Below are 134,373 nucleotides of genomic sequence, written 5' to 3'. Positions count from 1 at the left end.
GTTTCTCAGTACATTGTGGGAAAGGTGAGACCTTGGTGCATTGGAGAACCAAGGGATACCATGCTTGGTCCGTATTGGGAAGTGAGGGACTTCCAGTACAATATGGGATCACGTTTAACTAGTGTATTGTGGGAAATGTGGGTTGGTTTTCTTTTTTTCTTTTTCTCTTTCTTTCTTTCTTTCTTCCTTCCTTTTTTTTTTTTTTTTAACACGAATCGAGGGCTGTCTTGTACCCTGTGGGAGTGGGAATCCCCAGGCATTGTAGGAACTACCCACACTGTGAAAACAAAGAAGACCTAATGCATTGTAGGCTGGCCCCAGTGCATGGTGGGAAGGTCACATAGATGCATAGTGGAGGCAGATCTGGGTAGAGGTGGGGCGGCTGGGTGTGGGGCATCTGGCAATGGAGTCGGTACTAGGCTTCTTACACCTGGTGACTGCTCCTCCCTCAGCCAGGGGCCACAGCTGTCCACAGAGTCCCTGCAGCAGCTGCTGGAGCGAGCACTGACCCCACTAGTGGACGAGGTGAAGCAGAGGGGCCTGGCTCCCGCCTGCCCCAGCTGCCAGAGGCTACACAAGAAGATTCTGGTACCAGGAACCATAGGCCATCATGGCCCACTTTTCTGTCAGGGGAGTGGGAGGGGAGCCCCGGACACACGGATACTGTTGGTGTGTGGCAGGATGGGAAGCAGTAAGCTGTGGGCAGCAGGTGTTGGGGGAAACACTTGGCTCTGATGCATTGGGGTGGGGGGAGGGGCAAGCAGTTTGGTGGTCAGTAAGTCATAAGTCAATCATTATGGAACCCTGGGTGATGGCCTTGGCCCAAAGCACGGTGACATATTGGATCTGGTGTGTTGTGGGGCACAGGAGAAAGACACAGTCTATAGCTTCATGGAATATAAGCCTGATTTTTTTTTTTAAAGGTTTTATTTATTTATTTATTCGACAGAGATAGAAACAGCCAGTGAGAGAGGGAACACAAGCAGGGGGAGTGGGAGAGGAAGAAGCAGGCTCATAGTGGAAGAGCCTGATGTGGGGCTCGATCCCATAACGCCGGGATCACGCCCTGAGCCGAAGGCAGACGCTTAAGCGCTGTGCCACCCAGGCGCCCCAAGCCTGATTTTCTATAGACCTTAAGAAAGGCAATATGGGATCACTGAGGTTGGACAGGGGACCCAGCGAATACAGGTCATTGGAAGCTAATGGATTATGGGAAGTGGAACTATAGCTCTTCTTGAGGCACTGCACCCCAGACTCGCGCCCAGTAGCTGATGGGACTTGAGGCCTGTGTACATTCTGAAACATAGATATCTAAAGTATTATGGGATACTGACCTCATGTATAATGGGGTCCAAGTCTGCAGTGAGTGAGATAGACACTGATGTGGCAGGGCTATAGGACTGATACATGACAGGATATGGCACCTGGGACATTGGTGAATATAAGGAACCAGGGCACTGAAGGCTATTATTGTAACTGAGATGCTGATCTAATAGATAAAGAGAAGTGGGGTCTTATGAATTAGGGGATGTAGAAGTTCACCACATGAGGGGACGCTGGGGCCCAGACACGTATCAAATGCATGATGGTTCATGGGCATCAGGGGACAATATGTTAGGTGCTTAGTGCTTGCTGGGACATAGAAAGACAGTACATTAGGGGACAGACAGTGGGACAGACACAGGGTTAGCACACAGTGGGAATTTGGAAAGCCGGCACATTGTGGGTGCTGGGGTCAGTCTTAGGCCCGAAGTATGATGGGATGCCCTGCAGGAGGAACGTGGGCCCCATGGGCCCCATGCCCCTTGCCCTCCGCGATCCAGCTCCCCCTCCACCCCCAGCCCAGTCCGGCAAGCCCAGCCGCGCCTACACTCCTCTCCCCAGGAGCTGGAGCGCCAGGCCTTGGCCAAACACGTCAGGGCAGAGGCCCTGAGCTCCACCCTTCGGCTGGCCCAAGACGAAGCCTTACGGGCCAAGAACCTGCTGCTGACGGACAAGATGAAGCCGGAGTGAGGACGGAGGCTGAGGGCGTGGGAGGAGGGTGAGGTCTTGGGGAAAGGGCCTGAGTCACCCTCTTCACTCCAGTCCATGGCATCTGGCCTCATCAGCCCCAGCTCCCCACTCTCTGTCGTTACAGGGAGAAGGTGGCCACTGTGGACTATCTACACTTGAAGATGTGCTCCCTCCACGATCAACTCAGCAACCTGCCACTTGAAGGGTCCACGGGGACAATGGGGGGAGGAAGTAGTGGGGGGACTCCCCCAAAACGTGGGGGCCCAACCCCTGAACAATAAATGGCCTCTCATGCTGGCATGAATTCTGTCTCCTTTTTGGTACCAAAAGAGGGCTGGTAAAGCGCGCAAACACCATGCACCAGCCTCTGCTCACTATGACTCGATCCTCAGCCAATGGGGTGTCCTGGTTTCTAGAGAGGTGCTGATAATGGCACAGTTCTTTGAAAAGCCAAGAGGGGGTAGAAATAAGGTTCTGTGGTAGTTTGGGTCTGTCAATCCAAATGTTTTTAGAGTGATTTTTAAAATTTTATACATATACAAAAATATTCATATTATGTATTAAATTATATATTATAGATTATTAAATCTATATATTATATATTAAATTTGTTTAATATTTAAGTAATACATTTAAGTAATCTCTATGCCCAAAGTGGGGCTTAAACTCATGACCCCAAGATCAAGAGGCACATGCTCTTGGGGAACCTGCGTAGTGCACTCAGTTAAGCATCCAACCTTTGGTTTTGGCTCAGGTCATGATCTCAGGGTCATGGGATTGAGCCCTGTTCCAGGCTTCGTGCTCAGCTCAGAATCTGCTTGAGATTCTCTCCCCCTCTCCCTCAGCCCCTCCCACTCATGCTTGCTCTCTCTAAATAAATAAATAAATCTTAAAAAAAAAAAAGTCACATGCTCTACGGACTGCTAAACCAATAAACATATATTCTCTCACACCATTTCTGGATCGGGGATCTGGGACTGGCTTAGCTGGATGGTTTGGGTTCAGGGTCCTCATGAGGCTGCAGTCAGTATATCAGCTGGGGCTGCAGTAATTTGGAGATTTGGCTGTGGCTGGAAGTGGTACTTCCAAAATGGCACCCTCACATGGCTCTTGTTTGGAGGCCTCGGTTCCCTGCTGTCTGTTGGCTGGAGGCCTCAGTTTCTCATGGCAGCTAACTGCCCCGAAAGCAAGCAGTTAAAGAGAGAAGAAGCAGGAAGCTACAGTGCCCTGGATGATCCATTTCTGTAGCTGCGTTCTACCATTTCCCCTTTTTATAGTCATTAGAATTGAGTCACTAAGTCCTAATCATACCCAAGGAGCATGTCAAAGAATTCGTAGACACTTAAAAAAAGATTTTATTTTATGGGGCGCCTGGGTGGCTCAGTCGGTTAAGCATCTGCCTTTGGCTCAGGTCTTGATCTCGGGGTCCTGGGACTGAGTCGCACATTAGGCTCCCTGCTCAGTGGGGAGTCTGCTTCTCCCTCCCCCTCTGCCCCTCCCCCTGCTGGTGCTCTCTCTCACGAGCATGCTCTCTCTCAAATAGATAAAATCTTTTAAAAAATATTTTATTTTTTAAATAATCTCTACACCCATCGTGGGGCTCAAACTTACAACCCCAAGATCAAGAATCCTACATTCCAGTGACTGAGCCAGCCAGGTGCCTCTGCAGACATATTTTGGAGAGCATGTCAATTTTTTAATATTTTAAACATATTTTAAACCACCACAATACTATTTTTAAACTTTTAATTGAAGTATAATATAAACAGAAAAGCTCACAAATTAAAAGTTTATAATGAATTATCATGAAATGGGGCACTTGGGTGGCTCAGTTGGTTGAGTGTTTGCCTTTGGCTCAGGTTATGATCTCAGGGTCCTGGGACTGAGGCTTGTGTCTGGCTCTGCACTCAGTCGGGAGTCTGCTTGAGATTCTTTCCCTCTCCCTCTACCCTTCTCCCGCTCTCTAAAATAAATAAATCTTTTTTTATTTTTTAAAGGTGACCATAAAAAAATCAATTTATTTCTGTATGCCAGTGATAAAAAGTTAAAAAGTGAAAAAAAAATTAAAGGTACTCTTTCTAGGTAACATAAAGCTAAAAAAAATCTAGGAATCTAACAAAAGATATATCATGATGTCTACAGAAAACTAACACATAATTGAGAAAAGTTAAGGACCTCAATAAATGGGGAGTTATATTCATGGTTTATTAAGATATTATTATAAAGATGTTATTTCTCCTCAATTGATTTATAGATTCAACGCCAGCAGATTTGAGATTCATTAATGTGGCTTCATTTGTACCCACAACATGATGGGAACTAGGGAGTCTAAAAACCTTCAGAGAATTAATTATTATTATTTTACAGAGTGCTACAGACTATATGCTTGTATCCACCAAAATTCATATGTTGAAGCCCTAATCCCCAGTGTGATGGCATTTGGAGATGGGGCCATTGGGAGGTTTAGATGAGGTCATAAGGGTGAAACCCTATGATGGGATTAGTACCTTTACTTATTTATTTATTATTTTAAAATTTATTATTGTTATATTTTTATTTATTAAAGCTTCTAATTTTATTTATTTTTTAAAAGATTTTATTTATTTATTTGACAGAGAGACAGCCAGTGAAAGAGGGAACACAAGCAGGGGGAGTGGGAGAGGAAGAAGCAGGCTCCCAGGGGAGGAGCCTGATGCGGGGCTTGATCCCAGGACCCCGGGATCACGCCCTGAGCTGAAGGTAGACGCTCAACGACTGAGCCACCCAGGCGCCTCTAAAGCTTCTAATTTTAAGCAATCTCTATACCCAACTTGGGGCTCAAACCACAACCCTGAGATCAAGAGTCGTGCATTCCTCTGACAGAGCCAGCCAGGTGCCCAGGGATTAGTGCCCTTTTAAGAAGAGACCCAATCTCTCCTCTCTCCCTCTCTCTCTCCCCCCTCACCACATGAGGACGCAGTAAGAAGGCAACCATCCGCAAACCAGGAAGCAGACACCAAATCTGCCAGTAGTTTGATCTTGGACTTCCCAGCCTCCAGAACTGTGAGAAATAAATGTTTATTATTTAAGCTGCCTGGCCTATGGTATTTTGTTATCTCAACCAGAACTGACTAAGATACAGAGGAAGAAATAAGGCCAAAGGGGCGCCTGCCTGGCTCAGTCAGTCGAGCATGTGACTCTTGATCTCATGGTTGTACGTTTGAGACCTATGTTGTGTGTGTAGAGATTAAAAATAAAATCTTAAAAAAATTTTTTTTAAAGAAAGAAGGCCAGAGAGGATGTTATTTACAGAAGGATACGTAGTTCATGAGTGAAAGGACTGTTCCTATTGCAACACATTTGTCTATCCCCAAGCCTCGTCTACCTTCCTCCTAGAGATGATGTATTCTAGAGATTAACTGTACTCCCCTTTTCCACCTGCAAAGACATCACTTCATTAAAGCTAACACGTGTGAACAACTTCATCCCAGAATTCCAGTCAGGGATCTGTTTCCTGAAGCCATTCTTTTTTTTTTTTTTTTTTTTTTGAAGATTTTATTTGTTTGAGAGACAGAGAGAGAGAGTGCATGAGCCAGGGGAGCGGCAGAGAAGCAGACTCCCCGCCGAGCAGGGAGCCCAACTCGGGGCTTGATCTCAGGACCCTGGGATCATGACCTGAGCCGAAGGCAGACGTTCAACAGACTGAGCCACCCAGGCGCCCTCCTGAAGCCACTCTTGATACCAAGAACAACTGTGGCAATCAAGACCAAGCCAACAAACAGCAACCACTTTGAACATCTGGTGTAGGGGCTGGTTGTGTGGGTGATGGAAGACCTGAGGGGCCAAAGGGGGATGGTGAGGGAAGCCAGAGATCAGCATCATCAGAAAGCCACAGCCATTCCTAGGCTGGAAGGACAAATGGAGGAGGTGGTGATGTCCAGGGACCAAGGTCACCTGACGGAAACAGGAACCATAGCAGGTCTGTCTAGTAAGGGCTGTGGCCACTTCAAGAGAAGCACCCTGAAGCAGAGAGGGCGTAGAAGAAATGTCCTGTCATCTCTGTATCACATCAGTCTCTCTCCTGCCAGGGCCTCTCACTGGTTGAAGCCTGCAGAAGCTGGTTGGTATGGAGGGCTGGGGAACAGAGCCTCTAGGGTCACCCTCTGAGGTACAGGACAGATAATGAAAAAGGTGGACCAGATGTCAAACAAGAGCTGGCGTGTGACTGCTTGAGATGCTTACCAGACATCCAAAAGGAGACTCTGAGTAGGCTGCTGAGTCTTTTTTTTTTTTTTTTTTTGGTAAGATTTTGTTTAGTTACTTGAGAGAGAGACAGCATGAGTGGGGAGAAGGGGCAGAAGCAGAGGCAGACTCCCCATGAATGGGGAGCCAGACTCGGGGCTCAATCCCAGGACTCTGGGATCATGACCTGAGCTGAAGGCAGACACTTAACCAACTGAGCTACCCATGCACCCTGGCTGTTGGATCTTGAGTTAAGGAGAGAGGTTGGGATATATAAATCTGGAAACTGTTGACATAGCGGTAGTAGTTAAATAAAACTATTGGGGGGAAAAATCAATCTACATTTTTAAAAAAAAGAAAGACAACAAAAACCTCAGCCCTGGAACACTCCAAAATTCAGAAGCCTGGAATAAGTGGAAAAACTCTCAGTGAAGACTGAGAAGGAGTAACTAGTGAAGCAGGAAGACAGCCCAAAGGTAGTGTCCTGGCAGCCAGTGAAGAAAATTATCAGGGGCACCTGGCTGGCTCAGTTGGTCAAGTGTCTGGCTCTTGATTTCTGCTCAGGTCATGGTCTCATGAGTCATGAGTTCGAGCCCCAGGTCTGGCTCCTTGCTTAGTGGGGAGTCTGCTTGAGATTCTTTCTCACCCTCTGCCCCTCCCCCCCTGAGCTCACTCTCTCTCTCTCTTTCAAATAAATAAAAATCTTTTAAATATTTAAAAAAGAGAGTTATCATTAAGGAAAGAGCAATCAAATACTTCTGCAGGTCAGCTAAGATGAGCACCGAGAAGCCACTCATAGGATTGAGCAACAAAAGTAGTTTCAGTGGAGCGGTGGTGGGAAAAGCCTGGCAGAGTAGAGCGTTCGTATGAAACCTTTCCTGAGCAGAAATGGTGTAAAGCATAGAAGCACTTAGCATTTCATAAGAGTGAAAACCCTCTTCGGATGTCTTTTAATTAGTGTCCGTCCGTAGGTACCAATGTGGGTCTCTGGTAAAAGTGAAGTCGTGTAAAATGAACTTTTGGATTGGGCGGGGGGGGGGGGGGACCTGTGTTTTTGTTTTGTTTTGTTTTAAAGTTTTATTTTTAAGTAACCTCTACACCCAATGTGGGGCTCAAACTCATAACCCCGAGATCAAGAATTGCACGCTCTACTGACTGAGCCAGCCAGGCACCCCAGGAAATCTGTGTTTAAGAAAGGATGGGGGGGGGCAAAGATTTAGAGATGATAGGTATAGATCACTCTTTTGATGACCTTTGCCACAAAGGGGAGTGGAGAAATGAGTTGGTAGCCAGTGTGGAAAAGTAGGACAGAAAAAGTTCAAGATTCTCAGATTTATCTGTGTCCAACTAGACGCCCCCATTGTAAGTCTCAGGATCCCACTCTTTCCCATTCAATGCCCAAACCTTTCTATTAGAGACTTGGACAGGCTTTAAGTACGAGGGACTACATCATTCTGCAACCCACACAGTTACAATCTGTGTTGGATTTTCGGCAATGCTAACCTTGTGTTTACAAGAAATATAAAATTTTATTGGGGTTTCCATAGAAGGTATCTGATTTCTCTGAGTGTGACTGGAGCTGAGAGTTTAAAGACCTGAGCTTAGAATGTTCATTCAGTAAGCACGCTGGGGCACTCAGAAGAAGCCACTGAACACTGATATCCTTGTGGCCATTATTAATACCATAATGATCAACTGAAGCAGCCATTTGATCTCCCAAGTACTCACTCCAGTTGGAACTTCATCAAAGTCAACCCTGGTGATAATATATGATTAACCACGATGCCACTGCATACCATGGATCACTAGCGTCTCATTTCTCATTGGCAAGGAGCTCATCACTGCGTCCAGCCCCTAAAGAACAATGAAACCATCCCTCAAGCCCTACCTTTGAGAATCTGCTTCCTGTTGCAAATACTGGTGCCAGTCAAGGTATACTCGGGAGACAGAAATCACACCAGTGATTGTAACAGAGCTGATTTCATAGAAATAAATGTTACTTAGGTATAAAAGATTAATAACTGAAAGGCAACAGGAGAACCCAATGGTATCATGGTAGTAGTAACTACATGAAGCAGCTACTGCCCCTGAGACAGAAAAAAACAAAGGATAAAATTTAGAATTATTGAACTAAAGACTTGGATGAGGGGTCCGCTGGCGATGAAGCTCAGAGATTGAGGAGGGGGCACTGCTCGGCTGGTACAGGCGGGTCTGAGTTCAGAGGACCACCAGGGGCTGGGACCTTCTCGGGAAGCATGCTGGCGAAATGGTGTTGGTCTCTGAGGGTGCCCAAGAATTGGGAAAACTGCAAACTCTATCCAGCAGCTGCTACAGGAAGGAACTGCCTCACCCCGGGGATGAACTAGCTGTGCTGGGTAATGCTGATGCTGATGGGAACAGCAAGGGACAGGAAAGAAGCAGAGAGCAAACAGGAAGGAGCACCATCCCTTCTGCTTCCTCCAGGCTTCCACAGTCTCTTGGGCGCCCCCTATCGGCAGACGCCAACACAGCCGTGGGCAAAGCTGTAGTGTGGTTAGCAGAGTGGCCATCCCAGATGCACAAAGCTCAGAACCGGGGAATGGATTTGAAGCCAAGAGATAATAGCTTAGTAATTGGCACACATAACAGTGGTGTGTGCCAAGGACCAGTGACTATGAGTAATCCATTTCCATACCCCTAAGGCCCAAATATACTTTTAAAAGAGTACTTGATGCATGACGGACTAATTGTTTTCCTGGATAGCTAGTCTGAATGTTATACTGCTGTGAATTCTATCCAAATGATACCGTGGTTTTAGTGCACGTTCAATCAAAATTCCAATGAGATTATTTTTAAAGGATTTGACCCAATTATTCTAAAGGTCTTCTGAAGAAATAGATGAGAGAAGCAAAAATTTTATTTTCTATAGAAGAGTAATAAGATGGGTCTAAAGCCAATATATTAAACTATCACGTAACACTAATCAGCATGGTCCTCAAAGATTATTCACAAATAATAATATTTGACAAATATGTTATCATAAACCGATGAAGAATAGTGAAATTATTCAAAATCTTATTTTTAGGGTTGAAAGGTTTTTTCCTCCCGTGACATCAAATACTTCGTGTTTCTCCACACCAACTAATTCTCGGGTTCTCTGCCACCAACTAAATGTTCACCAAGTCAGTTCAATTTCTATGCTAACCACCAGAGTTAACCCAGACCCCGCAGGTTAAGGGCTCAGTTCCAAAAGACTGCCCTGCTTCAGATGCTGGCTGCAAACAGGGTGCCCGGGCTACGCGCATTTCTGCCCAGCCAACCACAAATTCAGGAGATCCCATGACACTTGCCTCTCAGGGTTCAAAGCACTTACTAGAACAACTCGCAAAACTCAGGAAAGCACTTTACTTACTATTACCGGTTTATTATAAAGGATACAACTCAGGAACTGCCAAAAGGGAGAGAGGTGTAAGGTGAAGTGTGGGAAGAGGTGTAGAGCTTCCATGCCCTTTCTGGGCACGCCACCCTCACAGCACCTTGATGTTTTTGTAAACTAGGAAAATCACTGGACCCTGCTGTTTAGGGCTTTTTTTTTTAAGATTTTAAAAATTTATTTGACGGAGCACGTGCATGTGTACGCGTAAGTGACCAGAGGGACAGACGGAGAGAATCTTCAAGCAGACTCCCTGCTGAGCATGGAGCCTGATGTGGGACTTGATCTCACAACCCACGAGATCATGACCTGAGCTGAAACCAAGACTCCAATGCTTAAGGGACTGTGCCACCAAGGCACCCCCCCCCCCCCCGTTGTTTAGGGCTTTTTATGGAGATTTCATTACATGGGCATGACTGATTAAATCAGTGGCCATTGGTGATTGAACTCTCATCTCCAGTCCCTGCCCTGACCTCCTCACCCAGAGGTCAGGGGGTGGGGGTGAAGGTCCCAACAATCTAATCATGGCTTAGGCCTTCTGGAGACCAGCCCCCATCTGAAGGTACCCAAAGGCCCGCTCAGCCAAGACCTATCTCATGGGGATGCCCAAAACATTTTTATCTGTTATTGAAGCCATCCCAGCTGCGGTTGTATGTTACAAAAATTGCGGAACACTAATATACTCCCTCACCACCAGGAGTAAGACCTTGTGGCAATGTTTGCCTATTAGCCAAAATTCAACTGAAGGTAAGAGGCTGCTTTCCTTTTTTTAAGCAGGAATGGTTTTTTTAAAGATTGATTGATTGATTTGAGAGAGAGAGCGAGCGAGCAGGAGAGGCAAAGGGAGAGGGAGAGAGAATCTTAAGCCAACGCCATACTGAGCATGGAGCTTGACTCAGGGCTCGATCTCACGACCCTGAGATCATGACCTGAGCTGAAACCAAGAGTCAGAGACTTAACCAACTGCACCACCCAGACGCCCCATAAACAGGAAGGATTTAATACAAGGAAATAAACACGGAAAATGTCAGGAAGGGTTGGAGGAGTGGACTCTGGGCTACACCTCCAGGAAAATCTCCCAGAAGGGCACTGCTGAAACATCCCCTCCGGGGGAGCTGGTTCCCCCGACTATCCTGAAGGTGGAAACTAGGGAGCAGGTCGCTGCAGGAACAAAATTAGCCGCTATGGTAGTCTGTCTCAATAGAGGCCCAATGAGTCATCAATTCCAGGGGTCACATCCTGTGTAGGCTCTGCCCCTTCAATCTGGCCTCAAGACTTCCTTTCACCAATAGGACAAGATGGAAGTGATACTGGGCCTGTTGTAGATTTAAGCTTAAGAGGGCCCAGCAGCCCCATTTTTGCACCCTGGGCAGCCATGGGCTACCATAAAACAGGTCAGGCTGCCTGGCTGGGGAGATGTCTTGAAGAGATCCCATGAAGGGGGAGATTCCTGGCCATTCCATGTCCCAGGGGACCCTACAGGTCGATGCAGCCACACCGGAGACCACTGCAAGACGGATGAGCCCAACCCAACCCAGGTCACAGGATCATGACCAAATGGAATGCTTTGCTATTCCAACTGTGGTTGAAACAGGTATAGCATAAAAGTCACCATTTTAACCATCTTTACGTTTACAATTCAGTGGCAGTAGTTACTCTCCCGATGTTGTCTAACCATCGCCACAGTCTTTTTGCAGAACTTTTAATTATCTCCGACAGAAACTCTGTGCCCATTAAACAAAACCGCCTCATTCCTCATTCCTCCCTCCTCCCAGCTCCTGGCAACCACCAGGAACATCTTTTCATGTGCTTATTGGTCGTTTGTGTATCTTCTCTGGAGAAATGTCTATTCAAGTCCTTGGCCCATTTTTGAATGGGGTCATTTGTTTTTTGTTTTTATGGAGTTGTAGGAGTTCTGGATATTAACTCCTTATCAGATAGATGACATGCAAATATATTCTTCCAGTATGTGGGCTGCTTTTTCACTCTGTTGACTGTGTCCTTGGATGCACAGAAGTTTTTTATTTTTATCCGTTTATTTTTTAATTTATTTTATCTATGTTTATTTTTATTATTTTTTTTAAGATTTTATTTATTTATTTGATAGAGAGAGACAGCCAGCGAGGGAGGGAACACAAGCAGGGGGAGTGGGAGAGGAAGAAGCAGGCTCCCAGTGGAGGAGCCGGATGCGGGGCTCCATCCCAGAATGCCAGGATCACACCCTGAGCCTAAGCCAGACGCTTAACAACTGAGCCACCCAGGCGCCCCTATTTTATCTATGTTTAATTTTGTTGTCTGTGCTTTTGCTGTCATATCCAGGAAGTCATCGCCAAATCCAATGTCATGAAGCTTTTGCCCTGTGTTTTAAGAATTTAATAGGGGCACCTGGCTGGCTCAGTTGGTGGAGTATGTAACTCTTGATCTTGGGGTCATGAGTTCAAGCCCCGTGTTGGGTGTGGAGATTACTTTAAAAAAATAAATAAATCTTTTTTAAAAAAGAGTTTTAATAGTTTTATTTCTTACATTTTGGTCTTTGGTCCATTTCGAGTTAATTTTTGTATATGGGGTAAGGTAAAGGTCCAGTTTTGTTATTTTGCAAGTGGATATCCATTTTTCCTCATATCATTTTTGAAAAGACTCTCCTTTCCCCATTGAGTGGTGTTGGCACACTTGTCAAAGATCATTCGACTGCATGTATGAGGGTTTATTTCTGACTTCTCTATTCTTTTCCGTTGGTTCCCATGCCTTTATGCCAGTACCATGCTACTGTGCTTACTGTGGCTTTGTAATCATGAGCTCATTCTGTTGGACCCCCTCAAGCATTTTAGGTGGGGTGGATCAGAAGATGGACCTGGGATCAGACAAGCAGAGCCAGAGGACACAAACTGCATAAGCAAATGGGCCAGACCCCCAAGACATTTACCACTGTTGCATTAGCCCCTGTCCCTCTCGACACTTAAGACTACATTGAGCAGGGCTGAAGTGAGGAGGGGTTCCCTAAAATCAGCTGACAGAGGCAGAAAAAGTCTGGACAGTATTTTTGCTCATTTAACTCTTCATTACAGAAATTCAAAGCATATACAAAAGTAAAATAATATGATGAAGTCTCCCCCCCAATGACCATACCCTAGCTTCACTACTTATCAACCTGTGTCCAAGCTTGTTTCACTCATGCCCCTGTGGTGGGCAGAAGAATGGTCCCCCCAAAGATGACCATGTCCTGATCCCTGGAACCTGTGACCGTGTTCTGCCACATGGCAAAAGGGAATTAGGTTTCAGAAGGAATTAAGGTTTCTCAACAGCTGGTTTTAGGCTAGGAAGCTATTCCTGGATTTTCCAAGTAGTCCCAGAATAGTCACAAGGGTCCTTATAAGTGAAAGATGATGGCAGGCGTAAGTCACAGGAAGATGTGACTAGAACAGAAAGGTACAGCAGAGGCAACAATGCTGGCCATGAAGAGGGAAAAAGCAGCCAGGACCCCAGGAGCACGGGTGGCTTCTAGAGGCCTTCTAGAGAGGGACAGTGAAGTGGATTCTCCTCTAGAGTCTCCAGGAAGAAACTCAACCCTGCCGACGCCTTGCTTTCAGCCCACTGAGACCCATAATGAACTTCTGGCCTCCAGAGTGTAAGATAATAAGTCAGTGTTACTTAAAGTGCTGAATTTGTGGCAACTTGTTACAGCCGCCATAGACAACGATGTAATGCCTCTCCATGGGATCACTGGGAAGCTCACCCATACAGCCTCGTTTCATCCATAAATACTTCAGTGTGCATTTCCATAAAGATAAGAGTTCTTTTTAACATGACCACAATGCCATTATCACCCATTAAGAATTAATGTAATTTCTTTTTTTTTTTTAAGATTTTATTTATTTATTTGACAGAGAGAGACAGCCAGCGCGAGAGGGAACACAGGCAGGGGGAGGGGGAGAGGAAGAAGCAGGCTCTTAGTGGAGGAGCCTGATGTGGGGCTCGAACCCAGAACACTGGGATCACGCCCTGAGCCGAAGGCAGACGCCTAACCGCTGCGCTACCCAGGCGCCCCTAATGTAATTTCTTAATAGCAAAAAGCCAGTCAAGGATGGAACTTTAAAAACAATTATATATATATTCCTCAGTGGCGAGTCGACTTGGGGATTCTCACCCTCTCCCTCTGCCCCTCCCCCAACACAAATAAATAAATAAACCTGTAAAAAATTTAAAAATTTAAAATAAATGGTCATTTTACCTTTCCGAAGAGCTGAAAACACGACGCAAGCGGAGCAGCGTATGAAGCGCACCTTCCGCAAGTTCGCCGAGACAAGCGAGGGCCTCGACCAGCTGCTGGTCCCGCCCAAGAGCAACAGACTCCGCTGGCGCAGCGGACGCAGCGGACGCAGCGGACGCACCTGCCCGGTGCCCGGGGTCTGCGCGGGAAGCCGCGTTCACTGCTGAAGAGCATGCGCAAGGCCAAGAGGGCGGAGCCCCAGGTGGTTGAGACGCACGTGAGTGCGGGATGTAATCACCCTGCCAGAGGCGGTGGGCAGCGTGACGGGTGTCTACAAGGGCAAGACCTTCCCCAAGTGGAAATCAAGCCGGAGATGCCTGGGTACTACCTGGGCGAGTTCTTCATTACCTACAAATCCGTGAAACACAGCAGGCCTGGTATCGGGGCGTCCATTCCTGCTGCTTCATCCTTCCCAAGTAGCCTATTCCATCAATAAAGGCACAGCCTTCTCTTTTACAAAAAACTGAAATAATTTTGGATTAGAGAAAGTCGCAAAAGTGACGAGTGTCAATGTAGGTTCCTGAATTGTAGCAAATGTCGCACTCTGCTGGGGGGTTGGAGATAATGGGGGAGCGGGCAGGGGCAAGGGGTAAATGGGAACTCTGCGCCTTTGATCAATTTTTCTGCGAGCCTAAAACTTCTCTAAAAAATGAAGTCTATTTTATTTTTTTCTTAGTTACTTATTAGAGAGAGACAGTGCACGCAGGGGGAGGAGCAGAGAGCGAGGGAGAAGGAGAGGAAGAAAATCTCAAGCGGAATCCGTGCTGAGCACGGACTTTGAGGCAGGGCTCAGTGCAGGGCACAATCTCACAACCTTGAGATCATGACCCCAGCTGAAACCAAGAGTCAGATGTTCAACCGACTGAGCCATCCAGGCACCCCCCAAAAAATCTATTTTTAAAAAGTAGTACAGGGGCACCTGGCTGTCTCAGTCAGTAGAACACGTGACTTGCGATCTCGGGGTCATTGAGTTTGAGTCCCAGCTTGTGTGTGGAGCCTACTAAAAAAAAAAAAAAATTAGTACAGATGGTTCCTGCACACCCTTTACTCACCTTCTAATATTAACATCTTGCCTAACCATAGTACAAGGATCAAAACTCAGTACAGGGGGCTGAATAATGACCCTTATATCAGTTTTCTTAGGCTGATATCACGAAATACCATAAACGTAGTGGCTTAAACAGCAGAATGTATTCTCTCACAGGAAGGGGGTCTGGTTTGGTGGGAGATGAAACGGGATTGTGTCGTCTGTTGCTGCATGACGAGTTACCTCAAACTCAGGGGCTTACAACACACATTGATTATCTCATGATTCCATAGGTCAGAAGTCCACAGAGTTTAGTTTGATTCTCACGGGCACCTGACTGGCTCAGTCTGTGGAGCATGCAACTCTTTATCTCAGGGTTGTGAGTTCGAGCCCCTCATTGGGTGTAGAAATTACTTAAAAAAAAAATCTTAAATTAAAAAAAAAAATTCTCCATTTCAGGGTCTCCCCAGGGTGGAATTCACATGCTGTCCAGGGCTGTGGTCTCATCAGAGGTTCTACTGGGGAGAGAGCCACTTCCAAGCTTCCTTAGACTGTTGACGGAATCCATTTTCTTTTGGCTCTATGACTGAGGGTTCCAGAGCCTTCTTGGATGTTGGCTGGTGGTGGCCCTCAAGTTCTAGAGGCCACCCACAGCTCTTTGGAAAGGAGGCTTTCTCAACATGGCTGCAAGCCAGCAAAGAGACTCTCTCACCCCATGGAGAGATTAAGGGAGTGGCATGTCTTTACCTTTGCCATATACTATTGATTGGAAGTAAGCCACGGGTTTGCCCGCACTCAAGGGGATGACACAAAGGTATGTACATTGAGAGGAGGGAGATCTTCGGGGGTCACCTCAGGCTCTGTCCACCATAGGGATGGATTTGGAAATGGGACTTGGGAATGGGATGAGGTTAGGGATATGGAGTTGAAGCTGAAGTATTTGGAGTTTGCATTACTTTTCTACTGTTGCATATAAAGAAAACCCAAAACCTAAGAGCTTAAAACAACAAACATTTATTATCTCACAGTTTCTGCAAGTTGAGAGTCTGGCTCAGGGTCTTACATGAGGTTACAGCCAAGAGGTCAGCTGGGTTGCAGTCATCTGAAGGGTTGACTGAGATGGGAGAATCTGCTTAAAGATAGTCCCCTCACACGTTCCTCCCTGGTGGTTGGTGGGAGGCCTCAGGGCTTCACCACATGGGCCTCCCCACAGGCTGCTTGAGTGTTCCCACGACATGGCGGATGGCTTCCCACAGAGCAAGTGATCCAGAGAGAGAGCGAAAAGGAAGCCAGAATGTCTTTCATGTCACAGTCACTTCTACCACATTCTTTCACTCGGGGGAAAAGAGTCACTACTTCCAGTCCACACTCAAGGGGAGAAGGATGGGGGTCCACCTTGTGGAGGGAAGAGCACCAAAGTACTTGTGGAAATTTTTTTTTTAACTAAGTAAACTCGACCTCCGACATGGGGCTTGAAATCACACCCCCGAGATCAAGAGTTGCAAGCTCTACGGACTGAGCCAGCATTTTTCAAATGGACATTTTTCAAAACCACTAGAGTTAGTGGGTTGGGTGCGGAGGTTGGGCTGGTGGCAGTTAAGGTGTTCAGGATTTTAATGTGTTGTTGGGCTTGGGTTATTATGCTTGACTTGACAGAAACAACAGGGCTTGGTATCATGGAATATGGGAATTGTGACAGCACTGGATTGGATCATTGGGGTTTTTGGTGTGGTTAGATGGGGTTGGTGTTGATATGACTGCCATTGAACTGGTGGGGGTTGTAGTGGTATGGGAGTAGAGTGGGGGTGTGATCAAGGAGTGTGGTGTTTCAAGTCATAACTATGGGTCAAGTTTAAGTTTGGGTAATGGTGGGGATGGGAGTTTTGGTGGCATGATGGAGTTTGGGGTTGGACATTTTTGTGTTGGTCGTATGCTTCGAATTGTGGCTGAGCTGTCAGGTGTCATGGGGTATGGTGTTTTGGAGTCGTTGGTTGTTGGAATCGTCACAGGGGCAAACATTAGGTAGTGCATTTCCTGGTTATGGGAGCTGAATCCCTCATCGAGCTGGAAGTTGAAATGGCTGGGGGTGGGGTTGAGGAATAAGAATCTTAAGGGGTTCTTTGGAGGGGTGTCAACTAGGGTGGGTGGAATGGTGTCGATCTTTATGTTTGGGGCGGGCAGTGGCGTTGGGGCTGCAGGAACTGGACTGATGCGAGTTTGGGGGGTTGTTTGGGGTTGGCCTTGGATGGTTGGGTTTGGTGTGACTGGAGCTGGGAACGTAAGAGAATGGGCAGGATTGGGAGTGGCAGCTGAAACTGATTGGAACTGAGAATTCATGGTTGGGCCTGCGGATGGAGGGGAACTTTTCTCCTCCTCCACCCTAATCCTCACCTCTCCCACCCTTGCCCAGCCCAACAGCACGGCAAACACCACACACCCGGCTTACGCATCTTTATTGGACCAGATGTGGGATTTTCCAAACCCAAACAGGCCACCTCTGTCCTGCACTGGCCCAGTTGTAGAGACCCTCTCCCTAGCTCTTAGGGAGACCAGCTCCCTTCAGGAAGGGGTCAAAAGTTGGTGGATTTCGTGGGTGCCCCGGAGCCCCTCCTATGGCAGGGGAGAGAGCCACCCTTGTGCCCCGAGTCCTCCTCCTGTAACCCTCTGCACCTGGGCTTAGGACGCTGCCCCTCCTGGAAGAGGGAGGCCACATCCAACAGTGCATCCTCAATGTGCTGCCCCAGTCGGTGGGAGTCCTGGAAGGAGAAATACGTCATGTCCAGGAGAAGCTGGGAGACGGGCTCCTCAGTGCTGGAAAACAGGAGGGCTGGTATGTCTTGGTCTGAGGGAGGAAGGGGCTGGGGACTGGGATTCCTGGATTGTGGGGGCAGCAGGGAGCTGGGATTCTAGACTCCTTGGTTGTCGGAGAGGAGGGAGCTAGGAGTCCAGACGCCTGGGTCCTGAGGTAGGAAGGTGCAGGGGTATGTGTTCAAGTATGTCTCACCGTTTTTGTGCTAGATTTTTTGCTGGAGATGTGAAAGGTGATGGTGTCATCCCCCATGAAGATGTATGAAACGCCATAACCATGGTCATCGGCCTGGAGAGAGGCAGAGGGAGGGGAACCAAATAGCCTCCGGTCCCCTCCTCCCCCACTAGGCGGGAGTGCAGACCCCCAACGCCCTCCTCCCTCAGGGCCCAGGGTCCAGGGAGGTGGGAAGAGGCCCAGTTCCACTCACAGGCCCAAATCCACCACCAGAAGAAACATAGTCGGGGTAATTGTGGACGTCAAACAGGTGGATTTGCTGAACAGGAATCTGGCTGGTGGCCAGCTGCCACTGCTCCGAGTGAACCTGAGGGACAGAAGGTGGTCAAGTATGCAATAAAGACCGACAGACCCGCCGTCCGCGTCCCCTTGGCTCAGCTCCACGCAGCCCTGGCCCTTTCTGACCTCCCCTGACTGCCTATTTCCTCTTAATTGCCCTGTTTTTCTGTCCTTCCCCTCCCTGACACCCGCCCCTCCGTCCATCGCTCTGCTCTCCACCTTCTGGACCACACCTCTCCGCTTCTGCCTGATCCCGCCCTTCTCTCTGGTCTTCCTGACCACGCCCCCTTTCTCCGCCCCGGCCCCGCCACGCCTCTTCTCCCTGACCCCGCCTCCTCCCCTTCTCTTTCCCCCTTTTCCCTCTCCACCCCCCCAACTCTCTCCTCTAATACCTCCCTTTTCCAACCTCACCCTCCTTGTCCTGAAGTACCCCTCTCCTCCCGTGGCTCCCCTCTTCCCTCTCTAACCCTTTCCCTGCACCCCAACCTGGTCCAGAAAGGGCGACCGCAAGTGAAGAAATTGGGACACGATGTAGAGCGCAAAGAGGTGCCGGTCAACTCCCTGTCCGCTCATCGCTGCCTTCAGCAGAGCCTGGTGCTTTTCCACCGCCAGGCGGAACAGAGCACGGCGCTGGGGTTCCTGGGGTGCCCCAGGAAGGTCACAGGTCATGGAAAGACAGGAAGTGGGCTTACTGCTGGGGCTTGTCACACACCCCCAGCCTCAACCCAGCTTGCAAAATCCCTACAAGGCAGAGATACCAATTCTATTTTACAGAGGGGAAAGAGGCTCAGAGAGGGGAAGTCACTTGCCCAGGGTCACACAGTAAAGCAGAATCAGGTGGATTCCCAGGTCTGTCTGATCTAGGGCCCCAACTCCTTCCATTGACGCAAAATAGGTAGGGGGAGAGGGAACAGATGTACTCGGGGGGGTTCTGAGTAGAGAGGTTATATAGAGACTACATGGAAGGGTACAAACGGAATTCACAAGGTCACATAGAGGTTAAATAATCAAAGAGAGCTACATTGTGGAACCAAGGACCCCTGTTGGGTTCTCCCCTAGTGCCCTATGTGACCCCCTTTAAAGCATGAATCACACTACGCTGAAATATCTCTGTCTCTCCCCACCAGTGAGTTCCCTGAGGTCAGAGACCAGGTCTGGCTCCTCCTTTGTCCATAATGCCCATCATGGGGTCTAGTCCTCAGAAGGTGCTCCAAAAATATTTGCAAATGTAGGAATGAGAATATGGAAAGGACCAAAGCCTCAAACGAGGCCTACACCCACTGTTTTCTCTTTGTCCTCCATGGCTCTCACGAAGTTGCAGGCCTCCCTAGTGCAAGACCGCACTGTCTCTGTCCGGCCTTCCAGGAACAAGCGAGTCATGGTCGACTCATAAGTCAGGCAGAATTCACCCCTGTCCTGGGGGACAAGGAACGGAGGAGCCTGTCAGCTTGTCTCTGGAAATCTTCACAGACTTGACCCGCCTCTGTGTAGACCTCCCGCCTCCTCCTGCTCGGGGAATATGTGGTTGGGAGAGAGAAATCAAGATGGCGGACCCACAAGGGCAATGACCAAGAAGAGTCATTAAAGGCAGGCCTAGGGGAACCAAAGTCCTGGCAAGGGGCTGAGGTTGAGGGCCCCAACTGACCCGGAAGTGGGCCAGCTGCAAGGCCACCTGGATGAAGCTATCTGAAGAGAGATGACAGCGTTTGATGAAGCTCTTGCCGAAGTGGGAGAAGGGGAAGACGTGGCAGTCAATGTTTCCAGACAAGGTCTTGGCTCCCCTCAGGGCTAGAGAGATGGACAGACGTATCTGCCAGAGGAGGAGGGAGGGAGGGATGGCTGGGGTTACAGATGGGGTAGGGTTAGAGCTGGGAGTGGGGCTGGAAGTGGAGGTGGGAATCAGGTCAGGGTAGGAGTGGAATGCAGAAATGAAGACAGAGACAAACATGTCGCTGAAGGGCTGGATTCAGGATGGGGGTCGGGTAGGACTGGGGTTGGGGATGGGGTTGGAGTTGAGTCTGGGGGTGGGGATGAGTTTTGAGTCAAAGCCAGGGGGATTTGGGGACTTGGAGGAGAGGCCCCAAAGCCTGGTCTCACCTTTTCTGGAAGGTCCCAGTGCAGCCGCTGGGGCTGGGGCAGCAAGGGCTCAGGATGCCCCTTGCAGTGGCCGTCTGCCGAGTAGCCCAGCTGAAAACATTCTGTGGCCAGAGTGAACTGTGTACAAACGGAGGCTGTCAGAGTCCCTTCCTCCCTCTGGGCTGAGAGCCATCTAACCGGGGACTTCTTTTCATAAGTCCCTTCTGGGGGTTGGGGGGTGGGGGGCAGTCCCTGAGAAACAGAGTCCTGATGTTCATAGGCGGGTTCTCAGGTTCAAGTTCATTGAGAGCAGGGCCGATACTAATACTCAGCGGGTGCTTACTGACCCCTTGCTGGTAGACAGAGCCATCAACGGCCCTCCAGCCCTCCCAAGACACCCCATCCCCACCACCCCCACCAGGCTCCTGAGACAGGAGAGACAGAGCCGAGCACAGCATGGACCTCCAGAAGGGTCCGCCTCCATTCTGATTGGGTGGTACCCACCCCTGCTGGTTGTTAAATAAAATCTTAAAATAAAATAAAATAAAATATTTATTTGAGAGAGAGAGAGCATGAGCAGGGGCAGAATGAGAAGCAGACTCCCTGCTGACCAGGGAGCCCGATGCAGGGCTCGATTCCAGGACCCTGAGATCATGACCTGAGCCGAAGGCAGATGCTTAACCGACTGAGTCACCCAGGCGCCGCTTGTTAAATATTTTAAATCATCCTTGATGGAACACCTAGCACCCGCGAGCCTTCCACTTAATTCTCACGATAACTTCGGAAGAAGGGATTCATATCCGCATTGCAACATTAGAATCACACCGGGAGAAGAACACCTCACTTGGGGCCTTGGAGTTTCCCATGATCTATATCATATTCTAGGTGACATCTCTTCATTCCAAGTCGATGTGCAGAAACCATATGTTGACATGAAGGGTCTGAGGGGTCTGAGGTCCAGCTGAACTGACATTTTCATTTACCGGCATCATCGAAGGGGAGAATATTCTCATTTGTGAAACAGACACTGAAGAGCCAGTGCTTACCCGGGGCTGCTCCTAAGATCTGAAAGGGGCCTCCCTTCCCCCTCATACACCCCAGATCCCACCCTGGGCCCCATCCAGCACCTCGGGTAATGCTACAAGAGTGGGAACCTGACAGGGTATGGACACCACCCCCATGATTTAGGCACTAAATAAAATAGAGTAAATAGAGATGCTAAGGTTCTCAGGATCAGATGGGAGCTTACAGATCAAAGAAAATCCAACCCTTTCATCCGATGAAGGGGAAACGAGGCTCAGAGGAGGGGAGTCACTTGCCCAAGGTCACACAGCAAGCCAGAGCTGGAAGATCATTCTGATTCAGTGCGATGTGGTTGAAAGGCCTCACATTCTGGTCTCAGAGTTTTCTGGATTCACATTCTTGCTCTGCAACTCCTGGCTCTGTGACTCTGGGCATAGCCCTTCCCTTCTCTGAGCCCCAACTGCCCATTCATTAAAAGAAGGTCATAATGCCAGACCCCCTTTTCTTTGCTGGGCGACTCCAGTCGTGTCTCTGCCTGTCTGAGCCTCTGTCTTCCCTCTGAGTGTAAGGCCCTGGAGAGGGAGGTCTTTGGAAATGGGGCCGATGGTCCCCAGGGCAGGGGTGGGATGGCTGTCCTACCTCCCACATATGTCCTGAGATGGGGCAGTCGGCCCACGAGTGTTCCACGCTGAGGCCCAGCTTCCCGTTGGAGAAGACAATTAGATTGAAGGATTTGTCAAACCAGCTGCAGGGGGAGAATTCAAAGCGGTCACCGAGGGGCCAAGAGGGAACTCAGGTACTCTCTGTGGGATGTAGGAGTGTCAGGGTGGATGGATTTTTCTGGAACCAAGGTTGGTGTGGGGCTCTCTAAGAGGGGGTTCTCCATCAGGTGGTCTAGATGGTTTCTGAGGCATGTCTAAGGCTTGGGAAATTGGAAGATTTTGAGGGGACATGCCAAGAAAGGGTCAAGGCTCCCGAGGAGCTGAGAGGTTAGGGGGACTCTTCTGGGAACCTCAGAAATCAGAGTGATGCCTGGGGTGCATCTAGGAAGTTGTCTGAGGATCTCTATGTAGGAAGTCCCAGGTCTGGGGTCCTGGGTTTGGGGTGCCTACATGAAAATCTAAGGATTCTGTGGTTCTGAGCCTGAGGTCCTCAGGCTTGGGGTTCTGGCTTTGGGGGTCTCTAGGTCTGAAAGTCTAGGTCTGGGGTTTGGTGGTTCTCAGATCTGGGGTCCAGGGTCTGCTTGTCTAGTGTCCAGAGTCCTAGGTCTGGATACCCGGTTCTGAGGTCACTGGTTGGGGCGAGGTTCAAGTGCAGGGGCTGACTCACCGGTCATGGCCCCTGCCAGCCAGTAGGGCACGGGCATAGGCGTCCAGTGAAGCTGCGGGGTCCTCCCTGGTGAGCCCTGCAGGCTCCGAGTCCAGTGATACAAAGAAGGCAGCTCCTTCCACAGCCTCCAAGGCGTCCTTGGCCTGGATCTTCAGGGAACTCCGCACCTGGGCCCACACATCCCTGGGGGGGGGGGGGGGGACACGTGTCTAGCCCAGGCTGGCCCTGCCCCCTCCCCAGCCTCTGCCTGGCCCCCCACTTTGCCTTTCCCCAACCTCCAGAGGCTGGCTGGGCCTCCAGGTCCCCCGACCTCTTACTCTCACCTGGGGGCGGCGGTCAGGGCAGCCAAATGCTCCTCCTGGGGGCAGGCGGGGGAGGGGTCATCCAGGATTCGCTGGAACTGTTGCTCCAGGGCCCGGGGGGAGAGCAGGCCGCTTTGGGAGTGGGTCCCCACGCGAAAGAATCGGCCTCTGTGGAAGACAGCCACGTGTCGGCTGTCCCGGAGGTGGCGGATGTGGTCTAGGGGTGGGGTGGACAGAAGGACGGAGGGCAGGAAGGTCAGATACACTGCAAGAATGAGAACCGTTTAGGGCGCCTGGGTGGCTCAGTCGTTGAGCGACTGACGCTTGGTTTTGGTCACGATCTCAGGGTCGGGGGATCCAGCTGCTCCAGGCTCCACATTCGGAAGGGAGTCGGCTTGGGATTCTTTCCCCCTCCCCCTCCTCCTCTGCTCCTCCCCCTGCCAGCCCAGGCGCACACACTCTCTCTCTCAAATTTTAAAAATCTTAGGAGGCGGAGGCGGAGGCGGAGGGGGAGGGGGAGGGGGAGGGGGAGAAGGACCACCATTTATTAGACACTGCCTGTATGGCTTGCACTGTTCTAAACACTCATTTAATCCTCCCCACCCTATGTACCCTTATTACCCCGTTTTAGAGATAAGACGACTAAGGCTCAGAGAGGATAGTAACCTTCCCAAGGTCACACAGCCTGGGAGCGATGGCGCTGGGATTCGAACCCAGGAGAACACGCTCTCAACCACTACACTGTGACGCCTCTGCGAGGACGCAAGAGGAAGCTCACCTTTTTGGACGCCGGGAATGCGCGTGGTATTGAAGATCTTCTCATACTGGGCAGAGCACAGGGGCCGCATTCCCATCAGCAAAGTCTGCAAGAGACCACGGGCTCAGGAGGACACTGCCTCCCAGGACCCATCTGGCCGCGCAGCTACAGGACCACAGCCTCCGTCCCCAGCCCACGGGTGGGGGAGGGGGACTCTTACAGGCAGGATCTCCTGGCGGTTCAGGCGGTGGCGGTACAGGAGGAGGGCATGGACTGCGTTCCCAGCACGAGCGGCCTGCACTGGTGTGGGGGTGACGTATAGGAAGTCCTGGGGGCCAGCCGAGGGGAAGGCAAAATGCCTGGAGTCAGGTTTGGCCCTGATGGGGGCATGGACCCCAAACACAGATCCTGACCCCAACAGGCGGCGGGATGGTGCATTAGACTCTGATTCGGGTCACTGACCCTAAACCCCACTTTCCACAGAGACATCCCAAACCTAGACCTGGGGAGCTATGAACCCGGCCCGTCCCCAGCTCCTAGCCCCATTCTCCCCCTCTCACCATCATGTAATAGTTGCTGTTCACCATCAGCGAGCGCCGGGAGCGCAGGTACACAAATTCTTCCCACCAGTCACTGACCTAGGAGTGGGGCAGAGAGACACCGGGCTGGGGCAGCAGCGGCCAAGGCGGGGGGGGGGGGGGGGGGGGGGCGGCGGGGGGCGGGACAGTGGGAGTGGCGAGACCCCCCAGACTTTGCCGTGTCAAACGGGGCGAGTGGAGCTCAGTGAAGGAGGCCATCATGATCGGTAACTAGCAGTAACCTAGAAGCCCATCAGTTGGGGATCAGTTCGCTAAAGCGTGCTACACTCGTGTTCTGGAACCCTACCAAGCCGCTAAAAAACAAGGCGCATCTATGTTACTGCCACAGAATGAGCAAGAACCAAGACATGCTGCCGACTGAAAAAAGCTAGGCGCACACAAGATATGTGAAATGGGGGCGCCTGGTGGCTCAGTCGTTAAGCGTCTGCCTTAGGCTCAGGGCGTGATCCCAGCATCCTGGGATCGAGCCCCGCATCGCGCTCCCTCCTCCGCTTGGAGCCTGCTTCTTCCTCTCCCACTCCTCCTGCTGGTGTTCCCTCTCTTGCTGGCTGACTCTCTCTGTGTCAAATAGATAAATAAAATCTTTAAAAAAAAAATTATGTGAAATGATTTCATATGAGGTTAAAAAAAATACCACTGAGACCCAAGTGTCCATCAACAGATGAAAGGACAACCTAAGTGTGGTCTATCCATACAATAGAATGGGTTTTTTTTTTAAGATGTTATTTTTTAAAAGATTTTATTTATTTATTTGAGAGAGAGAGCACAAGCAGAGGGAGCAGCAGGCAGAGGGAGAAGCAGACCTCCTGTTGAGCAATGAGCCTGATGTGAGGCTCGATCCCAGGACCCCAGGATCATGACCTGAGCCGAAGGCAGACGCTTAACAACTGCGCCACCCAGGTGCCCCGGCCTTCGTTTTTTGTTTGTTGTACTTTAGATAATGGGGTATAATTGGCAGTGCCTTAGAGGTATGGTGAAATATATACACTGTGTGTGTGTGTGTGTGTGTGTGTGTGTGTGTCCGAGCGCACATGAGCATACGTACTGGCACAGAACCTGGCCCAACAGCTTGAAGGAAAAAAAAAATGTAAAAATTAAGGCCTGGTTTCCCTCCTACCCCTCCAGACATGACTCGGTCCCCTCCACGGAGTTTGTCTGACTGACCTTTCCATGCTGCTGCCCCTTGGGGCTCTGTCCCAGATCCTCTTCCCTTCCAAGTCCAATGTTTCAATTTCATTCTGCAGCTGAAGGTCCCATTTGCTGTCACCCAGGCCTCTTTCCTGAGCCCTCACTCAGGTGTCCGTCTGCCCCAGGGCATCTCCCCGGCACCCCCCAGGCACCCTCATGGAGCTCAGTGCCTTCACTCCAAAGCTGCTGCCCTTCTCCCCATCTCAGAGAGAGCCCCGCAGTTCCCCCCACACCACGTGAGGCCCGTGGGTGCCATCCTTGCCATCTCCCCACCCCCAGCCTGGCAGTCCCAGCCCCACCCTCCTGCCCTTGACTCTGCCTCATCTGCCTGTCAGGCCTCCTCCTCCTCTCCAGATCCTCACCCTAACATCCTCTCCAGCCTCCCAGCCTCCAGTCTTTCCCCGACAGCAGAGCCGATCCTGACCCTCCCCTGTTCTGAATCCTCCCATGGCTCCTTGGCACCCCTAGAAAAAGTCCAGGGTCCTCAACTAGACTTCAGGCCTCTCCCCACCACTCCACCCTCACCTCTCGTGAGGATCACCCTGCAACCCTTTGTTCCAGCCAGAGGAAAGCCCTCCTCGTTCCCAGCCTATGCCCTACAACCTCTTTACTTCCTCACCTCTGCTCAGCCCTTTCCCTCCTACCAACCTGACAAGGTCAAGTTCTGTCCAACCCTCAGGACTCAGCTCTAAGAACTTCTCCTCCTGGAACCCTAATCAACACACCCAGTGTTGGTGTCCCCAGACCGTCCCACCCCCCAGACACTCACACCACCCTATGTGTCTCCTTATTGCTACGGCCGCCTCATCCCACACTGCCTGCCGGCTGTTTATGACTTCCTACAGAATCGGAGGCCTGTAAGCCCTGATTTGGGTGAAATGCTGTCTTGCTTTGTGCCTCAGTTTCCCAAGAAACTCAAGTGAGAATACTACCAAAGGCCTAGTTCCTGAACTCAGAATTGAAGCCCATTTGGGGGAGGTGCCCCTGCGCAGAAGGAAGGGGCAAAATAAGAACAATTCTGGGGGCGGGGGCTCAAAATGTTTTTTGCCTCCGGCTGGGGGAGAGCCGAAACATTGGATAAGTCCAGGAATTGTGGTTCCAATCCTGGGGGCGGGACTGTGGGTGTGGGCTGGCCCTGGAGGCGGGGCTTAGATTATTGAAGTCAAGCTCAGAACGTTGGAGCTTGGAGTGGGGAGACTCAAAATGTTGGCACATGACGCATGGGATTCAGAATACTGGAGAATAGGAGCAGCACGTCGGGGCATCCGGGGCTGGCTTTAAATTATGGGAGTGGGGGGCGGGGCTTGGAATATAGAGCATGGGGCGGGGCTCAAAATGTTCGCGCGCCGCAGGGCCTGGGGCGTGGGGCGGGGCTTGGGCGGGGCCGGGCGGGGCCTAGACCTACTGGTTAGGAAGGAGCGCTCAGAACCTTGCGGATCCGGGTCTGGGACTCACGTAATTGGACGCCCACCAGGACTTGAGCTGCAGGTACCACTGCAGCAGCGACGCCTGCAGCCTCAAGAATTCCTGCGCGAGGGCTGACGTCCAGTCGAAGTCCTCGTCGGAGAGGATGGGCCGGACGGATTCCAGGTACTGAGAGGCAAGGAGAAGAGGGTAGGTCATGCCCCTGCCCGCCCCTGCCCCCCCTCCCCGCCCCTGGTGGAGGTCCCAGGCAGGCCCACCTTGCGCACCGTGTCCTGCACGGAGGGCACGGGCTGGCGTGGCAGGGAGCGCTGGTAACTGAAGAGCATTGTTTTGCGGCCGGAGAAGATGCGGACCAGGGCCTGGAGGGAAGCGGGAATTAGTGGGTCGTTACACCCCTCACTGGGGTCGGGGACCAGGGTCGGGGGGTGATGTGGCAACCACAGAGGGAATGGGATAGACACCCAGAGGAAGTGGGGGACAGAAGCCCGGGAGGAGGACTAGAGATCAGAGAGAGGTGGACAGGGCCCCAGAAAGGTGAGGGCAGAGACCAGAGAGGAGACCGAGAAGACAGGAAGGCTCTGCCCCTCACATACCAGCCAGGTCTTGGTGGGCGAGGACATGGCTCCGTGGGGTTCAAGGAGCCAGCCATGGTAGGACAGAAGCAGCCTCAGGGCCACGTGAAGCGTGAAGATGAGGGCTCCCCACAGACACGAAGCAAACAGCGCCGCTGCCAGGACTCCCCGAAGCCTGTGGTGCTGTCCACCCCTGGGGGAGTGAGAGAGAACAGGCCTGGGTCTCCCGGCCTCAGACGCCCCTCCCCTCCGACCCCACCCAGCCCCTGCTCTTCCCGGCGTCCTCTGACCCTGGTCCTTTGACTGGGGGCATATCTTCTAGAATTGGAGTCAGTCATGGAAATGCAGTTTCCTCTTTGTAAGTAGGCCTGGATCCTCTCCCTGTGCCACACCCCTCCTCCCCAGGGTTCGTGAGGACACCAAAGCTCCTAAAATCACTAACCATGGAAACTGGTAGGTACTTAGTAAGTGGGAGCTGGTATATTTTTTGAAGGGACACACACTTGGGGCACCCTGGGTGGCTCAGTCAGTTAAGCGTCTGCCTTCGGCTCCAGTCACGATCCCAGGGCCCCGGGACTGAGTCCTGCCTGGGGCTCCCTGCTCAGTGGGGAGCCTGCTTCTCCCGCTCCTCTGCTCTGCCTCCCACTCACCTGTGCACGCAGTCTCTCTCTCAAAGAAATAAATTAAATATTTAAAAAAAGGGGGGGGGGACACACTTTTCTCTCCCAGAAATCAAATTATACTCTAAGGCAGTGGTTCTCAAAGTGTGGCCCTTGGCCCGGCAGCAACCGCACGGCCTGGAAGCTCGTTGGAAATGCAAATCCGCGGGCCCCACCCAGACCTACCAAAGCAGAATCTCTTGGGGTGGGGCCCGGCCACAGTGTTTAACAAGCTTCAGGTGCTTCCAGTACACGCTCAGGTTTAGGAACCGCTGATTGAAAACTACAGTAGACCAACACGTTTGCAAAGCGGCGATCAGACGTTCAAGCAAGGCCCAGCGGGAGGACTTGGGGTGAGTTACTTCCCCTCTGTAGACTGGGTGAGTCTAGCCTTCCTGGAAACTCCTACCTCTGATCCTGGGTCTGCCCTTTGGGACTGTCTGTACAAAACCTGAATGTTCGGGGCGCCTGGGTGGCTCAATCAGTTAAGTGGCTGCCTTCAGCTCGGGCCATGATCCTGGGGTCCTGGGATCGAGCCCCAGGTTGGTCTCCCTGTTCAGTGGGGAGTCTGCCTCTCCCTCTGCCCCTCCCACCGCTTGTACTGTCTGTCTCTCTCAAATAAATAAAATCTTTAAAACAAAAACAAAAAAACCCTGAACTTTCTTCCCCAGGACAAGCCAAGAATTAGAACCATTAGAACCTGTCACTTCACCCGCACCTGGCTTCCAGACCTTTCCCGAAAATGACAATTATAATAATACAACCACTCCCATTTAGTAACCTCCTGGCACTCTACTAAATGGATCACGTGCATGCTTTTTTAAAAAAAGGATTTTATTTATTTGTTTGTTTCTTTATGTAGGCTCCATACCCAATGTGGGGCCCAAACTCACGACCCTGAGATCAAGCGTTGCACGCTCCACTACTGAGCCAGCCGGGTGCCCCTCCATGTGCATGCTTTTGTTTAATTTTTCCAACCACCTGGGAAGCGATTATTATTACCTACATTTTATAAATGAAGACTGACAAGAGAATGGTGAAGTTTCTTGCCTAAGACTACACAACTGGAGCCCAGCAGAGCTCCTACTTTTGTCAGTGCATATATAACCATATCTGGACATTTTCTGGCTTGTCAGCGTCCCTCTTAGCAAGAAAGGGAGGAAATCACCTCCATTTTACTCATGCCGTGCCTTTATTAATCTGACCCAAAGTAAGTCTCAGAGGTTACTTTTTAAAAGAATTATTTATTTTTTAAATTTTTATTTATTTATTTAGTTTGAGGTTACTTTTCTTTAGCAGGCATGCCACGCTGATAGAGAAACTCACTGGGTTGAGGCAGAGGAATTAGGGAGGTTCCTAGGCTCACGTGGGGGAGCTCACCAGTCTGGCAGCAACTCTTTGATCTTTTCCATCAGTCCTAGAGAAGGATCCAACTGGAGGAACCAGGCGAGCTGGATTGCACTGAAGAGGAAGAGCCAGCTGAGGGGGCTGGCGGGGAACACACCAGTGAGAAAGTCATTCTGTGGGGAGGAAAGGGCACCCATTCAATCAATTATCCCTCCTCTGAGCACCATTCTTAGATACTGACAGAGCACCCAGCACGAGGTTCAGGACGCGCAGTGGGGACCGGACAGATCTGGGCCCTGCCCTCAGGGAGGTGGGTCAGGAATGAAGTGAGTGCAAATGGAGACAGAGCAAGGCACAGGAGCCCCGCGGAGGCAGGCTGCTCAAATGGAAGGAGTCAGGGAGGGTTCCCTGGAGGAGGTTACTCTCAGGCAAAACGATCCCCCATATGCAGCAGGGTCTGGAGTTCGGTAGTTCTTCTAGAACTCCAGGGACTAGAAGTCCCGGGCTACTAACCAGGCTCCCAGGAAAGTGCCATGGAGATAGCTAACACTTAACCAAGTGCTCACGGCCAAGCACCGTCTAGAAGGATGAACTCAAAATCCCCCTGCCAACCCTGTGAGGTGGGTACTTCGGTGATCTCATTTTACAAAAGAAAACACTTAGGTTCAAGGTCACACAGAGAGCGTGATAAGAGCTACTGTTAGTGGGGGTATCGGCATCAGGGCTCAAAGAAACCACATTCTCTCTTTTTCCCACATTGAACCAACAGGAAAGCCTCAGAGATCATGGTTTAGAGCTTGGTTTTGGAGCCCCGGGTTTAAAATCCCTGCTCTGTCACTAACGAGCTAAGTGACCACAAGCAAGTGGCTTCTCCTTCCCGACTCTGTTTTCTAATCTCTAGAATGGGAACAATCCCAGTACTGGGCTCATAGCAGTGTCACGAGGGTGGGATGAGAAAATGTCCTTCCACACATGCTGATCATGGTCCTACAGCAGTGACAAGACAGCAAGAGTCCTGCTGTCCTGACAGAGACAATAGCTACCCAAGGAAAGGATTTAGGGTAGTGTGACAGATGGCAATAAGGACTGTGGAGGAAAAGTAAAGCAAAGGGGGCTGGGGAGAGGGCGAATTGCATAGCTCAGAGCCAGGCACACAGTAGGTGCTCAATAAACATGATTATGATGATCCTTTCTGTTGCTACTCTGCTGCTTTCTGGGGATTTATTCATTTGACGAATTTTGGCCAGAAAAGCTTACTGGCAAACGTGGTGCTTTCGTTGTTCATAATTTCTTTTTAAGAGAAGCTGTCGGTTCCTGAATCTGGTGCTCTGGACTGCGGTAGAATAGGAGCTTCGTAATAACAATAAATGTCTCCAGAGCCCTTCCCAAGAGCCAGGGGCATCAATCAATCATCTCCTTGCCCTGTTGCTCAGTAAGGCAGCAGTAGATACCATTATGCCCATCGCACAGGTGAAGAAAACCCGAGAAGATAGGAAGTTTGAAGAACTTGTCCTTAAAGCCACAGAGGGTCGTGTCAACCCCTCAAATCATCCAGATGCCTCGGGACCCTAACACAACAGGTGCACTGCAAAGTGCCAACTCTCACGTGCATTTGGAAACCATCTTGCGAATCACTCTGACCCCTGCTGATGAATGACCCACGTGGATGCGGTGCCACGTGCCTGGCCCAAATGACCCACTGCACGTAATTCACGACAGCCCCGTGGCATGGGTCCTGGGACCACATTCTAGAAAAGCAGCCCAGGATAGCGGGCAGGAGCGTGGGCCCCACAGCCAGACTGCAAATTCTAGCTCTGCGTCTTAGCAGCTGTGTGACCTTGGGAAAGTGAAAAAGCCCCTTTCTGGGCCTCTGTTCCTTCATCTGCAAAGTGGGACTAATAATAGGTCTGCCTTAGAAGGCTATAATGAGAATCAGATGAGCAATAGGTTTATTTTTATTTTTAAAAGATTTTAGTTTTGAGTAATTGCTACACCCAACGCTGGGGCTCGAACTCAGGACCCCAAGATCAAGAGTCGTTCACGAGCAAAGGATTTAAAGGGCTTGGTGAGTGTAGAGCCCAGGACACACTAAATATCACCTAATGTGATTTTAGAAATGAGGGAGCAGAAGCTCAGAGAAGTTAAGAACATGCCGGAGGGCACACAGCAAGTCTGCGGACTGCCAGGATCATAGAAACGGCCATGTTGGACTGGTCCCTTCTGTGAGTCAGGCCTTCTGCTAAACTAACTAATGCCTGCAACAATCCCTTGAGGGAGGGGCTGTCAGGGATACCATTTTATAAATGAAGGAATTAGGGAATTTCAGTTCCGCACAGCCCTCACCCTGGGACCATGTTCCAAGAGCTATGAGACTTCAGGGTGGCCCCTGGGGTCCCAGGATGGAAGAGGAAGGACATAAGAGCACCAGGTGTCCAACAGGGAGAGAGGTGGCTGTGTGACAGAAAGGCAAGAATGATCATTATTACAATTATCAATTAATACTAATGAGAGGGTCTGGGGGACTCAAAATAGTCAACAATGCAGCACTAGTCAAAATCCATCTACGAGCATAGAAATCAGAACCGTGGTTGCCTTGAGTGGGGGGCACTCACCAGAAAAGGGCTCAAAGGAATATTCTAGAATGGTCCAGGCCATGCTGTCTTGAAAGGAAGTTGGTTACACAGGTATTGTCAAAATTCAAGGACTGTACATTTTAAAAATCTATGCATTTTTTTCTGAAACCATATCTTAATTAAAAAAAAATACATGTACGTGTATATATATGTGTGTGTGTGTGTATATGTGTATTTAACCACAGACTAATGGCCACATGGTAATGTTTTAATTGATGGATTAGCCTGAGGCCCAGGGGGTTCCAGGGGCAGGGCTGAAGAAGCTCTTTCGGGCGGGGGGGGGCACCTGGCTGGCTCAGTCAGTACAGCATGTGACCCTTGATCTCAGAGTTGTGGGTTCGAGCCCTCATCAGGTGTAGAGATTACTTAAAATCTTAAAAAAAAAAAAAAAGCAGCTCTTTGGGGGTCTGGGGTAGTCGCTATTTATCCACTGGAACAGATATCTCTCTATTTTAACAACTCATAAGGCTATAGAGGTTCAATCCAGCCTGTTCAAACGTCTCAGCTTCAGGAGATCCTCCTGGGCCCAGGCCACCCCCTTATTTAGTGACAAGGCCCCCAGGCTCCCTCTGCCCACCCGCAGGCTGGGCTTTACTGGTCCCGTAGCACAAGTCACGTGATCTCACACACCCCACATCTTGCTTATTTGTCCCCTTATTGCCTTCTCCAACTAAATCGAGAGTTCCGCGAGGGCAAGATTCTGTCTCGCTCCCTGCCGTGTCCCCAGTGTCCCAAGCAGTGGCGGGCCCTTACTAAATGCTCCCTAGATACCTGGTTAATGAATCAAGAACTAGATTATCAAAAGCTAACACTTACTCCGCACTTGACATGGGCCAGGCAGTTCGCTCCGTGCTTACGTGTAAGAAGAATTCACTTAATCCTCGCGACTGTCCTGTGAGGGAGGTGTTATCAGCACCCCCGCTGGACATGTGGGGAAACTGAGGCTCAGAGAGGTGCGCTTGCCCAAGGCCGCACAGCTAGTAAGTGGCAGAGCCAGGACTCAAAGTCAGGCTTGGCCAACCCCACAGGTGTTCAAGACTTGGGTTCACAGACAGGACGTGACCACCAGGGAGACTCTGGATGTAGGCAGTGGCAGAGTTCTAGAACTGGTGACCCCGGGGGCAGGCACGGGCTCTGGTTTATTCTAGAGCAAGGGCAACGAGCCCAGACTGGGACGGCAGCGTCTGTAGTGTTGGAGAAGTACGGATACAGACATTTGGAGGTTCACGTCTGGGAACCACAGGGACGGTGCACCGCCTACTGGAGAGGGGTATTGGGGATTCAGAAGCAAGGGCAGGGAGGTGGCCCCCAGACCCAGGGGCACAAGCTAGGGGGAAGAAGGGTCCTTCAGGATTGGGGTGTGGGCTGACCAAGACCTTGATCAGGTCATAGGGTTCTGAAATGAGCACCCAGTTTAGAACCTGGAAACGAAAGGGGAAGGTGAGGGGAGCACCACGGGGTATGGGGTCTAAATTCTAGAAATTGGGTGGAAGCTGGGTTCGGGGTGTGAGGAAACAGGGAAGTGGCCCAGGAAGTGCTGTTAAGGGGTGATTAGAGGTTCACAGTAGGTGAGGTGGAGGGTTCCCAAGTGAGCCTCGGAGAACCCAGAAATGGCTATTTAAGGGGTTCTGAAAGTCGACCGCAAAATTCCCAGAAGGGGGTGACAGGATCCCAGAAGTGGAACCACCAAGATGCCGGAGGTGGGCCTCGGGCACCCCAGAAACACCTAGCTGGATTCCTGGAAGGAAACCAAGCCGCGGCCCTCCTCACCCAGAAACGGGAGAGGTGCCTTTTCCAGGAGCGCAGTCCGGAGAGGTAGATCTCCTGCAACACGGGGGCACTGAGCTCCACTTCAGCCCCGTCCGAGGTCAGCGAGGGTCGGAAGCCCACGGCCTGGTGCGCTTCAGCCATGTCACGCTAGAGCCCTGGGAAGTGGACAGAGGGTCATTCTCCAGGTTCCCAGCCTCAGACCCAGGAGTCCGGGCCCCCAACCCCCTCCTCCTGCAGACCCAGGAATATTGGACGGCAGCTCACCCTTCCCTAACCACTTGAGGGGTCTTGAAGGACTCGGCCAGACACCTCCGGTGTTGGAGGGACATCAATTGCGGACCTCTGTGAACGCATAGAGAGGCAGGAGGGACAACACGCGTTAATCCCTTTTGCGGTTCTGCTGAGAACGAGGTGCAAGGCAGTGCGCCCCTCCCCATGAAGGACTTTCAAGATTCAGGGTTGGGGGCGGGAAACCGGTCCAGGGTTGAGTTGCGGGGTCTAAAGAAAAACATTAGTCCGAGACCCATTTGAAATGAACACCTGCCGGACATTGGCACCGTCCGCCCCATTTCCGCTTCCCATGCCAGGGCGGGGGGGGGGATGGGGTGGGTGGGGAGTGGCGGGGGAGGAGCGGGGGGGGGAATGTCTATAAATTCGTCCGCTCTAGGGTGGCCCAGCGTCCCCTCCCCCGCGCCGGGGGCTGGAGGGGGATGGAGGAGGGAGCACCCTACTGCGCATGCCTCACAGCCAGGGATGCTGAGGCTGTGAGCCGAGGGGAGCTTTGAGGACAAGTGATGGAGACACCCGCACGCCCAACCTAAGCCAGAGGCCTCCAGGCCCCGCCGGAGCTCGGGCCCCTCCGATACTTACCACGCTGAGTCAGAGGTCCGCCGATCCGATCCTGGAGACCAAGCCCGAGCACACCCCCCACCCTCGATTTAGAACGCCAGACCCAAGTCTCCCACTTGCATATGTCCAATCCCAGTGCGACGAGTCCACGACTTGGTCATCGGGCCTCCGGAGCTCCTGGTCGCCCCCTATTATCCGACATCCAGGTACCCAGACTTCTGCCTCGCGTGTGCCTTGCCGGGTATTCGAGTCTCTGGTTTTATCCCCGCCCCCTTCCAGCCCTCTGCGTTCTATCCCCGCCCCCTCGAATCCCAGCGTCCAATCCTTTCCCTCCGTTCGATCCTTGGTCCTCAGTCTTTTTCTACTTGGCCCGGTTTCTCCACCATTGGCTTCCCGGGTTCTAAGCAGCTCCTCTCCTCCGAACCCCAGGTTCTTGGACTTCCCACTCCGTTTTGTCTCGCTCTCCTTCCTCTCTGCAAAACGAGGCTCTGCTTGGCATTCACAGCCCACCTTTGGGTACACGTAAAGTCACGCGCGTGGGTATCCAGCCAGAGCGAATCAAAGTTCTACCATCCCGAGGAGGGAGGGCTGCTCTGGGGATTGGGTCAGCCCACCAAAACCGCCCACGGAAAATGCAGCTGCACGGACTGAGTGGTGCTAAGGAGAAGCTACAGCGGATTGGATTCAAGTTAGACAGTCAGAGGGACTTCCGTGTGGGAAAAGGTGCATGGATAAAGGGGAAGAGTGTGTTAGAGACTGGGCTCAGATGGGGAGGCCGAAATGGGCACAGACAAGCAGAGGCTGAAACAGGAAACTCGTTTTATTAGGCTCTGGACGTTAGTATTCTTTGTACACGCTAGGTCCAGTGTGCCCCCGGGTCCAGCCCAGTCACAGCGCGGGGAGACAGTTTTTGAGTGAGCCCAGGAGATGGAGTTAGGGGGAAAGAAACTTGGGGTCGTGGCCCCAATACACAGATGGGTAAGCTGAGTCCAGGGGAGGGCCAGGGACGCTCCCGATATCACCCAGAAAGCTGGGCACTGCGCTGGCCTTTTTTCTTCAGGCCAGGGTCCTGGAGACCGAGCAGGCCTCGGGCCTCGCGCCGACGGCGGCGCCCGTAGCTGTGAGGGTCCTGGGGCTCGCGGCCGGCCTTCCCTGAGAGCTCCTTGGTGGAGGCGGAGCGGAGCCAGTATATCATCTCTGGCAGGCGGTGGGTCTGGCATGTGCCCAGGGAACAGAGGCGCCTGCGGTGCTGGGCGACCTGGTGCTGGGGCTGCCTGGGGAGGGAGCATGGGAGAAGGCCGGGTTCAAACAGAATCCTCTCGAGAAAGGTGTCTTAGTGGGGTCGGAGCACCCAGAACTCCGCGACCGCAGAGGCGCGCTTACAGATCACCATTCCACCGACGCGGAAAGCAGGGGCCTGAAGAGGGCGCACGCTCCTCGCGGTCTCCTTCCCGCCCTGTCCCTGCTGCCGCCCGCCTTTCTCACCTGCCCAAGGAGTCCGGGTCCCCCAGAACCGAGGAGGCGAGAAGCAACAGGAGGATGTGGGAAGTCATCGTGGGGTGGGGCCGGGAGCGGTCCTTAAAACCCATGAGCGAAGCGGCCCCTCCGGGGTGCGGCTCCGCCCCCTTCCCGAGTCAGATAGGCCCCCGGAGGCCCGCTTGGGCGCCAGGAATCAGGGCCAGTCCCCACTGCTCAGGCGGGGAAAACTGAGGCCAAGAGTCGAGGAGCCCACACCACGCCAGAAGGTAAGCTTAGAACCCGGACTCCCACGTCCTACTCCTTGGCCTCCGAGCCCTCACGGGTGCGGTCACACGGCAGAGCTATGACCCTGGGAGGCCTCGGGAGAGGGACCCCTTTAAGGCGGAGGGAAGAGGGGCGGGGCAGCTGACACCTGCTAGTGGTTGACACAGCTTAGGGCTTCCAGGAAAGGGGTGGGGGCAGGGAGGCGCTGGGCTCCTGCGACCTCAACCTCAACCCATCGGGGACCATGAGGTCTCAAGGACCAGGCTCCTTCTTGGGTTAGGAAATGCGGGGCGTGCGGGGCCACCTCAGGTTGTGGACAAAGGGAGTCTGGGCCCCAGCACAGCTGGGACACCATCCTGGAAGAGGAATAGTGTGACGCGCCGCCAGGCCCAGGGCTCCAGCCGTACCGAAGCAGGTGTAGCCAGGGCCGTGGAAAGTCATGGCGGCACAGGCGATCCGGGTCCTGTGGACAGCGTCCTGGGGGACCAGGGACTCGGTGCACAAGGCAATGGGAAAGGGTCAAGTGTAGATGCCGTGCCTGCAGCAGAGGGTGAACACAGCCCCTGGGGAGTTGTCAGTGGGGCCTCTGAGGCATCTCTGTAAAGCAGGGAGGCAGGGAGGCCCTGCTGCCCTAGGGTAGGACACCCCGCTCGTCCCTCCCTCCATCCCTCACCTCCAAGTCCCAAGCTAGGAGGGGGAAAGACACACAAGGAATTCTATTCCCTTAACATACCCCCCCCGACTCAGTTTCCCCAGCTGCAGAGGGCAGGGCAGTAGTCACTGCCAGTCAGCCCTCGCCTGGCCTTGGAGGGTCCTGGACAGGAAAAAACAGCCAGACGGCGGAACAATGTGTGTGCTGGGGGGAGGGGGGGGAAGATGGCTTTCTGGGAAACTTAAGGGCCCAGCTATGCTGGGAACCCACACCCCAACCCTCCCCCCAGCCTGGCAGGGCAACCGGGGGCAGGAGCCCTGCCCAACGGGGACAAGAGGGAACAGGGTCTCAGGGCGCATGAGTGAGGGGGATTGGAGGGGGACACATGGACCCAGAGAGAGCAACAGGGGAGCAGACCCTGGCAGGGGGCCATGGAAAGCAGAGACCACAAGAGGCCAGAGCCAGGGAGTAAGACCTAGAGACACAGAGATGGGGACAGAGACCTATAGCTACCAGCAGGCGCCAGCCCATGACCCCCACAGCTGCTCAGGACATCATCATCACAGCACCTGCAGACGGAACCCCACTTTGCCCCCCAGGAAGCCGAGCCATCCCAGCTGAGGATTTATTGGCGTAAATGCAACCATATAAAAACATAAGTTATGAAAAACACAGTCACGATGTGCCCCGCCCCAGCCCAGACCCCTAAAACCCCCTTCTGAGGGAGGGAAGGAGAGGAAGGGGGAGCCCCCAAACTGCCTAAGAATGCCGCAGCCCCTGGGCCCGTGCAGGGCCGGCCCGGCCAGGGTGGGAGAAGCCGGGCGCCGCCTCAGCGCATCCGGTAGTCGGTGGAGCAGGACAGCTCGCACAGCTGGCCCTTGAAGTCCAGATCAATGGTGAAGTCCAGGTCGCGCTGTGGGGAGAGGGCAGATGTGAGGGGGACTGGACACGGGACAGGCAGAGGTCTGGAACCGTCCGAGTCAGGAGGCCACGGCAGGAGGCGCCCCCAGCCACCTCCCACGCTCCCCAGAGACCCCCCATCCAGGCTGGGAGACTCCACGGTGCTGGTCCCACCCCCAGCATCTGCTCTCAACCCCGACTCCCAGCCGCAGCTCCCGCAACACCCGAAAGGGCACCTGGAACCCAGCCAAGCCCACCCCTCCAGGGCAGAGCTCAGCTGCTCTGTCTCTTGCATAAGGATTGTTCCCCATCAGAACCATTCTCATCAGTAAAGCAGTTACTCCTTCCCTCTTTTCTAAGCAGCAAATCTCTCTTCCAGCACACTTCCTCCTCCACGGCAACACTCACTGGTCCCAACCCGTGTCTGCACGTCCTCAGCTCCCAGGCTTCCTGGAACCCAGGCCTCGCTCCATGCTCCCCACCCCCCAGCACTCCCTGGAAAGGCTCGGGCCAAAGTCGCCTATAACCTTGAGGACTTCTGCTCTCAGTCCCCCCCCACCTCGGCCCAGGCTCCCAGCTTCCTCTGCTGCTCTGGGCCTCTCTCTCTGTCTCTTTAGTCTGGGGTCTCCCAAGCTCTGTACTACCGACATTTGGGGCCAGAGTCAAGGCTTCTTCACTGTCCTGCGCAAGATGCCACTAGCATCTTTCTCCAGTTCTGAGAGCCCAAAATGTCTCCTCCAGACAGGGACAAGCGTCCTGAGAGGATCACCGAGTCCCGTGCCCACACTTCTAGCCCAGGCCCCCGCCCTGGACTCCAGGCTCCAGACCCTCTGTCCTCCCATCCACTTGGGGTTGCCCCAGGGGTCAGACTCAACCCAGCGGAGGGCTGCTGGGGCCCCAGAACAGGCAGCGGTGTCCCTCCTGAGCCAGCCAACCACCCCCGCAAGCCCCCCCAGCGCCTCACATTATTCTTGGCATTGGGCCGCATGCCGATGGTGCCAAAAATCTCCTCGCCTGTCTTCACGGTCAGGTAGTCCTCCATGTAGAACACGGTCTGCTTCCAGTGCGTGTAGGGGGACTCGGGGCCTGGGGGTGCAGTCGGGTCAGCCGGGACACAGCCAGCCCCGGGGCCTCCTGCCCAGCCCCCACCCTGGGCCTCGGCCTGGCCCCTCCAGGACCTGAATCCCTTCACTCTCATCAAGCCCTGGAGAGGGACTGTTGTTTACTGTTTCGCGGGTGGGGAAACTGAGGCATGACACGCCCAGGTAAGCCGGCAGAGCCGGTGTCACAACAGGAGTCCTCCGTGGCCCCCCGGCCCCCCCCCCCGGCCGGTTCCTGTTCCGCGCCCCCCTCCCCCAGGCCCGGCGCCAGGCTCACTGGTGGAGAAGCCCGTCCTCTTGTGGCAGCGCGTGAACTCGATGTTGAAATAGGCCACGAGCGCGTGCACGTAGTCATTCCGCTTCACTTGCAGGCAGAAGGGGGAGGTGAAGGTCAGGTCTTCCACCTTGACAGTGTAGATGTCCACCTCCTGCGGGACAGGCCCCGTGAGCCCCACTCCCCAACGCCCAGCCCAGCGGGCGCGGGAAAGCCCGGGGGTCCGAGCCTGGGTCCCGCGCCCTTCTCGCGACGTCCAAAGCCCACCGGGCGGTTCTCCTTCTAGAGCTACTACCTCTGCTTCGGGGAATCGCCCGCTGCCCCTTCTCCACGGCAGGGGCCTCTTCACCGGGCTCCCTACTGCTGCCCCCCCACCCTCACCCCAGCCCCTTACTCGACCTATCAGCCAGTGTGACGATTTTAAAACACTGTCCGCCAGATCATGTCAAACTCCTGCTCAAAATCCCTCCGACAGCTCCCTGGCACCCGCCCTCGCAGCTCCTGTCTTCACTCGCTCCAGACTTCCTCCTCCTCCTCCTCCACCAGGGCTGGGCCGCCTCTCGCAGCCCAATTCTAGGGTTCACCCCGGGGTCCGGCTCCCCACGCGGACACCGAGGGGCTCAAGAACCGATCGCAGTCACGGTCATTCTTTATCAGCGGCCCAGGTGTGTATCAGCTCGCTTGGGGCCCTGGGCTTCCCGCAGCTGGAGCGCGGGCCAAGGGGCTCAGCTGCCTGGCTCAGGGGTGCCTCCCTGGAATGAGTCCCCCCAGAGCAGTGCCAGCCAGTTCGGTCTCGCTTGCCACGGCGCCTGGAACCACTCGCAGGGCTTGGCTCATGAAGCTTTTTAAAGGACAAGGTGGCTTCTCGGGCCTCTAGCGCCACCTCTGGCCGACAGGTGAGACTCCCAGGCCTCAAGCAAACACTGGGTGACCTGCCGTCTTTGCTCAGCGTCAGCTGGCCCTTCCTTGGTTCCGACCCTGGGGACACCTGGCCACACACCCCCCTTCACCTTTATGAGGCAGGCGTTGGTGACCAGCTGCTTGGGGTCCACCACATCCACCAGGGGCTCCTTGATGGCCACATCTTTGATGCAAGACATGTCAAAGCCGTACACGTTCTCCCACCCTGGGGAGGCAGGCAGGGAGGAGGGGTGAGCCCATCAGCGGCATGCAGGCCAAGCCTGCCCTGCCCCCCTGAGCTCCTGGGGGCCCCCCTGAGCTCACAGTGAATCTTGTAGTCTTTGTACTGCCGGTCTTCGATGGCTGTCACATACAGCGTGGCTCGGTCCGGGAAGATGAGGCCATCGGGGGCCTGCCGAGGGGGAGGGGGAGGGTGTAAAGGATGGAAGGCCTTGGAACACTACCCACAAACCTTGACAACTTCGGTCTCTACCCACACACGCTATCTCCACCCTGGTCTGAGCCACCTGGACTCCTACGATGGCCTCCTCACTGGTTCCTGGCTTCCGCCCTCGAGCCTGCATCTATTCCCCATGCGGCTGCCAGGAAGCATCCAGGAGCACCTGTCTCAGACCTGTCCTTCACGGGTTCTGAAGCATCTGCAGAACCCTCCCTGGCTCCTCTGAGAGGAAAACTAAAGTATCAGGGGGTGCTCAGGCCCCTCCACCCCTTTTCCTTCTACCGTTCTTCCAGACCCTCAGCCCACTCCCTGCTGTTCCTCAGCACACAGTAAGAACACTCCTGCCCCAGGACCTTTGCACCAGTTCCTCTGCCCAGATGCTCTTGGCCCCAGATCTCATGCAGCTCCTACCCCTTGTTCAGGTCTCGGTCACCTCCCCCTGGGAGGCCTGCTCAGATCTGAGCGCCTGGAACCATGGCCCTCTGGCCTCTCCCCATCCTTCTGCCCTGCCATGGTCTTCTTCCCAGCACCGCCCACCTCCTGACACTGTCTCCTTGTCACTGTCTAGCTCCTGGTGCCTGTTACCTCCCATTCTGGCTTTGGGCCCTCCAACATCTAGGCAGCCAATCCCCTGCATGAAGTCCCCTGTGGGGGAAATATCTAGCATGGCTTCTGGTTTTCTGCCCAGACCCCAGCTGATAGGTGCTCAACACGTGGCCGAAGGAGCCCCGCCTGCTCACGCCGCGTGAGCTGCTCCCACCCCGCCGGGGGCCTCACCAGCCATTTGTCTCGGGCATAGAGCACAGTGTTGAGCATTGACTCGTAGAAAAGGCAGTAGCCCATCCACTCGCTGATGATGATGTCCACCTTCTCCACCGGAAGCTCCACCTCCTCCACCTTCCCCTTGATGATGGTCACCACTGCGGGGCAGAGACAGGCACATGCGACCAGCCCTGCGGAGACCTGTCCGCTTGCCTCCCCCGGGGACCCCACCGGAGCCGCCCCCGCCTCCTCAAGGAAAGGCTGGGAGCTGCATTTGGGCATCTGCAAAGAACTCTGCCAGCTGAAGCCACACTTTGAACTCAGGGGTTTTTGGTTTGGTTTGGTTTTGTACTTTTTCTTTTTTTTTTAAGTAATCTCTATGCCCGGCATGGGGCGCGAACTCGCGACCCCGAGATCAAGAGTCACACACTCTACAGATCACGCCAGCCAGGCGCCCCTGTCAACTCAGTTTTAAAATTTATTCATCACTCTGGATATTTTTAAGGCAGAAGCAGAAAATGGTGTATGGATTACGTATTAGATGGACTTTGTCGTTAATAGCATGGTCATGTTTTCTGAAAGGCTCTATTACACACACACACACAGCAGTATTTACAGGACAAAGGACGTCATGGTTCAAATTTGCTTCAAATGGAGATATTTAAAGCTCAGTGGTAGGTACCGGGGGGGGGGTGATTATACTAATCTCTCTTTATATATATATTTACATATATATAAACTCTTAAAAAAAAAATCACTTCAGGGGCGCCTGGATGGCTCAGTCAGTGAAGCATCCGACTCTTGGTTTCGACTCAGGTCATGATCTCAGGGTCGTGGGATCGAGCCCTGTGCTGGGCTCCACGCTTGGTGTGGATGGAGTCTGCCTGAGATTCTCCCTCTCTCTCCCCGTCCCCGCACTCTCTGAATGAATGAATGAATGAATGAATGAATGAATAAATCTTAGGGGGAAAAAAAGTCACTGTGGAAGAGCCACCATTTTCCCACATTCTCTGCCCCGGAACCCAGCAGGTGGGAACTCAAAAGCCATGTGGCAACACCCACACAACTGGCCTTTCTGACCCAAGCAACCCTCCTTTAGTAAACTGACCTCCCAGATACAACAGTGCATACGTGAAGTGACATTGTGGGTGAGGGACGAACATCTCAGGGGCTGCTGGGAGGCCCACCCCTAGGAGCCTGATTAAGAAAGCAGGCGATGGCAGTCACCGAAAAGAGCAAGATCACTGAAAGAGCAAGAGCCTCTCGTGTGTGGAAATGTGTGGAACTACACGACGAGCAGGTGGAAGGAGGACAAAAGGCTGCGGGAAATGCTATTTATGTACCAGACACGCACGCGAGCGTGAAAACACTGACACGTGTACGCGCTCGCGGCTGCAGACTTCTCTGGAAGGGAATGTGGGCTGAACGTAGAAGGGTGGCTGAGAGACTTCTCACCACGGACCCTCAGGTGTCAACCCCATGCCTCTGCAAACTAAAAACTGCTTCTTGCGCCTGTGCTGGACGAGCGAGGCGCTAAGCTCGCGGCTTTGCCGCTCAGTTTCTAAACCGGCACAGCACGCTTGCCACTACCCATTGTTCGGAGAAGGTTCTGAGAAGGTGGGATTCTCAGCTCGGAGCCTGGGGCGGGAGGAACGGCTGAACATGTGCTCAGTGACGGCCCCCACCCCACTGCCAGGGGCCCCGGGGAAGCGGGAAATCACCCATTCCATCCCCACAAACCCATTCTCTTCCTGGGCTCACCATGGTCTAACTTGTTGGCTTTGACGATCTTCACCGCATAATCAGAGATACTGGAACACTCGATCTGGGGGCCCAGGAAGAAGGGAGGGTAAGACCCCCCCACTCCCACCCTCCGCTCCCAGTCCCCTCCATCCAATCCCTGAGCCCTAAGGGGCCCCTCTCCATCCCCAGGCCCTGGCCCACCCACCTACCCAGGACACTCACCCCAATGACCTTGCGGGCCCCAGCCTTGGCAGCAAACATACACAGGATCCCCGTGCCGGAGCCCACGTCCAGCACCACCTTATCCTTGAAGAGGTGCCGGTTGTGAAACATGGAGTTTCGGTATGTGAGGGTGCGCACCTCATCTTTCAGCATCTCCTGGATGGGGAGGTGGGGGCACAAGGTACAAACATGCCGTGAGGGAGCCCATGTGCCCCGCTGGAAAATGGGGTGCCCTGGCCTCTGACACACTGGCAGTTTGAAGAGCTAGAGCTCAGTCCTCCCACTTCCTTAGTCCCCTTGGAACAAGTCATTTCCGTCCCACATGCCTCAGTTTCCCTATTTGTAAAATCAGACCGATGGACTAAACTCCCTCCCGCCTTGGCCTGATTCTACCATCGCCTCCCAAGCCCCAGTGATCCTTGGCTTTACCCAGAACTTAGTGCCCCTGAACTTAAAGGTAAATTTTGTTATGTATATTTTACAATTTAGAAAAGAAGAGGTCTCAGCAAAAGGAAAAAAAGAAGAGAAAGAAAAAGAAAAAAATCCTCAGAATCCCATCCCGACGGCTTTCTGGGACCTCGGTGCGGCTTTCTGGGACCTCGGTGCGAAAGGGTCCAGAAGTCAGGGCACAGCGGCGGGAGCCGCTGGGGGGGGCAGTCCCACCGCCAGCCACTAGAGGGCGGCAGAGACCGGCAGGCCTTGACCTCCGGCTGAAGTCTCAGGCAGGCTGGGCTGCGCTCCCACCCCAGCCTCCCAAGAGCGCCAGGCTAAGCTCCGTCTCCAAGGCAACGGCTGGGAGAGGCGACCCCGGGGTGTGTGCCTCACACCCAGAGGGGCGGCCAGGCTCGCTGCCAGGGGAGGCAGTGCGCATGCGTGGGAAATTAAGTCCCAGCCCTCCCCAACATTAACCCCCTCAAGATTCAGCTGCTTTAGGAGCTGTTCATACTCACCTCATGAATGCCAAAGTGAGCATAGGAATCAAAGTAGTAATCTTTGGACGTCATGTCCTCAGCATTGGGCTTCTCGCTGCTTTCCGCCTGGCCACAGGAGACCTGGAAGGGGGTAGATGGGAGCATGGGTCAAATCTGAGGGCTCTCCAAGGCCTCTTAAAACTCCAGGTCCCTACTTCTCCCTGGAGAACAGACCCCCCAAAATCATACAATGGCAACCCTACAGCCCCGTCTCCCCCCAAACCCCAAAACCTTACAACCCCTTTCCTCTTCCAGGACCCCCCCCAGAGCACCATCCAGGGGAGTACCCCGATACCTCAGCCACGCCTACCATCTCTCCAGTCTCTCTGCCCCCGTCTCTAGCTCAGCCCACAGCTGGGGGTGGGGGTAGGGGGGGGGAAGGCAGAATTGGGGCAGACACGGGAAGGGCAAAGGGGGGGCTGGAAATGGAGTTAAGGAAGTAGCCACAGTATTTGGGGAGGCCAGATGGGAGCCACAAACCTGCAGGGGGTTTGTACTAACGGTTTGGGGGCACAGGGTAAACTGGTTTGAAGCAAGAGGAATCATGTTTAGACTGCTAGAAAGGGCCTGATATGTGGCAAGATATATTTATGTGGGGAAGGGTCTCACAAAAGGATATTTACTTCTTCAAGAGGCGGCTGGAGGCTCATCCCATTAGCCAAGGTGGCTACAAAATTCTAGGAGAGAGTAACAGGGAGACAGGATTAGCTACTGGGAGTGGCTAGGGGAGGGCCAGGCCAGGGGACCCCAGCTCACAGGGGAGGGGGTGTTTCCTACAATTTTCCTTTTCCTTGGAGGGGAGTGGTGGCAGAGGGAGCAAGTAAAGAGGCAGGGCTGTTTTTAAAAGGGGTGGGAGAAGTGGGGGGAGAAGAGAAGGGGTTCTGTCCCAGCTATGGCTGGAGAGATGGTGGCCCGCCCCCACGCTGTCCCTCTCCAGCCAGGCACCTGACCATACACACCTCCCCCATCCAGGCCAGAGGAACTGGCATCCGCCAGGCACACGGGCACTGCCAGCTGTCGCTCCCCCTCATCCTCTAATCCCCCCAGATTAGGTGACACTTCCTGACACACACCCCCATCCTGGGGTGTCATGAGTAGCCGGGGGAGGGGGCACTGGCAGGATGTATCCACTGGGCATCTGCCACCTCTACAAACAAGTCTCTTGTCTCAGAGAATTCCAGAAAGGAGGTGTGGCACACAGACACCCCCACCAGAGTTGGCACCGTGACCCCTAGCTCCTGCCTTGGACTCAGGAAGCCCCAAACAAAGCCAGCTGGAGCCAATCTCCTAGCTTAGTACCTTCTTCCCAGGAAGGTAGAGTCCCAGGGAGGAGGCCAGACTCTGGACCCTCAAACCCATCATTACCCAGGCCCAAAACCCACCTGGAGTGTGGGGCCAAGTCCTGAGGCAACCTCTAAGAAAGAAATTTCCTCCACCTATACAGACCCTGGCCCAGGAGAGCCCAGGTGGATGGGAGTCACTGGAGTGACCCCTGGGAGCTGCCTGCCCCCCAATGATACAAGGTGAGAGGCAGGAGTACACAGGCCCCATCATATTATATCTCTTCCAGATGTGACCACCCTTCAGGCCCCAAGAAGCACGAAGTCACAGACCGGACCCACGAACCCCAAGCCCCGCCCCCATCCTCCCAAGCCAGTGAGGACACCTATAAAGGGTGACTGGTAAGGGGATTTCCCACTGGGACCCATTTCTCAATACCACTAATACCACGACCAAGCAAGTCCCAAGCGGTCTTGAAACAGCACCTGAGCCAACCCCACAAGGCTGCACAAGAACCAAACCTCTAAGGAAACCATTTCAAGCCTCCATGCTCAGGACCCTCAAATAGGGCTTCAGGAAGGGAGAAGTCATCTCCCACCTTCGCATATGCGCCGGGGAGAGAAAGGTCCCCAATAGGAGGTAATGCTCGTAGCTTATATTCCCCACATCCTCTTCCCAGCAGAGCCTCTCCCCTCGCCCGGGAGGGCTCCAAAGGGGAGGTGGGCTTTGGGACACGCCCCATGAAAAAGATGTCCCTCCCACACACCCAGAAATGGCCACAAGGGGGTGCACGACGCCTTATCGGGAAGGATCTCCTTCAACTAGAGGCCCCCCCACCACCCAGAGGGAGGTCACAGGGGCATGCCCCATCCCCCCAGCTCCCAAAGCCACGGGCAGGGGAGAATCCAGGGACAGGAAAACGGGGGTCCGAAGGGAACCAGTTCTTCCTCTTCCTCCAACCCCAACCTGGGGTTGCACGAAACCTGGACCGAAGCCTAAGCAGATGCCCCGGTATCCGGAACAGGGTTTTGGAGGGTCGAGATACACTGCCCCTCCCGAGAGACTCTTTACTTCTCGGAGCGAACGAAGTAAGCCCAACCCAAGGGTTACGTCGCGATCCCGGGGGAGAGAGCAGGGGGCCTCCAAGGGAGGGTCGGAGCTTCCTCTCCGCCCCCCCCCGGGGCGCCCCTCCCCCGGCCGGGGGCGGGGCCTTTGTCCCGCACGTGGAGCCCGCCGGGCCACGGGGCACGGCACACCCCCTCCCCACCCACCTTGCCGCGGCCACGTGGGGGCCAGGCCGGAAGCGCCCCCAGCCCTCCTCCACGTGGGAGGGGGCACGACACCGTCGGCTCGAACCGGTGCCGCAGGCCCCCGAAAGCTAGGAAACCCGCACCTCAGACTGTATCCCGGGATCCGGAGCGTGCGGCGTCCCCTCCGTACGGCTGAGAGCCTTCAGCCCCAATCCGCCCATTCGGAGCCCCTTCCCCACGACGGAGGCATAAAACATCGACCCCCAAGCCGCCCCCCACCCCCGACGGCGCTCGAGGCGCTCACCTCCATGATGCAGTTCGCGGCCTCGGCTGCCGCCATCTTCACCCGCACCTACTCCTCCTCCTGCCGCCGAGACCCCCCCCTTTCTCCGCACTCCCCCGGGACCGCCTTATACCGGAGGGTCCACGGCCCGCCCACAATGACCCCGCCAGGAGATCTCATTGGCAATGGAGGCGGCCCGTCTGAGAATGTCGTTTACCAATTGGGCAAAGAAGACGCCCATCAAAGATGAGGGGCCCGCCCAGTCTGGTGTGCAGAGCCCCGCCCCCTTAAGTCGACGGGGATGGGAAAGACTGCCCGTCTATCGCAGGAGCCGCGACTGATGATTGGGCAAAGTCTACCAGAAGTTCCCGCCCCTGTCCCCCCAGCACCGCCTCAAAGCTTCCCGGCGGGCCCCGCGCTAAGCGGACATCTTGAAAGAGAGCTGTCCATCACCAAAACAACCCGCCTCTTAATAGCTGCTATTGGTTTATCCTGAATGTGACGTCATGAAGTCTTTAGACAGCCGTCTTCTAGCGGCTGGTCTCAAGGAGAACGCGGCGATTGGCCCACGAGGAGGGAGGAAGGACGGCCTTTAGGCTCCAGCGATTGGCTCAAAGAACAGTCACTCCTCAGCCATTCGGTGGATTCTCCCAGCCCGGGGGAGTTCAGAAGGAACAAGGGGCTTGCGCCCATTTACCTGAGGGACAGACTGGAGAAGTGAGAAGCCCAAAGAAAAGAGGGCTTGTATGGGGTCCGACACAAGTCAGTAAGAGGACTCAGGCCTCAGGACATATAACCACCTAGTCCTCTACCTAACTGTTCCTAGTTTTTTAAATCCAACAACCCTACTCAAGCCACTTGGCGGTTGCCAAGGCCCACCCCCTGCTAGGAACGCTCACCTCCCTTTGCCTGCCAACTCCTCTGTATCAGTTGGGGCCGACCTCAGATGCCACCTCCTCCAGGAAGCTTCTATCCTCTTGCAGAAAAAGCCACTACAGATTTTCCTGAGTTATGAGGGGGTTACCTCCGCCCCCCCAATAAACCCATCCTAAATTGAAAATACCATAAACTGAAAATTTCATCCACCTAACCAGCCGAGAACCGTAGCTTAGCCATGCTTGAAACACTTGGGCCGTATCTTCCAACACGTGTGGAGCATCTCACGTAGTTCATTGAATACTGTAGCGTGGTTGTTTGCCCTAGTGATTGCTCGCCTGTGAGCTGTGGCCTAACATCATGAGACTGTATCATACTGCAGATCACGAGCCCAGGAAAAGATTCTCATCCGGATTCGAAGTATGGTTTCTCTAGAAAGTGTAAAGCTCCACATCAAAAATTATAAGTGGAAGCATCTTGAGCCGAGGACAGCTGTCATTGAATGAAGACGAACGCAACTGGTAGAATATATCCATCACCCCAGAAATCTCCTTCATGACTCTTTCCAGTCAATACCTCTCCCACCCACCCCAGAAGCAATCACTTTCTGTTTTCCGTCACTCTCATGGAGCTTTTTCCTTTTTCAGCACAGAGCCCAGTGTGGGGCTTGAACTCATGATGCTGCCATCAAGACTTGTGCTGAGGTCAAGAATCAGACACTTAACTGACTGAGCCACCCAGATGCTCCCGCAGTTTGTTTGTTTGTTTGGTTTTTTCTCTAAAATTTCATAGCGGGGGGCGCCTGGGTCGTTAAGTGTGTAACTCATGATTTCACCTCAGGTCATGATTTAAGGGTTGTGAGACTAAGCCTCCAGCTTCTGGCTCCGCGCTGGGCATGGAGCCTGCTTGACATTCTCTCTCTCTCCCCACCCCCAGAAGGAAAGGAGGAAAGAGAAAAAGAAAGAAAGAAAGAAAGAAAGAAAGAAAGAAAGAAAGAAAGAAAGAAAGAAAGAAAGAAAATTTCATATGAAATGAATTACACAGTATTTTCTCTTTTGTGTCTTCTTTCACTCAACATAATGCTTTTGAGATTCATTCCAAGTTGTTGCATATAACGTTTATGCAATCCTTTTTATTCCTGAGAATCCCATTGTATGGATGTATCACAGTTTATCCATTTCCCTGTTGAGGGACACTCTGGACTTTTGGGGGCCATTAAGAATAAAGTGGCTATCCCATGTTCACGTACGAGTCTTTCCGTGGATGTACATTTTTGTCTTGGGTACACCTAGGAGCAGATGGCCGGGATGGATGCTAGGTGTATGTTTTAACTTTATAAGAAACTGCCAAAAAGTTTTCCAGTGTTTTCTACCATTTTGCATTCCCATCAGCAATGCATGGAGGGCCCCACATGCCCCACATCCTCACCAGCACTTGTTATGAGCGGTCTTTAATTTTAAACATTCTGGTGGCTGTGAAGAGGTGTCTCATTGTGGTTGTCATTTGCATTGTCCTGACCAATAATGTTGAGTGTTTTCTCATGTGCATATTGGCCATCTGTAGATCTTCTACTTCTTTTTTAAAGATTTTATTTTATTTATTCATGAGAGAGAGAGGCAGAGGCAGAGGGAGATGGAGAAGCAGGCTCCCCGAGGAGCAGGGAGCCGGATGCTGGACTCGATCCCAGGATCACTACCTGAGCCGAAGGCAGACGCTTAACCGACTGAGCCACCTATGGGCCCTGTAGATCTTTTATTAAATCTGTTCAAGTCTTTTACCTAGTTTTTCAAATGGTGTGTCTTTTTTTTTTAAGATTTTTTGTTTATTTATTCGACAGGATAGAGACAGCCAGCGAGAGAGGGAACACAAGCAGGGGGAGTGGGAGAGGAAGAAGCAGGCTCATAGCGGAGGAGCCTGATGTGGGGCTCGATCCCATAACGCCGGGATCACGCCCTGAGCTGAAGGCAGACGCTTAACCGCTGTGCCACCCAGGCGCCCCTAAATGGTGTTGTTTTCTTATTCATGAACTGTAAATGTTTTTTTTATAGAGACAGAGATGCAGGTCTCTGTCAGGCATATCTACTTTGAATATTTTCTCCCAATCTGTGACCTGTCTTCAGTTTCAGTTTTCTAATGTTGTCTTTTGAAAAGCAGAGATATTAAGTGGGGTTTTTTTTAGTTCATTTATTTATTTTTTTAGTAATCTCTGCACCCAACATGGGGCTTGAATTCACGACCCTGAGATCAAGAGTCATATGCTCCGGGTGCCTGGGTGGCTCAGTCGTTAAGCATCTGCCTTTGGCTCAGGTCATGATCCCGGGGTCCTGGGATTGAGCCCCACATCAGGCTCCCTGCTCAGTAGGAAGTCTGCTTCTCCCTTTCCCACTCCCCCTGCTTGTGTTCCCTCTCTCGCTGTGTCTCTCTCTATCAAATAAATAAAATCTTAAAAAAAAAAGTCATATGCTCTTCCGACTGAGCCAGCTAGGCGCCCTGAGATTTTAAGTTATGATGAAGTCCAATTGATCAAATATCAGTCCACATCTTCACCTCTGCACTGTAGGCTGTGTGAGTCCTAAAGCTCTTTTCCAAATACTTCAGCAAGATTTTTTAACCTTTTCCCCTGACTTCCAGATATTTGACCCAATCAATTACTTTTGCTCTGTGCTGCTACTAAGAACAAAAAATTATAACAAACTATCTTTTTTTTTTTTTAACACTTTATTTATTTATTTGACGGACAGAGAGAGCTCACAAGCAGGGGGAGCGGTAGGCAGAGGGAGAGGGAGAAGCAGGCTCCCCACTGAGCGGGGAGCCCGATGCGGGGCTTGATCCCAGGATCCTGGGATCATGACCCAAGCCGAAGGCAGATTCTTGACCAACTGAGCCACCTAGGCACCCAACAATCTTTTTAAAACTAGGAAATAACCTAACGTCATTGAAAAAGAGGTGGCACTGGGCAGGGGGTACACAGGTACAGAGATCAGGGAAGAGGTCTGAGCTGAAGTCAGAGACGGGGGAGTTGTCAGTGTCAATTACGCATTTTCCAAGATGGCAGTCACTCCCGACCTGGGGCTAATGAACACTGGACTGTGGCAAGTCTGAATGAGATGTGCTCCGAGTGGTGAAGCCTTCATATTTAAAAAAGAATCTGCAGGGTCACCTGGGTGGCTCCATCGGTGAAGCATCTGCCTTTGTCTCAGGTTATGATCCCAGGGTCCTGAGATCGAGTCCCGCATCTGGCTCCCTGCTCAGCAGGGAGTCTGCTTCTCCCTCTCCCTCTGCCCCTCCCCCTGCTTGTGCATTCTCTCTCTCTCAAATAAATAAATAAAAATAAAAATGTGTATTGCAAACTGCTGAGTATGTGTGCTTTGTTACACAGCAGAAACTAACACACCTCAAAATGTCACTCCTGCTCTACTTAGAAAACACAGTTATGAGACCCGCCGTAGGTCTTTTTCATTAGTGTGTTAATGAAGGAGCACACGTATTATTATACCGGTAACTTTTATGTTAATATTGAAACCTTTATTTCAAAAATACGGCTGATTCTTATTATTTGTAGTAGTTTTGTTCTGTAAAGTCACTGTGGACACTGACTTAGTGAGTACAGAGCCTTTGTTTCTGGAGAAAATACAGGGTCAGCTTCCTGCCAGCCTCTTATTACAACTTTCGTCAACCCATCAATCCATAACCTTATTTTATGTGCTTTGTGTTTAAACCCATCGTATGGAACCTATAGTGATCTGTTCACACTGAACTCACAGCCAACAGCACTAGAGCGCATGCCTGAACGAAGCTTAGCCTAACAAAGGCACAGCCCAGCCTTCTTGCCCTTAGGAACTCTCTTGGGGTCATTTTAAACAATGAAATCAGGGGCACCTGGGTGGCTCAGTGGGTTAAGCATCTGACTCCTGGTCTCGGGGTCCTGGGATCAAGCCCTGCATTGGGGGGGGGGTCTGCACTCAGCGGGGAGTCTATTTGAGGATTCTTTCCCTCTCCCTCTCTCCCTCCCCCCAACTCACATGCTCTCTCTCTAAAATAAAAGAAATAAATCTTTAAAAAAAAATGAAATCACCCCTAAAACTACAAATATGTCAAGAAACGTGGCACTGAATAGTTCGAGGACAGGATGCTTATTTGCAGTATGAGAGCGGAAGCAAGAAGGCAGAGTGTCATCTTGCTCAACCCTAGCTGAAAAAGTGCACGTTGGGTGAGTCAAATCTTTTGTTGCTCTGAGCATTTGCACGCCTACCGACAACCACAAAAGCCCAGTGAGTGTTAATTTGGGGGCTACAAACAAATTTCAGCGAGTAGGCAAATTCACAAATATGGAATCCGTGAATAATGAGGATCGATTGCTAAGTGGCTTCCTTTGTAATCCTGTGCATCTCATTTTATGTGTTTACAAACATAATTTTGTGAAGGGGGTGATAGCCCTAGAAAGGGGACTACCCGGGGCGCCTGGGTGGCACAGCGGTTAAGCGTCTGCCTTCGGTTCAGGGCGTGATCCCGGCGTTGTGGGATCGAGCCCCACATCAGGCTCTTCTGCTATGAGCCTGCTTCTTCCTCTCCCACTCCCCCTGCTTGTGTTCCCTCTCTCGCTGGCTGTCTCTATCTCTGTCAAATAAATAAATAAAATCTTAAAAAAAAAAAAAAAAAAAGAAAGGGGACTACCCCCTGGTCTAAATATAGGAGTGACCAGCCTAAAAGGTTCAGAAGGAGCTGTGGGAGGAGAAAAACGAGAAGAGGGTGGTGTTCTGGCTGCCCTGTGTAGGAAGCTCATAGCTTTCTTCTAGAACTAGCTAGAAAGACTTCATGACCATCAACACAGGATAAGCTAGAATAAATAAATCATGCAAGAGGGAAAAAAATGGGATTAGCTGGGCGTGATCCCGGCGTTACTGGATCGAGCCCCACATCAGGCTCCTCCGCTATGAGCCTGCTTCTTCCTCTCCCACTCCCCCTGCTTGTGTTCCCTCTCTCACTGGCTGTCTCTATCTCTGTCAAATAAATAAATAAATAATCTTTAAAAAAAATTTTTTTTTAAATGGGATTAGCTGGAATTGTATCCACAGATACCCTCAAGTATGCTGTATGTTCAAGTGAGAGGCACTTGAAGGTGCTCCAAATAAACATTTCTAGAACGAAGGAACTGGCTCTTTCCTCAATTCATAAATCAGAGAGAGAGCAAGAGAGAGAGAGAGAGATCTCTTAGCCAAATCTCCTACTTAGAACTTTAGTTCTCGAGAGAAAGGACAATTCAATACCTGAACAAGTTTTTAATATGAAAAAATTTTAAGCAATTTCTTTTTGGCAAAAACAGGGAGGGCAGCCACCACCCCGCAACCCTGAGTGGAATAGGAAGGGCTGAAAAAGCACACAAAGAGCATAGAGACAGGAGGTCTAATCTTGTAGCAGCTTCTGAGGAAGATCTCAGTCCAGGGGTAAGTTCAAGTCCACAGGTGAAATGGCCAGGATGCCCTCCTGGAGGGGAAAAGTGGAAGAGCTCGTGAGCATTCGCAGAAAGAGCCCACCCTCCATTCACAGTGGCGTACCCACCAGCCCAGTGACAAGAGAGACAGGTATAGGGGTGGGGGGATGGGGATCCAAGGAATCAGAGACCCATGGGTGGATGGGGACAGAGTCCTGGAAAAAGGGAGGAGAGACAAAGCCCCAGGGGGGAGGGCAGAGCACCGGTGTCGGGGAGAAAGAGACACAGGGACCAGAGACTCAGAGACGGGGAACAGGGTCCTGGCGTTTTAACGATCAAGAGCCCTGGCTTTACGTCAAAGTCCTGAGTCCCATCCTCTACATGAGGGACATTCTCCATAAAATCGGGATAACATCCAATCCTATAAGGTTGCTGTGGGGTTTACATGGAATCATTTCACTCAAAGTCTTTGCCTGTGCACGTGGCCAAAAAATAAAACAATTTCACAAATAAACAACACGCATCTGCAGCTACGCTCTGGACACGTAGATCTGCTGTCCCTCCTCATCTCCCTTTGAGGTCTGAAGGGTATCTCTACCCTAACTGGACCACTTGGATTCATCTCTGACTCTTCTTCAAACGTGCTCCCTCCCTTCTCCCCCCCACCCCTCATCCTCCGGATCTCAGGGAGCACCAGGTGCAGCCCTCCGGCTGCTAGGGCCAGCATCCTTGCCTCCCGTCTTCCACCCATTAGCACTCATCAATAGCACTCATAATCCACTCCATAAGCAAAATCTGTCAGCTCTACCTCTAAATTAACTGGGAGACTCCTCCACTACCCCCACCGTGGTCGGATCCATCCCCATCTCCTCCCTGAACCAGCGCAGACACCTCCTCCCAACTCCTTACTTCCGCCTCGCCCTCTACAGTATTGCCCGATGCTGCCGCTAGAGGGCGCAAGTTAACACTTAAGTCAGCTCACGTCGCCCTCTGCTCAGAAAGCTAGAGGGACTCGGGCTCACGCAGAGTCAGAGTCCAAGTTCTTACCTTCACAAGGCCCCGCCCCTCCTGCTCTCATCTCTCGCCTTCTGCCCTTCACTCACCCTGCTTCGGCCCTACTTGCCTTTCCTCTCCGCTCCTCAAACACACCTGGCCAGCTCCTGCCAGTCTGTGAAGCAATGGTTACATCCTGAGAGCATGGCATACAGCTTTCTGTCCCTGAATCCCCACAGCGACGAGGCAGGTAAGTGAACGGTGCCTGTTGGGCGGGGGGGGGGGGGGGGGGGGGGGGGGGGGGGGGGAACTGGTGCTCAGGTAGCTGGGGCGTTGCCAAGGTCACACTGCCAGTGCGCTGGAACCCTATCCACCTCTGAGCCTGGCAATGGATTTAAAGCAGTGAGCAAGCTAGGTAAGACGCCCTGGTCTTGTGAAGCTGATAGGTCAGGGGCAAGAGAAAACAAAAAACAAAAAGAAATAATAAGTAAAACAAGTCAATCCTACCATCTGGTAGAAGCTGTTAGAAGCTACAGAGTGTTATGGAAGGAAGTAAAGCAATGAAGAGGGAAAGGGAGTGGGTGGGAAAGTCTGGAGGTGGCTGCGATTTTAAATGGGGACCGGGGAGGCCTCACTGGGGGTGACACCTGAATGGAGCAGAGGAAGCGAGGCAGGGGGATACCTGGGCAAGCCCATTGTGGCAGGCAGTGTCAGAGAAGCAGACAGCCACCAGATAATCACGCAAATGCCCACAGGATGCCAAGATCTTACAGATATGATCCTACTTTAATCTTTACAATAACTCTTTGAGATAGTTCTATTTTCCCCACTGGACAGATAAGGAAACCGAGGCCCAGGAAGGGGTCTCCCTTGTTTCCCACTCATAACTGTCAGTGTATATCAGAATGGTTTAAGCCGGGCAGAGCGCCTGCACTGATTACCTAGTGGTGTGCAGTAGGTGCTCAATAAACACAGAACAGATGAATGGTAGGGCTGGGAGAACGCGTGTCATGTCTGAAAAGAAGCCGAAGAAGCCACCATCCCCACCACACAGACACAAGTTACAACTGGGTAAACGGAGGCCCAGAGAAGCTTTGGCAGCTCACCCAGCCCCCGTGTGCCTGGATCCAGGGCCCGAAGCTGTGCACGTGCTCCACACTGAGTCCGGCCAGGGTGCCCCCCAGCCGGGCCACGCGGCGACTCAGCTCCATGGCCAGGGCCAGACGGGCCAGGGGCTCCGGGGAAGGCGGCGGGGGCCCAGGGCAGGGCAAGTTGGGGCGTGGGCGGCTGGGAAGAGGGGTGTCCTCCCGGCTGGAGAACAGCTCCACTAGGCGGGCGAAGGAGCCCGCTGAGAGGCGGGCCAGCTTTCCGCGCAGGGCCGGGTCCGAGGCCAGCTGTGGAGCGGGGAAGAGAAAAGGCTGGGTCGGCCTCCGCCACGCCCCCGTAGCCAGCCAATAGGAGGCTGGGAGGCGTGGCTTCTTAGTTGAAGAGATCCCGACACGGGATCAAAGCCACGCCCTCATCCATCACACCAGCCAATCATAGACCAGAATCTGTGGTCTCTGCCAAACTACTCCTAGAAAGGTGGCCGACAGCCCGTGAGGGCCAGGCCCTAATCATCTGAGTTCTAGAACACAGATCTTATAGCCACGTCGCCTACGGGTTCCCTGAGAGCCCCGGAGACCGGGTTAGTGCCTACAACAACCCTGCCTTCCACCGTACAACTGATATTATAGGATCATACACTTCGCCCAAGCTCCTGAGCCAATCCAGTTCCAGGACCGAGTCATAAGCCAGACTTCCTCGGGCAGTTCCTTTCCCCCCACATTCTAAGGTATGCCCCTATATAGTTAACCAGGGCTTCCGATTTTAGACAGCCCTCTCCAAACCAGCCCCCCTCCCACCACCATACAGTCCCTAATTCCTCAACGGGTCCCAGTTTCCCAGATCATTTCGGGTGGCCACACCCCTCGTCTTAGGGATGCCCTCTAACGGTGAATGCAAGCTGCTGTGTAAGGTGCTGCCCTGACCACAACCCGGCGGAGAAGCTTAGCACGTTGGACTCCATACTGCTTCTGTTTCCCTTACTGCTGGGACCCATAGTTAGAAACTTCTGCTTAGCCCTTCACGTAGGCATGTTACAGCTAAGATTCGCAAAAACTTTTTTTTTTTTTTTTACCGGAAATCTACCTCACCGGAGGAGATAAGGAGGTACTTACAGAAATGACTATACTCTATGTAAGATTTATAGGAACGACATGACCTGTACACAAACATCAACTGACCGAGAACAGGGTACCTGGGTGGCTCAGTCGGTCAAGTGTCTGCTTTCCGCTCAGGTCAAGATCCCAGGGTCCTGGGATGGAGCCCCGCATCAGGCTCCCCACTGAGTGGGGAGTCTGCTTCTCCCTCTCCCTCTGTCCTTCCCCCCCAGCTCGTGCTCTCTGTCTCTCTCAAATAAATAAATAAAATCTCTAATAAATAAGTAAAACCTCTTTATTCTTAAAAATATTTTATTATTTATTTGACAGAGAGAGACAGAGAGCGGTAACACAAGAAGGGGGAGTGGGAGAGGGAGAAAAGGCTCCCCGTGGAGCAGGGAGCCCAATGGGGGGCTCAATCCCAGGGTTCTGGGATCATGACCTGCCTGAGCCAAAGGCAGATGCTTAAGGACTGAGCCACCCCGGTGCCCCAAGTAAAACCTCTTTAAACAAAAACAACTGACCAAGGACAAAAGACGTTACACAACCTTCCTTTGTTGTCTACAGACATCAGTCACCTTTTGACTCCATTCCCCTCCCCCTTCCCCCATTCCTAACATAAAGCAGCTCAAATATCATGCTGGGGGAGATGGTTCTTTGAGATGGTTGTCTGCCATCTCCTAGGAGTGCTGGCTTTCCAAATAAAGTCGCTTTCCTTACCCCGATATCTTGCCTCTCGGCTTATTGGCCTGTGGTGCTGGGAGCAGAATGAGCTTGGACCCCCTTACAAACCCTTCATAGAAGCCGAGTCCCACCCTCTCCTCACCTGACCATCTAATGAGAATGCAGATCCAGGTCCTGATGCCAGTGCCCAACCACCCCACAATCCCTATCCTAGCTAAGGGATGGAACAGACTGCCTGTCACCTTCTGATTGATGACTTCTGCCTCTTCCTCCAGCAAGACCACCAGCTTCCGCAGTAGGGCTTCCTTCTCTGTGGGTGGGGCTCCCTGTAACTCTGGGGGGCAGAAGAGAATTCAGCTGGGGGCAGAACCCTGCCCACCCATCTGCCCTCATCCTTCTCCGGGGTCCCTCAGTACCTCACCTGGGCTAGGTGGGGATCTCAATTGCTCTTGGACCAGCTGTTCCAGCCGCTGGGCCACCAGAGCATAGAAATCTGGAGTAGCTGGGCCTGGTGTGAAAAGAGCCAATGATGGGGTCTCTGGGACATCGGGAAGTTATGGATTCTCTCCTTGTCCCAACAACCTCGCCAGGTAGCAATGATTCCATTTCATAATGGGGTAAACTGAGGCCCAGTGAGCACACTTGGTAAAAGGCCTTTGTACTTCCCATTTTATTGTGTCCCCCAAACTAGACTTAGAATGTTAGAGCTGAACTAGACCTTGAAGATGATCCTTTCCAAGAAAGGCAAACACAGGGCACTCCAGCTATTACCACTCTATCCCTTGCTGGTTTCAGGCGTCATCAACTGATCAAGAACTCTTCTCCCCAGCTGCGAAATCCTTTTCAAGCTAGCACTCTCGGTAGCCACTATTAGTCTATCCAGGCTTACATATGAGAGGAAACCTTTTGGTTACTCTTGATCGAGTCCACAGACACCCCCCCCCCACATGCACACATTCCTACTTTGCTTCTGCAGAAATATAGGAGCAAGAAAGAAAAGGAATTTCCCAGAGTCATGTAACCAAACAGCCAGGGAGTTGTGACTGAAAACCAGGTCTCCTACTGCGGGTATTGGAGGCTACAAAGTCCTAGGGTAGGGAAGCATGCATGGGAGGAGAGAGATAACAAACAGAAAAGGGGACCAAAAGCCCCCCTGTGAAGCCAGCTCACAGAACTGACAGACAGCAATGTAACTGGGGGTGGGGGGACAGAGAATGGTGAGGGTAGTCCCCACTCAGCTCCCCTCTTAGCTGAGTGATCTTGGACTAGCTCCTTATCTTTTCTATGCTTTTAAGAATCAAAGCTTCTTAAAAAAAAAAAAAAAAAAAGAATCAAAGCTTCTGGCCCTGCCAGTTCATGGGTGATCTAGGGAAATCTCTTACCAGGCTCTGAAACATAGCATGGGCGGAGGGGCAGGGAGCAAGGCCGAGGGGATTCAGGGGGAACTGCTCCTCGCCCCAGGGGGCAGGGAAGACATCTTCGAAGGCGGCTCAGGAAATCTGTTGGCTCCTCCTGGGCAGGACTCCTGGGGAAGGGGACCTCAGAGAGTGACCCCAGAGGCCCCTTTGCAAGCAGTCCCTTTTTCCTCCCACTGAAGGCCTCTCACTGCAACCCCAGGGACGAGGAAAAGAGCCAGATATAAAGAGAGGGGAACGCAGACAGACTGAGACCAGGCACAAGAGTTAGAGAGGGCCCCACCCCAGATGCAGGCTCCTGAGGGAGGAGGGCAACTCCTCTTACCTGGGTGGGGTTGGAATGGGGGACCCGGCAGCCTCACCTCGCCTAAAGAAGGCAGCTAGGACTCTCACCGTGTCCTCCCGGAGGCCCAGCTCTTCCGAGCCCGCCATGGGGGCACCTATGAAAGAGGGAGCTGGGGGATGGACTCCAGCATTGAACTGAGGTGGAGGATTGGGGCCTAAATGCCTGGTCCCTGAATAAGGAGGTCAGGACCCGTGAGTTCCCAGGGGAAGAAGGGCTGAGAGTCTGAACTCCTAAGTCCTTTAGGGGAGTTAGGGTCTGGGGACCCAGACTCTTGAGTCCTCAGAGGGAGAAGAGGGATGAGGACGAAGACTCCTTGATCCTTGGAGAGGAAGCGTCTGGGAACCCGGATTCCTGGGTCTAAGGGAGAAAGGGACTGGGGGCTGGACTCGAGTTTTCGGAGAAGAGGGTTGGGGGACCTGAATTCTTGAGTCTGAGAGAGAAGGGGACTTGGGGCTCCGACTTCTGGATTCTGAAGGCATATGCCAAGCTGCTCAAACGCTTAGAGAATCGGGAACTACGAATCCCAGAAGGCTTCATGGCAAATCTTCCCCTCGGTCCGCTCTTGCTCTCCGCGCAGCCAGCTTGGGAGGTGTAGTTTCCTTATCCGACCCAGGCTGGAATCTTGGGGACCCGGGGCGCACAGATGTCGGGGAAGCGGGACTGAGGTGCCCGCTCCGAGATCCCGGCCTCTTCCCCTCTCACCCCAGCCCTCCCAAAGGCCCGGCTTACCTGGGGCCGGAGCCGCCACCCCCTCCTCCTTCACTGAATGTGCATAAACTTTCCTTAGTTCAACTTTCCCGCGCCTGCGCACTGGGCCGGGTTGGCGACGGCCCTATTGTGGGAGAGGCGGAGCGCTGGATGCCCATCTAATTTGCATGTGACGTTCCCAGCATGCCATTGGCAGGAAGGCCGAAAAAGGGCATGGGGTGGGGCCACCGGGCTTTTGGTGCCTCCTCTTTGGTTCTGGAGTCAGTCAACCCACCGCGGATAAAGTTGTTTTAATTTCGTGAAATCGATAGAAAAGAAGACCACATTACTCTGAAGCTCAGCTGACAGGAAGGAGGGTGTGCAGCTGCAAGTTCGAGAGCTATCGGACCCCGAAAGGCAGGGGTCGGTCCTACACCCAGCGCGCCGCGACCCTCCGCGTAGGTAACAGGGAAGATCTAGGGAATTGGTGGCGTCCGGGCCGAGAAGCGCGAGAAAGAATGGGTCTGCCCTGAGAGTCCAGAGGGTCACTGTGTACTCTAGGGAAAGTGAAGCAATGGGTGGTGCTGGATGTCGGCTGTAAAAAAAAAAAACAAAACAAAACAAAAAAAAAACAACACAACAAAAAACAAACAAAAAAAACAGAAAAAGTAGCGGGGAAGGGGGAAAGGGCAGGCGTCTGCGGGAGAGAAGGGAGAGAAGAGTGGACTCTGAAAATGGGAGGCAGTCCACTCTACAGAGTGTGTGTGTGTGTGCGCGCGTGCGCGCGCGCGCCCGCCCCCCCTAGAGGAGAGAGGCTGTTGGGGCGTCCGGTCTATGATTGCATGGTGGATGGAGGGTCTACGGTGGAAATGGGCGGGGGCCTCTTCTGTGGGGGAATTGTAGAAGCGGTCTACAAGACGGATAAGTGCGGGAGGTAGAGATCTACAAGTGAATAACGTCTGCCCTGAAATAACTAGGGGAGGCTCTACCTTGGAAGTAGAGGTAACTGCGTTGGGTAATGTGGGGGAGGGGAGAGGAGAAAAGGGTTTACAACGGAAAAGGGAAGGATCTACACTGGCGGAATTGGGGAGGTAGAGGGTCTGCGCCGAAAAAGGTGGGGAAAGAAGGGGAATCTCAAATGCATTGGGGAGGAAGTCTTCGATGAATTAGGGGAGCCTGTCTGGAGGATGAAAAGAGGAGGTGTCTTGTTTTATAACCCAGGAAAACATAAGTGAGGGACACTGCACCGCGGCCCCAAGAGAGGAAGGTCTGGGTGCGGAACCCTCGGGCCGGATGGCCCTAAGAGGCCGTCCGCGCCCACGAACTGTCCTCTCAGCGCAGGCTGGACCATGGGAACCCCAAAGCCGCGGATCCTGCCCTGGCTGGTGTCGCAGCTGGACCTGGGGCAGCTGGAAGGGGTGGCCTGGCTGGACGAGAGCCGCACGCGCTTCCGCATCCCTTGGAAGCACGGCTTGCGGCAGGATGCCCAGCAGGAGGACTTCGGCATCTTCCAGGTGCGTGAGCTTCCCGGACGCGGGGAACCCTGAGCTAGCAGCAGGGAGGGGGTGGACTCGCAGGGGGCGGAGCCGAGAAAGTGGGCTTAGCACGCGTGTGGTTGGCCGGCGCTGACGCCCGCAGGTGGAGGTGAGTGGAGTTAGGACAAGACTGGGCAGGGTTGGTAGGATCAGCCCACGGATGTCGGATAGCAGGCAAGGTTGGAGCGGCCGGGTTCCGGAAAAAGAACCGGAAAAGTGGGGTTAGAACTCGAAAGAAATGCGGGGCGCCTGGGTGGCACAGCGGTTAAAGCCTCTGCCTTCGGCTCAGGGCGTGATCCCGGCGTTATGGGATCGAGCCCCACATCAGGCACTTCCGCTATGAGCCTGCTTCTTCCTCTCCCACTCCCCCTGCTTGTGTTCCCTCTCTCGCTGGCTGTCTCTATCTCTGTCGAATGAATAAATAAAATAAATCTTTAAAAAAAAAAAAAGAACTCAAAAGAAATGCAAACTGGGCGTTCAGGGCTCGCAGAGGGCGGGGCTCGGAACCTTAGGGGTGAGACTTGGCCCCGAAGCTGAGGTGATTTCTCACCAAATTAGGATACAGCCTCGGTGGTAACCCAAGTTAGAATGCGAGGGGGCGGCCTTATTACAGAAGGTGTCCTGGGGCAGGTTGGTGGCAGAGTTAGACACCCAGTATGCTCTGGAAGGCTGGCTTAGAAAGCAAAGCTTTTCAAAAGGTGAAGATGAAGGGCCTTAGGATGCAGAGAATCCAAGAGTTTGGGGATGGATCCTTGCCGAGTTAAAACGCAGGGGAGAGAACCCTTGGGGCGGGGTCTCGGTCATCCTCCTCACTGTCCTGGTACCCACTGAATCCCCAGGCGTGGGCAGAAGCCAGCGGTGCCTACACTCCTGGAAAGGATAAACCTGATCTGCCCACCTGGAAGAGGAACTTCCGATCCGCCCTGAACCGGAAGGAGGGGTTGCGTTTAGCCGAGGATCGGAGCAAGGACCCCCACGACCCGCACAAGGTCTATGAGTTTGTGATCTCAGGTGTGCCAGACGTGGGGCTTCCCATGGGGGGATGGGATCTTGAGCATGCCCAACACCCTACTCCACTCACCACCTTCCTCGACAGGAGCTGGGAACCTTCCTGAATTGGACACCTCTCCGGACACCAACGGCAGATGCAATACCTCGGATACCCAGGTAAGAATGCACCCCAACCCTCTTGCCCTCAGTCTGACCCATCTTCTCTCTGTGTCCCCATGGCCTTGTTCAGGCGTCCTCTTCTCCCCCTGGACCATCACCCCAGGCTTCCTCCTGAGCCTCCATCCTCTCTCCTGCAGGCTGTCCCCCAACCAGACCTAGAGCTGACCCTGTCCCTCCCCTGCTCATAGCCCTTCCATGGCTTCCAGCATCCTCAGGAGAAAATTCAGAGCGTTCCCCAGGCATTTAGGGCCCCCAGAATTTCATAGCTTCTGTTGCTATTTAGAGTACCCTCAGCCTCTTGGGAACCCTGAACCACCCTACCCTCGATCGTGCTGTTATCTGTGACAGGGCAAGTCCCCTCTGAAATTGTGTCCAGCCTTCTCTGCCTAGGTCTTGCTTGCATAGGGTCAGATCCTTGGGCTGGAATTAGCTGCTCCCCTTGAGCCAACGGTAACACCCAGCATATAGCAGAGCATATATTTTGCTGTCTGTGCCCACGGTTGTCTCCCCACCCCCCGCATCATCCCCTCACAGGAAGCCCCTTGAGGGCAGTGCTCAGGTCTGACTCCTCTCTGGGTCCCAAGGCCTGGCCCATATGAAGTCTCTAGAAAAGGCTATGGAAATGCCCAGATCTTTTTTTTCTTCTCTCCAGGAAGACATACTAGAGGGGTTACTGAGTGACATGGTCTTGGCCCCATTGCCAGATGGGGGGCCCTCGAGCCTGGCTGTGGTCCCTGAGCAGACCCCTCCATTCTTACTGAGCCCCACTGTAGACATCCCTGCTCCCTGCCCGAACTCGGAGCTCCCTGAAAACCCCCTGAGGCGGCTCTTGGTGCCTGAGGAACGTGAGTGCCAGCTGTGGCGTGGGAGGTGCTGGGGCGATGGGTCCCCTTATGCTCTCTCAATCTCACTCCCCCTTCATGTCACTTCTGCCACTGCCCAGAGTGGGAGTTCGAGGTGACTGCCTTCTACCGGGGCCGCCAAGTCTTCCAGCAGACGGTCTTCTGCCCGAGGGGCCTGCGGCTGGTGGCATCAGAAGCAGGGGACGGGACGCTGCCTGGACAGCCAATAATACTGCCAGACCCTGGGGTGTCGCTGACAGACAGGGGCGTGATGGGCTACGTGAGGCGTGTGCTGAGCTGCCTGGGCGGGGGACTAGCTCTGTGCAGGGCAGGACAGCGGCTCTGGGCCCGGAGGCTGGGGCACTGCCACACATACTGGGCCTTGGGCGAGGAGCTCCTCCCTGACAGCAGTCATGGGCCCAGTGGCGAGGTCCCTAAGGATGAGGAAGGAGACGTGTTCGACCTGAGGCCCTTCATGTCAGGTGAGTGAGGCAAGGCCTTATAGCTCTGCTGTGGAAAGAGTAGGTCACGGTGGTTAAGAAATCTGGGGTCTGGGGGCGCCTGAGTGGCTCAGTCGGTTAAGTGTTTGACTCTTGATTTTGGCTCAGGTCATGATCTCAGGGTCGTGAGATCAAGCCCCGAGTTGGGCTCTGCACTGAGCGTGGAGCCTGCTTAAGATTCTCTCTCTCTTCCTCTCCCTCTGCTGCTCCCTGCCACTCTCCCTCCCTCTCTAAATGAAACGAAAAGAGATTTCAAACCTCCAGACCCCAGAGTTCCAACTCAGACCCTGCTGCTTTGCTTGTGCTATAACCTGGGGTAAAAGATGGGACTGCTGGGAGTCTGCCTGAGGACTGTCTCCTCTGCTGGAGCTGGTAGGAGGCACAGGGCCCAGTGTGCAGACAGTGCTGGAGGAATTAACTGCCATCGTCCTCAGCATTACCAGTTATTATGTAGATAGACACAGGAGAGAGAAGTCCTCCAGGGCTTTGTTATCCAGTAGCTATCTCTGCAGTGATGGAAATGTTCTGGATTTGCACTGTCCAGTCTGGTATCCACCAGCCACATGTGCCTATTGAGTACTTAGGCCAATGCAACTGAGGAAGTTTTAAATTGTATTTGCTTTTAATTAGTTATTATTTAAATGGAAATAGCCACAGTGGCTAGTGGCTGTCAGGAGCACGTGGCCTTAGGGGGTTAAAGAACAGAAACTGCCAACCACCTCGTACTCCAGAATCAGGGAACGTCTTTGTGGGGAGTACTCCTTCCAATCCCAAATGGGGGGGGGGGTAGTTTAGATCTTCCAGCCCCACCATGATGGGAGGAAAAACATTTAAGATTGTGCCGGGACTTTTCCTAGATCAGCAGCCATCCGGTCATGGTGGTGTAAGTATGTCAGGCTTCAGGTCAGGGGAGAAGGTGAGGCTGATAGGTTTGGGGGCAGAGAGGGGCAGGTGGTGGAGGGGCCTCTTCCCATGCCTGACTAGAATCTCGGGCCCCCAGATCTGATTGCCTTCATCGAAGGAAGCCGACACTCACCACGCTACACCCTCTGGTTCTGCGTGGGGGAGCCATGGCCCCAGGACCAGCCGTGGACCAAGAAGCTCGTGATGGTCAAGGTGCTGCAGTCCTGGGCTCCTGGAGCTAAGGGGTGGATCTTAACGAAGGGAGGAGGAACTACAACTTCCAGAAGCCCCTCTGAGGAACTACAACTTCCAAGATTCTCTGCAACCACCAGTTCCTCATCCCCAGGAGCTTCTGGGTGTCCCTCTCATGGCCTCACCCCCAGAACTTGTTTTGAACTCTCAAAACCATGTGGAAGTCGGTGGACTACAAGTCCTAGCAGCCTCTGTGAGGAACTACAGCTCCTAGGAGTCCTCTGACGACAGGCTGCTTAGCCCTAGGTTCTGGGAACCCCTCTGGCTTCTCAGCCCTAGGAAACTTCTCAGGCCACTGGTGGCTGTGGTTATGGGGGAACCTACAACTCCCAGCAGCCCTGGGCCTAATGGTTCCTCCTGGGTTACAGTCGGGGCTGCTGGGAGTTGTAGTCCACTCAACCCCACCCCTGACAGTAAACAGTGTTGTCTTTCCCCTGACTCCTGTTTCTCCCCCCCACCTCCTGCAGGTTGTTCCCACATGCCTCAGGGCCCTGCTGGACATGGCACGGTCAGGGGGCGCTTCCTCACTGGAGAACACTGTGGACCTGCACATTTCCAACAGCTACCCACTCACTCTCACCTCAGACCAGTACAAGGCCTACCTCCAGGACCTGGTTGAGGACATGGATTTCTAGGTCACTAGGGAGGTCTGACCCCTCACCCCTCCTCCTCCTGCCTTCACCTTAGCCAATAAACTATTTCTTGCTACTATCACCACTTGTGTGTCTGGTGTTGGGTGTTAGCTAGGTCCAGGCTAGCCCTGACCTAGGCTAGGCATTATTCCTTCTTAGGACCTCATCTGTGCAAGCAACCCACAACCCAGGTCCTCATGCAGTGAGGACCAGACACTGTGCAGGGAGCAGCTGGTACCTGTCACCTTACCTCTTTCCAGGGACCTGGTGAGGAGGTGACAGTCACCCCCATTTTACACACCAAGGCACTGATGCTTGGAGAAGAGTAAAGGCCACAAAGCATGAAACACAAGATGGGTTAGAATCCAGTCTGACTCCAGGATTGCTGCTCTCCAAGGGAGGCCCTGGGGCAGAATCTAGAACCCCTGTCTTGTCTGTGAACAGTTCAGGCCACCATCCAGTAAGCAAAGAGCCTTTCATCTGGATCATCCTGTTGGGGGGGGGGGGCTTAGGTCCCCTCCCAGCTCCTGCTGGGCGACCTCAGGCAAGTCCTCCTTTCCAGGCCGTGAGCCCCCCTCTGCGTGGGGCTGGAATAGGCAGTTGTAGAGGAGTTCTATGCCCCAGCCTTGAAGCCCGCCCACCGCAGCGGCCCGGGTGCTACCGCCTCTCCTCACTAGGTCTGGGTTTGGGGTAATGGGGACTGATGGAGGCCAGTGTGGCCCTGACTCACTGTGTGGCCCCTGCTGCTCTGCGCCTCAGTTTCCCTTTCTACCTTAGGAGAGTGGATAAGATCACCCCAGCCTCGTAGGACTGGTAAAAAGAGAATCCAGCTCAATGGGGGACGAAGATCCTGTTTCTGGGGCAATTCCAGGGCAGACCGATAGCACCCAAGTGCCCTGAGCTTGGAAGACACCGAGCAGGTGGGACCTGGGACCCCAACCTCCCACCCACCGCCACTTTCTGTCAAGAGCAGCGGCTTACTATGTACCAGGTATGCTTCTAAGTGATTCACTTGCCTGGGTCTTCATCCCTCCAACACCCACTTCAAAGATCAGGAAACTGAGGCCCAGCGAGGCGAGTGCCCCTGCCCCGAGTCACACCTGGCTAAGCACCCTCAGACTGGGGCCAGACCTCCTGCGTATCTCTTCTCAACGCTTTCCCAAACTGGTCTCTGAAAAGAAAGGGCTAAATTCATGGGGCTCGGGGCTAACATTTCATGAAATCTTTAATGAAATTGGGGAAGGGGCACAAACAGAAGGGAGGGGCGATGGGAACAGGCTTGGGGGCAAGGGGAACAGGGCGGGGTAGGGCAGGGGGCTCTCCTCTTCCCCGCAGCAACCCTCCCCCAATCACCCCACTGACGGGGGGAGGGAAGTGGGGAGGTGGAGCCATAAATACGTCCAGAATTCCAAAGAGGCGAAGGAGGGAAGGGGTGGCTGAGGGGCTCAGAGAGGGGGCAAGGGCAGGCCTGGGCCACCCTTGTCAGGGGGCCCGGGCTCCTTGGGCGGCCGTGGGGGCCCTGGGGGGTCGCCTGGCTTGCGGCCGTGCTTGCGAAAGTAGCGGTAGCGTTGGACGTAGGCCCGCACCAAGTTGCTCACCTTCACTGGGTTGATCTCCCCGCTTTTGCTGTGGCAGATCTAGGGGGTGAGGGGCAGCTGCCGTCACTGCCAGCCCCCCAGGGTCCCCTCCACCTGGACTGCTGGGCACAGGTGGGAACTAGGACGGGAGCTGCTGCCCCCGATTCCAGGCCAACACCCCTACTTGTACCCCTGATGCCAGCAGGATGGGCCCAGGGGGGCTTGAGCAAATCCCGTCACCCTCCTCACCTTCCAGACAGACCCACCACTCCCGGGTCCCCATCCGTGTACATCCGTCTGTGCGAGTCCGTCTCTCCTTCTCACCCTCTGCCCCGCCTCTGCGTCCCTGTTCCCCTCCAGGCCCCACCTTGTGGACAGCCTTGCGCAGGATGTCCTTGTACTCCTCCTTGGTGATGTCCTTCTTCTGATAGTACGGCTTGATGGCCAGCTTCACCTCCTCCACTGCCCGCTCCTGAGTGTGCAGCTTCTTCAGATACTGGCAGAGGTGGTGACGGGGCGGGAGGAAGGGACAGCAGAGGCCAGATGAGTTCCTGCAGAGCCCTGGCCTCCCCTCCCCGGGCTGCCCGCTCCACCTCTGCCCTACGCTCCCCTTGCCGCAGTCACCCCAGACCGCAGGCCAGGCTGGGCCTCCGACGGTCACCTGAGCATCCGCTCGGCTGGACCCTGGGCCGTCCCTGGTGGCCCTGGACCAGGATCCACACGGCCACTGCCCGCACAAAATGTACATGAAGTAAGAGGCGGGCAACGGGCTGCTGGACCAGGACGGGGCAACAGGCAAACGTGACCAAAAGGAAAATCGCCCTGAGGCCCACGCGCAGGAGCCAGACGGAGCTGGTGGGAAACCTGTCCGGATCTGCCCGGCAACCACTCCTCCTCCTGCCCCAGACCAGATGCCTGATTTTCCTTTTGTAAAACCACCTTCTCTCTTACACAAGACGATGCGGAGGGAGGGATATGAGTAACCACGAAGCACACAGTCGTCCGGACGCGTGTCGGCACGTGGGTGTGTTTACGCCGTCCGTTTCTGTACCTCCCTCTCCCTCCCTATGCGCGCATAATTAAAAAAAAAAAAATCTGCCCAGCGCCCATCTCCCACTCGTCCGTTTGAGGGAAAGCTGATTTCCTTACAACTTAATGACTTTGGTTTGATCTGAGTTCCCGCCTGTTGGCATCAGTCTCCTGTCCTCCTCGGGCCCCTGTGTCTCAGCATCTGTTCCCGTTCTCTGCAAAGCTGCCACCCACCTCCCCCAAGCCCAGCTCACCTTGTCTGTGTCCCCACGTCCCTCGGAGCTACTGCTGCCCTCTCGCTTGTCGGATGCTGCAGCCAGCCCAGTGGGGGTGGGAGGGGTTGAGCCGCAGCCCCCCAGGGGCAGGCTGCCAGGGAGCAGGTAGCTGGAGGGGCCAGGGGGCAGACCCAGAGAGGTGGGCACAGGAGCTGGTGTCACCCCCAGACTCGAGGGTGGCTTTCGGTGGCTGAGGATCTGTGGGAAGAGGTCGGAGAGGGGATGAACAAAGGGAGGGGGAGGGGAAGAGGGACCACGCACCCCCATTATTCCCGCCCCGGTTTCCCAATAGTCCCAGGGGCCAGAGGCTCCTCTTCTGGCCAAACCCTTCCTTGTCCCAAGGCCTGCTGGGAATTAGAGTTCCTCTCCTAACCGGAATCAGGGGACAGAGAAGGGACTGTGGGGACTCCTCCCCAGGGGAGCCCACCTGGTTGGTGGCCTGGATCAGCTCCTGGGCCTTTGCTCGGCTTGCCAGATTGGCTTCTTCCATCTTGAAGAGAAGTGCAGTCACTGCAAGAGGCGGACAGTTGAGGACAAGGAGATCAGGAGTTGACACGGGAGGGGCCAGTGAGCGTCACCTGGCCACCTGCTGCCATCTCCCACCCTGGGGCCCTAGAGAGGCCATGGGTCTCGGCCACTGAGAGAATCACACTGCACTGCCCCCCCGCCCCATGCTTAGGACTTAAGGTACGTGTGTGGTCAGAGGCCAATATGGCCAGGTCGCTCAGGGACAAGGTGGTGGCAGAGGTGACATTCCGTCTCAAGCCCCCGTGGCCTATTGCCATCCCCCAAGGGACACTGCTCCCTGCTCACCCTCTTCTTTCTGGTCCCTCCACCACACCTATCCTAGTCTGCCTGCAGGCAGTCCCCAGGACACCGCCCACCCCTCCAGTCTGTGCTGGGCTAGCCGCCCCGGTGCTCATCTGCCCGCCCTCTTCCAGCACACCCAGACACCGGTGAGCCTTCTGGACAGACCCCGATCAAGCCTTCACCCACCCAAGCCCCTCACGGTCTCGGACACCATGTACCTCCCCCTTCCAAGGCATCCCCACTGCTTCCAAGTCTGTCCCCCTATGACCTCATCCTTTCTGTCTGCCCCAGCCTGCCCTGCCCCCCCACCCAGCACACTCACAGGCCAGGACGCCGCTGGTGGTGCAGTCCACACCAGCAGGCAGGTTCCAGGGCATGGGCGGGGGCAGCGTGGGCAGCTGGGAGACACGGGTGGCTGGCCCATCTTCTGCCCCCGAGTCACCGGCTGTGGACCCCGCACTAGGGGCAGCGCTTGGGGCAGCTGCAGCTGTGCTGGTGGCTGTGGTGGTGGCAGGCTGCTGCTCCTCCTCCTCCTCCTCCTCCTCCTCCTCCTCTTCTTCCTCCTCCTCCTCCTCTGCCCCACCTCGGACCCCAGCCTCCTCGGCGGCCTCTTCAGGAAGGAAGGAGACCTCGGGTGTCTTGCAGCTGCTATCCACGGTCTGTGAGTCTGGTGTGAGCGCGGGGGGCGGAGGGGCTGCCTTAGGGGGCGGGGTGCTGGGGGCCTTGGCTGCCCGCTCTTCCCCGGACCAGGAAGTCTCCTCCACCCCCTTGGCCCCCGCTGCCTGGCTGCAGCTGTCCGCCTTGGACTTCTTCAGCGTCACAGGGCCGCCACTGCCCCCGCTGCTGCCCCCGCTGCGGATCTTTTTCCTGGTCTTGGATGGCTTGGTCTTTCCCTTGGTCCCCTTGGCTTTCTTGGCCCCAGCCTTGGCCTTGACCTTGGTCTTTTTGGGCTTGGTGCTGCCCGGAGCTGCTTTGGCCACCTCTGCAGGGGCCCGCTCATCGGGCTTGAGGAAGGGGGAGCGGCTCTCCCGGTCGCGGCTGAACTTGACCCCGATGGAGCCGAGGCCGGCCGAAGCGGCCTCCTTGGCTGGCGTGGTACTGCTGACACCTTCGCGGATCAGCACTGCCACCTTGGACTGCAGCTTCACCTTCCGGGAGGAAGAGGAGCACGAGGAGGAGGACGAGCCCGAGCCGCTGCTGACCGGTGGCTTTGGCGGGGGGCCCGAGGAGGGCGCTGACTCCTTGGGGGGCCGAGCCTTCTTGGATGACCTGTCCCTGTCCCTGTCTCTGTCCCTGTCCCGGTCCCGATCCCCCCCATCCAGCGCCTTCCGCCGTGATCCCTTCTCCCGGGAGGAAGAGGAGGAGGAGGCAGCCCCAGAGCGGCGCCGGTCCTTCTCGCTGCTCTTGCCACCCCGCTCCTCGGCGCTCAGTCCCTCTGAGTCGTACAGGACCTCACGCTTGGGCGACGAGGCCGGGGCCGGTGAGGGGCCTCGGGGGTCGGACTTGTCAGGCCGGCCCACGGTGATGGTCCGCTTGATGGCGAAGAGATCGTGGTCCGTGAGGTCCTGGATGGAGGGTGGCACAGCCCCCCGGCGGCGGCTGTCGCGCTCCCCGCCCAAGGAGCTGGAGCCAGAGGGCGGCTGGGTGGGCACCGGGGCCTTCTCGCTGTCCCCAGACCGCTTTTCGCCCCGGGACCGCGACCGCTTCTTCTTCTTCTTGCTGCCGCCGCCGTCTCGGTGCTTGCCACGGTGCCGCTCACGCCTCGAGGACGACGAGGAGGAGGTGGCCGGGGGCGGGGAGGCCGAGCGCCTCCGCCGCCGCCGCTTCTCCCGGGACCGAGACCTGCGGCTGCCCCCGCGGCGGCGGTCAGTGCTGCGTGAGCGGCGGCGGGCAGAGCGGGACCGCGAGCGGCGTCGGGCCGACGACGAGGCGTGCGAGCCCGGCTTGCGGTCCCGGGAGCGGTGCTTCTTGGAGTCCCAGGGGGAGGCCGGGGCCGGTGGGGCCGGCGGCGCGCCCGACGAGGACGAGGCGGCCTCCTTGGCCTCGCCGCCGCTCCGCTTGCGCTCCCGCCTCGACTTCTTGCGGGTGGGGGGGCCCGCGGGGGCGGCGGAGGCGGCGGCAGCGGTGGCCGGGGAGGGCGAGCGCTGGCGGTAGCGCTCCCGCCGCTGGGTCAAGATCTTGCGGCGCAGGTCCAGGCCGCCCCAGCGCGTGTCGGCGGCCGGCGGGGCGGGGGCCGGCTCCCCTAGGTCCACCTGCAGGGCACTCTCGCCGTCTGACTCGGCGTGCAGAGACAAGAAGTCATCCCCCTCCGGGGCCCGGGGAGCGGGCGGCGGCGGCGGGGGCTGGGCCGCGGGGGGCGCCGCGGCTGCAGGAGCAGGGCGGGCCGCCCGGCCGCCGCTGGCCCGAAAGAGGGAGACCGCTACCCTGGGCTCCTCCTCAGGCTGGACGATCTCGCCCTCCTCAATCTCTGAGTCGCCCGGTGGCAGCAGGGTTGGCGGGATGGCGGCTCCACCAGCTGTCACCACCTCCACCGAGACCTTGCCTTCCCGACAGGCCTCTGCCTCGGTCCCCACCACGAAGACACGCCGGCGGGTGGCTCCGTCCACCCGGGTGGAGTCCACCTGGGGCGGTGTTCCAGGGACTGGCGTTGGCTGTGGGGGCTGGGGGTCCGGGCGGGGGCTCTCGTCACCTGGGAAGTCCTGGCTCAGGCTGTTGTCATCATAGATACCCGCCAGGGTCTCGGAGATGCGGCTGATGCTCTGAGACAAGCCTTCCTCCTCCTCTTCTTCCTCTTCTTCCTCTTCCTCCTCCTCTTCCTCCTCCTCCTCCTCTTCTTCCTCAGGCGAAGGGGTCCCCGCTGAGGAGCTGGGGTTGGAGCCAGTGGGCTCGAAAGGGTCGTACTTCTGCTCCGGAGCAGGCGGTGGGGAATAGGCCTCGTCGGTGGGGTGGAAGGGGTCGTAGATGTCGAATCGGGGGGCAGGTGGGGCTGGGGGTGCTGGGGGTGGTGGAGGTGGGGGAGGGGAAGGGGAGGAGGATGAGGGGGAGGGGGAGGGGGAGGAGGACGCAGAGGAGGGGGCAGGGGGTGGGGCCGGACCCCCGTCTCCGGTGCCCAAGGTGAGGAGGTGGCGGGCACAGGAGGGTCGAGAAGAGTGGGGCTGTGGAGAAACTGCAAAGAAACGGTGGAGACGGAGAACCACGGTCAGGTGCACACCCTCCTCCCGGTGTCCTGCATGGGGGCCCGCAGGCAGGACGGCACCCCAGCCACTGCCCCCCTCCGGCGGCCCTCGCTGCACCAGCAGGCACAGCTCTGAGCACTTAGCTTGGCTCACAGCACGTTCCTACAACTCCTCACTGCAGGTACTGCGTCCTTACCGGAGGACACTGAGGCTCAGGGAGCTGCAGTATCTTCCCAAAGGGCCCACAGCGGGGAGAAGCTGGGGTGCCAACTCAGTCAATGTGGCCACCGAGCCTGTGCTCCTGTATCCTGAGACACCCACTGGCCTGCAGCGCCCGATACCCCTCCAACCGGTGTTACCACAGAAGACACAGGCCAGAGCGGGGCAGCCGGGATTTGAACCCAAGACCTCCTGCGAGGCCAAGCTCCGGCCCGCCGCTCTGGCTGCCTCTGGTGGAAATTTATCCTGTTTTATGGAGGGAACCGTGTGCGGCTGCAAAGGTGAAACTCCCTCTCGAGAGCCGGGAAATGGCAGAGCTGGGGAGCCCTGACTGCCTGAGTCCTCACCCCACATACATCACACTGTGACGAGCCCCATTCAAGGGCCTGCATGTGCTCAGGACTCAGAAACACCAGTGGCAGGCGACAGGGACAACCAGCATCCGCCCCCTCCTGCCGGCCGGACACCGTGCTTTCCTGCGTTACCTCCTCTGCCCTCCCGAGACCGTGCTTTCTGAGGACCTGGTCTCAGGGCCATAAATCCCACACATGGCGACAACGGACCAGGGCTGCACCTCTGGACACACACACTGGGTGCCGAGGTCCCCCTCTCAACCACATCTATAGGGACCCTGCAACGGCCAGGATGCCAGCACGGTCAGGGGGACAGTGCTTAAGAGCACAGTCCCAGAGCCACCTCTCAACCCGATCCCAGGCTCTAAGCCCTCACCCGTGACGTGACCAAGGATAAGGACCTCAACCGCTGCCTGCCTTGGTTTCCTCATCTCTACAATGGGGGTTCACTCATTCACTCAGGACGTTTTTACTGATCGCCCATCTTGCGCCAAGTGCGGTCTGGGGTACTAGAAATAGAACAGTGAACACAAAAGACAAAGTCCCTGCCTTCAAGGAGCTCACATCGAGCGGGGAGAGAAATCTCAATGAGCCACACAGAAAGCCCACCCGCTGCTGAGGGCTATGGAAGAAGACAAAGCAGGAGGGGACACCTGGGTGGCGCAGTTCAGCCTCCAACTCCTGATTTCGGCTCAGGTCATGATCTCAGGATCATGAGCTCGTGGCCCTCATCGGGCTCCACGCTCGGCGGGGAGCCTGCTTGAGATTCTCTCTCTCCCTCTGCCCCTCCCCACCCCTCTAAAATAAATAAATAAATCTAAGAAAAAAAGAGAAAGGAAGAAAGAAAAGAAACAAAAGCAGAGAAAGATGGTGATGATAACATTCACACCTCACGAGGACGAGGGGACCAGACAAGCAGCTGTGTGGAACGAACTAGACTGCACCCGGCACAAGGATTCAGCGAGCATGAGCTCTTGCTCTCCTGCTTATGAATCATTACCACCACCAGAGGATAAAACAGGCTGGAGCAGTCCGGAACTGCAAGACAGCCGCTTCTTTACATAATTTTTAAATGACACAGGATTACGGATCAGTTTTTTTCCCCTAAGTTCTTAATAGTTTCCAAAGACAGGAAGAAAACCACCTGTAGTAAGAAAATAAAACATAACCCCAGCACCCCCCTCCCCCGCAGGACAACTCTTAGGTTCCAGATGTATCTATATCACTGAAGGCCTGGGGCCAAATCCCCAAGGCCATCTGTTTTTTATCAATAAAGTTTTATTACGACACTGCCATGCCCTTTTGTTTATCTATCCTCTATGGCTTCTAATTTGAAAAGAAATGAAAATATTCTTGTGGGCCCCCCGAGAGTGTGGTGTGTCCTAGGTACAATGTTCCCTGAGCCAAATGCACAAGTCAATCCACGGCTGTAAAAAAAAGGTCAAGGGAAATATAAACTGGGGAGCCACAGCCAGCTGCAGAACAGTACGCCTAGCTGCCCCCGTGCCGCACCTGAGCTGACTGAGCCTGCCTCTCCTCTCGCCCCAACTGTGGACGTACACGCAGAAGGGAAGGCTAAACCTGGGGTTCCCACCAGGGTCCCGGGGGCCTGCAGCAGCGGCATCTCCGACGAACCGGTTAGAAATGCAAGTTCCCAGGCTCCACCCCCGAGCCACTGAATCAGAAACTAAGAGCTAAGAGTCCCCGGCTCCCAGGGAGATGAATTCCCACTGCAGTTCCTCTGCCACGTGGAGCCCCGGACACTGAGTGCCTCGCACGTGCTAACGACTCCCTCGTGCTAGGGATCATATCGGTGTTTGCTTTACGTAGGTCTGTCCGTACGCACAGCCTTTACTAACAGGCAAAGGCTTAAAGGTTTTGTCTAAATGACACGATCGCTACTATTACTACCAACGACAGCTGACTCCCGCACAACTCTGAGGCCGCCTGCGCAGCTCCGCCCTGGCCCCACATACCCGTTTTGCCTGTCCTCCAGGCCCTGAGACGGGGCAGCAGGCTAGGCACGGGCAGAGGGATCGGATCCCTGTCCCCGATTCGGACCTCGGCCACCAGCTCCAGCATGTCCTCGCTTCTGCAGGGCAGAAGGGGGTGAGTGAGCCTGAGGGAAGCTTCCAGCTCCCACACCAAAGGCCTCTCCCGCTCCAGCTGCCCAACTACTCACTCGCCAGGCCGCAGGTCCAGGTGGCTGGGAACCCAGGTATCTGGGGGATCCAGAACACTCACCAGCCCCGCGAGGAAGCTGTCTGCGGCCATGTCCAACACCTGCAATAGGCCAGGAGGGGCTCCAACCTGTCCCTGCTCATGTGAGGACCCACAAATCCCATTTCCCCAGCCTCTAAACTCTCAGGAACCCAAACGTCTGAAACCCCAAGAAAATGCAGGATCCAACCAATTCCTTCAACCTGATTTGCCTCCGGGATCCAAGGCCCACCCCCACAGATGACGTCCCCAGGCCCTCCGACACCGCTGCTGACCAACTCCAGCCCCAGGAGTCTGGGTTCCCAAACCCACTCCAGGATCCAAACCCCAGGGACCTAGCTCCCCCAGCCCCCAGAGTCTGGGCCCCCAGCCCCCTGCTCTTACTCACAGTAGCCGTGTCAGTCCCCCCTGACTCCTGGGAACGGGGCTCTGACCGTGGGCTCCGGCAGCGCCTCCATCGAAGGCCGTGACACCGGGAGCCATCTGGAGAGAGATTTGCGTCGGGGATTGGAAACAGGGGACTAGACACAGAGACTCTGGGGCAGAGGAAAGAGGAGCCTGCCCTGGCTGTTGACAAGGGAAGCAAGCGCCTGCCTGCTCTTTCTGCCTCCATTCCCTACGTCCCAACTTCGGTCCTAGAAGGACATCCCCAACACCATTCTGAGGTGCCAACACTCTCACCCCTCTGTCTTCCTAGCTGCCCTCAGGATGATGTCCAGACAAGTCAGCGTGGCATTAGAGCCTTGCTGTGACCCAGTCCCCACGGAGCTCTCCTGCCTTGCCTCCTGCTCACACCCCTGTGCCCACCAGCCCCCCAAAGAATCAGGACTCAGTCCTGCAATGTGCCGGTGCCATGCGCCTGCTGGGTGCCTCTGCCTTCCAGGCTTTCCTCTTTACCGGTCATCTCTAATACATCCTTAGAGACCCAGTTCACCTGTCTCCCCCTCTAGGAAGCCTTCCCAGAAACCCGTCTCCCCCAACACTTGCTTAACCAGGCCTCCTGCCCTCTCACAGTGCCTCGGGCTACTTCTGCACGGTGACGGTGTCTCCCCTCCACCAGACTGGGAGCCCCTCTGAGGCAGCCATGGGGCCTGACCCATCTTTTGGCTCCCTGTGCCAGCACGAGGGTGGTACCCAGGAGGCCTCAGGAAAGTGGTTATGAATGAAATTAGGATAAAGAACACAGAGATGGGACAGGAGGCTAAGAGGAACCAGAACCCGTCATACCTTTATCATTTGGCAGATCCCCCTGCAGGGAACTTCCCACAGCCTGCTGAATGGCCCGCTAGAGAAAAGGTGGAGGGTGAAGGGGGTGGAAAGAAAGTGCAGTCAGGGGACTCGTGCAAATGGTCACAAGCTCTGCTCCGGGGAGACAGCCATTCCAGACACCCCTATAACCAAACTCGAACCCTTCAGAGGAGCCAAGAATCCAGGCCCCCAGCCCCTCCTCCCCCCAGGACCCAGGAGTTGGGCCCTGAGATCTGAACTTGCAGCCCATGCCTCCCTTGGCCCCAGATGTCTAGCAGCCTTACCAGGATAAAGGCAGAAGGAGAAAGCGTGGGGTCTCTGTCCGGTGGACCATCGCCCCGATCCTCGCCCGACTCCTCTGTCTTCCCTCGAGACTCATCTTCTTCCTCCATGGTCACCTGGCAGTTGAGGGGGTGAGAGTTTGGAGTGGAGACTGGGGCGCGGAAGCAGGAGATGGACGCAAAGACCTCAAGGGCCTCCAACATCGCTTTGACCAGCATCCTCTCTGGTATCCCTTCCCTCTACCACCGCACTCCAGTCCTTGGGCGAAGCCCAGGCCCGGGGCAGCCATCGGAGGGACCAGAGTGTGCTCTCTTCCCTTGCCTGGACCTTAGCTGCCTCCTTTGTGGAAGGGAGGCCTTCCCAGGCTCCCGTTTCAACACAGCACTCCCGAGTGCCCACAGCTTCCCCCATGGCCAAGCCTTAAGACCTCACTGCCCACCCTCCTAAGAGCCAACCCAACGCCAAGATTTTGTTTCGGTTGAGTTGTGATTTCAAATACCGTGTCTCATAGTCTCGTAAACCCTCCTTTCCCAAACTGAGATATGTGCCAGTGGGCTGGGTGTACCTCAAATACCACACAACTTCCTACAGCATCAATTCTCCTCAATGGCACGGAACCAAAAAAATTGTATTTATATGCAAAAGATGGAACTACAATAGAGCGATGTACAAAACCAGTACCGAACTGAAAACACTGCTTTCAGAAAGGCATGCTGTCCACCCGACCCCACAGAGGGCACCCACCTATGGCCTATCTGGCCATTGGATGAAAGCATGGCTCAAGCTTTCGAGACCTCACAGAAATTCTTAGATCACACTAAAGTTGAGAGATTATCCTTCACATTGGTGGGTGTCTGGATAAGGGCTTCAGAAAGCATGACTATCTCAGTTGCAGGCTTCCCTGGAACCATCAAATCTGCTACTTGGAAAACAATATCCAGTCTCAGAGTACCCAGAAAACTTTGAAACCGTAACCACCACCACCCCCTACCATCCCCCAACTTGTTGTGCTTATCTGGAAATAAGCACAATAGGAATATCCACCTCCAAGAAGGGCTGTGAGAATTGAAAGCGGACTGACTTCTGCCCCAGAGTCAGCATAGCGCTCTATACAAAGTAACAATACTTAGCATTATTAGCCTTTCTCTGCCACTCTTCCAACTGCATACCTGCAAAGCAAACACCCAGGTCCTGGTCTCTCTCCTACCACACACATCCAAGCTACGCCAAAGCTCCCAGCAATGAGCCTGTGGTTCCTTCCCTAACTCCCACTAACATGTCCTGCCTATAAACCCCGGTGGACAGTTCCCAGCCCCGGAGCTGCTCTCCAGCACCTCTGGGGGAAGCACATGCTACGCTGAACAGTGACTGTCACATAACCGAAGCCCAATCAAGATCCAGACACACAGATCTCCAAGCCCTCTGCGGCGTATGAAGATGCTCCCTTGCCCATTTAGACATGCCCTGGGCTTTGCAGACACACCCATGGCTCCTTAGATCTTTTCAACATGAAAAGACATTCTGCAGACATTGCTAGGTCCCTCTAGATCAGTGTTTCCCAAACTACAGTCTGATAGCAGTATAGTGGTTCACATATAGCTTGTTATTTAAAAAAAATAAATTGAACGCAGTAGAAAATTCTTCACAGTGTATCACTGATAGTAAGTGGAAATATTAATTAATGGGACTTTGGTATTAAATACATATGTCAGGATGCAATGGGTCTCAATAAAAAATGTACTTCTTACTGTAGATCAAGGTCAAAAGAGTTCGAAGAGCATTGCACTAAATGAATCTAGATGATCCTACAGACTTCCCCCACATTAACGTGGACTAATTCTAATCTCTATAGCTCCAGGGCAAGGCAGAATTTAAAAATATTTTTTCATTTGAATTACATTATAAAATGCAAGTACATTTGAGCTGGGCAAATTTTCCAATACTCTCCTTTGTCTTGTTCTCCACACGATTATCCAGCCCCAAAAGGCATTCGAATTTGCTTCAGGCATAAAGACTGCACTCTTGCAGTCACACTGAAAGCCACCTAGATGGTTCCAGGTCCTTCTAACTGACCCCAGCCTCCTGTCACCCAGATTAGGCACTCTTCAGACGTTAGAGACCCATCCAGGCCTCACAGCACACCTCAGTATTTGCTTCCCTCTCTTGGTGGGCATATCCCACCCCTCTGGGTGGCCCTAAAAGACTTCCTAGCCCTCGAACAGTTCTTCCAGGCCCGCTAACTGGCCCCAGACCCATGTAGGTGAGCCGCATCCTCAAGTCAGCCCATGTAGACACTCCCAACCCTAACAGACATACCCCGGGTGCTATAGATGGCTCTGCAGATACTCCTCAGCTCTTGCAGACCTCCTTCACCCTGGGACATATCTCAAGATCTCAAGATGGCCCCAGAACCCTATTAACAGACCCTAACCTCGGGTCAGCCCATAAAGACGATCAACAGTGCCTACAGAAATGACCCAGGCCAGCTATGTGATGGAGAGCAGGTTCCAGTCCCGGTCCAGCCCGGTGGACGTCCCCAGTCCTCACGGGGACGCCCCGTAGATGCCCCCCGGAACCCACAGACGCGTCCCGGGGCCTTCAGAAGGCCCCCCGCTCGGCACCAGGTTCCGCCGCCGCTGCCGGGCCCGAGGCCGCCCCGCTAAGTCCTCCAGGCCCCGCGGCGTGTGGGGAGGACCCCGGGACAACTAGCGACCCGACTCCGCCCCGCCCACCCCGATAGGCCCGAGCCCCGCGGCCCAGACTGCCGCCTCCATCTTACCCCGCCGCTCGGGCTGCGGCTCCGGCCCCGGCGCGGGGCGGGGCGGGCTGGGGGGGCTCGCGAGCAGAGGGAGGAGAGGGGCGGAGCTAAAACGCCGCCGAGCTTGCCGGGACTTCAAGTACCGAGCACGGTGCCGTGAAGGCTGGTGGGAAGGCTCCGGACTCAGTTTCCCAGAAGCCAATGGGGCACACAGGCTGGGGCGCGCGCGACGGACGCCGGGAGGCGTAGTCCGCGCGTCGCCTCCGTCGCGCGGGGACAGCAAGGAGGTGAGAGGTGAAGTGGGCGGGGTTGCGGTAGCCCGCGACAAGGCCCCCACGGTGCCCTGCGCGCGCGCGGAAAGAGCTACAGAACAGGAAGTGACGTAGAGCACTGAGCAGGGCCGCTGCAAGGGAGTTGTAGTTCCGAAAAGTGGGCGTTAGAAAAAAAGCTGGGCTGGCTGGGAGTTGCGCCGTCCACCTTCTGGGGATCCCAGAATATCCCGGTCTCCTAAATCCCCTCTAAATTTAGAACGAAGGAGCCCGACCCTACAACCTTCTCCTCATTTAGGATGGAAAAGTCCAAATTCCGATATCCTCTCACTCAGCAAGAGTCCGGACTCCCATTTTCCTCCTCCCTGGGACTTGGGAGTTCGACCCCTCCTTCCTCACAACCAGGAGTCGGGCCCTCATGCCCTTCCTTCCTCAGACCATTCCTTGTCTCAGGCTCGTACTTCACACAGACACAAGTGTTCGGGTTCCTAGTCCGAATTCTTTCAGACTCGAGATTTCTGACTCCCCGGCTCCACTAACCCTGGACCCAAGAGTCCAGGCCCCCAGCTCCCTCCTTTACGGAACCTAGTGGAAAGACTCCCTGATCCCCTCCTCCCCGGGACCCAGGAGTTCAGGCCTCCATTCTCTCTGAGAGACCCCGGAGTCTGGGCCCTCAGCTTCCTCCTCCTTCAAGACTCAGAAATCCTGGCCCTAGGCCTTTCATAACCCAGCCACCCCGGTTTGGGCGAGCTGGCTCAGGGATTAGGAATGCAGTGATCTCACGGCCCCTCCCTGTCCCGTTACCCCGCTGTCCCCCTCCAGGGCCCCATCTCCCCTCCCAGGCTGTCTTCCGCTTGGCTGGGACTCCGGGAACCGGAAGCCTGGGTCCCTTAGCGGGCGGAGACTCCAGCGTCCAGCCTAGACGCCCGGGTCGGAAGTTTGGCTGGGATCCCAGGACGGAGGTGGAGCTTCCCCTCAAAACCGGCTCCTTCCTCGGAGCGCGCCTATATACGGCCGCGCGCGAGTCGACGAGCCCCGCCTACTAAAACGAGGCCCCGGGCATGGTGCCCTGAAAAGCGGTGTCTCCGGGATCCTCATTTGCATAGCACCTCCCCGAACGATTTTCCCGACCCGTCTGCGGACAGAGTGAGAGCTCTTATTAGCATAGCCCCGCCCACAGGCGGCCCGCCGCCGAGAGCGCGTGGCGCAGCTCTGGGTGAGCATAGTCCTGATATTAGCATATTCCCGCCCCATTCGGAATTCCCCTTCACAACGAAAGCTTTTCCCCTTCCCTTATTAGCATAGCTCCTCCTTTTCCCTGGCCTTGCCTCCTAAGTGTTCCGAGACTCCAGTCCTTCTCTCCGGAGCTCATGATTATGCAGTAGCCTTATTAGCGTGGCCCGCCCCTAGGCCCCGCCCGGCTCCCCCCAAGGCGGTAGCAGCGGCGGCAGCAGCGGTGGCGACATGAGCAGCGGGGCGGCGTCCGGGACAGGGCGGGGGCGGCCCCGGGGCGGGGGGCCGGGGCCCGGGGACCCCCCACCCAGCGAGACACACAAGTTGGTGGTCGTGGGCGGCGGCGGCGTGGGCAAGAGCGCGCTGACCATCCAGTTCATCCAGGTAGTGGGCCCTCACCCGGGGGGGTGCCCCCGGGACCTAGAACTGAGCCCTTCGGGAGATCCCTGAGACCCCGATTTCCCCGCGATCCATCACTGAGACCCTCCTATGAGACCGCTAACCTTCAAAAATCCCCTCAGATTGTGACCCTGAGCTCCTCCCTCCAGGGCCTCCACCCCTACACAAGGGACCTATACTCGCATCCTGAGACCCACCGTCCCTCCTCCCAGTACCCAAGATCCCGCTTCCCTGCTGACTTGACCCTGAGCACCTCCTAGGAGCACCCCAAATCCAGAAGTCACCCCATTTAGACCCTAAGCACTCTCGTAGGCCCTACCCCCCAGGTGTCACTTCCCTCTACCCTGAGCCCCATCTCCCCTAGATCCCAAGTCCCAGCTTCCCGGGACTCGAAGCCACCCAAAGCCTAACTGGGAGATGACCCTAGTCTAGATACTTAGTTCCCCCAGAATCTAGAAATTGTGCCCAGAGTTTGCTTGGGGCCTATCCAGTACCATCTGGTCCTGAGAGAGGCACCCTCAGACCCAAGAAATTTCGGAAAGATCCTGCCCCTTGGCCATTCCAGAGAATTCTTAAGACCACACCTCCTGTCCTGGGGATCCCCCATCCTACCAGACCCAGACCTCCACCCTCCCCCAGGGAAAACCACCCATTCCTCCATGTTGAGTTTTCTTCCACTCTAACTCCTTGACCCCTCTTAGAAACCTTGGCTAGCCCCCAAATCACCTCCATGTAGAAGCCCCCAGATTCTTGACACCCACTGAGACCTGCTCCTTAGGAGTTTCTCTGACCCTATAAATGCATCTCAGGGTATCTGAGACTCCCTAAACATGTACCTATATTCCATGACAAAGCTCCCAAATGTGCACCCGGGGCTCTCCCCAGCTCTCATGCCAAACTTCTCCAGATGTGTTCTAAACACACGCCCGTAATCCCCCCAATGGCGTGGTCCCTGCACCCTCCCTTCAGGACAAGCCCTCACCGAGCACCCCTCCCCTAACAGATGGGATGCAGCTCTCAGACTCCCAGCTACCAGATCACCCCTTCTCTCTTGAAAATCCACCCCTGCCTGGGAAACCTCCAGCCCGTTCTCAAGGGAAACCCTCCCACCTTAGAGAAACCTTAGAAAGGTATCTGCTTCTGAGATGCTACTGCAGAGGGTCCTGGGCCCCGGGCCCCTCTAGAGACCCCAGCCAGTGCCTGCATGGGAGCCCCTGCCTATATAGAAAAAGGCCCCAGCCCTGGGCCCCTTGCACCCAGTGGCAGACCCAAAGCTGGCCAAAGGCCTGGCTGGAGGCTGGCCTGACCCAGGCAGGAAGGGAGGGGCCCAGCCCACGGGCGGGGCAGCTTCTCTGCTGCTGGATTGGGACTGGGACCTTCCCCTGGGAGGAGACACTAGAAGCTGCCTGAGAAGGAGGGGGGAGAGGGAGGAGGAGGAAGGAGAAGGAGCAAAAAAGAGGGCAGAGGAGGAGGAGGAGGAGGGAGAGATACAGACAGGCAGAAATTCTGGACATTAGTAATTCCCAATAACTGAGCACCTACTATATCCAAGCCATACATTAAATGCTTAACAGGGATTTTCCCCCAATCTCACAAACGCTGGATTAAGTGTACTCCTATTTTTATCCTTATTTTCCAAATGAGGAAATTGAGGTTCAGAGAGGGGAAGTGATTTGTTTAATGCCGCACAGCCAGGACGCAATCAGCATGTGGGAGACGTACTTTATACCAGAAAGAGAGAGGACCAGGAGAGACTCAGAGAAAGGAGACTAGGTAGGGTGGGAGGAAGGGACAGAGACCCCCAGAGAGGGGAAGAGACCCAGAAAGAAGGCGGGGGGGGGGGGGAGGCAGAAGCCAGGGGCAGGACTACATCATCTCTCCTGGGGCACGGCAGGAACCGTGGTAACGGTGTCTTCTCCCTGTCCCACCAGTCCTACTTTGTGTCTGACTACGACCCCACCATCGAAGACTCCTATACGAAGATCTGCACTGTGGATGGTGTCCCAGCCCGGCTGGACAGTGAGGACGGCAGAGAGTGGATGGGTGGATGGTGGTGGGGCTGAGGGCTCCCGGGGGCAGCTGACGGGGGGCGGGGGGAGAGCCTCATCCCCACGGCGGCCCCTCTCCCCCTGTCTGCAGTCCTGGACACAGCAGGCCAGGAGGAGTTTGGAGCCATGCGGGAGCAGTACATGCGTGCTGGCCACGGCTTCCTGCTGGTGTTTGCCATTAACGACCGGCAGAGGTGAGAGGAGTGGAGGGGACTGGGGCGGACTGGGGCCCAGTGGCTGGCTAGACCTCACACCTCTGGCTTCGTCTGCAGTTTCAATGAGGTGGGCAAGCTTTTCACGCAGATCCTCCGAGTCAAGGACCGAGACGATTTTCCCATCGTGTTGGTTGGGAACAAGGCAGATCTGGAGACACAGCGCCAGGTCTGGACACTCCCGCCCCCACCCCCGCACCTCCTCCCCCGATCTCAGCCTGGGAGGCTCCTTTTGGTGCATCTCCTCACATCAGCATCCTCCTTGGACTCCCCTGGTCCCGCTCCCTCCGTTGTCACACACATCACTAGATGTATTGCCCCCAAATTGGATCTTCTGAGTTCCCAGCGTTGCACATAAGACTTTGCAGAGGAGATGGCTGGATAGGACCAAGGGCACCTGCGCCCATCTGGATCAGGTCGACCAGCCCCAACTCTGCTCCATCCCCACCTCCAGTCAACCTCCCACTAGGCCCCCCACTGCCCCTGCCCCTTCCCTGCTCACAGCCCTCGCGTGGCTCCCCGCACCCCCCCCCCCAGAGGACTCTAGCTCTTGCACTTGATTCCCAACCATGTCTTGTCCCTTTCTCTGCTCTCACCACTTCCTACACACAGAGACTCTGTGATTTCCACACAGAACTCAACTTTCGGATTAAGCCTTTGGGGGTTTCCAGCCTTCCAAGCTTTGCTCAGGCCCCTGCAGGGAACACCCTGACTTTTCTGCAGGAGGAACTCAGTCATCTGATGTTCGGAAAGGCAAACGTCTATGAATTCCTTACTTAATGATTCCTTAACTGATTCCTTACTTAATGGTGCCGAGCCCTCTTGGCATGTTCCCCATGATCTCCTTGCAATTTTTCCCCTTCCCTTTACCCCCACACTATGTCACCCCCATCAGAGTATATAGTGTGTCTGCCTCCCTCCCACGGTTGGGCCCCACCCTGAGTGCAGACACCTGACTCCTCCCACTGGCCCCCTCCCAGGTGCCCCGATCTGAAGCCTCTGCCTTTGGCGCCTCCCACCATGTGGCCTACTTCGAGGCCTCGGCCAAATTGCGCCTCAATGTGGATGAGGCCTTCGAGCAGCTGGTGCGGGCCGTCAGGTGAGCAGTGTGCCCTTCCCGGTGTCCTTGTCCCCAGCCCCTATGACCCAAACTCAGCAGCTTCCTCCCACAGGAAGTATCAGGAACAAGAGCTGCCGCCCAGCCCACCCAGTGCCCCCAGGAAGAAAGACGGAGGCTGTCCCTGCGTCCTCCTGTAGCCCGGGGGGTACGAGAGGAGCTCGGGAACGAGCTCTCGGGACCAGCTGCCCTCACCAAGGCTGTTTCCCCATCTGGGTCTCCCAGGATACACTACACCCCCATCCAGAATTCCTGGCCTCCTCCAGGACATCGCCACTGTGTGCCTTCTGCCAACGCCTCCCTTCCCCACCCAAGCCCCTTGTTGGGGTGAGGGGCTCCCGGGCATCCGGGTCACTGCTGTATATAACTCCCCTCTCCACCCCCAGGGAAATAAACGTCACTGCCAATGTCAGAAAGTGCTTTTTGAAAAGGGAAAAGGGCTCCGGGGCGGTGGGTGAACTCAGGGCGCACACAGGTAAAAGCCTCACTCCACCTACCACCATCGGATCTAGAACTCTTTCCTTGGTGGGGAGGGGAGTGGGCTGGGACCAGAGGAGCCAAGCCAGGTGTCTAGACCCCTGCTTCACCTTCCAACAGGGGCCATTCTGCCCGTTTGTATTTGGGTGGGCATTTTGCTGGGATGGGGTTTAACATCTAAAAAAAATTTTTTCTTCTTTGCTGGAAAGTTCTAGAACTGCACTGTTCAGTAAGGTAGCCAGAAGCTACATGTGGCTTTTTAAATTTATTGGATAGTGCTGTTCCAGAAGGCTCCAGGATCTTGGAAAAAGGCCGCTGCTACAACCCCTGCCTACCCCCTCCCACCTCCAATATATATTGAGAAAAACCTTTTAGCTACAGGAGGGAGAAGGGACAGGTGGGCGGAATGGCGTCCAAGCAGCTGGCTGGCAAGTTCTCATTTCCAGAAAGTTCCCAATTGGGCTGATATCTGAGTCCAAACCCTTAATCCAACTTGTGGCCAATGTAGACACATTGCATCTGAGCCTTTCTCCTGGGAAGGGCTGAAGTGTGTGTGGGTCATCTTAAGGCCACCCCCAAATAGTTGCTAACTGGCTTGTCTGGGAACCCTTGGATTCCCCCATATTTCACCCAGGACCCCCAATTCTGCAGTCTATTTGCTAACCTGGAAGGCTGGCACCAGACTGGGAGACCACCCCTTGCCCATCTTCTAAGCCTAACAGGCGTTGCTGAACCCCAACACCTAGTCAGCGCAGCAGGCCAGAAATCTTGGCCTCAGTCCCCATGCCTCAGAACTTTGATCTGCACTTCTGTCACCATCAAAGATCTATTCCTCCTACCCCCACGTCTGCTACGTTCGGACAGAATCTCTGGACCCTTGGTCCCAAATGGCTCCCCTCACACCCACCCCAGAACCCACTTCCTGGTTCAAGGGTAGATGATGGCCCCTGGCAGCCATCGCTTTGCAGCCCTCAGTCAAGTGCCGTTGGGCAAGCGCCTCTGTCTTCTCAGCTGTAGAATGGGGGTGATCACAGAGCTACTTCCGAGAGGCCTTTAGGAACCAGTCTGCACCCAGAAGACAGACGGCGTTTGGAGTACACTAAGTGCTCTGTAGCAGGGACGGAGGCCCCACTGTTCTCCTCCTGCCCCAGAACCATGAATGTCCCTCTGTATTCCAGATTAGAACAATGATTAGCTAAATATCCCTTTCCGGGTTTCATTATCACAGAATCCTTGGCCTGCGTTCAACCTTCCGCCCTGGGAATAAGCATGGCTCCGCTGTATTGTGCTGCAGGTTCACTCCCTCTAGCCTCAGGACCTCTGCTCACCAGAGGCCCAACCCCTACTGGACAGGAAGGGAAGGGGGGGCAGGTTCTATCGCTTTCCAGACGAGGTCTGACCTCTCCACCTAACCCCAGCCAGAGAGGTGAGGCACTCTGGCGAGTCAGTGGAGTGCCATGCCAATGTCGCCCCCTGTCAACACTGCCCTAGCAGGAGGCCTTAGTCTCTTCTGCATTGTCTATTGGGGCCACATTCTTGCCTAGGATACCCTGCTTCTTTAAGGACAACGATGCACCTTGCAGAGGTGACGAAAGCTACCACTTACCCCCGGGAAAAGGCATACATACAAACCCACACGACAACTGGCAGGCCATTTTCAGATGCTTTGTGAGCACCACCTAGCCCGAGCTCATCAGGCAACAGTGGAGAGGCTGGCGTGGCCTAGTTGGCACGTCCCTAGGTATGTGTGCGCCTCTCTGGTTCCGGCCCTCCCCGAGGCTCTGGCGGGCCCTGCCGACAATTCAGGCTCGTGGGGTTCCAATGTCCCTCTTTAAACATCTTTGCCACCCTCTCCCCCTTCTGCCAACTCTTGGATCTCCAACAAGCCCCTTGGGGTCTCCTGTCATGGGTAATGGGCGCTAAGTGCTTCGAACATTCAGTTTTTCTTCATGTTGACAAAAGCCCACTTTACAAACGACAAAGCTGAGGATACAGGCTGGTATCCAACTCACCTGGTTAGTGCTGGAGCCGAGATTCAAGTTTGGGCAGTTGAATTCCAAGATCCAACCACAAGGTTATCCTGCCTCCAAAGGGAAGAGACTGCCCAGCCGCCCACCTTCTGAACAATCCACCCACTCCCGATAGCACAGCTCCTATCCGAGGCAATGCTGATCGTGGAACCTTTGGCTCCAATTCGACGTACCAGCCCAGAGCCTTGACTGTGCCAAGGCCTCTCACAGGCTGTAGCCCAATATGCCAAAAGCCACGGTTCGAGGACACCAAGGGCCATCCTCATGCCTCCGAGCTCCATTAATTCTAGAAAGCCCATCATCCATCTCTGACTCCCTCATTAAGATCCTTAAGTGTTACTGGAAAACCAGGGCTCTGGAATCATTAACATTGGTGACAGTCTAGACAATATCCAAGGTTCTAGAACAATGGGGGCCCTTCCTCAATTTCACCAGGAAGGTAATCTATCTAGAATGCGGATGGTTTACCGTTAATACCTACTGACCAACCATCATCAGTGCCCAAGCCAGGGTTCTAGAACACCAATAGTCCATTCTTGACAATGGTCCAGACTCTCGAATGACAATGGCTTACTCACTGCTTACATGCTGGGTTCCGGCTGACGTCCAAATTGTTAACTCTTATTCTAGAACGCTGCTCCACAAATTTGAGTATTAGAATCCTCCCAGGATTTTATGAAAAAGCGGGTTCTGACTCAACAGATCTGAGACTCAGCCCCGGAGTCTACATTTCTACAGGCTCTTGCCGGGGGGGTGGGGGTGGGCAACAGACAGCACTCCCAAGGGCGGCAAATCACACTTTGAGCAGCAAGTCTCAGGACACAGGAATCCATGCACATCTCAACGGCCAGTTTGGTCGTGACCTTGTGGTTCCAGGGTTCAAGAACACAAGAGATCCACCCTCGAGTCTACATTAGGCAGCCAAGAAAAAGCTGGCCAACTCCCAACACCCGCCACAGCCTACAGCGGTTTAAAAACACATCCAAATATTCCTCTGCTTTGCCTTCCTCGAAGCACAGCTGAATTCCCCTTCGAGTGGGTACTGGGTTCAAGGACTCCCTTCCAACAAACAGTATATATTAGCAATGGTGTGTCAGGACAGAAAACTCTCTGGCTTCTTCCCTGCTTTCTCCCTGGGATCCCCTGCCCTGGGGGAAGCCTGCTGCCATGTTGTGGGGACATTCAAGGTGTCCATATGGCAAAGAACTGAGGCCGCTAGCCCACAGCCGATCTGTACCCCTTAAAAGTGAGCCACCTTGGGGCGCCTGGGTGGCTCCGTCAGTTGAGCGTCTGCCTTCAGCTCAGGTCATGATCCTGGGGGTCCTGGGATCGAGTCCCGGATCGGGCTCCCTGCTCAGCGGGGAGTCTGCTTCTTCCTCTGCCCTTTACTCTGCTCTTGCGCACTCTCTCAAATAAGTAAATAAAATGTTTAAAAAGTAAAAGCGAGCCACCTTGAAAGTCGATCCTACAACCCCAGTCAATCCCCGGAGGACTGCTGCTCTGGCTGACTTTGCACCCTCATAACAGACCCTGGGACGGGACCACCCACCTGACCCTCTCCCCAGTTCCTCATTCTCAGAAACCAGAGGATAAGCATTTCTTGTTTTAAGTCACTAAATTTCGGGGGGGCGGGCTGATTCTACACAGCGAGATGTGACGCATACAACGGACCCCAGCCCCGCCACTTCCGGCGGCTCCAGGGGCTCCAGGGTCCCGCCCAGACGCCGCAGGACAGAGGCACTCCAGCCAGCCGATAAAGTGTTTGCTGTTGGGTTTTCGTTTGGCTGGTTGTGTGTACACAGTGTATACAAGTTGAGTTGTACAGAAGCCCAAGAAAGAGCAAGAGACAAAGGGTGGTCAGGAGGTAGGAGCAGAGGGGTTAGAGAGCGGGGAGGGGAGAGGAGACGGATAAAAAATAGAACCACATCCAGACGACAAGGGGATGGGGCGGTGGGGGGGGAGACACAGACAATCGCAGTAGAAAAGGAGCGGGAGGGCCAAAGGGAGGGGACCCTTCTCCCCCCTCCACCTCCCCAGCCCTCCGCCCCAGGTATGTACAATAAATAAGATTAAAAATAATTAACAAGATGCGTTTTCCCCCTCCCACCCGATGCCGAATGCCCTGGGGAGGGAATGGCCTTTAGCAAAGATCTTGGCCTGTGGGGGTGGGGGGTGGGGGGTCCCCCAGCTCTCTGAAGCCACCCCGCCCCCCTCAACCATACATAGACTTTTCCTATACATTATGTACAAGGTGGAGGGGGCGGGGCTGTGGCTGTGGAGAGAGGATTGGGGCAAGGTGGGGAGGGAAACCGTTACTAAATAGACATTTATACATATATATAAATAATTTCTCTGTACACCGGACAGTGGGAGGGCTGGGGAGGGAGTGGAGGGGGCGTGGGAGAGGGGAGGAGTCGAACTTTGAACCCTGCCCTGTGGGGGCAGCATGGACACACCCTGACCAATGACCCCCCCCCTTTCCTGGCGATGGGGCCCAGGGGGTTAGCTCCTGAGGACACAGTTCTGTCCCAATTCTCCGTTCATGGAAGAGGTGGCTCCCCCAGGCTGGGCGGGGTCACCCGCAGCGGCTGTGGGCCTGTGCTTGGGCCAGCAGGTCGCTGAAGGAGTCGAAGAGCTGCTCCAGCCACGGCTGGTTCCGCATGCACTGCTGGACCACCTCCTCCTGACCGAGGTCCTCAGCACCGCCCTCGATGGCCAGGGTCTGCAGGGCGTTAAACAGGGAGCTGGGGCAGGTGGCCACCAGGGGGCCTGGAGGTCTAGGGATCGATATTCCAGGGAAAGGGGGGCTGGGAGCTGGACCCCTGGGTCTGAGGGAGGAGGGGGCTAGGAGCCTGGATCCCTGGGTCTGAGGGAGGAGGAGCTGGCGGCCTGGACCCCTGGGTCCAGAGCAGGGCCAGTGGGGCAGAACCCCAGGGCGCTGCGGGCGGGCTTACCTGGTCCCGGCAGCGCAGGAAGGTGTGGTACTTATAGTGGTGGAGTGAGTGGTAGAGCGTGTAGTAACCCGACTTGTCCAGCTCAACTTTGAACTCCTGGACAGATGGAGCGCAGAAGCCTCACCCCACTGCCCGCACCTCGCCCCAGGCGCCCACACCGCCCACCCATCCCCGGCCCCACCTGGGCTCGGACCACGCTCCTCTTGAGCTTGCTGAGCGTCTTGCGGTTGTAGGGTTCCCCAGCCGGCCGCAGCCGCACAGCCCCCTCCTCAGGGGAGCCCTCCCCGCTCTGCTCCACTTGCAGCTGGGGGAACGTGTGCAGGGCGTCCTGCGGGAAGCCGACCGGTCAGTGGGACATCCCCCTGGACCCACACTCTCCAAACCCACCACTCAGTTCTCAGACCCCCGAGTCGTCAGATGCCTCAGTTTCCCTCAGGCTGTAGATCAGGAGATACTCGGGAATCTTGGGTCTCTCCAAGGACAGAGGAGCCTAGGCCTGTCTGGTGACCCTTAAAAAGTGCTTTGTGGCCCAGCCCAGGATTCTCAGAGACCCTTAATATTCCACTCAGGATTCTCAGCCCCAGCCTAACATCCTACTCAAAATTTTGAGAGAGCGTAAAATCCAGAATCCCCAGTGCCAGGCGGACACGCCATCCCAGAATGCTAAAACCAGATTAATACTCCACCCTGTAACTCTCAGCCTTATCCTAATATTCTACCGCAGAAATTTTAACCCTGGCATCCGACCCAGACCTTTCAGAGCCAGACCAACTCTCAATCCCAGAATTCTCAGTTATCCTCACATCCCACCCGGAGTGCTAGAACCAGATTAGTATTTTTATCCCATATCGTCTGAGAGACTAACATCCCACCAAGAATTTCCTGAGCCAGCCGAAAATCCATCCCCAAATTCCCAGAACCAGACCAATATCCGTCCAGACATTTTAAGGCCAGACTAACATTCCATCCCAGAATTCAGCTGCCCTAACATTCTACCCCCAAATTCTCAGCCCCACGTAATGATCCCCATCAGAATTTTCAGAGCTGCCCGAATATTCCATCCCTGAAACCCAGGCCATTCCAGAAAGGAAATCATACGGGTGACTTAATACTGAATGAAGCCTGAGACGCTACAAAGCCCGTGTGATGGCAGAGAAGCCATCACAATCCATTTACCACTATCCCCCCAGCAAGGCCTCGTCCGCCTGTTGTCCCCAAACCTGTGCTCCATAAATTCTGCTGGGCTTTCCCAGCTGCCCATCCCCAACCTTCACAACAACCTCTCCACGCCCAGCAAGCCCCCCTCCATCTGGGTCTACAGAAACACCCTCCTGCCGGAGCCCCACCCTCAACTCTGCTCCTGAGAAGCCTGACCCTTCCAGTGGTGGCCCCCTCCAGGGCCCGAGGCTTTGCGGGCACCGTGGTGGCTGACTCGTACCCATCTCTCCCCTTCCCGACCGCTGGCCCCAAACCCCATCTTGCCCAGGCCCCACAAGCACCTGCAGGGCTGGGCTCAGCGACAGCCGCTTCAGGACTTTTTTCTTGTGCTCATTGAGGAGGCCATCGATCTTCCGCATGGGTGGTAGGTACAGCTCATCTGCAAGACCAGGAGGGGGCGTCAGAGGAGCTAAAGCCCCACCACGCACAGGCGGGGGCAGGGGGTGCAGAGGAGGAGCGGGGGAACCTTCTTCCCCAGGCCGCGGCTCACCGTGCGTGTCCTCCAGGGCCTGGATCATGTCTGGGTCGAGTGCCGTGCTCACCAACATCTCCACGTAGCTTCGGTACATCTCCCGCATCGCCCGGGTCTTCAGCAGACGCCCGGGGACTGCCCGCTCTGGGGAGGGGGGAAGGGGACACGAGCTCCTGATTCCGACTTCATCTCAGGCCACCTGGGTGGCAGACAGTGTTCTAGGTACCAGGGCCGGAGAGAAATCCCTGTGCTCAGGGAGCTCCGAGTCAGCTGGAGAAGACCAACAAGTTCCAGCCCAAGATGCTCGAAGGGTGGGAGTCACGGGCATTGATAGTAACGAGTTCAGCCGGCAAGCCACGGAGGGGTGGTTCAAGGTCACCCAAGGGCTAAATCTTGACTGATGGGAAAAAGCATTCCAGGCCAGTGAACTTCATGTTTGACTAGTTCAGTGTAGCTTCCACAAAGTCTAAAGAAGCAGCATAATTGGTTTCCAAACCAGTGAAGCCACTCAGAGATCAGATCACAAAAAGCAAGACTGTGGGAGGAAGTTGGGAGGTGAAGAGGATAGGGGCTTTCTGTGGTGGGTACTAGGGAGCCATGGGAGAGCTGTGAGCAGCGGAGGGGCAAGGGTTAAGTGTAGCAAGACCCCTCTGAGGCCATGTAGGGGACAGATCAGGGGGATGATACCACGTAGGAAGGGATTAGGACGTAGCAGGGCCAGAGGGACAGGATCCAGAGATGGAGGAGAAAGAAGGCTGGGGACTTCCCAGCTGTGGAGGTGAGGGAGCAAAGGCGTGTGTTCCTGGAGATCTGGCCTGCTGACTGAGTAGCCAGTGGGGCTGTCCCTGAGATAGGGAAATTAGGACAAGGAACTCAGTGGGATCCAGAGGGAGGGTTTGGGGGAGGTCTGGAGGGGGGCCAGGGGGAAGAAACTAGCGAGGCTCACTGGGAAGCTGAGCCTGCCAAGTGAGAGGTGAAGCAACAAGCCCAAGGTCAGGACTTGAGGGACTCTCACATGAAACCCAAAAAGGAACATCGGGGAGAAAAGAGAAGCAGGACAGCCAAGAATGGCCCTAAAATATCCCTCAGGAAGAGGCATGAGAAATGTCCATTTGACTTCTCCACGTGGAGGGTCCTTGGTGACAGCCATTTCAGGGACCAGAGTGAAAACTTGGCAGTGGCAGTCAGACCCCACCAGGTCTTGGCCCAAACCCTCCTACGGCTCTTGTCTCACTCAGGGTAAAATCCTTCCAGTGGGGCCACGAAGCTCCAGGCCTCCTGTTCCTCCAAGATCTGGTCCTGTTCCTTCTCTGGCCTCACTTTTCACCCTCTCCTCTTACTCACTCGCTCCAGCCACTGGCCTCCTTCCTGATCCCCAGACACACCCAGCCTGGAATGTTCTCTCTCCCAGTCACCCAACCCCAACCCTGTTGCACTCGGATCTCTGCTCCAATGTCATTTCCAGAAGCTTTCCCCAACTCCCCCATCCCCCGAAAACACCCCTCTCTATACCACCTGGATCCTGTGTACCGGAAATGCTTTTCTTAACTGCCTTTAAGCCTGGCCAGCCTCACACTGACCATTTTTCACATTGTTTTGTGTTCTGTTACATAACGTGTTTATCTGATGGACTCCCCCAGCTAGACTGTAAGCTCCCACGAGGATAGATATTTTTGTTTATTCTGTTCACTGCTGGAACCTCGTTCGTGGCACGAAGTAGGTACTCAGTAAATACGTGCAAGAACGGGGCTCAGGAAGCCAAATGGGAATGGACTGCCACGTCTTTCTAGAACTTCTATTACGAATTAAAGGAAGGAGAGGGCGTCAGCATCCAGGACACGGAGCATCACCGCTCTCAGACAAGCAAGAAGGTTAGTTCTGAGGGCTCCTGGGCAGAGCGAAGCCTTCAGGACATCTAGGCATGAGGCACACTCACTCACTCCTGGTCGAATGGGCTGAGGGGAGACAGACCCAGACCCATATTGTTCCTTGGCAGGGGAACTGCTCCCATAAGAGGGTGGAGTTCAGTTCCCCCCACTGCCAGAGCTCAGGAAATTTGGAGCTATTCACGCATGTCCACAGTGGCATTATTCACAACAGCTCAAGAGTACAAACAACCCATAAGTCCATCAACTAGTGAATTAATCAATACAACGTGGTCTATCCATGCAGTGGGACAGTATTCAGACGCAAAAAGGAATGAAGTCCTGATACACCTATCGCACGGATGAACCTCAAATATGTTACGCCAAGTGAAAGAAGCCAATCACAAAGGGCTGCACGTTGTATGACTCGCTCGTGTGTAATGCCCAGAATAGGCAAATCCACAGAGTTTGTAAATGACGGGTCACTCAGGGCTGGGGGGAGGGAAGAAAGGGGAGTAATAACCAATCAATAGAGGGGTTCTTTTTGGGGTATTGAAAGTATTCTAAAATTGATTGCCAAGATGGATGGACAACTCTAGGACTATTCTAAAAACCACCGAATTTTACGTTTTAAGCAGGTGAACTATATGGTATGCTAATTAAACTTAAACTTTTAAATCGTTTAAGAAGGAAAAGAAAATTGAGGGCCAGAGAAGGAAAGACCTGCAAATCTGGGCCGTTGCTAAATCTCCTCCCTTGTGGCACCTTCACGACCTGCCTTCAACTGCTTCCACCTGGCCTGATTTAGCATGGCTCTGCCCAGTTAAAAGACTACATTTCCCAGGCTCCCTCGCAGCTAGGTGTGGCCATGTGACTGACTTCTGCCCAATGGGACAGGAGAGACAGGCTATGGGCCACGCCCAGACCTGGCAACTTAAAAGGAAGGTCCAGTTGCTCCCGGCCCAGAGTCCCTTCCCGCTGGCAGGCCTGCCGCTTTGGGGCTGCTGGGCTGCCTCTGACCACGTGCTTGAGGACAGCCCACTGGTGGAAGGCAGAGCAGCATGAGGAAAGGAAACAGAGACCCTGGACAGCCTTGAGAAGAGCCTCTTATTTTCTAAGAAACTACCACCTACGTTGGGCTTTGATGGAAAGAGAACTCACTCTCTCATCTGCTTGCACGCTAGTCTCTGTTAAAATAGCTACCCCTGGGACCTGGGTGGCTTGGTGTGTTGGACGACCCACTCTCGATTTCGGCTGGGGTCATGATCTCAGGAGTCTGCTTCTCCTTCTCCCTGTCCCTCTAACCCTCCCCCCGAAATAAATAAATAAAATCTTTTTAAAAATTTAAAAATAACAGTATCTACTTTGTAGCCTGCTATGAACATCACACAAGTTAATCTGGGTACAGAAGCTAGAGAAGACAGCCATCCCCGTTAGGGGCCAACTGACTGACAAATATCACTATCGTTTTTAATTTATGAATTCTCGTTGCTGTCTCACCGACACTACCTGGAACCCTGAGGACCGCGCTCGCCCACGCCTCCTCCTGAGGCCCCGGATTCGCTCGCTCATGCCTCCCCACCCGCCCCGGGGCTGCTGAGGGCCTCACCGTCCTCGCTAGGTGCTCCCGGGGATGACTCTGAGTCCGAGGAGCTGCCTGGTGGGCCCCCGCCCGCCGAGGCGTTGCCCGCAGCCTCCTTCAGCCACTTCTTCCTCTTCTTGGGGGGCGGTTCGGCCTTCACCTTGGTGGGCCGGGCCTTGGGCAGCCGGGAAGTGGCGGGCTGTCCCGTGGTGAGGCTGCGCTCGGGCCGAGGCTGCCGCCCGCCTGCGCTCCGCTCGCCCCGTAGCGGCCGCTCCCCACGTGTCACCCGCTCCTTCTCCTTCTCCTTCTCCTTCTCGACGGGCCGCGGCGGGGATGGCTTCTCTGGAGCAGGAGGCTCGGGCACAGGTGTCTCGGGCGTCTGCTCTGGGGGCTTCTCACATACCGTCTTATCAGGGGTCTCGGGCTTAGGAGGTGGTGCCGGGGCCTTGGGGGGAGGTGCAGAGCTGCCCCCAGCAGACACGGGGCCCTTGGCCTGCCCGGAGCGTCTGGAAGGGAATGCAGAAGGGGCTGTATGCAGCCCCGAGGAAACCCAAATTCTCCTTTTGCGGTCCCCAGCTAAGCCCACAGCTCTGAGCAAGAACCAGCTTCCCTCCTGCCTTTTGTTTCTTCTGAGCCTCTGTCTCCCCCCACCCCAAACCTGGGTATCTCTCTCTCTCTCTCTCTCTCTCTGGGTCTCTGTCTCCCACCCTGTGTCCACTTTCCCTGCCTCTACGTCTTCTCTTGAATGTTCCATCCCCATGCCCGTCGACCCTGAACACCATCTGCCCCTTGGCCCCCATGGTACCTGACGGGCACGGGGGGCCGGTGCCAGGGTTTCCGAGCACAGACCCTCACGTAATCCTTCTTGTTGACGTTTTCCAGGAACTTTACATAAAGGCGCTGATACCGGTTTTTTGCGTCCCCAAAATACCCCAAATACTATGGAGGGAAAGAAGAACACGAGGAAAGCCTTCATCCACCACAGCCAGGCAGCCTGAAACCCAAGACTTCCACCCTGGCCCGGGGCCCCCACAGCCTCCTGGAGGTGGAACCTCCCTGCGGGATACCCCCTAGACAAGGGGTGAATCCCAGCCATCCATGACGGGGACCCCCTCAGCTTCCAGAACCCCCCCCAGTCCTCCCCGAGCCCTCATTCCCCTCTGCAGGCTTACATTACTGGTGGCACAAAACTGCCGCTGGCCGTCCTTGATCTCTGGAGTGAATTTCTGCAGCAGGGCCTTCTGCACTCGCCAGATGGGTGGGGGCTCCCGCCCCGTCTGCAATGCCAGCTGAGGAGGGGTGCAGTGAGGCCAGCAAGGTCAGCCCTCGTTCCTGCCCTTCCCGCCCCCAATTCTGGGCGCTACGTCCTCCCTCGATACCCCCTTCGAGAAAAGGCACTGTTGTCAACAGGTATCACCGAACACTGGCCAACACATATCTTTTGGCCCTAGGACGTTCTCAGCCCTGGGGAGGCAGCTCGAGGCTGGCCATGTCCCAGCTGCGCTTACCCAAGACTCTCAAACAAGCTGTTCCTTCCTCTGCTACAAAGTTTTAGTTGTTACACTGTTACGCCACGACGTAAGCCTCTGTCCTGACATAAAGTAATGTCAACTCCTGAGCACCCACCCACCACTTTCCAGATGCTCTGCTGGCCCCCGGGGATAGTGGTGAACGAGACTGCGAGCACCTTTGATGGGGTCTTCATTACAGAGACAACAAGGCACAGAAGCAAATAAAGAAAACAGGGTGAGGCTGTGGCTTGTGCCAAGAAAACACAGGTGACAGCTGACCTGAGACCACTTATTCATCTTCCTCTCCACAACAGGGCAAGACACAGTGATTTAAGGCTTCTGTGTCTCCACTCCCCCAACACTCAGATGACTTCCCCACCCCGAGACATGTGTGACCCCCCAGCTGGACGCTGGAAATCGATGGATGTAGGTCAGACCCAGCATCTAATGTGGGGAAAGTGAGGTGAATAATAGGAGAGCCACACATGGCACCAAAACATGATACCCCAAGGAATAAACACACTAACAGCAGAGCCCAGACACTGTGGGAGCCTAAAAGAAGGACCTCAAACACAATCTGAATCCAAGAATGCTTCCTGGAAGAAGCGACACCGAAGTAAGTCCTAGAAGGACAGAGTCTTCTGTGAGGGGGATGACCAATGACATGGGACAGCGTGGAAAAGTGTGTGACAGGTGGCTCAGTCCGTTGAGCATCTGACTCTTGGTTTCGGCTCAGGTCATGATCTCAGGGTCATGGGATCCAGCCCTGCATGGGGCTCCACACTCAGTGGGGAGTCTGCTTGTCCCTCTCCCTCTGCTCCTCCCCCCGCTCTCTCTCTCTCATAAATAATTGAATCTTAAAAAAAAAAAAAGTTGCAGCAGGAAATGTGCACTGGGTATTGTGATAACTCACAGATGAACGGAAGTTAGTCCTTGCATTCAAAGAAGTCACACTCGAGTGATAAATAGGATTCGGATGACAATTCCAATTGATTGGTCGTGGCTCAGAACCAGGCTCAGCAGAAGTGCTGAGATCAATTAATGATGTCTGCCACTGGCCGCAGCTGTAACCCTGGGGTCTGTGTGCCAGCCAGCCACTGCCTACTCTTAGTTTGGGTCAGTGGTTTTCACATCCATGATTTTGTGTGTTCCTCAGATCAACCAGGGGAGTGCAAAGAAGGGATTACAATAACCTGATGAGAATGAGGTCTAAAAAGGCTTTTGGCTTAAGTCACAAGAGATAGGATGAGACAGAGATGCAGGTGCTCTGGCCCCAAGTCCTTTTCTCCAGGCTACCGTAGGGCTCCCAGTCCTCCCTCCTGGTGACCTTGGGGAGCTAGGTCAGAGGCCCAAGGACTGGGACACCTCCTGCTCTGCTCCAAAACCTTCCAGGGCCCCTAGTGCAGGTTCCACAGTCCGGCTCAGTGAGATTTTGCCTCATTTTCCTTGCTCTTCTCCTGCCCCTGCCGAGCTGACCATCCAGATCCCTCAAAGTTCAGCAGATGAATCCCAGACTTTCTAATTCTCCAAGTTTTTGCATATGCAGTGCCCCCCCCTCCACAAACAGGTGCCTCTTGCCTCTCAAGGTTAAAAATGATCTTCCCCCATTCTAGTTCTCAGAAGCTTGTGAGAAAGCCATCAGAGCATACCTCCCAGCCAAGGAAGGCCACACCCTCTGTCCCTTCCCACTACCCAATTGGCCTCCTGGAAGGCGCTGGCTGATTCTCTAGCTGGACTCAAGCCCCCTGGCTCACCACACTCCAACTGAGCTTGGTGGCTTTCCCAAAACCACTCTTCCTCTCGGCCGTCATGGGGTTCAATCCCTGGCATCATCCTTGCCCGATCTCCAACCAGGGCCAGTCAGCTCTCAGGCTGTCCTCTCCATTTCTCCTCATGTCAATCATATCACTGACCACACTCACTTCCCCTCACTAGGGAAGCTAACCTGCCCACAGTCCCTGCCCCTGCCCCATGGAAGCCACAGCTGATTGGAGGAGACCTGACCAAGCAGCCAATCAACAGGCAAATCACTAATCCTATCTTGGCCCCAAATGCTGAGATGGGCCAATCAGATTCTCTTCTGGGAATTTGAACTCTTGAGAAGCAGAGACAAGGGCAATAAGCAGTAGGACGGGAATGAGCTGGAAGCACCTAGTGGGATGGTAATAAGAAAGCTTTGGGGTGCCTGGGTGGCTCAGTCATTAAGCATCTAACTCTTGATCTCAGGGTTGTGAGTTCAAGCCCCACAGTGGGCTCCATGCTGGGTGTGGAGCCTACTAAAAAAAAAAAAAAAAAAAAAGCAAGCAAGTTTCACGGTCCATTAACGGGGGAATCAGTGTCACAGGACTGAGTTGGTAGACAGACTGCCATCAGTTCTAGACACCTCCCCAGCCACCTCCCTGCTAGCCAGGGGCCCTAGCAGATGCCAGAAAACCTGAAGTGGACTCAAGGAGGCACCCACCGATCTCACCCCAGCATGACCTGGCACTTGCTCACCTTCCCAGGCTCAGCACTCACAATCCAGCCACTCAACTCCTCAAATGCCATGTTTTTGCTCATGACACAACCTTTGCACCCTACTCCCTCCGCCTGGACCACGCTCCCCCTACTTTTCTCCACCCAACAAGCTCTGCATTTACGTCCTGCTAAATCTCAACATCTCCAAGAACTGGGAGTTAATGTTACTAGTCCCATTTTACAGACAGGGAAGCTGAAGCAGAGAGGGGGCCAAGGCCAACCTTGTGCTAATCCGGCTGCCCCGAGGACGTGCCCTGAGTATAAAATATACACAGAATTTCAAAGGCTTGATACACAAAGAATGTAAAACATCTCGTTAGTATTTTCTACATTGATTACATACCGAAATGATTGTTTTAAATAAGCTGTGTTAAAATTCACTCCTGTAGCTAATCTCACCCATTTTTAAGCTTTTTTTTTATTCTTTTTTTTCTTTTAAGAAGTCTCCATGCCCAAGGTGGGGCCTGAACTCAGGCCTGAGATCCAGAGTCAAGTGCTCTACCAACTGAGCTAGCCAGGTACACCTCACTTTTTTTAAGCGTGGATACAAGAAAGTTTAAAATGATGTATACAGGGGCACCTGGGTGGTTCAGTCAGTTGGGCGTCTGCCTTCGGCTCAGGTCATGATCCCCGAGTCCCAGGACTGAGTCCCTCGTCGGGCTCCCTGCTCAGCGGGGAATCTGCTTCTCCCTCTCTCTCTGCCCCTCATCCTGCTCGAGTCTGCTTCTCCCTCTGCTCCTTACCCCGCTTGTGTTCTCTCTTAAATAAATAAAGAAAATCTTTAAAGAAAATAAAAATAAAATGATGTATACAGCTCATAAATATTTCTATTGGACTACCATTGCTCTGGAACAAACTATGGTCTGTTGCCTATTTTCACAGATCTATAAGCTAAGAATGGTTCCTAATTTTTAAAAGATCGTAAAAACAAAACAAGAAGATGTAAGCAGAGATCCTGTGCCCTGCAAAGCCTCAAACAGTCACTAGCTGGCCCTTTACAGAAAAAAATTTGCCAAGCTTTGCAGAGATGAGTAACCAAAGCAAAGCTTATGGGATACCTACTGGGTGCTACCCACGGTTCCATGGAGCTTTATTGCCTGGATCCTCCCGTTACCTGAGGGAGGTACTAATGTGATCACCCCCATTTTGCAAATGAGGAAATTCATGGTCAGGAAGGGTCGACACCAGCCCAGCCCAGAAGCGGCACAGATGTGAACCGGTCAGGTTAAGGCCAAACCTGGGCTCTCAGTAACGATGCCGCCAGCCTGCCCTGACTCCAAGCACACAAACGAGTCTCCGATGACTGCAGGAGTGGTTCAGTCCTGGGGCTGTGTGTCCCCCCATTGTAATGCACACTCGTGTTGTATTTTAAGCATCTGAGTCCTTGCCCGGCCCCGTGCCAGCTGGGAGGTGGTGTCGGATGGCTGCGGCTCCAATCCCAGCTCGGCACCCACCAGCCAAGTGAGTCCCTCTCTCTGAATGTGAACTTCCTCATCGGTAAAAGCCCTGTTCTTTCGGCCCAGTACTGGGCGCCCCGCCGCCATCTGCCACTGCCATTGTCAACGTTTGATAGAAAGTACACAGCGAAAGGCTGAATCTGGTGCTGAGAGCCCAGGCTCCTGGGGCCAACAGAGCGGATGCGGGTCCCGAGCCATGAAAGTCTAGGAAGGCTACTTTACCACTCGGAGCCTCAGTTTCCTTCCCTGTAAAACAGGAAGAGTAATCCCTATCGTGAGAGGTGATTATAAAGATAAAACTTGGGGGCGCCTGGGGGGCTCAGTCGGTTAAGCATCTGCCTTTGGATCAGTCGTGATCCCAGGGTCCTGGGATTGAGTCTGCATCGGGCTCCCTGCTCAGCACAGAGTCTGCTTCTCCCTCTGCCCCTCCCCCTGCTTGTGCTCGTCTCCCTCTCTTTCAAATAAATAAAATCTTAAAAAAATAAATAAGTAAGGAGAAAACCTGGAGACAATGGTTGACATTGCACAACAATGTGAGTATACTTAAGGCCATTGAATGGTACCCTTAAAAATGGTTAAAATGATACATTTCAAGCTATGTAAAGGCTACCACAATTAATGTAAAAAAAAAAAAAGGGGGTACCTGGCTGGCTCAGTCAGTAGGCATGTGACTCTTGACTAAGGGATGTGAGTTCTAGCCCCACACTGGGCATAAAGCTCAGTTTTTTTTTTTTAAATTTAATTAAGTTAAAAAAATTAAGAACGAGGTGAGCCTGGGTGTCTCAGTCAGTGAAGCGTCTGCCCTCGGCTCAGGTCATGATCCCAGGGTCCTGGGATTGAGCCCCTGCATTGGGCTCCCTGCTCAGCAGGGAGCCTGCTTCTCCCTCTCCCTCTGCTTCTCCCCCTGCTAGTGTGCTCTGTCAAATAAATAAATAAAATGTCTTAAAAAATTTTAAGAAAAAAGAAAAAAAAAAAATCAAACTAAATTCCGAATTCTGTAGGTCCCAAATCCTGTCCTAAGGAGCTGGTAGCTGTTCCTATCACTGCTGTTCATTCAATATCTTCCTCGCCTGTCCCAGCTGCGGATCAAATCAGCCTCAGAAGTCATGAAGTTAAAATGAAATAACGTGGTGCGCCTGGTGGAGCGTCTGACTCTCGGTTTCGGCTCAGGTCATGATCTCAGGGTCGTGAGATCGAGCCTGGCATCGGGCTCTGCACTCAGCGCAGAGTCTACTTGCGATTCTCTCTCTCTCTCCCTTTGCCCCTCCCCACCGTGCTCTCTCTCTAAAATAAACAAAAACGTACATAAGATGTTATGGGAGTGAGAAGGACCACGAGGGATGCAGGAGGAGGGACCAGGGAATTCTGTGATTGCTGGTTCGGTAGTGGGAACGTGAGAATTCACCCTAGCATTCTGCTTTGTAATTCCCTAATACACCTTTTATCAACGTTCTTTTGGGTGAAGCAACCACCACGCTAAAAAAATGACAAGGTATGGATGACAGAACGTGACGTCTGGAATTGGTGGGGTAGGATGTGCCGGAGCAGAGAGGATGCCGGACTAGCCAGGAGGTGATGATGGTGGAAACTGAGTAATGGGTACGTACAGTCCCATTATTCTAACTGCTCTGCTTCTTCCACAATAAGATGGATTAAAAATCATACAGCAAAAGACACATTAAGTTCATCTCACAGAACATATGAAGCAGCAAAGCATAACCATAGTTGCTAACCTTATAATTCATTCATCCCACAGTACCCCCGTCTGAAGAAAACCACCAGAGAATAAATTAAACATGATAATGTACATCAAGGGCCAAACATGTTCCTGGCGCCGGAAGTCAATACCCAGTCCATGACAGTGACTAATATGAAGAAAGGCCCTAGTCTTTGGTGTCCCCATCAAGGTGACAATGGCTTGCTGACCTGACACATGTTCAGCCTCACGTTCTGGGAGAAGCCTTACATGACCATCTGATGTCACCTACCCCTGTGAAGCACCTATGCTATTAATCCTCTGATCCAAATATATCTCTCCAACGAACCAAGTACAGAAGAGGTCAGCGAACTTTTCCGGTAATGGAGCAAGTAAGAAAGATTTTTGGCTTGATGGGTCAGCTGAGCTCTGCCTGAACTACCTCACTCTGCCATACTATGGGGACAGTAGCCCTAGAGGATTTATAAATGCATGGGCATGGCTGTGTGCCAATAAAACTTTATTTATAAAAACAGGCAGGGGACTGGATTTGGCCCCGGGAGGCCAGTTTGCCAACCCCTGGAGTAGAGTCACTGGAAGTAGGGCATGGGTCGATCTGCAAAAAGTGTTTAAGATGTGGCCTCACAGTTCCAAATCGTTGGCTATTACACTCACAGATTATATGCGTGTATGTGTATTCATGGGTACATTCTGTCAACGCTTCACGTTTCCACCATTATGCCCTACGTTGCCAAGAAGCCTGCCTCTCCTGGCTTGTGCGATTAAATTAGAAGCTTCACTGTGACCAGCACCTGACCTGTTCCTTGCTAGAACCCCAGCACCCAGAATATCTGCAATAAACGTTAACAATCACTTTCTCCCATTTACAGACCCCCATCTCAGAGCCCCACGCAGCCTCTGCACGTTCCGGCCCCATCAGCCCCGGAGCCTGTCATCCCGCAGGCGCCCCATCTCCTATCTGGGGTCAAATCCCCCGGCCCCAGTTTTCAGACACGACGCAGGGGACTCACCTTGAGCGATGGGATGTCCTCGGCGCGGATGACGAACTCGTCGCGCTCCCGGAAGATGCCCTCCCCGCCGCTCTCGCCCGCCTCCTCGTCCGTCTCTCCGCACACGGCTGCAGTCTCTTGCTTCTTGGCCAAGTGCAGGGGCCGGGCGTCGGGCGGCTCGGGCTCCTCGGGGGACGGGGCAGCGGGCTCCTCGGGCGCGGCGGGGGCCGCGGCCGGCGGGGGCGGCGGCGGGGCAGGCGGCGAGGGCAGGGGCGGTGGGGGCGGCGAGCTGGGCACCGGGGCCACCAGCGGGGGCGGCGAGGGCAGGGCCGGCGGCGGGGGCGGCGGCGGGGGCGGCGGCGGCGTCGGGGCGGGAGGCGGCGAGGGCGGGGGCTTCTCCTCCAGCAGCGGGGGCTCTGGGGGCGAGAGGGGCATCAGGGCGAACTCCGGAGTGGGGAGACACCCTCTGCCCCCGCTGTGCGAGTCCCTTAGGTCTGCGGTCAGTGTCGGTCAATGTCAATCAATGTCTGTTCTCAGCCCTTTCAGGCTCCTCTCTTCCCCAGGGTCCCGACACAGCCCTCTTCCTGCTCTGCACCCCCATATTCATTCTGATCAACCCGAGTTCTCCTTCACCTCACAGCCCAACACCCGTCTCTGCTTCAAATGCCGCTCATCTCCACTTCTTACTCTTCTGCTGTTGTCCTTCATCCTGTCAAAGCTCATATCTGACCCTGCTCATCTGTTCTCTGTCCCCTCCCTGTTTTTTGTGTGTTTTTAAGATTTTGCTTTTAAGTAATCTCTACACCCAACATGGGACTTGAACCCACAACCCGCAGATCAAGAACAGCATGCTCCACTGACTGAGCCAGCCAGGAACCGCAGCCCTCCCCTCTCCCCCGATTTTTCATATCCACTTCTGTCCCCAGACAGTCACAGGAAGCCCTTGTTCCCTTAACTTCTTTCTCCAATGTCCTAATAAGCCTTCCCTCCCAGACATGGTGCTCGGTCCCTCCCCATCTTTTCCTGGCTTCCACATACTCTCCCCCTCTGTCCCTTATTGTGGTCTAATACCATTACCCAATGTCCCTCCATCAAAATCAGTCATCCCTTGTCCCACCATCACCCCTTCCTCATCCCTCAACTGTCTCCAGCCCCAGTCCATCTCCCCCTTGTCTCCCCAAGTCCCTACAAAGCTCCTTGCCCTGCCCTGACCCAGCTCCTAGTTCCTGAATGCCATTCACCATCCTAGCCCCTCTTCTCTTGTCCCTGAATGTTCCTTCCTACACCAACAGTTCAACTCCCCCAAAGCCCTTCCGCTCTGTCAAAGTCCCTCCCTGAGACCCCTTCCCAGCTCCAGCGGTAATTGTGAGCCCTTGAACTTCCATCCTGTTGCCCCTTTTAGTCCTGAAACGCCTCTTAGTTGCCTCAAAGCCCTTGCTGGCTCTCACCTCCCATTTTTTACCTTCCCTCCTAATTCCCCAGTCATTCCCTCTGTGCCTCTACCTCATTTCCTGCTCAGGAGGTCTTGTCCTCCTCCATCGAAGAGCTTCCCTGCCCTTTCTCGGACTGCTCTCTACTCTTGGGATCATTAATGCCCTCTGCTTCCCACTAACTCCCCATGGATTGTTCTAACGTCCCCCTCTAACACCTTAAAATTCCTCCTGACTCCTAAAACTGCTTCTTCTCTGACGCTGTGTCCTTAGCTACGAGCCTTCCTGACCCTTACAAGCTTCTCACTCCCCAGTGCTCGGTCCCTTTTCAGCAAATCCTGACACTGCTCAGAAGCCCCCAGCATCTCTCATCTCTGCTTCAGCCTCGCACCCTCCCGCTTCCTTGTTCCCCGTTTCCCACCTTCCTACAACCCCCTAGAAGTCCTCTCCATTCCCTAGGACGCCTCTGAGCCCTTAAGCTCCCTCATTAACTGCCCCAAACAGTTAATTTTCTCCGAATCATTGCCTCCATTCCCCCCATCAAAGCGCCTTAATATTTGTCCAAAGCCTCTCTCAGGACAGAACACCATCCAGACCTTGCCGCACCCCCAGCCTTTCCTTCTCACCCCCAACAAGACTCAATTAATCAATGTTCCAGTCTCTCCCTATGCGCCCCCCCCCCGCAACAGACGTCCGTCTTTTACCATACATCTCTAAATCCTAGCTCCTTCTCAAGCCCCATATCCCCTGCCAGTTTCCAAAGCTCTCTCAGTACCCTGTCACCCACCTGTCCCCATCACTTATAACCTGCCCTGTGTCCCAGCATTCTCCAGTGCCCACCTTGGGGGCCCTTAGCCCACTTAACATCTGTGGACAGATCAGAAAACAATACCTTTTTCTCATAACACTTGTTTGCCCTCAATTTGTAAATCCACACAAATCTACTTCATCTACAATGTGAATGATGCCCCTTAAACAGTGCACGACCTGCACAACTGTACCCAGTGACCTGAATAACAGGGAAAGCCTCCTCCCACCCCCAAATCATCTTCCCAGAGCTCACCGGGTGTGCCATTGCTGCTGGCACTAGGGAGCCCCGGGAGAGGGGGGGGCCCTGGCACCGCAGCCTCAGTTGCCAAGGAGGGCACATCTGGGGTGGAAGTGTCCTTAGGCCCAGCGAGGGGTGGGTCGTCGAGCGCGGAGATGGCCGAGGAGATGCTCTCCTGCAGGTCCCGGTTCTTGGCCACAGAGTCTTCTTCGTCCGAGGAGAAGGAGGGCAGTGTCTCCAGGTTGCGCTTCAGCTCCTCATCCAGCCGCTTACAGGGCGAAGGGCAGCCCAGCCCTAGCCCCTCGCTCTCGGCCGCCTCCAGTGCACCCCCCAGCCCGAAGGCGCCGGCGGGCGGGGGATGTGGCACAGTGGGGGCGGCAGGAGGCTGGGGCTGCAGGCCACGGGCCGGCACGGAGGGCGGCACGCTCTTGGGGGGGCTGAGTGGGGGCGTCAGGCCGGCCTGGTAGAGCGGCGGATGACGCTTGCCCGACTTGAGGAAGTCCAGGAAGGAGGCCATGAAGCCGGACTTCATCTCTGGCTGCTTCTCCTCCACCTCCTTGATCTTGGCCTCAATCTTCTCCCGGGTCAGGCTGGAGTCCAGGCTGTTGTGGTCAGCGCCGGATACAGCATCGCCCGAGGAGGCTCCCAGACCCTCGCCGGCCTTGGGCACAGACAGCTTGATCTAGATATTGGGGCAGTGGGGAGTCAGGGTCCACAAGTCTGGGGCCCCGAGTCCCCTCCCCGCTCAAAGGCTGAGGTGCAGGCCCCCAACCCTCCCTTAGGACCTAGGTCAAATTCCTACTTTCAGCCTGTAGAACCCTAGAATTCAAGCCCATAGACCCCTTCTCTCAGGTTCCAGATTAACAGGACTGGCGTTTCTCCCTCAGCACTCACTGATCCCTCTTTGTTTCTAGCCCGGGAATCCAGCCTCCAGACCCTCCTCCCACAAGACCCAAGAACCTAGAAACCCCCAATCACAGGTCCTTTAAGACCTAGAACCTAAGAATCCAAGATCCAGTACCCTGTGCCTCCCTCCAGACCCCAAAGTCTCAATTCTCAGATCTCTCTGATGCTGGAAGCCTAGAATTCCAACCCTCAGGTTCATTTCCTCACAGGTTCGAGAACATAAACCACAGTCCCCATCAGGCCCCAGAACTGTGGTCCCAAGCCTTAGCTTTCTCTAAAACTTAGCCATCTGGACCCCAGTCCCCCTTACCTTAAGTGGCTTCAGGGGCTCCAGCCGCGTGCCCCCTGCCTCCTCGGCCTTTCTGCCCCGACCACGGCCCCGGCCCCGAGGTTTCTTGGCCCCATCAGTGGGCGTGGAGGCTGAGGCTGGCCCAGCAATGGTGGGGACCTCCAGCGGGCGGATCCGGGGCCTACCCCGGGGCCGGGGTGGGCCATCGCGCTTAGCCTTTGTGGGCTTGCGGCCACGGCGCCTGGGGCCATCAGGGCCTGGGTTGGGTGGACAGAAGTCAATGTCACCCAGGGGTGAGAGGGCTGGGCGGGAGCGGCAGCTGGACACCAGGTCAGGCAGGCGCCGAGGGTTGAGGCGGATGTCAGCGGGCACATCGGCCTTGTCCTCATCCGCCTCAAACTCGTACTCCTGGGCATACAGCTTCTTGGGCGTCTGGAAGGGCGGGTCACGGCGCCGTAGTAAGTGGAAGGAGGACGTCTTGAGCAGCTTCTTTGGCTTGGTAGAGCAGAAGATGGGCGAGGTCAGGCCTCCCTTGGGCTCGGAGGCAGGCGGCGGTGGTGGAGGGGGAGGTGGGGGTGGCGGGGCCGCCTGGTGTGGCCCACTCTGGATCAGGCCCAGAGGCTCGGCATTGACCGTGGAGGGCAGCTCAGGCGGTTTGTTGGGGTCCAGGCCCAGGCCCGGCGTCTCGGGCCCGGCTCCAGACGCCCGACCAGGGCAGTAGGGCCCATAGGGATCATAGGCAGGGGGGCCTGGAGGCGGCCCAGTCCCCGCCTTGGGATCGCCCTCGTCCTCGGGCGGCCCTGCCTTGCCATAGTCGTCCGCTGCCCCTCCGCCGAACATCTCCTCCATGGTGGGGAAGAAGCTGCGCTCCTCATCTTGGAGCAAGGAGTCAGGAAAACAGATGGACGTGAGTGGCACAAAGCGGGGGGCCTTGGTGCCTTGCGGGCTTGGGCTGCGGTAGGCACCTGAGGGATCCTTGCCCTCGGTATTAGGCGGGCCCACGCCAGTGTCACCAGGCCCTGGGGGCAGTGGCTCCAGGGCCCCAAGCAATTCCTGCATGGCGCCTGGCGGCTCCAGACTCTCCTCAGGTCGCAGGCGGGGGCTGGGGGCGCCAGGCTCCAGGCCGTGGCTGCGGAGGTGAGCCTCAAGCTGGAGGGGCATGGGTGGCGGAGGTGGGGGCGGCGGTGGGGGCGGCTGGGGTGCACCGTCACGGGTGGCTGGCTCAAGGAGATGAACGCCAACTTTTGGGGCACTGGGAGAGGGGCTGGGGGCATGGCTGAGGACTGAGGGGAGCAGTTGTGGGGGTGGAGGCGGAGGCAGCACCAGTGGGAGGTCAGGGCCCCCAGCCTCCAGGAGGAGGCCATGGGGTGTGGGCTGGGCAGGCTGAGCTGTGGGAGGTGGGGGCGGTGGGCTCTTTTGGAGGAAGGCCCCCAGCTCCTTGGCACCTGCCCCATAGTGGACAACTGAGGTGGCCAGCCCCTCCGGGGTCTCACCACCCCGTTCTGGCCCTTTCTTCTTCTCCTTCAGCCTCCCCAGGCCCAGCTCCAGGGCCGCCGTGGCGCCCTCATCAAGGCTGGCACTGGTACGGATGACACTCTGCAGATGATACCTCTGGGGGTCTTCCTTGGCCAGCTCGTAGGGTGTGCCCGGTGGCCCCCCGGCCCCACCACTACCCCCAAGTCCCTTGGAGGCATCCGCTGCCCCATCTTCACCCACCAAGCCGTCTGCCCCTGAGGTCCGCGGGGGGCTAGGTGCCTGCAGGAGATGCTGGATGAGGAATTCCTCATCTTCCGTGCGCTCGGCAGGAGGCCCGCCGGGCCCAGCCAGCAGCTCCGAGCCATCCCCCTTGCCTTTGTAGCCACCTGCTCCGGCTGCGTAGCTGCCTGCTCCTGGGGGCGCCAGGAAAGGGGCTGAGGCCAGGACGGAACTCAGGTATTTGCCAGGGGCTCCTGGAGAGCCGACTCCGGGCGGGCGGCCGGGGGCAGGCGGCGACTGCAGTGGGCGGATGATGTGAGAAGGGCTGGCCTCCCCGCCACCCCCCAGTGAGCTGGGCCCCCAGCCACCGCCGTGACCCGAGAGCGCTGGGGAATGGCCAGTGCTGTAGCTGAGCGAGGGGCTGGCCGTGGGTAGCCCCTGGGAGTGGGCAGCTGGCCCTGGGTATGGCTCACCCTGAACCCCATACAGCTGCCCCTGCAGCTGATCCGGGGAGTAGCTCTGACACGTGGCTAGGCCAGGAGGCGGGGGACCACTGGGGGGCTGTGGGGGCCCCCCTGAGTAGCTAGGGCCTTTGCTCAAGTCCTGTGCTTGACCCCCTCCAAACCCTTGCCCGTAGGCCTGGGGTCCTAGAAGCCCTTGGGGCTGACCGGGGGAATAGGCTTGGCCACCTGCCCCACCAGCCCCAGAGGCCTTCCCGGTGGCATAGGCCGCTGCTGGCCCACCCAGGCTCTGGCATTTGGGCGTGGCCGTTGAACGGGGCGGTGGGGGCCTGTTGGCACCGCCTGCGGCTGCTCCATAACCGCCTTTGCCCGTCTTGTAACCGGGCGACTGAATGATGGGGCGGTAACCTCCACCGCCACCCCCTGCCCCACCTCCTCCAGCCCCCTCGGGGCCTGCAGCCCGGCCCGATGCCCCAGCCGTGGCTCCACTGGGCCCGGCCTTGCTAGGCTCGCCAGCACCAGGGGAGGGCTCCCCACCGCCCAGGGGGCTGCAGGCCAGGTTAGCCCTGTGGCCCATGGAGGGATAGCTGCCTCCACAGCTCAGGTAGTGCTGGAGGGCATGGGCTGGTGGCGGGGGCGGTGGGGGCTGGGCACTGGCCGGCCGCTGGTAGTGCTTGATGACGGTGTCCTGGCGGGGCAGGGCCCGCTCGGGTGGCGGGGGGCCAGGGGCAGCACCCGAGAAGTTGTACAGCTGTGGGGAAGACTGCTCGGCGGCGGCGGCAGCAGCGGAAGAGGAAGCCAGCAGGTTGAACTGAGTCGGGAGGTGGCGGGGAGGTGGCGGGGGGTCTGGGGGGCCGGGGCGGTAAGGAGGGGTCTGGGCCGGGCCAAGACCAGCGGGCCCCAGGACACCGCCCCCCGCCAGGCGCTCGAAGCCCAGCGAGGATGGCACCGTAGGTGCCTGCGAGGGCTTCAGGTGCAACACGTCATGAGGGGACAGGAGCCCATTAGCTGGGGGGCTGAATGGGGGGTCTTGGAGGCTGAGGGACGAGGGCACTGGGAAGGGGCGGCTGCCGAAGGAAGCCGGGTGCTGGTAGGCCGACAGGGCAGAGGAGGATGGAAAGGTGCTGGAACCCGGCAGAGCGCCTGAAATGAAGAGCTCCGTGGGGCCTGGCGTGTGCATGGCTGGGGACGATGGAGAAGACCATAGGTCAGGGCGGACCACATGCCAGCCCCACCCTGGCCCTCCTGGGCCGGCGCTGGGCTTACCTGTTTGCCAGGAAGGACTGCGGAACTGGGAGAGGAGAGAGGAGGCAGAGGGGCCAGGCTGGGGGCCCCGGGACTCCAGGGCCGAGATGAGGTTCATGACGGAGGCGTCGGGCCCTGCTGAGCCCGCGTGGTGGAGGCCAGTGTCAAAGAGTCCAGAGAGGCCTGGCCAAGGACAAGGGGGTAGAGTCAGCTAAGTGGGCTTGTAAGGCAGAGTTGAAAGGGAAAAGGAAGAGGCCAAAAGCTAGTTGGGTCAGGGAAAAGGGCTGGAGGAAGTAAAGACGGAGATTCCAAGAGGATACAGTGGACAGAGCCAAGCTAAGGAGACAGGGCTGAGGACAACAAAAGGGAAAAAGAGAGCCAATAAGCAGGATGAGGTGCACCCCAATCATAGGGGCAGGGAGCCCAGGGGAGGAAAGGTAAGCAAAGGAGTAGAAAAACCCACAATCACAGGAAGTGGGTGCAACAGGACAGAGTTCTTATGGGGGGCAGGGGGCAGGGGAGACACAAAAGGATTTGGGCAATTCTAGCAAGGAAGGGGAAGGGATGGGGTAACTGGGGCCACTCAGAGGGACCAGAGGACAGGCCGAAAAGGGTTGATTAAAAGTGGGAGGATCCCGGGGGAAAAAATGGGAAAGAAAAAAGGGAAGGAGCCAACTAGGAAAGTTAAGGATCAAATCGGACAATATGATGTCCTTGCTGATTCAGTCAGGAAGAAGGGAACCAATCAGAAGCGCTAGAGGTAGGACTACAGGGAAAAGAATAAGGTGGTGGGCAAACCCAGGAAAAAAAGGGAAGGTCCAAAGACTAAGAGCCAATCAGGAAGAAAAGGAATCAGGAAGAACGAATTCACAAAACAAGGAACCAAGACGATGGGCAAACCCAGAGGGAAAGGGCTGGGGTGGGATAGAGAGGAGGAAAAGCCTGGAAGAGAAGGTGGGATTTGGGGGCTGAGGGGACGGGGCCAATTGGAGCGAAAGAGGCGGGGCCAGAGACAAGGGTGGACGAATCCAGCGTGAAATTGAGCAGGGACCAGCAGCCTCAGAGGCAACCAATCAGAGGAGAGGTAGCAAGGGGCGGGCCAGGACACAGGGCACGGCCAATTAGGAGGGGTGGAACTTTCAGCAGCCAACCAGCTGCCTCGGAGGGAGGGCCAGCCCAGGCGGGGCAGGACGGGGGCCGTACCTGCCGGGTGGTGGTTGGTGGCATAGCTTTGCAGTGGGTGGGGGGCCGCGTAGGCCTGGCGGTGTAAGATGTCGGTCTCGGGGTGCGAGGTCCTGGAGCTGCCATAGACCAAGCTGGGGGGGAAGGGAGAGATGTTAGGGTGTCCTCCGAAGCTGCCCTAGGAGAAGGGAACTCAGCAAATCCCCCAGGGTGTGGGGGGAATCTTCCAGCTGACTGGGGGTTATCCTAAGGAACCTTGGGCCCTGAAGGAAAGAAGACAAGGGAACCGGGGTATCCAACTGAAAGAGCCATGAAACATTCCCCACTGGAGTCCCAATAAATAGAGCCCGGACAGTCTCACGTTTACAAACACAGCCATGCACAGCGACAAGACAAACAGAAGAGGGTGAAGAGTCAGAGGAAGTGCCTCAACTTGAAAATGTGAAAGGCATGGACCTCCTACCGAGCCCACCACCCCCTGGATGACACAAGGCCCTGGGGCCAACCTGAGAGGTGCATAAGGACGCCCACTCTACTGCACACACGTGGGAACACATGGCCCTGAACCTCATGGAGTGATGCAAACCGAGTCGGGAGCAGGAGGTAGACTGTTCCCCAAAGGGCCGGGATGGGGGGTGGGGAAGGGATAGGACTAGGGGAAAGTACCAGGTACAAGTGCGAACATGAACAGTGTCCATCCCCCGGGGTTGCGGTTCAAATGCATGGGCCCCTGCAAACCCAGGTATGTGTGCAAACGACTATCCAGCTCACCCGTGGGGAAGGAAACATACAGAGCTCTAAGTCCCAAATGGAAAATCCTAACACATGTGGGGTCATGCCCAGCCACGCTGGGAAACACAGGGGGCGGGGGGGCTGGGGACAGGTGAAGAGTGAGGGCAGGACATAAACAGCAGGAAAGGGGCTGATTCGCAGGTGAGCAGGCTACCAACTCAGCACGAACAGGGCCCACGCTCACACACACAACTACACATCAGGGAAACATCTTCCCATGCAACGGCCCGGATTCGTGGCTCGGACTCAAGAGGTCAAATACTCCACTCCTCGCCATCAACTAGGATTCTCTGCCTTTGGGGGTGGGGGAGCTAAAGGGGGCGTGTCTCAGATTCCAGGACCCCCCCTTACACACACAGAACCCCAGCTTGGAAAGGGGGCGGGGCCCTGTGCCCACTCTGCGCGCGGAATTTCGGGGGGGGGAGGCCGAGTGGCGCGGCCTCGCGCAGTCCCGGAACAATAGGACCGGAGGGGGGGCGCCCCCCAGGTCTGCGTTCTAATTCTCCTTTCCATCCCACCTTTGCAAGAGCAGAGCCTGGAGCGCAGGGGGGAGGGATCAGCAAGCCGGGAATCCAAAGATGGGGGGGAAATCCAGGCCTTGCTTCGCCAGTCCCTCCTACCTTCCCAGGGCCTTTCCGTCCGAAATTGTTTTGCACCCCCATTTTCCCGCTGCATCTTTCCCTTTGCATGCCGGAGCTGGCTTTGGCGGAGTTTGCAATTTGCAAACTGGGGCGGCGGCGTTGTTGCAAACCGAGGAAGGCCGCTCCCTTGCAAGCCGGAGGGGAGTTTGCGATGCACGCGTCGCCAGGCGGGCCAGGCCCGGCCGGGCTGGGCCCCCACCCCTTGGCCCCTTCCTCCAGGCCACCCTCGGCTCCTTACCTAGCTTTCGCTGACCTCTCGTAACTCCATCCCGCCCCGGCGCCGAGCGGGTCCCCGAAGCCGGCGCTGGGGTAGTTCCTGTCCATGAATTGGCCGCGGTGGAAATTGGGGGGAGGGGGAGGGAGGGAGGGAGGGAGGGGGCGCGCGCGCGCTCTCCTCCGCCGCCGCTCCCTCCGCTGCTGCTTTTTTTTTCCCCTCTCTCTCTCTCTCTCTCTCTCTCTCTTTTTCTTTGCAGCCGCCGAAGGCCCGGGAAGGCCCCGGGCTGGGGAGGGAGGGGGCAGGGGCGGAGGGGCGGGCAAGGGAGGGGGTGCAGCCGCCGAGCCAAGGAGGGGGGAAGGGGGGTTCCCCCTGGAGGGAAAGGGGGGTAGGAGGGACCCCGCTGTCTCCGCCTTTGCCCCGGCGCTTGCAAGAGAGAAGGGAGGGCGCGCGCTCAGGAGGGGGCGTCCCGGGCGGCCCCGGGGTGGGTGCGGGCGCTGGGTGCTCGCTCTCTCGCCGCCGCCGCCGCCGCCTCCTCCTCCTCTGCGCTCACGGTGCAGCCATCTTTGCACAAGGCGGCTGGGGGAGGGGGGAGGGGAAGGGGGGGCGGGCGGCGGGGTGTCTGGCTGCGCTCCGCTTCCTCCCACAATCCCGTGCAAATGCAAAAAAAAAAAAAAAAGAGAGAGAGAGAGAGAGAGATACTGAGCGCTAGCAGGGCCTGGGGGTGTAGGGCGCAGCGTTTGTACAGAAAGCCAACTCCGCCGCGCGCAGACGCGCCCGGGAATGCAATTCAGTTTATTTGGTTTTTATTCTTTTGCGTTGTTTCACTTTTTGTGTCTCTTACAAAGGGTTTTTATTTAGGAGACGAGCTCAACTCCAGTCTCCCGGTGTAATGCGAGCCCTCCCCCAAAAAGCACATTTCCAAATATGCCCCCCACCCTTTCCCTGGGTTGCAGAGTGCCCGCGAGCGTGCACGGACAGCGCACGAAAACACGCGTGTGCATAAGCAGGGCCCTGCGTGTGCGTGGCCCGTGGCACTGTAGAGCGATGGCCTTGTCACACCTGCTCACTCACGCGAGTGGGTATACCCGGCCTACGCGCCGGGGTCCGAGTTTCCAAGCACGCCTGCCCCGGGGGCGGGACTGGCGAGTACCCCCCACAATCAAAGTGTGGGGGTCCGCGAGTAGCCAGGACGAGGGAACACGTTGACCGAGGATACGCGCGTATCCGTACACGGCGGAAACACGTGTGCCAGGGTGGGCCTCGGGCCGGACGACCCCTACTCCCACCACTCCCCGAGCTCAGCTATGTAGTTTAAGAGGCCTGGGGGCTCTGGAATCCGCAGTGAATCTGGGGAACCTCGGCTCCGAAGCAGCTCCTCAGCAAGGCCTCCTGAGGCTGCAAGGGGAGGGGCACAACGGGGAGTCAAAGACCCGGCTGTTTTTCCCCCCTGAACCAAGACCACTCCGACCCGCCCGCGGGCGTCTCAGCCAATCGCAGACCCTCTGGGCACAAGACCCACCCTCCGGTAAAGCTCCACACAGACAACACTGGGCCACGCCCCCAGACAATTGCATAGGACCCCGCCCCCAAGCTCCAAGCCTCGCCCCGGATAATAAGCTCAAAATTCCAAGTCCCGCCCCTGAGCCCACGCCCCTCCTCCCGCAGCGTCCTCCCCTCTGCGCCCCACCCCCGGGTAGAAGTCCAGCCCAGTACCTGGTGTAGGGGGGCGGAGGTGCGTCGTGCACCCCAGAGGCCGCCAGCGCCTGCTCGTAGGTGGGGAGGCCTGGAGGTGGGGGCGGGGGTGGTGGCAGGGGCGTCGGCAGGCCTAGGTCGCCCAGGGGACTCAGGGGATTAATGAGCTCAGCCCTGGGGACAGAAGGTACACTGTTAGCAGGGAAACCCACACGATAGAGAGACTTGGGAGAAGGCAGGCGGGAAGATCTAGGGACACAGAGACTTTGAGAGTGGCAGGGGGACACAAGTGGAAGGGAGAAAGGCCAGGGGAAAGAGGGTCACCTTCAGCCTGACCGTCCACATAGAAAAGCACCTCAGAATGACAGGCAGACGAACAGAGATGGGCAGACAGAAATCAACTGCTGAGACATACTCATTCACAGACACACATGCGTTCCAGTTACAGGGAGAGCAATGGAGAAAAAGCCCTGCAGAGACACAGGCAGGTACACACAGAAGCAGACACAACACAGAGACACAGTCACAAATTTCCCAGTGCCTCTCAACAATAAACTCTTCCGAAAACCCACCAGACTCGCCATACTTTCCTGACACTCAAGCACTTTCTTAGACCCTGCCACTGAGAAAGACACGCCTCGAGAACTCACAAGGCGCATACACGTGTGCTATAGCCTGTCACCACGGAAACTGACATATCACAGACACCCAGAGACCACACGCTGCAGCCTCACCAGATACAATACACACAGGGTGATAATCACACATCACCCGGGTACCATGGAGACAGGCAGCAAATATTGATTGAGCTCCTACTGTGTGCCAGGTACTGAGGATATAGTCAGACAGAAAATGGCGGTAACCCTACACGCACAGTCTCACAGACTGACTCTCCACCTGATAGTGTCCTCAGACGCTTCCTCAGTGCCCACCTGTCCCAAACCTCGACTCGTCTCCTTAGGTCCACCCTTCCTCTTTCCTCTGCTCACCCTGCTTTCCAGCCCCTGGGCCCCTTCTGTCTGAATCCCCTTACTCTTGGGGACAGGGCTGCTGGCCTCCAGCCCGTCGGCAATGCAGATACCAAAAGGCTCCCAAGCTGGCCAGGACAATGAGCAGGATGCCAGACGTCAGCCCCACAGCCAGGCCTGCTACGTCCACTCGTCCACGCCCTGCAGTGGGGGGAAGGGGGAGTACTGTGTCAGGGGCTGTCACTCACCCCGACAACCCAATGCCTTCCCCCTGAGGGAGGAGTACAGGCCAAGAAGCAAAGCAGAATGGCGGGGCCCACTTGCCAGGTGTGTGACGCCAGGCAACTCAACGCACTGGTTTCTCTAAGCCTCCATTTGCTGCTCTGTAAAATGGGAACACTAAGTCCTCCCCCATGGCTTGTGGAAATTCATTGAGATCAAACACACAAAGAGTCTATGATAACTTCATCTGGGACTAAAAAAATATGGCAGTGGAATCCCCATGATGACAGAGGCCCCTCCCTGGACACAGTGTGGCTCAAGTCCCTCCTAAGCAAAATCCATCGCTAAGAGGGCAATGGACACACTGAAGGTGGGGTAGGGAGCTCAGGTAGGCAACTCCAGAGGCCCCCACACTGAGCATTACCAGATTTAGCAAATAATAATATATGATACCCAACCAACAAATTTTTTTAGTGTGAGTATGTCCCTTGGAGTATTTAGAATATACTTATACTAAAAAACTTATTCAAGTGTATTTGAAATTTCTGATGGGGTGGGGCATCCTGTGTTTTATCTGGCACCCCTCCCCCTTCTGGAACATAGTTCCTTTACCACACCCAGGCCACTGAGGGGCAAGACCTCAACTCTGAAGAAAGAGCAGAATCGCAGGAAGTTTTCTGACTTGACCAGAAGGCTACGAAAAATTCATTTATCAATGGAGGAATTTCAGGACCTCCCCCCAAGTAACAGATGTCTGGGTGTCTAGAAGTCAGGTGGACCCTTTGCTAACCCCTAGGCCTTTAGCAATCAAAGGCCACTTGTCTGAGGGGGAGCAGACACAGGGAGAACTCCAGCTTGGTGAGGCCTTCCTGGGTCTTGCCGCTGGGGAGACCTCCTTTAGCACTGGGTCGGGAGCTTTGCTCAAACAGTAAACCCCAGGCTTTTAGCCCCGTTAGCAAAGAGCTGCACTGAGGAGGTGGGCCCTCCCGATTCTGACTTGTTTCAGGTGGATTCAAGGAGCCCCCAGGCCTGGCTAGGCCTGCAGTGAGGTAGTTACCTCCCCTAGCAACCAGGCTCCAATGTGAGGACTCCGGCCAGACCTAGGGCTTGTTGCTAAGGGGCATCCACCCCTAGCAACCAGGCCACAGGCGGGTGGGGCATCTGGTACAGGGAGGGGGTTCCTCCCTGGGCAGTGGGCCTTGGGTCCTGAGACTGGCTAGGTGTGGTTGCTAGGGAGGCCTCCCTGGTAACCAGGCCGAGGCCGGGATGGGGCTGTGGGGGAGGGGAAGCGAGCCAGGTAGTGAGTGCTGCAGGCTTCCTTGGTCCGGCCTGGCCAGGGCTGGTTGCTAAGGAGCAGTCCCCCCTTAGCAACAAGACTGCAGCCATGGTGGGGCCTTAGAACTCACAGGAAGGGCTGGGGGCAGGCAGCCTGAGCAGGTGAGCTTTCACAGGCTTCCATTACTTGGCCTGGCCTAGCCAGGCCCCGTTGCTAGGGAGCCATCCCCCTAGCAACCAAGCTGCAGAAGGGGCTGGGGCTTTGGATTCCAAAGAGGGGCTCAGGTGGGTCAGCGCCTCTGAGCCTGACGCCTCATAGGCCCGGGGGCTGTAACCCCTCTCCCCCTGAATTCCTTTTTCCTAAAGACAGGAGACCTCCTCCAAAGAAGGGGTTCCTCCAGTCGCAAAGGAGGGGACTCTTTTACTAACCACCTCCAGGAACTCAGGGAGCATGGAATTTGGAGGAGGCAAATTTGGAGCAGGGGATGTTGGCTCAACGTCCAGGGGAAGGGGCTGCCTAGCTGCACAGAAAAAGAGGGCACCCCCCCCCCACTCACCTCCTTTGCCATTGTAGATGTAGCTCTCCCAAAAGCGCTCCTTGAAAGGACGGAAGTAGGGCAGGTGGAAAGGCAGCATGTCAATGGGGAGATTCCATACCCCCAAACCAGCCCACCCTGATTTCTGAGACCCAGGGCTGAGGGAATTGTGGGCCAGGACAACCCAGGGCCCGCAGAGGCTCTCACCGTCCGCGTATCGTCCTCAAAATACTCCCTCGCCTCCTCCCAGGAACATCGCTCCTCAAGACACTCCCGTTCCAGGTTCCCCGGCGTGAGCAGCTCCAGGTCCCAGTGATTGGCTCGTGGAATCCGGCTATGGCTTCCTAGAAAGCTCTGGGCCTCTGGGGAGTCCAGGAAGACTCCTGGGCCCAAAGCACACAAAGGACAGAAAAATGGAGAGCTCCCAAGACTGGGGACATGGAGGAAGCTGAACCTAAGGGGATGGACAACTATGGAGTCCTGGGAGAGGAGGGGACAAGAGGCCAGGGTTCCCGAGTCAGGGGAAGGTGGATGGAGGTCTGTGCCTGGACACCAGCTCGTCCCTCAAACACTCACCTTGGTCTTGCTCCCCACTGGGTGAGGTGTCCAAGCAGATGCTCAGTCCCAGGTATAGCAGCAGCAGAGAGGGGTAGCCCCTCATATTTTATGAACACCTGAAACCAGGAGTGGGAGAGATGTCAAGTGCCTCAGCCCCCGGAGGATGAGGCACGGTCACCCCGACTGGACTCGATGGTCCATGGTAATCATCATAGCAGACCCTTACGTAGCCTGGATTCTGGGCCAGGTCGTTGAACTACTGTTCAAGGTAGTTTCCCTGTAGCAACTCAGTTTAATTTTTCACAGCAGTGCTATTATTATCCCCATTTTACAGATGAGGAACACGAGGCACAGAGAGGGAAAAGAATTGCCCAAGGTCATACAATTTGCAAGATAGAAACTGGATTTGAGTGAAAGCAGTGTGCCTCCAGAGACTGGAGCAGGGGCTTATCTTTTTCTCTCCCGTGTCTGCAGCACCCAGCACGAATCTTGGCACCTAGTAGGCGCTCATAAACATGTCCATCGGTGATCAGGATTTCTTTCTTCCTGGTAATTTCCACCTATACTTGCCTCTCCCTGTGCCCATTGCCACATCCACCCACACAGATCAAAGATGACAGGAGAAGCAAGAGCAGGAGAGGCAAAGAGCCTATATTCTTGGGTCCAGGGGGAAAAGGGAGTGGAGGTCCAGGACTCCTGGGGCCCGGGGACGGGAACTTCTGAGTCCCAGAGGGGCAGGGAGCCAGGAGGCCAGGGTCCCCAAGCCAGGCTCTGCCTCCAGGGGACATTCACTTACCTGCCCAGACTTGTGAGCACTTTCCCTTCCTCTTTAATCGGGGGGGGGGGGGGGGGGGGCTTCCTCTGCCAGCTGCGGCCAGCTGTGAGTGGGGGACAGGGGAAAGGGGAGGGGAGAGGAAGGAGGGGTACCCCTTTCCCGGTGATCAAGACGATCCCGGTTTCTGGCAGAGGGGCGGGGTTTGTGATTACCTGCCCTGGGCGGGACTCAGGTAAGGGACAAAGTATTTAAAGGGACCTTAGGATGAAGGGCCTGAGGTCCAGAGCCCTGGGGGGAAGCCAGGGCTCCCACACTGACACCGTGGAGGTACTTAGGGGATTGGACATCTCTTCCCTCGTTGGCCTCCCTGAGGTGGAAGCTTCCCTGGGGGAGCGAGGGCAATAAATGTCTAGGTGTCCAGATAGTTAGATAGCTAAAAATTGGCTGGAAATGTATGTATCCCTTGGTCCCTCGGGGTAGGTGGACCATGTTGTAGTCAACTCCTATTTCCTGAGGTGATTTGAAGGGTTTTCACTTCTGATTTCTCAATTTTTCTGCTTCTACACCAGGGACAGAGGAATGGTCCCTTCTCAATTGTCTCTCAACATGCAGTAAGTGACTGATGTACTTGGGAGAGTGAGCTTCCCAAACTCTGGATGAAGTGGCTAATCCTTAAACTCGGACTTGGGGAGACGCAAAGCCTAGGCCTAAGCAGGAAATCGCCCGCCCCGGGGAATACCTAGTATATACTAAGCGCGCCACATATTCACACCAGTTGCACTAACCGGAACCTTCAAGTTGCTACTCCCGTTTCCGGAGGGAGGGAAAGAAGAAGGGAGGACTTACCAAGTCAGACGCGGTATCTCGGCAACTCGGGGCAGCTCTGCTTCCGGTCTTTTCTGTCGGGCGGAAGTGGGCGAAGCGGAGAGGGAAAACAGCCCTCCTTTCCGGTGTAGGGACACAGTTGAAGAAGCAACGAGGGAACGAGGAGTCGTTTGTAAGGTGAGTTCCAGGCGGTGGCGGGATAGTGTTGCTGCGATCGCCTTCCCGCGGGCTAGACTTCTGGGGTCCTGAGGGAGACAGGGATAAGATTTCGAATTCCCGACTCCCTGTCAATCATTAATAGAGCACTCCAGCCCCCGAGTTTGAAGCTGAACTACATCTCCCAGCATCCCCTGGAGCCAGCCAAGCCTCCATCCGGCAGCTCTGCTGAGAGTTGGTCTTCCACGGTAGAGGGCGATAGGCCGGGGGTCCCAGGGGAAGGAGAGACTGGGCTCTTGCGGGGGTAGGGGTGGGGGTCTAAGGAGTGGGAGTTGAGGAAGACAGACCCCCTTTCCTGCCTCAGTTTCCCAGACTGTGACGGGGAGGGCGGAGGGGATTGTGCAGCCGCCCACCGCCGCCTTTGCTCCTTTTTGACAGCCCGTTCCTTCTCTGAGTTGGTGTGGGGTTTAACCTTTTCCTACGTGGAGTTCTGGGGTCCGGCCGACCTGGGTTCTCATCCCGACGGTGCTGTTGAGTCGGTGTGGACTTGGGCCTCGAAGGGTTTTACTTTAATGTTCTATTATGCAAATGTTCAAACTTGGGCCGCCTGGGTGGCTCAGTCGGTTAAGGGTCTGGCTTCAGCTCAGGTCCCAGGGTCCTGGGATCGAGCCCCGCCTTGGGCTCTCTGTTCAGCGGGGAGCCTGCTTTTCCCACTCCCTCTCCCTCTGCCTGCCACTCCGCCTGTTTGTGTTCTCTCTTTGTCAAATAAATAAATAAATTTCTTTAAAAAGAAAGAAAATGTTCACGGGGCGCCTGGGTAGCGCAGTCGTTAAAGCGTATGCCTTCGGCTCAGGGCGTGATCCCGGCGTACCGGGATCGAGTCCCACATCAGGCTCCTCCGCTGTGAGCCTGCTTCTTCCTCTCCCACTCCCCCTGCTGTGTTCCCTCTCTCTCTGGCTGTCTCTCTGTCACAGAAATAAATAAAATCTTTAAAAAAAAAAAAAAAAAAAAAAAAGAAAGAAAATGTTCAAACGTACATAAAAGGGAAGGAATTATATAAGAATCCACACCGCCCAGATTTACCGATTAGTAATATTTTTGCCATACTAGCTTGGCATATTGTTTTCATTTAAATATATAAGGCAAATCCTACCTACCGTGACATATCATCCCTAAAACTTGCAGGATGCATGTGTAAAAACAAGGGACATTTACATGACTGCAATACCATCATCACAGTTTCCAAAAGCAAAAATTCTAGAATATTACATATTACTTGGTCGATAATCAAATCTTGCGTGTCAAAAATGCCTTTTAAAAAAGTTTCATTTGTTTGAATCAGAATCCAGTCAAGTCACTGCTGTTATGTCTCTTAAATGCCTCTTAACTTCTAACAGTCCCCTCCACCCCACCCTTTATTCTTTTTGACGTAATTGATTTATGGAAGAAACTGGATCACTTATTCTGTTGATCATCCCCTTGGGTATGAATTTATCTTTTGTTTCCTTGTAATTACATTTTACTTGCATCTCCATGCCAGAGGCCAACAGTCGAAACCCCAAATCTGCTGACTTCCTTTTTTTTTTTTTAAACAAAAATCAGATTTATTTGTATTTATTTGCATAGTTCACCCACTTAAAGTCTGCAGTTCAGGGGTGCCTGGCTGGCTCAGTTGGAGGAGTGTGCAACTCTTGAACTCAGGGTCGTGAGTTCCAGCCCCACGCTGGGTGTGGAGATTCCTTTAAAATCGTAAAAAAAATCATTAAAAATATAAAGTATACAATTAAGTAGGGTTTTTTTTTTTTTTTGGTGTTTTTGTTTGTTTGATTTTTAAGTAGATTCCACATCTAACGTGGGGTTCGAACTCATGACCTGGAGATCAAGAGTCACATGCCCTACCTACAAGCGAGCCAGGCGCTCCTCGGTGGTCTTTAGTATACACACAGACTTGCACAACCATCACCACAGTCAGTTCTCGAACATGTTCATCACTCCAAAAAGAAACCCAGTACCCATTATCTGTCACTCCCCACGCTCCCCTCCACCCCAGCACTAATATCCACTGCTCTGTTTCCTGTCGCTGTGGATATATACCTAATCTGGACATTTCACATAAATGCCAATTTTTTTTTTTGACTGGCTTCTTTCACTCAAACAATAATGTTTTCAAGGTGAATCCATTCTGTAGCATGTATCAGTACTTCATTGTTTTTATGGCTAAAGACTATTCCTTTGTCCGCGGTATACCTCTTTGTTCATCCATTCATCAGTTGATGGACACTTGCGTTGTTTCCACTTTTTGGCTCTTCTTCTTTTTTTTTTTTTTTTTTAAAGATTTTATTTATTTATTCGACAGAGATAGAGACAGCCAGCGAGAGAGGGAACACAAGCAGGGGGAGTGGGAGAGGAAGAAGCAGGCTCATAGGGGAGGAGCCTGATGTGGGGCTCGATCCCGGAACACTGGGATCACGCCCTGAGCCGAAGGCAGACGCTTAACCGCTGTGCCACCCAGGCGCCCCGACTTTTTGGCTCTTCTGAATACTACGAACATTTGTGTCCAAGTTTTTGTGTGGACACTCCTGTTCTCTCTCTCTGTGTGTGTCTCTCTCAAATAAATAAATACATTTTTTAAAAGATTTTTTTAAGTTATTTTTTAAGATTTTATTTATTTGTCAGAAAGAGAGAGAGGACACAAGCACGGGGAGCACCAGGCAGAGGGAGAAGCAGGCTCCTCGCTGAGCAGGCAGCCCGATGCAGGGCTTGATTCCAGGACCCTGGGATCATGACCTGAGCCGAAGGCAGGTGCTTAACCGACTGAGCCCCCCAGGTGCCCCTAAACATCAGCCGTTATTAATAGAGAGTCTCAGATGCTCACTTTTGCCCTTAGGGAACTCTGTCTGTACTGCTTACATCATGTCCTATTTCTGTCTTTGATTTCCTGGAGTGTAATTAGCCCCTTGGTTTTCCTTTAACACAGCCCTGGAATGGCCTGACACACACCATTTTTGGGAGAGGGGTGTGTAGCATTCCCTAGGTTCTCAAAGGGATCTCTGGCCCCACAGAAAGGTTAAGAACCCCTGGCTCAGGATTCAGGCAAACCAACTGCAGAAAAAGACAGTTGGGAGAGAATCAGTGATTGGAACACCAGACAGATAGTGGATGACGTTACGGAATCATTAGTGGGTCAGTGGTATCTTGGTCCTGGTTTTTTAAAGTCCCATCTCAGCGCGGTGCTGTTTGATCAGGATCACTATCCAAGAGGCCCTGGAGCCCTTTGATAAGCAGCTAGTTTGACTGAGGGACTGAGTTTTCTTTCTTTCTTTTTTTTTTTTTTTTAAGATTTTATTTATTTATTGGACAGAGATAGAGACAGCCAGCGAGAGAGGGAACACAGGCAGGGGGAGTGGGAGAGGAAGAAGCAGGCTCGTAGCGGAGGAGCCTGATGTGGGGCTCGATCCCATAACGCCGGGATCACGCCCTGAGCCGAAGGCAGACGCTTAACCGCTGTGCCACCCAGGCGCCCCGGGACTGAGTTTTCTAATTCTTTTATTTTAAATAATTTTTTAAAGATTTTATTTATTTATTTGGGGGGGAGGCAGAGGGAGCAGACTCCCACTGAACAGAGAGCCTGAAGCGGGGCCCGATCCCAAGATCCATGACATCATGACCTGAGCCGAAGGCAGCCGCCCAACTGACTGAGCCACCCAGGGGGCCCCTCATTTTAATTAATGTAAATTTAAGCACCAGCACTTGATTCAGTTATGGAAAACTTTTAAGTATGCTCGCCACAAAGCGGGTATGTGAATGCACCCTTCACAGCAGGAAATCACAAAACCTAAGTATAGGTCACGTATCGCCAGTGAAAATTTCATGTCAAATGGGCTGAAAGAGGAAAACACACTCTGGATTTTGAAGCCTTCCCACAGAAAGGGAGCGGGTTAGCCTGTATTCTCAGATGGTGACCTTCCTGGGAGGACTGACAGTTGCCACATGGTCAAGAAGGTGGCTTCACAGCCTGCTTGCCTGGGTTTGAATCCTGGCTCTGTTGGTTCCTGGCTGGGGGGATCCTGGGATCCTTCTCCCCAGGAAAGTGGGCATGAGCATAAGTGGCTGTTTTGGATAGTTCCTCTTTGAAACACTAGTGACAGCAGAGGGCAGTAGTTCTACTTTCTACTTTGAAATTGGCCTTAATGAGGAGACAATACAGCGCGGTGGGTGAAAGGTCAGCTTCCAGAGAAATCCTGGCCCTGCCACCTGCCAGCCCTTCAGCCATTGGCCAGCAGTTCTTAAACTCTTTGGTCTCAATGTCTTAAAAGTCATTGAGGACTCCCGAGAACTTTCGTTTCTGTGAGTTCCATCAATATTTGCTGTATCAGAAATTAAAACTGATGCTAAAAAAATGTTTTTTGGTTGACATATAATTCATGTAACACAAAATTCATCCATTTAAAGTAGTATATTCATGGGGCACCTGACTGGCTCAGATGGTGGAGTGTGCGACTCTTGATCTCGGGGTTGTGGCTTTGAGCCCCACATTGGGTGTAGAGAGTCCTTAAAAACAAAAATCTTAAAAAAAAAATCTAAAGTAGTATATTCACTATTTTGTGCAGTCATCTCCACTTACTGATTCCAGAACATTTTCATCACCCCAGAAAGAAACCTCATACTCCTCAGCAGTTACTCCTTATTTCCCCTTCTCCCAGCCTGTGGCAACTAACAATCCACTTTCTGTCTCTAAGGATTTGCCTGTTCTGGACGTTTCGTATCCATGGGTTCCTACAATACATGGCCTTTTGTGCTAGATTTCTTTCACTTAGCATAATAAAACGGATTTTTTTTTTTAAGTAAGCTGCACACCCAACATGGGGCTTGAACTCATGACCCTGAGATGAACAGTCGTATGCTCCCCCTGACTGAGCCAGCCGGGTGCTCCTAAAATTTTTAAAACCCAAGGACGCACAAACACACCTTCAATTAGCAGTGAGAGCAGTGACATCCTTACGTGTCACACAGTCTCTGGAAAACTCCACTGTACCCTTGTGAGAGAATAAGAGTAACAAAGGCAAACACACTTTAGTATTATTACGGAAATAATTTGTGGACGCCCTGAAAGCATCTTAGGGAACCCCCCCCCAGGTTCCCCGGACATTACTTTGAGAACCGAAGGCAGTGGCTTCAAAGCATCTATTTGCCCATCTGCAAAATGGTGATGATACAGACTTCAGAGAGTGGTTGAGGTTGGACGAGATGAGATGGGGGTGCAGAGAGTTGGCACAGGGTCGGAGACCTGTTGGCATTATTGCCTGGCTGAGTAGGAAAAAAAAAAAAGATGGTCCCTTCATAGCTGCTCCTCTCACTCTGGGAGGGAAAATGTCCCCAGCCATGAAGCCAAAGAGTGTAGAAACCCCTGTTACTGGCCACAAGACAAGCAGCCCGGTGCCAAATACCGCAGAGGGTCAAGGCAGTTGACAACTAAGAATAGAGTGGAGAATTGGTCCAGGAGGAGGTCAGCGCGACCTTCGTGAGTGGCAGTTGGGGGGCTGGGGTGGAAGCCAGAGGGCCCGGGGGAGGAGCGGGTGGCAGGTGAGCCGGGGAGACAGCAGGTGCTGGACATTTGCTCAAAAGCTTGGGTGGGGGGTGGTGAGGGAAAGTCGGAGGAGGGTCCGTGGGTCACGTTGGGGTGTTTCCCCAAAGTTAGCTTCTGGGAGCAGCACCGTGGCCACCACTGGGGTGAAATGTCCTGTGTCTCCACTGGGGTGCTGGTCACGAGGGCATATACATTTGCCAGAACGCATCAAACTGCATCCTTAAGATCTCTGCATCTAGTCTGTGTCAATATACCGAAGACCAGAAATCGGCTTCTGAGGGAAGACGCCAGTAGGGGGAGAGCGAGATCCACGGCTCAAAGAGAGGTTTGCGGTTCAAGTTCTGGATGTGAAAGACAGTTTCCAAAGGCGACCAGAAGAGGGGAATAAAGACAGAGTTGCGTTTTGGATTGTGGGAGCCCTTGGTTGCACCCCCGCCCGCACCCCCACGCCAGCCTTCTGGATCTTTCTTGCAGCCAGAGAGCCGGGGAGAATATTTCCCGAACACCCTCTGTGTGCCAGACTTCGAGCAGGACTCATGCAGTTCTCACAGCAATCCGGTCCCGTCAACTAGATCCCATGGTTATCCCCACTTTTTGCCAAATTAATTCAAGGCTCGGAGAAATGAAATGGCCAGCCTAGGGTCGCACAGCCAGTGCGGGGCCATCCCTGGGCTCGAGGCCAGGCTGAAGGTCATCTTGCCCCGTCCTCGGATCCCTATAATTCACAGCCTCCTATATCTCCAGCCCCTGCATGGTCCCCACCCCGTAGGCACAGTGCGTACCCTCTTGTTTGTATCGCCTTCTTTAAAATGTACCGTCTTGGGGCACCTGGGGGGCTCATTCGGTTAAGCATCGCCTTCGGCTCAGGTCATGATCCCAGGGTCCTGGGATCCAGCCCCGCATCGGGGCTCCCTGCTTAGCGGGGAGTCTGCTTCTCCCTCCCTCTCCTTCTGCTGTTCCCCCTGTTTGTGCTCTCTTATTCTCTCTGTGTGTGTCAAATAAATAAATAAAACCTTTTTTAAAAAATGTACCGTCTTGGGCACGTGTAGATTGGTAGCGATCCTGCTGCATTTCTTACTATTGTTTCCCTTCCTTTTTATACCCGGTATTGCGTTAACATCTACCCATGATGCCTTGCACACATCCAGCGGGTTACATCTCAACAGCTGAATAGTCACCACCCATTCTCCCAGGGAGGGGCTTCCATCTGCCTCTGACTCCCCTCCGGTGTAAATAACACCGCTGTGGACATGTGTGCTCCCGTGCGGATGTCTCTGAGGAGGTCTTCAGGGCACATCGCCCAAGTGCAGAATCGCCTGCGCTTACTTTGCTAAAGTTCCACCAGCCTGTGTTCCGGGAGGCTGACCCTTTCCCTCTCCGCGCTGCGATGCCTAAGGGTCCTGTGACCGACCGCGCGTCGTCACCAAGCCCTGGTCTCTACGCAGCTTTCGAAGTTTCTCCCGCCAGACTGATGATAGGCGTCAAGTGCTACTTTACTGTCCTTTCCATCTGCGGAGAGTTTGAGTGTCTCCCCACACGCGCCTAAGTCTTTGAGCTCCTTCCTCCGTATTGTCCCTTCTTCACGTCCTTTGCTCCTTTTCCTGCTGGGGTAGCTGGGGGGTTTTCTTGTTGATTTGCTAGAGTTCCGTGTACAGTCAGCTCTGCTAGGATGCTCGTTTCGAAGATGTGATTTATTCCAGTGCAGCTGATAACGTTAGGCAACAATTCGAGCAGAACGCGGATCTCACCTCTCCTTGCGGATGATCTCACGCACTCAGGAGAAAGAGGACTGTGCTCAGTTCTGTGAGCCCGTAGGCATACACAAAGCACCCCCCCCCCAAACAGGACATCTCCGAGGCCCCTCACTTCCCCCCTGTGTGTGAGGAGCCACACCCATCCTCATCTGCCGCTAGAACCTTTTTGGAGTTCAGATCACCCTCCTTCTACCGCCTCAGAGTAACTCACAAGGTCCCCCCCCACCATGGCCGCTTCCACAAGCAGAGTGTGGATCTTTTTGGAAGTGAAATGCCGTCTCCCTTTTGGGAGTGTATAGATGTTTCTTCACCACTCCATGTGTGTAAGACTGTCCTCCCCTGGGCACGCCTGGGTGACTCAGTTGGTTACACGTCTGCTTTCGGCTCAGGACACGATCTCAGGGTCCTGGGATCGAGCCCCATGTCCGGCAGGGAGCCCACTTCTCTCTCTGCTCCTACCCCCACTCGTGCGCACGCTCTCTATCAAATAATAAATGAAATCTTTAAAAATAATTGAAAAGGGGCGCCTGGGTGACGCAGTCGTTAAAGCGTCTGCCTTCAGCTCAGGGCGTGATCCCGGCGTTCCGGGATCGAGTCCCACATCGGGCTCCTCTGCTGGGAGCCTGCTTCTTCCTCTCTCACTCGCCTGCTGTGTTCCCTCTCTCGCTGGCTGTCTCTCGGTCACATAAATAAATAAAATCTTTAAATAAATAAATAAATAAATAAATAAATAAATAAATAAATAAATAAAAATAATTGAATAAATAAAGTGCAGATCAGAGAAGAAACAGCCCGTAAGTCTTGTGCCACTGCCTCTCTAGCAGTTGGGGGGGAGGGAAAAGTCCTCCCCCTGACCCACCCCCAGTTTTCCCATCTAGCGGGGCAGGGGCAGATCAGCTCTGAGGGCCTGACCACCCTGTGGACTCCCTCCACCACAGCCCTGCGACTGTCCCCTCTTTCCCTCAGGATGACACGGCACGGCAAGAACTGCACGGCAGGAGCCGTCTACACCTATCACGAGAAGAAGAAGGACACAGGTATCAGGTTTGGCAGGGGAACAAATGTCTTTTGAAATCACCATCCCCGGGGCGCCTGGGTGGCTCAGTTGGTTAAGCGTCTGCCTTCGGCTCGGATCATGATCCCAGGGTTCTGGGATCAAGTCCCACATCAGGCTCTCCACTCAGCGGGGAGTCTGCTTCTCCCTCTCCCTCTCCTTTTCTGCCGCTCCCCCTGCTTGTGCTGTATCAAATAAATAAAAATCTTAAAAAATAAAAGAAGTCACTATCCCCCCTGCCCCTCTGGTTGTGCCTCCTGACTTTCCGCCCGACTGATGGTCATGACCTTACGAGGACTAGCCCTTGGCCATCCCGCACAACCCCCCACCCCGCCCCTATAATGGGCATTTCTGTACGGGAACTCATCAATCGCTGTTGTCATGGCCATGTTCCAGAGGCAGAAACTGAGGCCCAGAGAGACACAGGACCTTGAGTTTGGTCACAGAGCCAGAGGGGCGGAGGGGAGTCAGCTGTGAGCCTCTCTACCCAGCTTCCTCAGTGACCAGGCCTGTCTGTCTGTCTGTCACTTACCCTCTGGATGAACACCTTCTTGTGAGTCTTGCCCCTGCCCCCGACACACAGACACACAGACACACAGCCCAAGCTCTTGACTGCCTATTTCTCCCCCACCCCCTGCCTCCACGCTCTCTCTCTGCCTTTCTCTTGGGGTTGGGCAAGGGGCATGTCTCCTGTCCCTCCATCCCCCTGTCTGTCTCTGTCCCCAGCGGCCTCAGGCTACGGGACCCAGAACATTCGACTGAGCCGGGATGCCGTCAAGGACTTCGATTGCTGCTGCCTCTCTCTGCAGCCCTGCCATGACCCTGTCGTCACGTGAGCCGGGGAGCTGCTTGGAGGGGGCTGCATGCGTGGGTCTGGCCGCTCACACAGCCGGGGCGCCCTGGGCAAGCCCCTTCACCTCTCAGAGCCTCAGTGTGCTCATCCGAGACATGGGCATGATCCTAACGTGTTCCACGGGGTGCGGGAAAGAATACATTTGTAATAGAGGGTCGGGCCCTTGGAACATTGCCTGGCCCATAATAACAGCTCCTGTGTGGAGCCCTCACTGTTACCTGCCTCACGGCCTGACGGGGGCTTCAGTGAGATCGTGGGTAAAAGGTGCTGGTCCAGTGACTGAATATGGGCTCGGCGTGCGGGTCTGTGTTACAGAGAGAGTGACGAGAGCCGACCGTGGTTTAGGGTCCCCGAGGCCACGTTCAGGTTCAGGGGTTCATGAGAAGAACTCACAGAACTGGGGGAGGTGGTTCTAGTCAGTGACAGCTTGTGACAGGACGAAGAGGGAGATTAAGTCAGCAGTGGGGGGAGACACGTGGGGCAGAGCCTGGGAGGGACCAGGAGTGAGCCTCCAGTCATCCTCTCCAGACAGAGTCCCAGGGACAGCGCTGGTCTCCTAGCAATAACAGGTGACAACACGCGGGAGTGCTGCCCCCCAGGGAAGTCCACCCGAGCCCCGGTATCCAGGGTTTTTATTGGAGGCTGGTCCTGGAGACATGGCTGACCTCCTTGGGGCTGACCTTGATCTCCAGCCCCTCCAGAGGTCTAACTGATACCACATGACCCAAGGCCCCCCACCCCCATGTGCCCCAGGTGAACTAAGATACTTTTATCAGGCAGCACATTCCAGGGGCTCCCAGGTTCCCTCCTGGGGCTGGTCAAGGGCCAGTCCTTTGGAATGTGCAGGGTTCGGATCATGGATCACGATCACGCAGGCCTGCTGAGTTAACCCTTTACAGCACAAGATCCCCCCCCGCCCCATACACACACACATGTCGGAGTAGATTACAAAGCCCGGAGAACAGAGATGGTCTGGTCCACCTCAGGGAGCCACGCCGAGTGACTGACCCACTCCCTGTAAGAGGCTTTAGTGGGTGCCCAGGGTAGGGCACTGACACTTCTCACCCTGTCCTGTCCTTACAGCCCGGATGGCTACCTGTATGAGCGGGAGGCAATCCTCGAGTACATTTTGCACCAGAAGAAGGAGATCGCCAGGCAGATGAAGGTGATGGGGATGGGGGGAGGGGGCACAGGCAGGGGCAGGCGGCTTTGATGCTGAGGTCACAAGCAGAGCTGCTCTGGGCTTCCTTTCTGAGTTCCTTTTCCCTCTGAGCCTTTGCCTGGGCTGTTCCCACTGCCTGGTGTACCATACCCCCCCACTTCTGGTTAAATCCTTCTCCTCCTCCAGATATCAGCCCAGGCATTGCCTCCTCTGACCTCCTGCTAGTACAGGGGACCCAGGGTCTGTCCTTGCCACCTCTTGACACTTGTCGTGGTTGTGATTCTGCATGTGGCCAACTCGTGCCCACTTCCCCTGCTAGATGGCTGGCCCCAGGGGTAGGGAACAAATCTCTTGCCTGCCCCCTGGCCCTAGGTTCTCAGTGAATGCTTGTTGAATTAACTGATGTCACCTCATCTCTCTGGGCCTCAGTTTCAGTGGCTCTAAAATGGGTCCACAGGGCCAAATCAGAGGGTGCCACAGGGCATGCGGGAGATGCCCACAGGTCAGAATTCTCAGGGGCTTTACTTGGAGCCATGCCCACTTTCCATGGGTGAACTATTTTCATGGATAGGAGAGACCCTGTTTATCACTGTGTCTGGGGCACAGCGGGCCTGCCTCCCAGCTTTTCCAGCCAGGCTTCCCAGAGCTCCAGAAACACACAGGGCTCCATTCTTGTTGAGCCTTCTGTCTTGAGCGAGTGGCTTCCCTTGCGCCTGTGACCTGCCCCTGCACTCCCTCATCATGGTGACCACGCCAGAGGCCCTCCCGAGCACCAGTCAGCTTCAGTGTTCTCCTCCCTCAGCTGGGGTGGGGGGCACAGGGCAGTCTCAGAGCTCAGCACCGCATCCCTGCCTCTGTGCACGCGCACACCCACGCCGCCAACGCAGTCAAGGCTCCGTGAATGTTAATTGCTTCTTACTCTCCTGGAACTCGCCTGGAGGGCGGGACAGGGTCTGTAGTTCATACACTTAAAATATAACGTGGCTCGTAGGTACATTTATGGAGCGCTTGCCATGTGCTAGGCAAGGTTTTAAGCGTGTCCCAGAAATCATCCTGCATAACCCAGTGAGCCTGTGAAGTAGGTCGCTGTTGTTAGCCCGTTTTACAGACGAAGAAACCGAGACCAGGAGCAATCACAGCACTTACTGGAAGCCATAGAGCTCATTAGTGACAGAGGCAAGGTTTAAGTCAGACCATCTGTCTCCTGCCAAGCTGCTGACCACTCTGCTGCCCAGGAACAGGGAAGCCACTGAATCCCAAACCAGCTAAATGGGAAATGACCTAGGTGTCCTGCAGGAGGGGAAGAGACGAGCAAGGGCAGCAAAGCTACACCACAGATACAGCAGGTTAAAGGTTCACACCCTGGCAGTCACCAGCCTCTACGAACAGTGCGAGGACTGTCCACTTTGTAGGCCTCGGTTTACCCACCTGTGAAATGGGAAGAGCCACCCTCAGACTCACAACCCACAGGGAGACACATAGTCCACTTCCTTCTGGCTGTCCCCAGGCCTATGAGAAGCAGCGGGGTGCCCGGCGTGAGGAGCAGAAAGAGCTGCAGCGGGCTGCGGCCCAGGACCAGGTGCGGGGCTTCTTGGAGAAGGAGGCAGCCATCGTGAGCCGGCCCCTCAACCCCTTCACGCCCAAGGCCGCCTCCGGGAACAGCCCAGGTGAGGGGGAGCAGACTTGCAAGTGAGTGGGGGTCCCGCGGGGCCAGGTTCCTCCCCGGGTGTGGCATCTGAACCCATTTCCCCCTGCAGATGATGCCCGACCTGGGTCCAGCGCAGGCCCCACGGGCAAGGACAAGGACAAAGCGCTGCCCAGCTTCTGGATCCCGTCGCTGACCCCCGAGGCCAAGGCCACCAAGCTGGAGAAGCCTGTGAGTATCCCCAGCACCTTGGGCCCACTTGGGAACACCCTGGGAACACCCCCCCCTTCTTTCCTACACCTGGCCCCAGCCCTGCCTGCTGACCCTGCCTCCCTTCTGTCCCACGCAGTCACGCACCGTGACCTGCCCTATGTCCGGGAAGCCACTGCGCATGTCGGACCTGACCCCCGTGCGCTTCACGCCACTCGACAGCTCCGTGGACCGCGTGGGGCTCATCACACGCAGTGAGCGCTACGTGTGCGCTGTGACCCGCGACAGCCTGAGCAACGCCACGCCTTGTGCCGTGTTGCGGCCCTCGTGAGTCACGCGAGTCACCCGGGGGAGGATCCCGGGGCCTGCGGGGCGGGGTGGGGCGGGCTCGGGGGTGGGACTTTCCCTCGTCGGGGCGGGGCCTCTGGTTGGTGCCCCGCCCCCCGCCCCTCACTCTCCCCACTCACCGTAGTGGAGCTGTGGTCACCCTGGAGTGCGTGGAGAAGCTGATTCGGAAAGACATGGTAGACCCCGTGAACGGGGAGAAGCTGACGGACTGCGACATCATCGTGCTGCAGCGGGTGAGCCGTGACCCACCTCCCCGGCCTCGCTCTCCAAGGCCCCGCCCCCTCCCCTCTGCCCCCACCTCCCCGGGACCCCGCCTCCTCACTGGAGGCCAGCCTCCTCCACGCCCCGCCCCTGCCCTTCTACGGGGGTCCTGCCTCACCTTACCGGGTTTAGAACTCCCCCTACCGCCCCGGCAGCCCGACCTGCCCCCACCTTGGCCTTGTCCCCACCTCCCCAGGGCGGCACAGGCTTCGCGGGCTCGGGAGTAAAGCTGCAGGCTGAGAAGTCGAGGCCGGTGATGCAGGCCTGAATGCACAGGAGACCAAATAAACGGGCTTGGACCCACTGGCCGTGTGGTGCCTTCATTGGCCGCGCTGGAGCCCTGGGCCGCCAGGCAGCCCTCCAGCGTGTGCCTGCTGCGGAGCCCGGAATCAAAGGCGCAAGGCGCGGGCGAATTACGTTAAAGGTGGCCCGACGTTAGGAATAAAATCTGAACTGAACGCACTGGCGCAGCGTTAACACTGGGTAAGAGTGGCCAGAAGTGAGGGTCCAAAGCGAGAGCGTACAAAGGCGCCACTCGAACAGGCTAAGCAGAAATCCCCTCGCATCTTTTTGAGTTCTGCCAAAGCCCATGAGATGTCCCGGAATGCCAGTCTCAAAGTACAGTGTGGTAGGACACCCCAAGGAGGCAGAATGCGGTGAGAGCGAGCAGCTGGCTCCAGTCTAGAGAAGGCAGTCAGGAGCCCTCCTCTCTTGACACTTGACTGCAGGAAGGCCAAGAGCAAGAAGAAAGCCTGCCAGAGGCTTGCATAGGC

The 134,373-nt window shown here is 54.9% G+C and overlaps 11 protein-coding genes across 29 annotated transcripts in view; 4 read left to right on the top strand and 7 right to left on the bottom strand.

Moving 5' to 3' along the window:
• Positions 1–2,294, top strand: part of TSKS (testis specific serine kinase substrate) — a 13,022-nt gene extending 10,728 nt beyond the window's left edge. The window contains exons 9-11 of the mRNA XM_026481799.2: positions 453–588; positions 1,885–2,009; positions 2,138–2,294. Of these exons, the coding sequence (XP_026337584.2) occupies positions 453–588; positions 1,885–2,009; positions 2,138–2,294 (418 nt within the window). The remainder of the gene's footprint in view (positions 1–452; positions 589–1,884; positions 2,010–2,137) is intronic.
• Positions 2,295–17,376: 15,082 nt separating this feature from the next.
• Positions 17,377–35,600, bottom strand: CPT1C (carnitine palmitoyltransferase 1C). The gene is made up of 20 exons (XM_026481800.4): positions 34,813–35,600; positions 34,207–34,284; positions 33,943–34,097; positions 29,573–29,712; positions 27,555–27,726; positions 27,219–27,320; positions 26,992–27,129; positions 24,310–24,387; positions 23,970–24,077; positions 23,771–23,855; positions 23,014–23,209; positions 22,691–22,873; positions 22,001–22,106; positions 20,360–20,476; positions 19,908–20,072; positions 19,544–19,678; positions 18,749–18,901; positions 18,177–18,290; positions 17,945–18,037; positions 17,377–17,696 (listed from the first exon to the last, which is right to left on the bottom strand). The coding sequence occupies exons 3-20, from the start codon at positions 34,081–34,083 to the stop codon at positions 17,511–17,513; spliced, it is 2,412 nt and encodes an 803-aa protein (XP_026337585.2). The 5' UTR covers positions 34,084–34,097; positions 34,207–34,284; positions 34,813–35,600; the 3' UTR covers positions 17,377–17,510.
• Positions 35,601–35,809: 209 nt separating this feature from the next.
• Positions 35,810–36,380, bottom strand: ADM5 (adrenomedullin 5 (putative)). Its single transcript, XM_026481803.4, has 2 exons — positions 36,277–36,380; positions 35,810–36,065 (listed from the first exon to the last, which is right to left on the bottom strand). The coding sequence occupies exons 1-2, from the start codon at positions 36,378–36,380 to the stop codon at positions 35,810–35,812; spliced, it is 360 nt and encodes a 119-aa protein (XP_026337588.1).
• A 1,417-nt stretch (positions 36,381–37,797) lies between these two features.
• On the bottom strand, positions 37,798–47,455 carry PRMT1 (protein arginine methyltransferase 1). 3 transcript variants are annotated; one of them, XM_026481801.4, is made up of 11 exons: positions 47,354–47,432; positions 45,142–45,195; positions 44,498–44,599; positions 43,548–43,703; positions 43,344–43,407; positions 41,598–41,740; positions 40,685–40,772; positions 40,471–40,586; positions 39,464–39,614; positions 39,051–39,172; positions 37,798–38,099 (listed from the first exon to the last, which is right to left on the bottom strand). In XM_026481801.4, the coding sequence occupies exons 1-11, from the start codon at positions 47,387–47,389 to the stop codon at positions 38,016–38,018; spliced, it is 1,116 nt and encodes a 371-aa protein (XP_026337586.1). In that variant the 5' UTR covers positions 47,390–47,432; the 3' UTR covers positions 37,798–38,015. The 3 variants fall into 3 exon arrangements, with proteins under 3 accessions (XP_026337586.1, XP_026337587.1, XP_057170538.1); XM_026481802.4 differs by lacking the exon at positions 45,142–45,195 and having other exon boundaries at positions 47,354–47,455; XM_057314555.1 differs by lacking the exons at positions 45,142–45,195; positions 47,354–47,432 and adding an exon at positions 44,814–44,846.
• Positions 47,456–53,472: 6,017 nt separating this feature from the next.
• Positions 53,473–60,121, bottom strand: BCL2L12 (BCL2 like 12). Of its 2 annotated transcripts, none has more exons than XM_048223768.2 (7): positions 60,008–60,121; positions 59,258–59,387; positions 58,900–59,042; positions 57,939–58,025; positions 57,760–57,851; positions 55,739–56,026; positions 53,473–53,692 (listed from the first exon to the last, which is right to left on the bottom strand). In XM_048223768.2, the coding sequence occupies exons 2-7, from the start codon at positions 59,362–59,364 to the stop codon at positions 53,642–53,644; spliced, it is 768 nt and encodes a 255-aa protein (XP_048079725.1). In that variant the 5' UTR covers positions 59,365–59,387; positions 60,008–60,121; the 3' UTR covers positions 53,473–53,641. The 2 variants fall into 2 exon arrangements, with proteins under 2 accessions (XP_048079725.1, XP_044233999.1); XM_044378064.3 differs by having other exon boundaries at positions 59,258–59,372.
• Positions 54,657–65,881, top strand: IRF3 (interferon regulatory factor 3). Of its 9 annotated transcripts, none has more exons than XM_057314554.1 (8): positions 54,663–54,882; positions 61,307–61,479; positions 62,340–62,511; positions 62,597–62,667; positions 63,323–63,515; positions 63,614–63,994; positions 65,013–65,128; positions 65,635–65,881. In XM_057314554.1, the coding sequence occupies exons 1-8, from the start codon at positions 54,837–54,839 to the stop codon at positions 65,800–65,802; spliced, it is 1,320 nt and encodes a 439-aa protein (XP_057170537.1). In that variant the 5' UTR covers positions 54,663–54,836; the 3' UTR covers positions 65,803–65,881. The 9 variants fall into 9 exon arrangements, with proteins under 9 accessions (XP_057170535.1, XP_057170537.1, XP_026337596.1 ...); XM_048223766.2 differs by lacking the exon at positions 54,663–54,882 and adding an exon at positions 60,193–60,423 and having other exon boundaries at positions 61,302–61,479; XM_057314552.1 differs by having other exon boundaries at positions 54,657–54,882; positions 65,013–65,881.
• A 1,127-nt stretch (positions 65,882–67,008) lies between these two features.
• SCAF1 (SR-related CTD associated factor 1) lies at positions 67,009–79,806 on the bottom strand. 4 transcript variants are annotated; one of them, XM_026481806.4, is made up of 11 exons: positions 79,768–79,806; positions 76,991–77,104; positions 76,686–76,743; positions 75,847–75,941; positions 75,421–75,521; positions 75,215–75,330; positions 69,813–72,656; positions 69,108–69,190; positions 68,660–68,878; positions 67,744–67,872; positions 67,009–67,436 (listed from the first exon to the last, which is right to left on the bottom strand). In XM_026481806.4, exons 2-11 carry the CDS (start codon positions 77,096–77,098, stop codon positions 67,245–67,247), a joined length of 3,945 nt encoding a protein of 1,314 aa, XP_026337591.2. In that variant the 5' UTR covers positions 77,099–77,104; positions 79,768–79,806; the 3' UTR covers positions 67,009–67,244. The 4 variants fall into 4 exon arrangements, with proteins under 4 accessions (XP_026337591.2, XP_026337590.2, XP_044233997.2 ...); XM_026481805.4 differs by lacking the exon at positions 79,768–79,806 and adding an exon at positions 79,305–79,719; XM_044378062.3 differs by lacking the exon at positions 79,768–79,806 and adding an exon at positions 79,457–79,719.
• A 1,645-nt stretch (positions 79,807–81,451) lies between these two features.
• On the top strand, positions 81,452–85,465 carry RRAS (RAS related). Of its 2 annotated transcripts, XM_026481818.4 has the most exons (7): positions 81,559–81,632; positions 82,651–82,777; positions 83,579–83,666; positions 83,787–83,889; positions 83,968–84,076; positions 84,888–85,006; positions 85,080–85,465. In XM_026481818.4, exons 4-7 carry the CDS (start codon positions 83,822–83,824, stop codon positions 85,162–85,164), a joined length of 381 nt encoding a protein of 126 aa, XP_026337603.1. In that variant the 5' UTR covers positions 81,559–81,632; positions 82,651–82,777; positions 83,579–83,666; positions 83,787–83,821; the 3' UTR covers positions 85,165–85,465. The 2 variants fall into 2 exon arrangements, with proteins under 2 accessions (XP_026337602.1, XP_026337603.1); XM_026481817.4 differs by lacking the exon at positions 82,651–82,777 and having other exon boundaries at positions 81,452–81,632.
• Positions 85,466–89,285: 3,820 nt separating this feature from the next.
• On the bottom strand, positions 89,286–114,283 carry PRR12 (proline rich 12). Its single transcript, XM_048224014.2, has 14 exons — positions 113,741–114,283; positions 112,091–112,203; positions 110,909–111,070; positions 107,508–110,824; positions 106,307–106,973; positions 103,835–104,229; positions 96,795–96,911; positions 96,428–96,561; positions 95,650–96,128; positions 92,194–92,319; positions 91,985–92,082; positions 90,667–90,813; positions 90,486–90,581; positions 89,286–90,253 (listed from the first exon to the last, which is right to left on the bottom strand). Exons 1-14 carry the CDS (start codon positions 113,824–113,826, stop codon positions 90,107–90,109), a joined length of 6,084 nt encoding a protein of 2,027 aa, XP_048079971.1. The 5' UTR covers positions 113,827–114,283; the 3' UTR covers positions 89,286–90,106.
• Positions 114,284–114,544: 261 nt separating this feature from the next.
• On the bottom strand, positions 114,545–120,673 carry PRRG2 (proline rich and Gla domain 2). Of its 2 annotated transcripts, none has more exons than XM_026481822.4 (7): positions 120,592–120,673; positions 118,989–119,086; positions 118,620–118,795; positions 118,434–118,473; positions 116,445–116,580; positions 115,433–115,585; positions 114,545–115,114 (listed from the first exon to the last, which is right to left on the bottom strand). In XM_026481822.4, the coding sequence occupies exons 2-7, from the start codon at positions 119,071–119,073 to the stop codon at positions 115,096–115,098; spliced, it is 609 nt and encodes a 202-aa protein (XP_026337607.1). In that variant the 5' UTR covers positions 119,074–119,086; positions 120,592–120,673; the 3' UTR covers positions 114,545–115,095. The 2 variants fall into 2 exon arrangements, with proteins under 2 accessions (XP_026337607.1, XP_026337608.1); XM_026481823.4 differs by lacking the exon at positions 120,592–120,673 and adding an exon at positions 119,767–119,816.
• Positions 120,648–133,900, top strand: NOSIP (nitric oxide synthase interacting protein). Of its 3 annotated transcripts, XM_026481819.4 has the most exons (9): positions 120,652–120,747; positions 129,034–129,104; positions 129,848–129,953; positions 131,058–131,139; positions 132,644–132,803; positions 132,894–133,012; positions 133,131–133,318; positions 133,464–133,572; positions 133,797–133,900. In XM_026481819.4, the coding sequence occupies exons 2-9, from the start codon at positions 129,035–129,037 to the stop codon at positions 133,866–133,868; spliced, it is 906 nt and encodes a 301-aa protein (XP_026337604.2). In that variant the 5' UTR covers positions 120,652–120,747; position 129,034; the 3' UTR covers positions 133,869–133,900. The 3 variants fall into 3 exon arrangements, with proteins under 3 accessions (XP_057170533.1, XP_026337604.2, XP_057170534.1); XM_057314550.1 differs by having other exon boundaries at positions 120,648–120,747; positions 133,464–133,900; XM_057314551.1 differs by lacking the exon at positions 120,652–120,747 and adding an exon at positions 120,832–120,974 and having other exon boundaries at positions 133,464–133,900.
• The last annotated feature ends 473 nt before the right edge of the window (positions 133,901–134,373 follow it).

This window comes from Ursus arctos, unplaced genomic scaffold (genome assembly GCF_023065955.2).
Source record: "Ursus arctos isolate Adak ecotype North America unplaced genomic scaffold, UrsArc2.0 scaffold_19, whole genome shotgun sequence".
In the NCBI taxonomy this organism is placed as follows: domain Eukaryota; kingdom Metazoa; phylum Chordata; class Mammalia; order Carnivora; family Ursidae; genus Ursus; species Ursus arctos.
This window is presented reverse-complemented; position numbering and strand designations above follow the sequence as displayed.

Coding starts and splice junctions, on each gene's coding strand:
- PRR12 (XM_048224014.2), bottom strand. CDS start 113,826: ATGGACAGGAACTACCCCAGCGCCGGCTTCGGGGACCCGCTCGGCGCC. Junction 96,562..96,794: donor AGTTTTGTGCCACCAGTAAT/GTAAGCCTGCAG, acceptor TTCCCTCCATAG/TATTTGGGGTATTTTGGGGA. Junction 92,320..95,649: donor GGGAGCACCTAGCGAGGACG/GTGAGGCCCTCA, acceptor CCCCCTCCCCAG/AGCGGGCAGTCCCCGGGCGT.
- ADM5 (XM_026481803.4), bottom strand. CDS start 36,380: ATGGGTTTTAAGGACCGCTCCCGGCCCCACCCCACGATGACTTCCCAC. Junction 36,066..36,276: donor GACCCGGACTCCTTGGGCAG/GTGAGAAAGGCG, acceptor CTCCCTCCCCAG/GCAGCCCCAGCACCAGGTCG.
- RRAS (XM_026481817.4), top strand. CDS start 81,480: ATGAGCAGCGGGGCGGCGTCCGGGACAGGGCGGGGGCGGCCCCGGGGC. Junction 83,667..83,786: donor TGTCCCAGCCCGGCTGGACA/GTGAGGACGGCA, acceptor CCCTGTCTGCAG/TCCTGGACACAGCAGGCCAG. Junction 85,007..85,079: donor CAGCTGGTGCGGGCCGTCAG/GTGAGCAGTGTG, acceptor TTCCTCCCACAG/GAAGTATCAGGAACAAGAGC.
- IRF3 (XM_057314552.1), top strand. CDS start 54,837: ATGGCATACAGCTTTCTGTCCCTGAATCCCCACAGCGACGAGGCAG. Junction 54,883..61,306: donor TCCCCACAGCGACGAGGCAG/GTAAGTGAACGG, acceptor CTCTCAGCGCAG/GCTGGACCATGGGAACCCCA. Junction 63,995..65,012: donor CCTGAGGCCCTTCATGTCAG/GTGAGTGAGGCA, acceptor TCGGGCCCCCAG/ATCTGATTGCCTTCATCGAA.
- SCAF1 (XM_044378061.3), bottom strand. CDS start 77,206: ATGCTGGTCAAAGCGATGTTGGAGGCCCTTGAGGTCTTTGCGTCCATC. Junction 75,331..75,420: donor CTGGACCTGCGGCCTGGCGA/GTGAGTAGTTGG, acceptor TCTGCCCTGCAG/AAGCGAGGACATGCTGGAGC. Junction 69,191..69,812: donor CACCAGCGGCGTCCTGGCCT/GTGAGTGTGCTG, acceptor CGCCTCTTGCAG/TGACTGCACTTCTCTTCAAG.
- CPT1C (XM_026481800.4), bottom strand. CDS start 34,083: ATGGCTGAAGCGCACCAGGCCGTGGGCTTCCGACCCTCGCTGACCTCG. Junction 24,388..26,991: donor CCTGGTGGGCGTCCAATTAC/GTGAGTCCCAGA, acceptor CCCCACTCCTAG/GTCAGTGACTGGTGGGAAGA. Junction 24,078..24,309: donor ACAGCAACTATTACATGATG/GTGAGAGGGGGA, acceptor GCTGGCCCCCAG/GACTTCCTATACGTCACCCC.
- BCL2L12 (XM_048223768.2), bottom strand. CDS start 59,364: ATGGCGGGCTCGGAAGAGCTGGGCCTCCGGGAGGACACGGTGAGAGTC. Junction 57,852..57,938: donor GAGATCCCCACCTAGCCCAG/GTGAGGTACTGA, acceptor TCTGCCCCCCAG/AGTTACAGGGAGCCCCACCC. Junction 53,693..55,738: donor TCCAGGCACACGGGGGCTGG/GTGAGCTGCCAA, acceptor TTTCCCCTCCAG/GAGGGCATCCTGGCCATTTC.
- PRMT1 (XM_026481801.4), bottom strand. CDS start 47,389: ATGGCGGCAGCCGAGGCCGCGAACTGCATCATGGAG. Junction 43,704..44,497: donor CTCACTTTGGCATTCATGAG/GTGAGTATGAAC, acceptor CTCCCCATCCAG/GAGATGCTGAAAGATGAGGT. Junction 40,773..41,597: donor ATGCCCGAGACAAATGGCTG/GTGAGGCCCCCG, acceptor CCCCCTCGGCAG/GCCCCCGATGGCCTCATCTT.
- PRRG2 (XM_026481822.4), bottom strand. CDS start 119,073: ATGAGGGGCTACCCCTCTCTGCTGCTGCTATACCTGGGACTGAGCATC. Junction 116,581..118,433: donor CATCTACAATGGCAAAGGAG/GTGAGTGGGGGG, acceptor CCCCCACTGCAG/GGCGTGGACGAGTGGACGTA. Junction 115,586..116,444: donor CAGCAGCCCTGTCCCCAAGA/GTAAGGGGATTC, acceptor TTCTGTCCCCAG/GGCTGAGCTCATTAATCCCC.
- NOSIP (XM_057314550.1), top strand. CDS start 129,035: ATGACACGGCACGGCAAGAACTGCACGGCAGGAGCCGTCTACACCTAT. Junction 132,804..132,893: donor CGCCTCCGGGAACAGCCCAG/GTGAGGGGGAGC, acceptor TTCCCCCTGCAG/ATGATGCCCGACCTGGGTCC. Junction 133,319..133,463: donor TGTGCCGTGTTGCGGCCCTC/GTGAGTCACGCG, acceptor CACTCACCGTAG/TGGAGCTGTGGTCACCCTGG.